Source organism: Cupressus sempervirens, chromosome 1, assembly GCF_028749045.1.
Source record: "Cupressus sempervirens isolate cs-2001-9-10 chromosome 1, ASM2874904v1, whole genome shotgun sequence".
Taxonomy (NCBI): Eukaryota; Viridiplantae; Streptophyta; class Pinopsida; order Cupressales; family Cupressaceae; genus Cupressus; species Cupressus sempervirens.
The window spans coordinates 765,206,285-765,350,463 of NC_143118.1; the positions used below are offsets into that span (position 1 = coordinate 765,206,285).

The following is a 144,179-nucleotide window of genomic DNA, read 5'->3' on the forward strand; positions in this document are numbered from 1 at the left end:
AAAATCAGCCACTCACACAAACATATACCTCAGTGCTTAAAATTCAGCTCTTTCTATAAAAGTTGTCTGTTATAGATTGACAGTAAAAATATATCTCAATGCTTAAAATTCAAGTATTTGAATAAAAGCCTTGTTCATTCCATATCCATAGAAACATATATCTTAGTGCTTAAAATTCAAGCCTTGCCCATTACAAATTGCCCCATACAAATTAATAGAAACATACTTCAAATTCAAGGCTTTGAAAGCTATACCCATTCTAAATGATACAAACATATATCTTAGTACTAAAAACTCAAATCTAAGAATAAAAGATATACATGGTATAAATTGTTATAAGCATATATCGTAGTATAAAGTCTCTGAATAAAAGATCATTTACCCATTATAGATCTACTATATCTCAGTGCTTAGAATCCAAATCTTTCAATAAAAACTATACTCCTTATAATTTCACACAAACATTAATCTCAATACTTCAAAACTCAAGTCTTTGAATAAAAACTACACCCATTGTAGATTGACACAAAACATATATCTATGTCGCTGAATAAAAGATATACCTATTATTGACTGCCATGGATGAGCTCCAACAAGAACGATGGTGTCCCCTGGCCGCACGAGATGTTCCAATGCCCACTTCAAAGCAATGAAGTCCATTTTACTCATAGCATCCATTGCCACCACCACAGTCTTTTTAATCCTCTCCCCAGAATCAGGAGAATACTCATTAAATGATCTTGGGCTTCTGCCGGCCATTATTTACAGCGGTTATCCAAAAATCTTATGCACTGATCAGGTTTCAGATTGATCAGCACAAGAAGAGCAAATAAGGATCTATTTTTTTGAAGAGAAAGGGGAAAAGATTTTAAGCAGGGCTATGGATTTTATATGAGGTTTGAATTTGTCCACTATTGAATGGGTGAAAGACAGAGAAAATGGCTTTAAGTACTGATATATCTAGGCTCTTTATTACCTTGTCGATGTAGAATATTGTATTATAATCTCACGCAATGATGATGCTGGCTTTCATCGTCTGTGAAATGCATTGGAAATAATGGACATGGTGGGAATTACAAGAATGGTTTTGGGTTGCCCACAGATTTGTAATCACAACAAAAGAAGCATGGAATGAATCGCATTATGGTATTGGAATATAAATATAAACAACAATAAGTTAAGACAAATCGAATTACAATTACATGAAATAGCTGTACAGAATGAATTGTTTGTAGCCTACAATTTGTATTTTTTATATTTCATTGTTTATATCGAGTTAAAGCTTTAAAAAAATTGCATGATTCCAAGTTTCTCAGCATTAAACGACAATTTAAACATAGCTGTATGAGGTGAAACAAAAATCTGAAAATTTGTATCAAGCAAGAAAAATAATTTAAAGAGAAAAGATACTAGTTTGCTATTTTACATATTTAATTTTTTTTTTTTTTTTTAAATTAATAAATTTTACATAATGTTGGTAAACAGATTTGTCATAGTAGAATTTGTCCAACGGAGTGTGTGGCAAATCGTTCACAACAGTTGGATAGGCCCTTGATATGTGGCCTTCCTCTACATTTAGAGGGGCAGCTCCCTTGTATGATATAATTTTTAAAGGGTTTTCAAATAAAGAATCTAAAACTTCAAATATTAAGAGAAAGCCGTTCAAGACAAATGCACCACACGCCCTCACAACCTTCTTAGGTAAACAAGAACATAACAAAGGTGATCAAGAACTATGCTTGAAAGCAACCAGTATTACCAAGCACATTTATTATTCATAAACACTCGCACAATACCGTGAGAATGCTTACTACAACTGCAACAATTTTGATTTTAGAATAAGAAACCAAAAGCACATCTCATTTCATTTCCTTGCACCAAGAAGACAATATAGATTTTTTCGATTTCAGAGATAAAAAGTGTACATACTTTCCAAAATTTATCTCTTGATCAAAATTTCAGCATAGTATTCCCTTATTTTTAAACCCAAAAAGTCCCTTTACAAAGCCCAAAAGAGCCCTTATATAGACACAGAGGTTAATAACTACCCCTCTGTGGTTAGTAACTACCTCCCAAATACGTGATTTGGGTGAGGTTAATTAACCTCAACAAAATTAACCTCAAATGACAATGACCACTATTTGAAACATATGGCTTGGAAGATGTCTTCAAAAGCTCGAATCATTGACTTGATATTTGCGAACCATGGTATAGTTGCAGTCCTTAATATTTAGAGAGAGTGCATTCCATTGTGAGAGTAACATCAAGAGTAGTAGTGTTGATTATCTTGCTATCAATGCAATAATCATAGATAAGATAATTACTCCTTACCCATTCAAGCTTTCCCTTCAATAAATCATCTAGAGTACTATGTGTTCTTTTGTTCCACCAATTTTGGGCACTTCTAGACCTGCAAAACCTTCGATTTCCTTTCCATGGGCACACTTCCACACTAAAATTTCTAAACGAAGCAACAAAGGACTTCCATTCCAATCTATTTTAACTTTTCCACCTTAAGTAGCCCAATTATCCCATTTCCATATAGTTGCGTATACTCCCATGGGTTGCCTTCTAGGAAATGCAATACCCTTATTTGTATAATTCTTGTGTACTCTGAGGAGTACATCATCTACATAAAATATGATGTAGTAGATGTTCCATAAAATAGAGTATTTGTGATAATCTTGGGCAGGATCAAACCAAAGGTTTATACACTCCCTTCTACTGTCAATTACATCTGCAAATATATTTGTCTGCATAATGATTGGCTCTCCTGAAACATTCCCTAGAAACTCAAAGTCCAGTTCATCACGGTTGGGCTGGTCTGAGGCCAAATAGAATGCAACCACTGTGCCATCTGAGTTACCAGGAATGAGCTTGATTTCCATTTCAATCTTTCCAAACAGAAACATGTCATTGTAACCAAATCTTGACCCAAAATCTTGGGTCAAAATCAGCTCATTCTCTGATCCATCATTCAAAGTCTTAACACTAGCTGGTAACCATGTAATGTAGAAATCTTTGCTAAAATTCAATGTTTTGGCAGCTTTTGCTATCATCTCTTCCGTAGAACAAAATGTCAAGTACATTAGATCAATCCTTCTCTGAAGATCCTCCTCACACTCTTCACTTTTGTCACTATTGACTGTCATCTTTAGTTATAACTGTGAATTGTCTGGTACAAACTTGGATGTATTGGATTCTTTTATCCCAATACTTACAATATCCTATGCTTTGTAAGAAATGACTAAGAACACTTGTTTTCTCATTTGAAAACTCTTATGTCGAGCTGAGGAGGGTAGGCGATGGGAAAGCCTCTGTTACACTCTGCTTATGAAATCATGAAGAAGTTTCGTCCACAATAACATGATGAAAGATGGTTCCAATGCAGATCGCGCCTCCCTCAAACTCTGTGACCTTGGTGCCTCCTCCCAATGCCCATTCTGAGCATAACCTCTGATCATCACATTTCAAGAAACCAAATCTCTAATAGGCATTTTGTTAGACACATTCCTTGCCTCTGACTGCACTCTGCCGTGAGAACTCTTAAGAGACCTTCTCTGTCAGCACCCTCAAGGTTGAAACATGGAGTTTGATTAAACCTTTGAAACACATGTCCTCTCAATAGGGAGTGTCCTCCTTATGTTGAATGTGTGATCATGTAACCATTATGTTATGGTGGTCATTCAATGATTGAAGCAGAGCTTTGACTCATTCGTTGCAAAAATTCTATCTTTTCCAATGTTCTGCCCCTAGCGTCTTGGGAGCCCTTGTCTTCTAGCGTGTTAGATACACTGGGTAAACGGATATGTACATCACGGCCACCATCAAGACGAGCATAGGGGAAGAGAATTCTACAAGACAGACAACATTGGTTCCACCGTTGCATGTGGTTGCAGACTGGAACAACGTGATCACAATCTTCTCTGCAAAATTTAGATCATTGACAGAGCTCGAATTCCAATCAAGAACACAGAAGAACAAGGTTTGAATAGTATTAAATACCATGACAATGATAATGAGCCACAGAGTCTAGTTATTGGGAAACAAATGGGCATAGCAAGTGCGAGGATTTCTAAGAAGATGAGCATAAACCTCCTCCAGACAATTATCATTCATTGTGAAGATTTCTCCATTACATATCTTAGTCGATGCTTTAATAGCCAGCCCAATTCATTCTTACCAACACCTCCAGCACCACCAAATCCCTAAACTTTAATCTCAATATTAGTGTGTTGGGTGTTAGCCTTTTTGGTTCATGATTGATTTGAAATTATTTTTCCATTCTCAGCATCCTTTTCAACCTCTAATTCATCTAACACTAGATTTTCTTACACCACAAACAGAATTACCATAGCCTAATTTGCAAGTATCCTCCTATATGCTAATCTTCTCGCATACAGGAGAAACAAAGACATAAGAACTTGACTACCAAGTACCGACAGCAACAAAAGAACCATCTGCTGAAACATGTGCATCCTTTGTATTCTTATGTTGAGCAGACCAGTCACAGTAACAATAGAGGTAGAGCAACGTAGAGCATCTATGAAGTTCATGTGCTCAAAATCTTTTAGAGGACTTACGCACAGAACAAAAGCGCCCACAAATCCCAAAACCATGAAATAAGTGATATGAAGAATTATGAAACGGGAGGGCTTCTACACCCATGACAGTATATCTGTTAGACTCAAGGTTCTACGAATAGTCCAGTTGTTTCTTGGTGTAAGACTCTGCATTAAGGCAACTTTTTCTTCCTACACACAGGTTCCTTCTTCTTTCCAATAGAAATACTGTGAAGTTCTATGAAAGTGTTGTTGCCAGTGGACATCCTACTATTCCTCAATAATCTCCATTTTATGTTCAGCAAGATGATTTTCCTTACTTCCAGTTCTTGACTTTAATCAGCTAAACAGTGAGGTTAATAATTGTCTCAAAGAGGTTAATGAATACGTGTTTTTGGAGAGGTTAATTAACCTACTCCAAAATGCGTGTTTTGAAAGTTATCATTAACCTATTTGAGAGGTTAAGAAATACGCATTTTTGGAGAGGTTAATTAACCTACTCCAAAATGCGCAATTTGAAAGTTATCATTAACCTTTTTGAGAGGTTAATGGTTAATGATAAACTTGAAAACGCGTATTTTGGGTCTCTCCATTAACCTGCAATAACTTGGGGCTCAGAAGTCGGATATTGAAAATTTCAAGTGTTAGGCAGAGCTGGGAACGAGCCGGAGACATATAGATTTAGAAACTCACAAAAACTCAGGGATGAAATGACCATTCCAATGATTAAAATGGGATGTATTTCACACATAACCAAGGGATTAATTGGGTCAAAAATTGAAACACTTTATTACCAAGTAATAGCTAGCTCTATCTGGGGACAAGGACTGACAAGGACGAAGCTTGAATCCAGAATGAATAAAATAGTGCCTTATCCATTGGGCTATAAAATAGAGTCATCTGAGGGACCAATTTACAAAAGAGGGAACTAACACCAAAAACGGAATAACAAAAAGAAAAACTAAAGCAAGACAAGCTGACAGGAACACACCAAAAATGGGACAACTTATATACAAAAAGGTGTACAACACCTTTTACTGATGATAATGTTGCAGGTGTTGCCCATTATAAGGTAAGGGCAACTGGGTACCACTTAGGTATGACAAAATAAAGAAGTTCTTTCCACATACCTCTTCAATCTGGAAAGGGCCTCTCCATAAGGAGTCAAATTTTCCATGTAAACCCTTTGGTTCTCTATGCTTATCCCAAAGCAAGACAAGATCACCTTCTTGAAACACCCTCTGCTTGGCCTTCTTATCAAATAAATTCTTTACACGGGACTGATGTTCCTGAATTCTATCTACAACCACATCTCTCTCTTCTTCCAACTTTGTTAAATACAACATTCATTTTTCAAGGGCATCTTTGAATTCATGATTCTCAATAGCATTCTGTAACTTCAAGGTGGATAGCTCCAAAGGAAGAGGAAGAGTTGGCTCTGTTCCATACAGGATCTCAAAGGGAGATAAACCTGTTGCCCTCTTTTTAGTAGTACGATCTGCCCATAGTGCATCATACAAGTGCTTGTGTCAGGACCTCTGATTAACATATACCAATTTCTTCACAATGGTCATAATATTTTTATTGCTCGATTTTGCCTGACCATTTCCTTGTGCAAAATAATTTGAAGAGTGAGAGAGAATGATTCCATATTGATAGCAAAAGGTTGATATTTCCTGGGAAGAGAAGTTGGTAGCATTATCGGTAACAATCTTCGTAGGGACTCCGAACCTAACCAAAATGTTTTGTTTGATGAAACTACAAACCACCTCTGAAGTCGTTTGTTTGACAAGGATGGCCTCTACCCATTTAGTAAAATAGTCAATTTCCATTAAAATGTGAGTATGTCCGGTGGTGGATGAAGGATGGATAGGACCTATGAAGTCCAAACCCCATTGTTGAAAGGGTTCTTCAATCACCACTGGTTTCAAGGGTAGTGCCGCCAATTGTACTCTTCCTTTGACATATTGGCATGACTCACACTTCTTGACCCATTCTTCTACATCCTTGAACATCCCGGGCTAGTAAAAACAATTTCTCAAAATTTTGTAAGATGTTACTGATGTTGAGTAATGACCTCCACACGCTTCATTATGAAACAACTGAAGCAACTCTTTTCTTTGTTCAGAATCTACGCATCTCATAAAAGTACCATCTATCCCTTTCTTGTATAAAGTGTCACCCCAGAGAACGTACTTCACAAATTTCAATTTTAAAGTCCTCTTCTCTTTAGGTGATAAATGAGTAGGACATTCTCCATACGTTAGAAAATAGGCAATATTTGAAAACCATCCATCAACATTGGTAATGAATAGAACCAAAGGCATTTCTTCCTCCGTCTCTCTTCACCTTTAGAAGATCCTTCTGCAATTGCCTTACACAAACCTTTTTCTCTGACAAGCTTTGTAGTTTTGATATCAAGATTGTATTCTTGTACTTTAGCTATCCAGGAGGCCCTTTGTTCACACCGATCTCTTGTTCTGTCAGAAGCGTCTTCACTGCCGAATCAGGAACAAATGCCTTGGAGTGAGAGTTTAGGATGTAGAACCTAAATTGTTTCACTGCTCTGACCAAAGCATATGCATTCTTCTCAATCAAAGAATATTTCAATTCATGTTTCTTAAGAGGGATACTCATGAATGCTATTGGGGCCTCGATATTGTCTTTTATAGGTTGCGTAAGTATAGCAGATAAAGTGTTCTCAGATGCATAGCAATACAAATGAAAATCTTTAGAAAAATTTGGTTAAGGGTAGGAGCATTAGCAATCGCAGATTTGATTTGTTTGAAAGAAGCTTTACCTTCCTTTGTCCACTTAAAATTTGTATTCCCTTTCATCATATCCATAATTGACTTTGTAATCTCAGAGAAGTCTAGTACAAACCTCCTTATGAAGTTTATCTGCCCAAAGAAAGATCTGACTCCTGGTTTACTCATGGGAAGTGACAACTGTTGGATAGCTTTCACCCATTCAGGGTCTATTCGAATACCCTCTTTAGAGACAATATACCCCAATAGTTTACCTTCTGTCACCCCAAATATAGACTTCTTAGTATTGAGTGAGATGCCATGAGTTTGACATCGATGCAAGATAGCTTCGAGATGATGCACATGATCTCTTCTCTATTTTGAAAACACTGTAAGATCATCAAGGTACATCACAATAATCTTATTCTTGAAATCCGTAAATGAATGATCCATCGCCCGTTGAAAGGTAGCTCTGGCATTTATCAAACCAAATGGCATTCAATTATAGGCAAACGTGCCCCATGGAGTGGTAAAAGTTGTTTTATGTTGGTCTTCTGGTGTGACAGTGATCTAATTATAACCGGAGAAGCCATCTAGCATTGACATGAGTTCTGAGCCAGATACCAACTGCAAAATATGATCCATGACAGGGAGTCCATAATTATCCTTAAGTGATGCCTAATTCAAATTGCGAAAGTCAACACACATTCTTATCTCACCATTCTTCTTCCTGATGAGAATGATATTAGCTACCCATGTTGAATGGTGAATGGGATAGATAATCTTTGCTTTAAGCATCTTATCAACTTCATTGAAAATAGTGTCAGCTACCTTGGGATTGAATTGCCTTTGCTTTTGCCGAAAGGGAGTTGAACCAGGTTTCAAAGGAATTTGATGTTTAAACTTTTCATTCATGAATTCTTTTAGACCTTCATAACCCCAAGCAAAAATGTTTTAGTAGGCTTTCAAAAACTTTGTGAATTCTTCTTTCTCTTCTGATGTCAAATATTTCCCTATTAGGACAATCTTTGGATTTTCCTTAGAACCAATATTTGCTTTCTCACAACCCGAACAATTAGAAGGTTTAGTGTCCTCAACTTTCTCTTTCCTTTTATCCTCCTTATTAAAAAGACTCTCTAGGGTTACTAATCCTCTTGGGATAACATTACCCTCCAATTGAATAACCTCAGGATCATCTCCTAGTGTTTCATTATGATAACGCAATCCTTCAAATTTTAGGTCTGAAAACGGAGGCCTTCCCTCAAGAAATGCAATGATTTGCCCATCATCATCAAAAACTTGCCAATGTCGATCATTATCAGGCACACTGGGTCTATGAATCATCTCTACTGTGTAAACATCTCTATTGAACTCAAGGTGAGGAATAAGTAGAGAGGTAGAGACTGCAAGACAATCTGCTTTAGAATTTTGTTCACGAGGGATAGCATATAAAGAAAAAGCATTGAAATGTTCAATCTCATCCCACACTCTATTTCTATATGCCTTCAGTTTGGCAATTTTTTGTTTGGTATTGCCTCCGCACCTGGTTGACAACTAATTCTGCATCTCCTAATACATTGAGCTATTTTATTCTTTTTTCTTTTGCATACTCGAGACCAAGTAGAAGGGCTTCATATTTTGCAGTATTATTGGTGGTTTCAAAAGCTAACTTATAAGCTTTTGGAAATTTCTCTCCTTTCGGTGATATCAACACTATCCCAGCACCTAAACCAGAAGAACTTCCATCAAACTCCATTGAGCATAATTCATTAGTTATATCAGGCATGAGAGGCTCAGTCACATCTTCTTCAATGGATGTCATCATATACGTTCCATGCCCAGTATCAACATACAATATTTCAGCTCTTGGATCATCTGATTTCAAGACCGTATATTTAGCTTTAGGTTCAGGATTAAGCTTAACCTTTTTATCTCCAATCAGGATAAGAGCATGAGACATGTCCATCTTGATCTCACCACCAAGATATTTCCAAAAACTTCTACTCAAAAGCATCCCATAACTAGCAAGAATATCAGCAACCAAGATATTCAATTTTAACTTTTTCTTAGGATGTGTTGCAAGTGCTACTTGAGCATCCTTTAACTGGCCAACTAGTGGAACTTGTTTCACGTCCATAGAATATACCTTTCCTGATGGTTTGTTTAATGAAAGACCTAGGGCATGGGCCACCTTCGAAGGCATGACATTATTAGATTCACCCAAATCAATGATATAATTGCTTAACTTGCATCCAACTATAAAGAGGGAAACATAGAAGGGATCGAGTTTATCTAACAAAGAAGCTGCAACAAAAGAGTCTTTCTCAGTCATGAGCCCTTGCAAATTATCTTCCGCTTCCAGAGAAACTTCTGACTCATGGTTGATAGTGATCTTAGGTGAACCTTTTCCTTTACCAACACATTGGATCAACCTTTCTAATTGATGAGGGTTGGCTTTTAGGTAGTCCAACTGAGAAATTTGTACTTTGGTCTTCTTACAATGATCGATGAAATCAAAAGAGTCTTCCACGATGGGAGAAGTTTTACCTTTATCTATCTCCTTGGCTTGTGAAGGCTCTTCTAGAGTATGCTTCTAAGATAGAATGTGCTTAGCAGTCTCATCAGAAGCTTTATCTTTTGCTTCTTTTGCCCATTTCTCTTCTAATCTCTATCTCCAATTTGGCGTAGCCGCATTGCAAGAATGATTGTTGATATCTTCAGTTTTCTCATCATCATATTCATATTCTAGAAAGTTAATGGAAGAGGTCCCAGCAATAGGTTCTGTTACATCTTTAGGAGCCACATATTCTTCTATTTTCTCCGTTGTCAAATGCATTTGCATGAATCTGGCCATCTCAAGATAGCTTGCACCATCATGATCTATTGTTAGGTGAAAATCACACATAGCAGCCTATTTATTAGATGATTCGGGATGTTCAATGGCTAATCTTGGCATTGATTGGGGTAGCCATTTAGTTTGTCTGTTTTGCTGATATGGCATATAATTCCTCCTTGGGATATCTTGATAAAGAAGCGGAGGATTATGGGGCAACTACTTCTTAATCTGTAATTCATTATTAGCTAATTTCTGATATAAAGGATTAGTGGTAGTGACAGAAGCTTTTTGACCTTTTCCCTTTTGTAGATCACGACTCCATTTTCCTGAACTAAGTAAGTCGTCTTCCACCTCAATAGCCAAAGTTTGCACAGCCGCTAGATTAGGAGGTCTTGTCCTTCGTATTTGGAAGCTTACATCAGAAGGTTGAGCACTGATGAAGAAAGTCATTTGATTTTCTTCAATGGGCCTTTTGTTGATAGGAATTCGGTTCACTGTCTGATTAAAAAGAGCAATGAATTCTCGCATTGGCTCATGAATTTCCTTCTTCATTTGAGTCAACTGGGAAAGGAGCAAATGTTCATCTTCAGCAGTTTTAAATCTCCTCTCAAAAGCTTGAATCAAGGTTACCCATGAAGTAATTGATCCAGCTAGTAGCTAACCAAACCACTTAGCTGCAGCTTATGTGAGTGTTTAACCAAAAAGACGAATAGAAACATCTTCATGGTGAATTGCAAGAACCCCGCTTGCCGTAAAAAATGCACTGATGTGTTGATCAGTGGTAACTTTCCCATCCCCAAAAAACTTAGGAAGAATCTTTCGAGAGCCAACGAGCATGTCATGTAATTGGTTCCCTAAAGCTAAAGGACCAATAGCAGCTCCCCATGGGACTGGTGACTGCGGTGCTTGATGTGCCATAGCGGGAAGAATAATGTTCAAGGGTTGCAAATTTATAGCTAGAGGTACACGAGTACCTAGCAAAAGCAAAGCTTGAAAGGCTACAGGGGAAACAGTAGCCTTGGTCAATGAAGATGACCTACTAACAAACTTAACCTTCTTCTTCTTCTTAGGAGTAACTGGCTTGAAATCTAACTTCCAAAGGGCTTCAAAATCTTCGTCTACCAGACCCTTTTGTCTGTCTACTCGGGTGTATGGTTTGTCAACCAGCTTAATGGTTATGATTTATTTGCCCTTGAATGTGACCAAGATTTTGACTGTTTCTTCTTGGCATAACTACTATTCTTTCATGACTACTACGTCCTGACCAATAGGAGCTCTTCGCAAGATTTCCCTGAACTCTTCTTCTTCTTCAAGAACTTTATTTACTTGATGATATTGCTGTGCACTTCGTCGACACCTCTAGGCTAGAGTGTTCAAGTCAAAAATGATATCCTTCTGGGTATCTTGAAAGCCAAGGTTTGGTTGGAGAACTAGAAAAATGTTCTCATGCAGTAGCACCATTGTGCTTCATTACAGGCGACCGTCAATCTTTCTTGTTCAGTCTCCCTAGAGGAGTCGCCAAAAATCTGTTGGTAAATAAATTTGTCACAGTAGAATTTGCCCAACAAAGTGTGTGAAAAATCGTTCACAATAGTTGGATAGGCCTTTGATATGTGGCCTTCCTCTGCATTTAGAGGGGCAGCTCCCTCGTATGATATAATTTTTAAAGGGTTCTCAAATAAAGAATCTAAAACTTCAAAGATCAAGAGAAATCCATTCAAGACGAATGCACCACACGCCCTCACAACCTTCTTGAGTAAACAAGAACAATAACAAAGGTGATCAAGCACTATGCTTGAAAGCAACCAGTATTACCAAGCACATTCATTATTCATAAACACTCGCACAATACCATGAGAATGCTTACTACAACTACAACAATTTTGATTTTAGAATAAGAAACCAAAAGCACATCTCATTTCATTTCCTTGCACCAAGAAGACATATGTTTAAATTATACTCTCTTCATGTAATGCATATGTTTAAATTATACTATATATATATATATATCACGAGAACATAACAACAAAATATGAGACATCCTATCAAATCGCAAGTGCATTTCTAGGACAAGAATTTAACAACAAAATATGAGTCAAATCACAAGTGCATTTATAGACAAAAATTAATGCATTCACAATTTTAATTTAAAACTATTTAACCTTATTCTCACTCACCTACACCTTTACAACCATTATGCGTTAGGCAGAAACTATAACACATTGCGCCTCTTATTAACTTCTTATTCATTTATGAATTGTCAAAACAATACACTAATTCTCAACTCCTTACAAATTTACCACTAGTTATACCTTCTATATGTCCCAACAAGCTCCCATTTATACTTCTTCCCCAAAAAATGGTCCAACTGGATTATTCATTGAATACATCAACATTTAACGGATTTTGAATGATTCATACTTTGGCTGGCATTTTGTTAAAGGCTTAAAATTTTTAATGTGATTTAAACACAACATAAATTGTTAAGAATTGCAATCAACAAATTTCTTATAAGACTTGGGGATTGGATTTTTTAATTGTTTTAGAGTTTTTCTTTTCTAGTTGAAACAATGGAAGTTATATACTGTGAAAATAAATTTGTAAGTACAGAAGTCACATTCACCATACCTCCTATTATTGTGATAATATTGAAGCACAAATATAACCATCAATTGCAACTCGAGTCTACCGTCAAAGAGCAGATTTAAATAAGAGATTACAGCTAGCTTAAGGGGTCCTATAGGCTACTTTGGCGTAGTCAACATTATTAAAATCTTTCTCCATTCATTCAAATAGACTCTTGTACAATATGTCATTACTTAAAGGTCAAAGACTTGCCATATTCAAAATACTTATTACAAGAAAAGATAAATTATACATTGAACATAGCATGTACAGTGGCTACATCTCAAAGATAATCATGAAATTGCCATCTATCACGACAGCCAATTTCACAGCCTTTTTGGCATATGATTAAAATTGTATGTCCTGTAATTTCACCCAGCTTTTTTGAACCATGCACTGGAAAAAAAGAAGCAGGTCCCAGACCCAGCCAGCGTAAGTGTGGGAAATAAGGCTTGCTCAACCAGTGTAATGAAACAGCAGATAAGCCTATGCAATTGTAAAGATCAAGTCGCTTAAGAGCTTTTCTATCCACTCCATCATGTATTGTGTTAGCTAAAGCTGCTATAGAGAAGTCTGTTACAGAGTAACAATTACGAATGCAAAGGTCAACTATCTCAAGTCCAAATTCTGTCAATGTCGTTATTGCCTTGTCTGATATGCCAGGAATGTAGCCCAAATCAAGAGCTTTAAGTGTTTTCTTGATGGAACCTCCCAGCAAATATGCTATTCCTTTATCAGTTACTCTTTTGCATCCCCGTAAGGATAAGGATACCAAAGGCAGCTTTCCTTCCCCCAAATAATTTAATCCTGTATCAGTAATATCTGCTCCACTAAGATACAATGTGTTAAGTTTTTTAAGGCCTGAAATAGCCCTCATGCCATGGTCTGCTACACTCTTGCAACCGTTGAGATCAAGTAGATCTAAGTTTTCACAGAGAGCGAGATGATTCACTGATTCACTTGTTATTAGTTTGCATAGTATCAGCCTGACAGAAACAAGCGACAGTGATGTATCCAGAAGTCCAAGGAAAGCCAGGTCCGACAAATGAAAAGTGTTGTAAAGTTCAAATGTCTTCAAAGTCTTACAGGTATGTATGAGTGCACTAAAACCAGCATCTGTCACTCGTATGAATCCTCCAAGCTTGATTGACTCCATATTTCTGCAAGCCTCGGCCATAAGAAAAATGCCCATGTCATTTACTCGCCTAAAAAATGTAGAGTTTACCCTGCTGCGGACGAGGGACAGGTGAGATAAATGATTGCAAGAACCCAATGACTGCAGTCCGCGATTAGTGAGATCATGTCGTAGAAGTTGCTCCTCCAAAGGTTCATCACGGAGATCTAACTTGATTAGGAGGGACAGATTTTGTGTGACAGAGGTCAATAATTCATCTGTGATGTGATCTACTACAAGTGATAAGGACTGTATAGTTTGGCAGGAGACTCCAACTGAGCAGGTAATACCACTTGGTGCAGAAGTTTCAGCTATCCTCTGAACACTGCACTTGTGTGCTAGTTGTTTTGCACATTTTTCTGTTACGTGACAGAGATGCAAAACCTTTACTGTTGTGGGGATGAAAACCATGGTAGCTTCAAAAATGTGAGGATCAAATTCCGGTCCTTCAAACATAATACTCAAGGACTACAAAACAGAACGGAAAGTTGCAGATTACATAAAGATATGGAAAAAAGAAAAAGAAAAACACCACTTTTATTTGGTTTGTGAAACCTAGAACCATACGTGCTAAGAAGGAATCACATTTTATAGAATTTACCTCCAGATATGAGCAACCTTCAAACATTTTCCTGAGACTGAATTCATACCCTTCATATGTTTCGAATTCCCCCTGGTATATCAACTCTAGTGATAAGGATCTGTATTGAAAAAATTTAAATAGTTAAATTGTATTAACTAATATATGTAAATTTGAAAATATACATTCCTACCCTTAATGTCATGCATGACACGAAAAATGGCACTGTCTATGCAGCAGCGAATTTGCACTTGATTTGACAAATGTATGCGTTTTCTAGTTAACTTTAAAATTACAATACAGTTGTTTTGTATTTTTTAATTTATTTCATAAATAAAGAAAGGTGCATTTGCATTGCTGTGTAGCCATTTCGCCCAAGTAACACTCAGCGAAGGCACAAGGGTCAAGTCTTCCAAAAGTGCCAGATAAAAATGCAATAAATGGCATTAGAAATGTCTACATACACGTGTATGTATGGAGTTCAGAAAATTATAGAACATAACTCGAGTATCGTTAAACTAAATTAACATATCCTCATAGATAATAGAAAGTTCAAAAATAATTAACAATGTTAGTCTCAAAAATTAATTAATGCCACAGATAGATGAATATAACCTGGGAACTGAAACTAAAGGTAAAAATATTTATTTCATTTTTCCAATCATTCGACAATAGAATCCAGAATTTCTGTTTTATAATGCTTAAAATACTCATTCAGCAGATAATCATTAGACTGACATACAAGTAGAAATTTGCAACCAAGCAGAATTTGCTTAAATAGTTCTAGCAGAATTCACGATATCTGAAAAGGAGAGACGCACCAACAATCAATTCACATTGTGTTAAAAAAAAGGCCTCTGATATATTAATCTACGAAAATTCCCATGGCAGTTTGTAATCTTCACCTCGAGAAAGTTAAATACAAGTCTTCCTACCAATATGTTCATTTTTATGGCTACAACAAAGAATAGATATAATGACGAGACAAAAGTTTGGGATGGCACAAAATGGAAACAACATTACAATAACATATTTTTACTTGCACGCATCTTTCCAACATAGTAAATATCAAAAAATATATCTTTCGCATTCTTTAGGAATGGGCGGGAATGGAGACCCTGGCAACCATGGCAATGGGAGCAGGAATGGTTACAGAGAGCTTCGAGGTGAATGGCAACACCCAAGAAAGTTTAGAAATGGGTTTGGAAGACGACAGGTGATATGGGGAGACCCGTTTTATCAAAGACGGCGAACCTGCAGCTTTCAGCAAATAATAGGGAGGCGCCCCGAAAAAGCCCTAATGCAAAACATGAGGTTCTCTTCAGAAGTCACCGACTGGGGACCTTTAATACAGGTTCTAGATTACCTGGCAGAGCGAGCAAAAATGCTCCAACTGGTAGCCACAAAAGATTCTCAGGCTTCAGTTGGAATGGTGGGGATGAAAGCACAGAAGGTCTCGAGGAATACAGGGCCGCTATATGTATCCAGTGCCAAACAACTTCTAGTTTAGGAACATTGAAAGAAAGGAGGTGCGAAACACGAACAGAGACATGACTAATGCTCCTAGGCCAAATGAAAGTAATGTATCTATTCCCACAGATATTCAACGAGGCGCAACTCTTGTTACTGATAATCATGCATGGGAAGACTCCATCAATAGATTAAATAATTAAGCTTTCTTCATGAAATGGTTGGGACCGTGCCCTTCCATAAAAAAATTATAGGCTTGGATTGAGAGAAACTAGGGACAAAATATGACCTTGAAATTACTCTCTAATGAGTTTTTGCCGGTTATATGCAGCACTAAATTGGAAAAAGATATTATGAATGGAGGACTAAGTTACCGATTCGGATCCGGACTCCGAAGCGGATTCCGAAAGCGGATACGGGATGCAGGGATTTTTTTTTTTTTGGATGCGGATGCGGGAGGAAACGTGTATATATATATATATATATATTAATATTAACATATGCAACGAAATGCAAGAAATATACCAAAACAAATCATTTGATAAAGCATAATATGACTATGAATCTATGATACTTAATAGTTAATTGAACCCTTAAACAAAATTCAAGATATTTCAAAATTCATATGATATTCATATATCAATATCAATATGTGCTTGTCCAACATTAGCATTTAGTCTTGACTCTTAAACAATAAGTTCAAATAGGTCATGTTCAAGATTCCAACAAAATAAAATTTAAAAACATGGTAAATGATTGAAGTCTGAAGATTCAATCAATCAGAGTCTGGCTCTGAATCATAGGGATTTGCAAGAAAATCCACATTCTCATTGTCATCTCCAATTGCTGAAAGATCATTTGAACCAAGCATGGTTCCACTTATGCTAGATGCACCACGTGCCACACTAACATCAACACCGTCTCCAATTGTAACAAAATCATGAAGTGTTGCATCCAAATCTGCACACTCAGGGGCTACATCCCAAAGCTTTGTTGCCCCTTCCTTGTAATGATCATTCTTACGTGACAAAAGACGCAAGTTGGTGTGGACAAAGACCAAGTCCTCAACTTTCTTGGAGCCTAACCGGTTGCGCTTCACCAAATGGATAAAGGAGTATGTACTCCAATTCCTTTCAGCAGCAGAAGAACTAGCAACCTATATAGTTGTCACAAAACATACAAATGAAAAGCAAATTAATTTTATAGAGTGTGAAACACTAAATTCTACAATGCAAGTGTAAACATAAAATTTTAAAACAAATTTACAAAACAAAATAAAAAACTTACTTGTGATAGGACTTTGATTGCAAGAGGTTGAAGATGCTTGAAAGGTTGACCATACATGTACCACCATCTGATAGTTCCCATTCTATTTTGGTCCTTTAGTGCAAATGGAGAATGCTTTAACCCCAAAGCAAACAACCCAAATTCTTCCCTCACTTTTTCATGCATTTCTTCCAGTGGGAAGAGTCTTGAAAGGGGTTTGTGGCACCCCTCAGCAACCTCCTCATCCGCAAATGGTGCAACTCTACCCGGCATACCAGCTATCTCCTCACTATAGTACCTAGGAGATAAGGCATATGCAAGGAGGTGCAATGGGGTAGTCATCTTATTCCAGCGATGGTTGATAATTGCTTGCACTTGTTTGCATAAGGCTTCACATTGTGTGGGGTCACTCTCATGTGCTTGTATAGAATGTTTTACCTTCTCCACCATGGTGTCCATGCCATCATACACATCCCCTAAGCAAGGTGTATCTGTATCAGCAAAACGGAGCATAGTCATGATGGGCTCGGTGAAATCCAATACATATGCCACACGAGCCCACCAACTCTCATTCAAGATCAAATTCCTGATCCTTTGTGCTCTTTTTGAATTTGAGATCTTCCATACACCCCATTGATGACCAATGACCATTTGACTTAATGCATCTTTTACCTTGAGGAGTCGTCTCATAACGATTGTATGAGATGCAAAACGGGTCTCAGCAACCTAAGCAAGTTAACAATATGTCAATTGACAATATAATTATAAATTTTAATTTTTAACTAAATTACAAAACCATGAAACTTAGTAATTTAAAAAAATTAATTTACCTTCAGCAACTCCAATTTGGAGTATGTTCTAAAAATGGATTGTGACATGTGGTGGTTGGTCACAAACATCTGTATGTCCTCCCCCTCTTCATATATTTTCTTCACCCAATCTACTTCAGTGCCAATCCTTTGCATGATCAAGTTAAGGGAGTGAACAGTGCATGGAGTCCAAAAAATATGGTCATACCGACTCTCAACTAAAGCACCCGCACCCCTGCAATTTTTGGCATTGTCAGTGACCACCTGTACCACATTCTCACTACCCACCATCTCAATGGCCTCAATGAGAATTCTAGAAATGAATTCCGAATTCTTCACTTGCCCTTCACAATCAATGGCCTTCAAAAACATTGCCCCTTTGGCGGAAATTGCAATCACATTAATCAGTGGCCGATTTCTTGTATCCTTCCAACCATCTGACACAATAGTTAGACCCGAAGTTTTCCAAGATTTTTTGATTGGTTGAAGGTCTCTCTCTATATGTGCCCTCTCTTGTTGCAATAAAGTTGTACGCACCTTTTCATAGCCCGGGCTTGTGTAGTAAGTTGGTGATTCTTTGATTGCTGCCACCATTTCCTTCCAATATGGTGATCTCACCAAGTTGAAAGAAAGCCCATTCGCATAGAGGCAACGTGCAATAGCTTCATCAGCGCGGTCTCTTGCCCCCATTTTAAATGCGGTGTCCAATGGGCCTCTTTTACGGGCCACTTCTTCCTCATCCTCTTCTAGCACAGGTACCTACAAGAATGGGTGTTGGGAGGATGCCATTGGTTCAGTGGGTGTCTTTGGCTTGCTCTTTGAGGAAGGACCTTGATAGTAGCTTTTTTTTGATCTATTGATCAATGCATCAGCAGCTTCTTGTTCTCTTACAAATGAAAGTATTTCTGCGCTAGTCATCCCAGTACCATTTTTGCCTTTGCACATTCCAAATCCTTTGCCAGCAAGGCCCATAAAATGAAGCTTCACTCGAGAATATGAGCTATTGAAAGGTTTTCCTTTGTTAATTTGACAATAATTGCACTTCCAATAGTATGAGCCACCTCCTGAAACCTGTGATATCCGTGTTGTATGTCTCCACAAAGGAGAACCTACATCAATTTTGAAATTATCAGTCCCTTCCCCTCCTTGGCCCCCCACTGAACTTTGACTAGCACTACCACCGGTATCCATTCTTGCCTAGTTTTTTGCAACCTATTTTATAAGAAAATAAATAAATTTTAATTAGTTCCTAACAACGATGAACATCAATGATCATGCATACAAGTGGAAAGAAGTGAGAAAAACTACTAAAATAGATACCCAAAGTTGCTTCTACATATCTTTCAAAAAAAAAAATTGAAAAAAAACTTTAAAAAAATCTTCAAGAACTTAAAAAAATCATCAAAAACTAAAAAAAATTCATCTAAATACTCAAGAAAAGGATTGATCACTTACCTTGAATGGTTTAAACTTCTTTGAGAAAGCTATCTCTCCCTCTTCGATCGATCCTCTTCAAAAATGCTGAACTTAGCTTCACAATGAAGGAGTGGTTGTAGGTGCAAACAAAACTCTAAAATGACTCTTGTGAATGCTTCTATGTTGTCTTCTAGGGTCGTTTTAGGGTTTTATTGTGAAAAAATGCTTTTAGTCACATGTTGTTTCATAGTTTTAAGTTAAAATATACTTTATTTTATTAGTTTTCCGCCTAACTCCCGCGGATGCGTCCGGATGCTCCCGGATTCCCTGTAGATGCTGCCCGGAAGCCACCCACAGGCATCCGGATGCGGGTGGCTTCCGGGCAGCACCCGCAGCGCATCCGGAGGCTTCCCGCATCCGTCCGTATCGGATGCGGAAGCCAGGGAGCAGGGCCACGAATCGGTATCAGAGATGGAGGACCATATATTATCGATTGGAAAGGTGTATATATATGTGACTGGCACCCTAACTTTAACCCTGATTTAGAAGAAGTAAAGGATGTGATGGTCTGGATAAACCTGAAAAATTTGCCTTGGGAGTTCAAAGAGGAGGAAAACGTAAAAAAGATGGGAGAATGCTTCAGAACTTACTACTTATATGAGGCTTACTACTTATATGAGGAGGCTATAGACTCAAACCATTTTTATCAATATAACAGAATATTGGTCAGAATGCAAGATTGTTACATAGTCCCAGACTTTGTTATGCTGAGCACTTCACAAGGGGAATCGAGGTTAAGGCTGGAAGTAGACTGTGCTGAAGCTGAGATTATTAGGGGGAATATGAACCACAAAGGGAAAGGATTAGATGGAAACTTTTGTGTTGATATTGTAAAAAGTATTTAAGAACAAAGACAATTGATTCCCCTCTGGTCAGTCTCCTATGAAGATGAAATGCTTTTAAACATAACACATTTGACGGGCATAGATGATGAAGTGCCTCCTAAAACGACAAATTGTAGGGATCAAGAACCAGAAAGGCCTATGGTTGCTGAAGAATTTCAAAACCCCCAAGGATCCACTCAAATAGTAAAGGAAACGCCATATACCCTTCTGAGAATAGAAGGGGATAAGTCAAGCCCTTCAGCAGGGAATCTAGAGGTCAACCATTTATAATGCTATGTTCCAAATATGGTGGAGGAGATAGACCAGAGCCTCTTAAGCTTGGAAGGTATTATGGAGGACAGAGGACAAAAACCAAATCCTAAGACAGACTTAGACCTCCCAGTAAGTATTGCTTCTACTCCAAAAAGTGAAACAAATTGATTTGCAGAAGGTTTCAAAGATATACAAATTTCCCCTATTCGAAATTTGGAAATGGCTTTGCAGGGGCTCAAGATGGTGGAGGTGATAGCTTCATCTAAGACTCAGAATACTACTCTCATGAGGAGGATAATAGGCAAAATGAATGTGGAATGGAGGATCAAATAGATATAGAGCAAAATAGAACAATCTCACAAGCGACCTCGAACAGAGCCTCCTGAGCTTGGAAGGTAATATGGAGGACAGAGGACAAAAACCAGATCCTAAGACAGACTTAGACCTCCCAATAAGTAATGCTTCTACTCCAAAAAGTGAAACGAATTGATTTGCAAAAGGTTTCAAAGATATTACAAATTTCCCCTATTCAAAATTTGTAAATGGCTTTGCAGAGGGCTCAGGATAGTGGAGGTGATAGCTTCGTCTGGGAATCAGAATACTACTCTCATGAGGAGGATAATGGACAAAATGAATGTGGAATGGGGGATCAAATAGATATAGAGCAAAACAGAACAATCTCACAAGTGACCTCTCAAATCCAAAAACCTAATTGTAGGGAGAAGAGAGGACCTAAATCAGCCAAAGTCAAACTTGCTAAAGCTGGTAGGGCAATAAACCAGTCAAAATTGCTGAGATCGGGAAGAGGATATACCTCTTCCCAACATAAATGAATATCCTTTTGTGGAATGTCAGAGGCTATAATGCCTCTAACCAAAGGCGTTTGATCAAACGAGGTATTCATCGAACCCAGCCTGATTTGGTAAATATTCAGGAAACAAAGTTAAGTGGGGATAGTTTACAAACATTTTCAAAAACGTTTATGATGGGGGGAAGCTTATTTGTACAGGCAGATGGAGCTTCTAGTGGTCTGTGTATTCTTTGGAAGGAATCGTCTTTGAGTGTGCAGATGATAGACTCTGATACAAATTGGCAGATGATAAAAGTTCACTCTTATCAGTTAAGAGTTGGTTTCTTTGCCTTCAACATATATGGACCATGTCAAAGGGCTCTTAAGTCTCAACTTTGGGAAGCTTTATCAGATAAATGCAACAATATTAAAGATAACTTGTTTGTGATAGGGGGAGACTTCAATGCCATATTGTCTCCAGCTAAAAAGCTCAAAGGTAAAGGTTGTCTCAGCCAAAGCCATCTGGATTTTGCATTTTTTTTTACAGCCAATAGACTGCAGGATGTAAATTTAATCAATGGTAAGTTTACCTGGACAAACCGCCGAAAAGGTTTTACAAATACAGCTGAAAGGATAGATCATTTTTTACTTGGAGGTTCGCAGGAGGAGACCAAGTGGTTGTGTCAAGTAGAAGTGATGCCTTTGAGTGGATCAAATCACTTTCCTATTTGTTTAGGGATTTGGGATGATGCAACCCCAGAACTAGCCCCCTTCAGGTTCGAAAAAATGTGGTTAAGGGAGGCAGGGTTTTTAGACATGGTTCAAAGCTGGTGAGACTCGACGCCAAGAAGAACAAGGAATCTAGCTTTTAAATTCTTCAAAAAACTTCAATGTAATGTCCCCGTTATAAAATAAATCATTAATCAAACTATTGTTAATGGGCTGATTGATTTAATATATCTCGGACCCATTTTTGTTTTGTTTTCGTAGTTTGTATTTCTGTCGGCTATCTTTGTACACCCTCGGAAAGTTTTCCCCGACGAGTATTTAAGCACGGCTTGTAGGTAGTCATTAAGTATGCAATTTGGATTATTTTCTCTGTACTGCAAATTCCTGTTGGGATTCTTTGTTGTTCGCCATTTCAGAAGTGAAAGATCTTCCCTATTTGGTCTTTTCGGTTTCAGTGGGATTCAACCCTCATCCTATTCCGTTGCTTGTAATACTTCACTCGGATCTGAAAAATTGGAGCACCATCTTCTAGCAAATATCAATTGAAGGCTATTCGTATTCAAAAATCTCCATTCTTGTTTGGCATTATCTAATGTATATGGGATTAATAGTTAAGTATAGATCTGAAACCATTCTTTCTCCATATTCCATCTACATCTCGCAACACTCAGGACAAATACCGTATGGCCCCCTTCCTCTCTGCATTCCGTACGACCTCTCCTACCAAACCATACGGCCAACCTCTAAATGTCGTAAGGCCAACATTAAGCATACCATACAGCCAGCACCAACACCGTACGGCCATAGCCTCATTCACCATACGACTCACATTGCCTTCCCATACGGCCATCAACTGCTCATTCAACCGTACAGCCCCTGATACACTACCGTATGACCTCCAAGGAACACACCTCCAAGCACCCACCGTACAACCCAACACAGTCTGTACATCTTGGCCCAGTCATACATCACTTTGTTTGTCTATCGTGTTACAGTGCTCATCTATTTGGAGTGAACGAATTTGAGAACATTTCAGTGGTATCAGAGCTTCCACTCTACCAGCCTGTGGACAGTGAATGAAAGTTTATAACCGAAAGAGAAGAAGAACCCATTCCGTTGATAGAATGGTTGTTGAACCGAAACCCACAGCTACCAAACTCGTGGCACTACAGAGAGAGCTTGCGAGGAATCAGGGACAAATCAATGATACTCAGCGACTCATGGAAAAGACTCTCAAGAAGTTGGCAAACAATAAAATATCCGAAGAACAAAATGGCCATAGCGCAAACTCGGTGTCAGGTAAAGCAAACCCTCATCCAATACGCTCTCAACCTTCCATGTCGTTTTTTCCCCCACGAACAGAGGCACCACCCAAAGGGAAACAATTGACCTTTGATGAAATGCAAAAAGAGCTGAGAGATCGGAAAAATGCAAATTTGGGGGAAGATATATCCTACAAAGATTATGCAGATCTGAGAATGAGATATTCGAGAGGCAGAAACAAAGCATACTTTAATGATGATCTTAGGAGGAAGTTGAGTAAAGTAAATCTGTCACCATTTGACAGATCTAGAACCATATCTACACAAGCGTGGGTAATGAAGGCAGATACTTCCAGCATAATCCCATGCCAAAAGAAGCAAATTAAATTTGCGGCCTTACACTTGGAGGGAGTTGAGCATGAATGGTGGCATCACGACACCGTCACACTAGGGCATGATCAAATAAATATCTACATGGAATTCACTGAGAGATTGATAGATCGATTTGACGGTACAAATTCGGAACTCAATTTCAAAGATTTAGCACAACTGAGGCAAACTGGATCAGTTGACCAGTACATTACGGAATTTCAGAAACTCTGTTTTGGTCATTGACATTTCTAAAAGAAGACGGATAGTGCTCTTCATGGATGGACTGATAGAACCATTGAAGGGTTGGGTAAAAGAGTTCAATCCTGCCACCCTATTGGAGGCCATTAAGAAAGCATAGAGTATGGCATCATTGTCAGCATCATCCTCTCAAGGGTTACTACAGTCCAAACCACCAATGTTTCCGAGGGACAAAAGATAATAAACCTCTACCAAGGAAGTCGTCGTTGGATGAAGTTACCAGACAAGAGCTCCGAAGGAAGAAACTATGTTTCAACTGCAAAGGACCATGGGAACCTAGACACAGATGCCTCGAGAAAAGAAAGATCCACTACATTTAGGTCGTGTCCGATGATGAGGACAAACAAGAAGATATATCCACCAAAGACAGCCAACCCCACGAGGACACCAAAATGGTTAGTTTGAACCGTACGGAAAGAATTGCAGCATTGGTACCATGTGGAGGAACTATTGCCCTAGTCGGTAGCCCGAGGTGCACAGTGTTTCGTGTATGGGGAAACCTTCAAGGACAAAAGTTATGGTGATGCTTGATAGCGGAGCTACTCTAAACTTCATAAACTCCTCACTAGTGAAATGAAGAGGTCTACCTACAAAGACGCACGAAGGATTTCAGGTCAAGGTTGCTGGAGGGACTCTCCTACCTTGCACACCTTGTTCCTCAACTAAGTATCACAATGGAAAATCGCACGATGACCGAGGATTTCTTCATAGTAGACCTTGATGATATAGAGGTTATTTTAGGCATACAGTGGATGGAAACACTTGATGAATACACTCAGGGCTTCAAACGGATGGACTTCATTTGTTGTCAATGGAAAGAAGGTTGTTCTCCACGGAATGGCAAATGAAGGTCCGAAGGAAGTTTCTACACATCAAATGGAGGCAATTTTTCGGTGTGATGACGTTGCTTGGTTGCACATTGTTTTGTCTCGACGGAACCTATAAAAAGACAACGGACACCTCCCCAAGATGATGATCTCCAAAATATTTTAACTAAACATGATAAAGTTTTTGACATTCCTCCTGGCATACCGCCTCATCGAGAGTTTGAACGTACTATTGAGTTGGAAGCTGGGGCCAAGCCGGTCATAACCACACCCTACCGCCATCCCAAGAAATTCAAAGATGAGATCGAAAAGACTATTCAGGAACTGGAGAGAAAGGATGGATCTGTCCCAGTTCTAGTCCCTTCACGTCATCAATGGTATTGGCCAAAAAGGACGAGACAATGCACATGTGTGTGGACTACCGTGCATTGAACAAATAAACAAGAAATAATAGATATCCCATTCCAAGGATAGATGAGTTGTTGGATGAATTACATGGCGCAATCTATTTTTTGAAAATAGATCTTCATTTCGAATACCACCAGATCCACATGAGGAAGATGTGGAAAAAATGGCCTTTCATTGTCACTACAAGCATTATGAGTTCCTGGTCATGTTGTTTGGATTAACAAATGCACCTGCTACATTCCAATCATGCATGAATCGCATCTTCAACAAACAATTGCGTAAGTACTTATTGGCATTCTTTGATGATATTCTTATTTATAGCAGGACATGGAAAGAGCACCTGAAACGTCTAGATGAAGTCCTAAGGATCATGAAGGATCAATCTTTGTTCGCCAAGCAATCGAAGTGTGAATTCAGTATGACAAAATATTGTACCGGGACATGTTGTCAGTAAATATGGCATTCAAGTTCATCAGGAGAAGATTCAGGCTATCCTTTATTGGCCTCCTCCAAAAATAGTCACGGAGTTGCGAGGATTTTTTGGATTGTGCAGTTATTATCGGAGGTTTGTAAAGGGGTTCTCTCAGCTCAGCGCACCACTAATAGATCTAACAAGAAAGGGATCCTTCTAGTGGAATGAAAAAGCACAACTCACTTTTGATAAGCTGAAAGAAGCAATGAGCACTAGTCCCGTACTTGCATTGCCTGATTTCGCTCAACCTTTCATTCTGGAGTGCGACGCATCCAGAAAAGGCATTCGCGCGGTACTGATGTAAGATAGACACCCCATAGCCTATGAAAGCAGGAAGCTTAGGCAAACAGAACGCTTATATTCCATCTAAGACAAAGAGATGCTGGCCATTGTACATGCACTAACCAAGTTTCAGCAGTATCTAGTGGGTGTCAAGTTTGTTGTTTGTACGGATCGCAATAGTTTGAGATATTTTATGGAGCAACAGGATTTGAACGAGAGGCAACAAAAATGGGTAAGCAACATTCAGGCTTTTGATTTTGACATTGAATATGTGAAAGGAAAGAACAATGTGGTTGCAGATGCTTTGTCCAGGGAACCCGCCATCTGCTTAATAACCTAGATTTCAGCTGACTGGAAAGCACATTCGTTGGTAGAGTACTCCAAAAATAAATTTGCTTGTGAGCTAATGGATGGCAACACCAAGAATGATCGGTACGAAGTGGTGGATGACATCATTTACTATAAGAATCAAATATTTTTAGTGTTGGAATCCAAATTGAAGCAGAAAATCTTTAAGGAGGTACACGACTCACCCTTGGTAGGACACCCCAGCTTCCTCAAAACGTACAGACATCTCAGGGAGAGGTTTTCATGGAAAGGACTTAAAGGAGATGTATTGCAATATGTAAAAGAGTGTGCAGTCTGCTAGCAGAACAAATCCGAACATACTCTAGCTGTCGAGTTACTGCAACCTCTGCCGATTCCAAAACATAAGTGGGAAAGTATCTCGATGGATTTCATAATTGGACTTCCCAAGGTGAACAGAAAAGATTGTATCTTCGTAGTGGTTTGATAGATTGACAAAATACGCACATTTCTTCGCCATCCCTCAAATTTTCAAGTCGCACAAGTTGTCGATCTGTTTTATAGAAAAGTCTTTCGTCTGCACGAGTTACCTCGAAACATAGTCAGTGATCGAGATGGGCGATTCATCAGTATCTTCTGGACGGAATTGTTTCGGTTGGCAAGGACAGAATTGTCACCAAGTACTAGTTATCAGTCTCAGACAAACAGACAAATGGAAATTGTGAACAAGTGGCTCAAAGGTTACCTCTGGAACTACGTTTCCGCACAACAATGGGTGCGGGTCAACTAGATACACCTAGGGGAATATTGTTACATTACCATGTACCACATGTCCATCGGAATGGCACCATTCAAAGCTCTATAAGGGTATGAACCCCCTTCCTTCATTGACACAGTTCTAGGTGACAATAGCGCACTAAGGGTGAGGGACTGGCTTCAGGAGGGATAGGACATCCTCGGATGCCTAAAAGGAAACTTACAATGGGCACAAAATCAACAGAAAATGTATGCTGACAGACACCAAATGGAGAGGAGTTCCGAAGTAAGGGACTTGGTCTATCTCAGGCTCTAGCCATATCGACAATCCTCATTGAAGGAAAAGGGAAAAGAAAAACTGAAGCCACGATTTTATGGTCCCTAATGTGTAGTTCATCGCATTGGTGGTCACCTACAAGCTGGAACTTTCAAAGGTGAGTCGTATCCATAACGTCTTTCATGTTTCATGTCTGAAGAAGGTCGTGGGGCAAAACGTCACGGTGGCCACACACCTCCTACTGCTCAATGAAGGAATGCTCATATTGGAACCAGCCGAGATCATCGAAGTACGTGAGAAGACCCTACAGAACCACACGGTGAAGGAATATTTGTTGCATTGGAAACACTTGTCGTTGGACGACGCAACATGGGAGGGCGAGCACATTCTTTAGCACCCAGCGTTGTATTTGCTTGAGGACAAGAAAAATTTGGGACGGAAGGACTGTAATGGTCTCGTTATAAAATAAATCATTAATCAAACTATTGTTAATGGGTCGATTGATTTCATATATTTTTTGTTTTGTTTTCATGGTTTGTGTTGTCGTTGGCTATCTTTGTACACCCTCAGAAAGTTTTCCCTGATGAATATTTAAGCATGACTTGTAGGTAGTCATTAGGTATGCAATTTGGATTATTTTCTCTGCACTACGAATTCTTGTTGGGATTCTCTGTTGTTTGCCATTTTGGAAGTGAAAGATCTTCCCTATTTGGTCTTTTCGGTTTTGGTAGGATTCAACCCTCACCCTATTCCGTCGTCTGTAATACCTCGCTTGGATCTGGCAAATTGGAGCACCATCTTCTAGCAAATATCAATTGAAGGTTATTCGTATTCAAAAATCTCCATTCTTGTTTGGCATTAGCTGATGTATTCGGGATTAATAGTTTAGATCTGAAACCATTCTTTCTCCATATTCCATCCACATCTCGCAACACTCAGAACAAATACCGTAAGGCCCCCTTCCTCTCTGCATTCTGTACAGCCTCCCATTCGTATGGCTTCTCCTACCAAACCGTACGACCAACCTCTTAATGTCATACGGCCAGCACCAACACCATACGTCCATATCCTCATTCACCATACGGCTCATATTGCCTTCCTGTACAGCCATCAACTACTCATTCAACCGTATGGCCCCCCGTGCACTACCTTACAGCCTCCAACGAACACACCTCTAGGCACCCACCGTACGGCCCAACACAATCCGTACATCATCTTGGCCCATTTGTACATCACTCGATTTGTCTATCATGTTACACTGCTAGTCTATTTGGAGTTAAACGAATTTGGGAACATTTCATTCAATTTGTGAAGGAACAAATTAAAAATTTGGAATAGAGTTGTTTCTAAAAACATCTTTGATGAGAAGTTTATATTAGAAAAAGAATTGGTAGATGTGAATGAATCAATTATGAAAGGAGGTATGAATGAAGTTATGTTCTTACAAGAATCAAATTTGAAAAAGCAATATAATGAGGTATAGAGAGGAAACCTATTGGAAACAAAAATCACGTGACTTATGGCTTAGAGAAGGTGATCGAAATACAAAATTCTTTCATAGCTCAGTCAAGGGAAGAAGAGCAGTAAATAAGATATTTGCAATCAAAGATAGACAAGGTAGGCTATTAGAGGAGATCGATTCTATCAACAAGGAAGCTATAAGCTTCTACTCTAAAATCTTTGCTCAGAACATTCATGATAGGCTTAGCAATGATGAATTGTTAGAGGATATCCCCAAACTCGTAAAAGAGGAATAGAATGTGATGCTACTAAAATGTATTTCGGTGGAGGAGGTTAAAGCTACACTATTCAATCTAGGGAGTGACAAAGCCCTAGGGCCGGATGACTTTCTTGCACTGTTTTTCCAAAAGGCGTGGAATATTATTGTGAAGTAGTGGAAGAATCACAGAAAGGAGGTTTTGTGTTTAAAGATTTCAACAATACCTTTCTAACATTGATACCTAAAAAAGGTGCCAAGGAATCATTTGAGGACTTTTGACCGATAGCCCTATGTAATACTACTTACAAAGTTATTGCCAAGGTTATTGTGAATAGATTAAAATTGGTTCTGCCTACTTTAATTTCAAGAAAGCAAAGCGGATTTGCTTTGAGATTTATTTATTAAGGGATTATCATTGTGCATGAAGCTATACATTCTCTAAAATTGGCTAGAGAGGCGAGGTTGATGACAAAATTGGATATCAAGAAAGCGTGTGATAATGTCAACAGAGCCTTCCTCCTCAAAGTGTTAAATTGTTTTGGATTTACCCCTGGATGGTGCAATTGGATCGGTCGCTGTATTTCAACTCCTAGGTTTTCCATCTTGATCAATGGCAGCCAACAAGGTTTCTTTGACACTTCCACAGGTATCAGACAAGGTGACCCTTTATCCCCCTTTCTATTTATCATCATGGCTGAGGTTCTAGGGCGATCAATTAAAAGGGCCAAGATGAACAGGGATTGGAAAGGTTTAACAATTGCCAGGGGGATAGATCCAATCACACATCTACAGTTTGTGGATGATAACTTTCTTATGGGGGAAGCTTCAATTCTTGAAGCAAAAAACATCAAATCAGTTCTTGAGAAGTATAGCAAAGCCTCAGGTCAATTTATCAATTGAAACAAATCTGAAAAAAAACTCTTTAATACCCCCCTACCAACTCAAGAGCACGTCTGTAGACTTTTAGGCATGAATATGGGCACCTTGCCAACAAATATCTTGAGATCCCTCTATTCAATGGGGCAAATTGAGCCAACCTGTGGAAAGATCTTATGAATGCTTGTGTTAAAAGGCTTGATGGTTGGAAAGGAAAATGGTTGACCTATGCTAGCAAAATTATGTTGCTATAGTCTCCTATTTTTGCTATCCCGATGTTTGCAATGAGTTGTCTCGAGATCCCTTTAAAAGTTCTTAGATATATAGAACAATGGATGAGGAAATTGGTTTGGAATGGTGCGCACGAGGAGGAGATTCCCCTCATTGCATGGGATTCAATATGTAAACCAAAGAAGCAAAGTGATGCAAGCTTGAGATGATGGCATTTCGTAAACAAAGCTCTTGGAGCCAAGTTAGTTTGGGATATGTATGCTAATCCTTCTCAGTTATGGGTGCAGGTTGTCCAAGCTAAATACCTAGATTCTAGTGAGGCCTCCAAGATTTTTACGATTAGAAACCCTCCAAAAGGATCAGCTATTTGGAATTTTATTCTGGAGTGTAGAAGGGTTATAATGCAACACTTATCTTGGCAAATTGGAATGGAAGAATGGCCTCCTTCTGGGAAGATTCATCGAATGGGGAACCTATCCTAGCTGATTTAAAAGAGACTCAACAAATCAAACAAGTCCTAGCTAGAGAATGGGGGGATAAAGTGGTTGACATGGAAACGAAAGAATCTCCCTTAGGCCCTCAATGGGGATGGAAAGATTGGGCTCCTTTGAGATTATTAGAAGATTAGAAAAGAGTAATTCAAAAGATTTTCCTTGAAAGAATGTTTTTTTTGGGGAGAAGGAAGATAGGGTAATGTGGTGTGCTGCGAGAAGTAGAGGATATTCAGCAAAAGTGGGATACTAGTTGTTATGTAGGGCAGAAAGAATGGATGACTAGCCCTCAAAATTGTGTTGGGATAAAAATTGTTTGCATAAATCATGGGCCTTTGCTTGGCTAGCCATTCAAGAGAAAAATTTAACTTGTAAAAGAAGGAAGAAATTTGGTTTTATTGGCCCAATCCGATGTATCATGTGCATGAAAGAGGTGGAAGATGTAGACCATTTACTGGTTCAATGTGAATTTGCACATGTATGTTGCAATTAACTAAGATATCTTCTAAATTGCTCCAGCCCCTACCAAACAAGATATGGCCTTTGTTTCAATGCTGTCCAAAAGACTTCAAGAAGACAACCTTTTCAAAATTATGGATCATTAGCCCTTTAATACTTATTTGGGAGGTGTGGAAGGAGAGAAATAGAAGAATTTTTCAAGAAACTACAGAATCAATGGACAAAATTTGGGAAAGCATTTCCAGAGCAATAGGTGAAACTTTGCAAGTGATTACTTCTCGAGGGCAAGCAAGCAGGGTATTTTCTTCATGGGATTGTATGATATAGAAAAATCGGCCAGATATAAGAGTTAATTGGCATGATGATGGAAAAAGGAAAGTGGATATTATAAATGGAAGGGAGAAGGTGGTTTGGAAACAGCCAGCAGAAGGATGGGTAAAAATAAATTTGGATGGACCTCCAAAGGGAATCCAGGAGTTTCAGGAGCAGGGACCATTGTAAGGAATGCTAACTGTGAGGTTTTAGCTTTGTCAGCCGATCGGAAAATAGTTTGTAGCAGACATAATGTTTTTGGCCGAAAGACTCCTTCGGGAAGGTTCGGCAGATAGTATTTATATAGAGAGGCGAATTTGGAAGCAATAAATTAGCTAAGATAGCTAAATCTCTACCCAATATTGGCAAAATGATGGTGGAAGATTTTAGTGATTGTCTTGGAAATGAGTTAATACTATGAGTTGGTGTCGCTTCTATATCTAAGTGGAGTTAGATATGTAGTAGATTTGGATTTAAGAAAAAACATTAATGGCACTGCTTTCAAAGGACATGATGATGTGTATCGGCGGCATTACTACACTCTGCAAAATAGAAATAATTATGATGGGAAGGACGAAGTGAAGAGTGGAGAACTAGTTAAACTTCCTTTAACTACCAGCTGCTACAACAGAGTTGTTTACAAAGAAAGTTGGTTTTCTCTGCAAAGCCAAGAACCTAGTTGAAATGGAGATCGCCTTCTCCATGGATTCTAATCGATAGTTGAAGGCATTTAAAGGACCAGCAGGATGGGAATGAGTGAAGGGACTACTTAAAATACAGACAGAGGAGATGATCTCAGCGGTCATGAGGGTTATTGGGGATCAATTTCAGGAAAGGGCTATTTAAAAGCGAACTAACTTGGAAGTGATCTCAATCTTCATTGCGTGGGGTCTAGAATTGAATTAGAGCACCTATGAAGTGGGAAATGTAGTGCAAGCCTTGTTTGCAGAGGATATGTTAGGTAGGTTGGAATCAATTCTGGAATGGTCGATTCCAAGCATCAGGCAAGATTTAAACGAGTGTTCTACAGATGAAGATGATGCACGGCGGTCGTAATGGCCCTTATCTAAATCTCGTTAGGTTTGTGACTTATTCGGAAATATCTGATTTGGTTATAATTTATTGAGATCGATATGAATACCAAAATGTATCTCTAATATGTATCAATACTTGAAATCCACTAAGGATGTCCCAATAGGAGTATATATTGTTGTCTTACAACCATAGACTGTGATTCAATACCCTTTTCGTTTTATGACTTGTGGTCATATTACTTTGTATAACTGTGATGTCATTAGGGTTTCTATTTCCACGATGAACTTGATATTTTCCTCTATATGAGCGTGAACCGTTTCTAATAATGCTTGTAGTATCTGCTAATAGCTGAGCCCTTTATACGTGCAGTTATAACCCTTGATGATCTCTTTGCCCCACCAATATTACTAATCGGTGTAGTGTCTCTTAACAGATGCTTTTATAATGATTATTAAATCAAATGATTATCTTCTATTTTCTGCTTCTGGAGGTTTAAATCTGAGCTGTTCGTAAATGATTAGAATGTCTCTACATAGTGATAGTATATTATGCCTGGGCAAGTGTTTGTAATATGTGTATAACTGTCAACTGGCTATGTATTTTAGACTCCACTAGGTGTACATTGAAAGCTGGAATTTACTGTATTGTATGCCTCAATATTCCTCTTGCACGTCTGATATTGCCCAGGATATCTACCTAAGAAATATGCAGTGGAATTGTTAGATCAATCTTCAAGATGATTTCTATGTTGGTCTCCCTACCAATTGCGCTTGATACTCTTTACCAATGGCTTTTATTGACAGTACACGATGAGTCTCTTCCATTATTTATACACTCAAACAAAGCTATGAGTGCTGGAAGAAAGCGTTTACAGTTTTACATAGATATGTGTTATATTAGCATTGTCTGTTTGGGCACTTTTGCTGATGTGGATCACTAAAATCTGAACGCATCCTTTCAAACCAGTCCACCGTTCGCAAGTTGTAATTAGATTATTTATTGTATGTGTTTGGCTATTTTCTTATGTCCCGTCTGCTGATTGATGAAGGTCTGTCTTTTACGATGTTCCTCTTCTTCCTTCCCTAACGTTCACAGCTGACATGGAGGAATCTATCACTGATTTTTGATGGGATAATCTCTTCTATATGTTTGCCAGGCTTTATTGCTGATGCGTTCCGAACTCTCTTCCGCATCTGTATTTGCTATAGCCTTCACTTCATTTTGGCTATCTTTTTGTCTCCTCTTTTTTTTTTTCCTCTCCCTGTTCGATTCCCCCCCCCGCCCTTATGCCATAATTTTGAGCTCCCCTATAAATTGTATACAATGGGAAAGGTTACATTCCGAGAAATATGATTCTTCTTAATAATGCCTCTCCATAAAATTCCAGTTGGTTTGTCTAATTGTTGTTATTCATAATCATTCTCTTACTCATAGTAATGACTAATGACTTCTTATTTGAATTAATATTTTGTATTATGCTTTATTTATTGTTATTATGATCATTATATTTTAAATTGTATTTACTAATGTCTATCTTTGAATTATTTGCTATTTTAATGTAATGATCTATTTAATAATATTATTATTTGTTTGAATATTTACATTTAAATTTATAATCATTGATAATCTTTATGTTGATAAATATATTTATTATTTATCAACTAATTATTTAGTATAGATGATATTATAATATACAATTATATTATTATTTATATAATTATATTATTTACATATTGCTACTATATCAATTGAGATAATATTATATTATATCAATTTGATATCTTGTTGCTAATGGTTTGTATTATAATAGTTTATTTTTTATTATTTAATATTACTTGTTAAACTTAGCCTTTGAAATGGGGACATTACATATGTGCCCTTTCTGCATGTTAAGGCCCAAGTATAGATAAAACCCTAATGTATCAGAAAGCAGACGAAGCCTAGCAGAGAATCGTGAGAGAGTTGGGGAGTGTGGAACGGGCAGAGCGAGCAACAATTGTGGAGCTGTGGAGGAATGTCCCTCGTCACAGAAGGAGCAGTGGAGGCTCACGGTCTGGATGCGGTGGAGACTGTATCCTGACTGAGGAGGGTGGAGAACACACAGTTTTAAAAAAGAAGACTGCGCTGAACACTAAGGAAAGTGGTGGACGAAGGGGTAGAGTGTTTGGTGTTGGAGCCTGCGAAAAGGGTAGATTAGTAAGGGTAAAAGTTTAAACCCAGTCTGATATGTGAAATAGCGGAAGGAAACAAGTTTTGAATTTTGTCAATGGGCTGAGCTAGCAGCCAAGGGATGAAGCAGCACACGAGTGGGCAGAGATCGAATTTTGATAGTTTTGAAGACACGTAAATCAGGTTCATTAATGATGTTTTTGGTAGAATCAAAATGTGAAAAACTTTATATTTTGTAATTATTTTCTGAAATAGAGGGAGGGACTGGTAGATGAATGTCAGTTATTTAGGAGGAAAGGTCTGTAGGATGGAAGGGCAGAAGGTGTAGTTGATAGCTGGATCTGAAACAAGAATGATGTTATGTATGATGGAGCCCAATTTTTGAGCCTCCATTTGTGCACATTTTCACTATGGACCAGTACATTATATTTCATCTAGTCTGCAATCTATTACAAGGTAAGAGCTGGCCACCAATGACAACATGAAGATATGCAGACCTGTTGATCACAGTTGTTGAGTTTGTCTCATTCAGGATAAAAGACCATTTTTAAAACGTCATAACTAGCCCTGAGCATTCATTAAACAGTGCTTTCATTATTGGATAATTACTGTGACATTACAAAAAGGATCTGTTTCAGTATACAGAAGGAAATCCTAAGAACCTTTACTACAAGGTCCCCTATTCGATGTCAATCATCTTTGCTTCCCAGTGAAAACTATTCCCAGCATATATTCTGTAACAGCCTGATCATTCTTCAATGTCACATATCTATTTCCCAGTAGCAGCTGAAATAACCATAGTTCCTATATGGCACAATAATGGCTATAAATATAAACAGTTTTTCATAGTTAACAAATGGAGTATATGTGTATCGACAGAAAGGACAGTGGTATACAAGACAATTACACAGCAAAGAGCAGTAGGGAGTAATTGAAGCATTCAAATGAGTGAAGTATACACACCAACAATTAATGATCAATGTCAACCTAAATAAGGTTTATTTCTTCACAAACATCAACTGCAGCATATTAGAAAAATGGTGGTTTGATTAAATTAGTTGTGACAGATTCAGAAAAAATGAAATAAGAGATGTGTTTGTGGTAGCGACAAAATAGGACAATGCAAAAATGCCATGGCACTTTCAGTGAGTGATCAACTATATTCAAAGCACATATCGATACTGAGAAGCCCTCATCGTGTCATCTCCAATGGCAATTGGAAAGAAGAATATTATAAGGGAATCCTTACGAATTATCACAACACCAAAATATAAGGGATCTCTGACAATATCTAATGAGATATATTTTCCTAATTGAAAAACAATAATTATGAAAATTCCATGACATTCAAACTGATGCCCAGCCTGGTCTCTCTGTGCGTTAGAAAGAACCTACAGTATTTGCTAAACAAGACAGGACGAGGATAAAACAACGAAGAGGATTAAAATTTACATCTTCTTAAACTCATGTCAACAAAAAGTTTCAAATATGTGCAGACAATAAGTGTTATCCTAACATATATGTAGTTGACGTCAGATAAGCAGGCCGTAAATATTAGAAGAAGATGTGGTTGGAGAATCGTATGAGTGGATTCCATGTCACCCTGAAGAGGAGTAGTCAGCGAAGCAATGAAAATCTTCAAGTTTGATATATGTCATGTGAAATAAAAGGCTCAATTCATCAGAAGATTGACCAAGCAATAAAGGTTGTGTATACCATTGAGGAGTGAAGGAATCCACATCAACACCCAACACCTATTACATAAGGACTGACAGTTGCAATATAAATTATAATAAACAAACAAAATCTATCCATGTGCGTGAGAGGATAAGGAGTTCAAGAATGGATAACCAAGCCTTTCACAAAATACAGGGGGAATAACACATAATTCTTCTTGATTACCTATCTCAATGTCTGAAACCAGTTGATATAATATTGATAATGTAATTGGAAGACAAGGTTAACTAAGTGCAATCAGGTATATTTGTTCCAAACAGTGTGATTAAGCCACCAATTACATTTATTAATAAACAAAGAAGTGTGACTTCTCATATGATGGAGGGGCTTCTTCATGAAATTTGAAGATATAAATAGAGAAGAAACATATTGGACAAGACAGATTTGTTAGTTTTGTTAGCTTTGGACAGCTGTTTGTCCATTTGCTATTATTTAGCAAGTAATTGTTTTGCTAACTAATTGGTTAGATTAGAAACAAATATTTGTTAATTAATTAACCACTTTTGGAAACAACTAGAAACTGACTTGGTTAGGGTTGTTAAGTTGTTTTAATCTCAACCGTCGATTGTAAATCAATCTCGGCCGTTGGTTTACCAACAGGAGTAGTATAAAAGGAGGTCAGGGGGGCATTTGGAGAACATGAAGTTTGGAAAAACGTTTGCAGTGTTAGCAAACAGTCTTGCAGTGTTAGCAAGGGCGCAGCGTTAGTGTGGGGATAGTAGTGGGGAATATCAGCGGGAGAAATTAGGAGGTTGTCAGAATTCTGCCAGTGAGAGGCAAGGAATTTTTGTATCTTTTGATTTGCTGAAGTTTAATATAATTCCTCATCTGTAGAACTGGTTTTCCCTTAGGGGTTTTCCCAGAGATGATTTGTCTGAAAATATTGTGTTCATTGTGTTGCACATTTCTTTCCATATTTTATAAGTGAAGTTGCAGTTGTGTTATTTTTCGATATTAGTTGGGAATTTATTTTCAGTAGTTTAATAATCGTTTATGATAGGAGATTAATAATCAGTGACTGCAATAGTTAAATTTTTCACATGGTATCAGAGCATTGTTAAGGGTAGAAGAGTTTTGCCCTAAGAAAGAAATTTTGATCTCTTTAGATTTATTATTGCTTTAAACCCTTGAGATGGCTTCAGCTAGTTTGAGAGATCAGGATAGATTGGATGGTGCCTCAAATTTTGGTGTCTAGAAGGCCAGAATTTCTTTATTGTTGGAAGAGAATGGTATCAAGGATTATGCTACCAGTGTTGTACCTATACCAACGGATGCAACACAGTTTGCAGCATATGGGAAGGACGATGCCAAAGCGAGGAGGATTATCCTTGATGGTGTCAAGGATCATATTGTTCCACATATTGCAGAGCTAGATACGGCGAAAAAGATGTGGGACGCCATTCTGAATCTATACCAGAATGCTACCACCAACGGGAAGTTGATTCTCAGAGAGAAGCTAAAGAATACCCGAATGAATCAGGGAGAAGACGTCACAAGTTACCTCACCAGGCTCAAACTTGTCAAGGATGAGTTAGCAGCTGTTGGAGATAGTCCTAGTGATGACGAGCTAGTGAGAATAGCCCTAAATGGGTTTACTAAACAATGGAGTGTCTTTGTTCAAGTTGTCAATGGACGAGATACTTTACCGAGTTGGGATCGACTATGGACTAATTTCACTCAGGAGGAGTTTAGACGAAGTCTTGTCAATGGGGCCAACAAGAGTCAGAAAAATGAGGTGGAACAAGAGAATGTTGCCCTAGTGGGTAAAGGGAAAGCAAAGAAGGGATCTAGCAAAGGATCAAATTCACAAAGTGAGAAGAAGAAGAAGGACCTTTCTAAGGTCAAGTGCTTTGGATGTCACGAGTTTGGCCACTATGTCAATGTTTTCCCAGAGAGGAAGAAGGGTAAGAAGCAGGTGGCAGCTTCAGCAAGTGCGGAAGAACTCTCCAGTAGAATGGAAGATGAGTTTGCACTCATAGCTTGTATGGTTAGCTCAACCTCACAGTGTGTTTGGTATATAGATAGTGGGGCGTCATTTCATATGACAGGAGTTAGAGAGTACTTCTCCAGTTACAAGGAGGAGGACACCAACATCCAGATTTCTATGGGAAACTTGTCCAAACTCAAACCTGTTGGGAAAGGGACTGTTCAGTTTCAGAGGGAGAATGGAAAGATAATTCCACTTCATGATGTGTTATATGTGCCAAGCTTAGGTATGAATTTGATTTCTGTATCTGTTCTTCAGGACAGGGGGTATAATGTACTCTTTAGAGGGACAAATGTGTTGATTAAGCACAAGGATTGGAAATCACCCATAACTATTAGAGTTAGGAGTGGTCACCTTTATAGATTGCAGTTTGATACTCCTAAGGCACTTATGAGCAATAGTAATCCTAGAGATCTTGGAGAGCTATGGGATAGGAGGATGGGCCATATTCATCATAGAGCACTTAGATTGCTTCGTGAGACGGTGACAGGTGTTCCAGAGATGAGCACAGAGCATGACGATGTATGTAAGGGATGTGTGTTGGGGAAGTTTGCGAAAGCATCTTTTCCAAAGAGTGACACCAGATCTAAGGGTGTTCTTGATCTAGTACATTCAGATGTTTGCGAACCAATGTCGACGAAATCTCTCAGAGGATATGAGTACTATGTTACTTTTATTGATGATTTCTCTAGAAAGACCTGGATATACTTCTTGAAGACTAAGGATGAGGTTTTCAGTCGATTCCAAGAGTTCAAGGCTCTTGTGGAGAACTCGAAAGGAAAGAAGATAAAGGTTCTTCCGTCAAACAATGGACGCGAGTACAAAGGAAATGTCTTCCAGGAGTTCTATACCAGAGAAGGAATCAAGAGAGAATGGATTGTTCCTTACAATCCACAGCAGAATGGAGTTGCTGAGAGGAAGAACCGTTCTATATCGGAGGCAGCAAGAGCTATACTACATGACCAGGACATGCCCCGTTACTTATGGGCAGAGGCGTGTAATACAGTAGTCTACATTCAGAATAGAGTTCCACACAAGGTGCTAGGAAATATGACACCAGAGGAGGCTTTCATAGGGAAGAAGCCAGATGTTAGTCACTTCAGGATATTCGGGAGTTTGGCATATTGCCATATTCCTGGAGATACACGTAGAAAGTTAGATCAGACTGCAGAGAGGGGGTATTTTGTTGGGTACAGTGAGACCTCAAAGGCATACAGGATTTTCATTTCGGGGACTACAAGAATTATTGTCGGACGGGATGTCAAGTTCATGGAGGACAAGGCATTCAGGAGATCTAGAGATTTGCCAGCAAATAATCAGAGTGAGTAGCCAACAGAAGCTTCAAGACCAAGTCAAGAGCAAAAAAGCTCAAGTACAGTTACCAGTACGAGTGTAGACTCAGTTAGTGAAAATTCACAGAGTATGGAGCAACAGGTGCAACAGGAAATGCATCTAGAAGACTTAGAGGTTGACATTTCATCCTCTACAGTTGGCAATGGGAATCAAGTAGTTCCAGATACACAAAGGGATCCTCAGGAGTTTGTGGGAGCTCCTAGGAAGAGTACTAGACAGCGAAGAAAACCAGCCAAGTTCAATGACTGTGTGGCATTAGTTAGTCAGTTGGTAGATAGTGAGCCTTCTAGCTATCAGGAAGTTGCAGAACATCAAGTATGGCGAGATGCTATGGTTGAGGAATATTCTTCAATAATGCAGAATGATGTGTGGGAGGTAGTACCTAGAGCAACAGATAGGGTTGTAGTTGGATCACGCTGAATCTATAAGATAAAGCACAGTGTAGATGGTAGCATCGAGAAATACAAGGCGAGGTTCGTGGCAAAGGGTTTCTCTTAGAAGGAGGGAATACACTATGAGGAGACATTTGCTCCAGTTGTCAGGTATACTTCTATACGAGCTGTAATCTCACTTGCAGCACAGATGGGATGGCAAATCCATCAAATGGATGTCAAGACAGCATTCCTTAATGGTGAGTTGAAGGAGGAGGTATACATAGAACAACCAGAAGGCTTTGTAGCACACAGCAAAGAGACCCACGTGTGCAAATTGAAGAAAGCATTGTATGGACTCAAGCAGGCTCCTAGAGCATGGTATGAGCGCATTGATACATACTTGCAGAAAATGAGCTTTCTGAAGAGTGAAGCAAATGCTAACCTCTACTACTTGGTGGTTGGGGGTGAGATTCTCATTCTTGTTCTTTATGTGGACGACCTATTTCTTACAGGTTCACTAGGGCTCATAGTGGATTGCAAGAGGAACCTTGCAGAAGAGTTCGAGATGAAGGATTTACGACTTATGCACTACTTTCTAGGCATGGAAGTGTGGCAGACAGATGGGGAGATTTTCCTTGGTCAAGGGAAATATTGCATTGAAATCTTGAAGAAATTTGGGATGGAGGATTGCAAAGCCATGTCTACACCCATGATCACGAATTAGAGGAAGGTAGATACAACTAAGGAGAAAGATGTAGATACCACTTTATATAGACAGTTGATTGGTTCACTGATGTATTTGGTCAACACTAGGCCAGATATAGCATTTGCAGTTAACTCTCTTAGTCGGTTCATGGTTGAACCAAAGAGAATGCATTGGATAGCGGCTAAGCATGTGCTACGTTACTTGTGTGGTACAGTCAAGTATGGGATTAGATATGTTCGAAGTGAAGGTATCAGGTTGATAGGCTATACTGATGCAGATTGGGCAAGAAGTACAACAGACAAAAGGAGCACTTCAGGGCGTTATTTCAGCTTGGGATCAAGAGTTGTATCTTGGTTCAGCAGGAAGCAAAAGTCTGTGGCTCTAAGTTCAACATAAGCAGAATACATAGCAGCTAGCATGGCGACATGTGAAGCTATATGGCTTCGGAAGTTGTTAGTAGCTTTGTTTGGTCAGAAGGTTGAGACTACTGTGATACATTGTGACAATCAGAGTTGCATCAAGTTGTCTGAGAATCCAGTGTTTCATGATAGGTCTAAACATATAGATATCAGATATCACTTCATCAGAGATTGTGTACAAAGGGGAGTTGTTCAACTACAATACATACCTACAGAGGAGCAGGTAGCAAACATTCTGACTAAGGCATTGGGGAAGGCAAAATTTATCTTCTTCAGAGATAAGTTAGGTGTCTTGCAGAACAGCTTCCTCGCTAAGAGGGAGTGTTAGTTTTGTTAGCTTTGGACAGCTATTTGTCCATTTGCTATTATTTAGCAAGTAATTGTTTTGCTAACTAATTGGTTAGATTAGAAACAAATATTTGTTAATTAATTAACCACTTTTGGAAACAACTAGAAACTAACTTGGTTAGGGTTGTTAAGTTGTTTTAATCTCAACCGTCGATTGTAAATCAATCTGGGCCATTGGTTTACCAACAGGAGTAGTATAAAAGGAGGTCAGGGGGGCATTTGGAGAACATGAAGTTTGGAAAAACGTTTGCAGTGTTAGCAAACAGTCTTGCAGTGTTAGCAAGGGCACAGTGTTAGTGTGGGGATAGCAATGGGGAATATCAGCGTGAGAAATTAGGAGGTTGTCAGAATTCTGCCAGTGAGAGGGCAAAGAATTTTTGTATCTCTTAATTTGCTGAAGTTTAATATAATTCCTCATCTATAGAACTGGTTTTCCCTTAGGGGTTTTTCCAGGGACGATTTGTCCGAAAATATTGTGTTCATTGTGTTGCACATTTCTTTCCATATTTTATAAGTGAAGTTGCAGTTGTGTTATTTTTCGATATTAGCTGGGAATTTATTTTCAGCAGTTTAATAATCATTTATGATAGGAGATTAATAATCAGACTGCAATAGTTAAATTTTTCACAAGATTCACATTCAAAGAACATTCACATTCAACAAGAAGCATTTATAAAAGATATATTCTTGTAAGGAGGAATAAGGGCTATAATATGACTTTGTAATATAAATTCATTTATTTTATTTTAATAATAAAATAAAGTCTTTTGCTTATTTTTAAATGGCATGGAGATTTAAATTGCCGATGAATCGTCTTTTGTAATTAATTTTGAGAATTCTATATACAATTTAAATGTCAAATAAGTGGACATGGTCATTTACCATTTTAAATTTGATCATCATAGATATTGTGAACTATCAAATTGTTTCCGTATTTGTGTCCAATTTGTCTCCCTACTAGAGGAGTTAAAGTTCAATCTGGACTAGTTTAAGATTGCATAAATATTTGATCTGTTGCATCTTGATTATTTAATTGTTGGTAGTACAAGTGCATAAGAACTTTATAAAGTTGTACGTGAAAATTCACTGAAGTTGACTCTATTGCCCGAATGAGCAGAGGCACTGGTCTTTCTCTTATTGAAGTCAAAAAATCTATATATTCCTTCTACAAGCATCAGATCCATTATTAAAACCTTATACAATTCATTCAATTCAAGCACTTAGCATTCAGTTTCATTTTAATCAAGTTCAAGGACCTTGCCAGCCGAAGAACTCCAAAGCTTAAATTTGCTTTAGAAAAGCTCTGAACCAAGTAATCAAGTTCGAGGAGAAGGTCTACCTGCCTAGGTGTAGCGGAGCCTGAAGTGCAGGGGAATCAAGGTGATTCTTGTTCGTAGGCCAGAACTGATTGCAGAATTCTATCAGAAAAGTGGCAGGCTCTTGGATTTCCAATCTGTGGTTTTGGGAACCAACAATGTATTTTGGTTTAAAATTAACAAAAATACCTATTACCGATCATAAATAAAGTATCTTTTGCAGAATTTTTTTCTTCAATGAAAAGTTAGTAACATACAAGATGGCAATCAATAGACATTCTCATAGATAATAGAAGGCAAAGCTTTCTAGAAGTGAAAACAGAGCTTCCAATTTATTGCTGGCATTCTTGCCTCCAGTAATTGTCTAACTGAGCTGTAGCTGTTCTTGGAAAATGGAAGAGCATGATACTTGCACAAATAAAACATCAAGAAAAATACAAATGATAAGCAATGATCTTATTTTAAATTCAGGATTTCCAGATTGATGTAATGACTTTACATTACAAAATGCTGCCTTTATATAGCGATCATCCTCTGATATAAAACTGACTAATTCACGTACAGGAATAACTCCAAACAAACTAACTATTTATTCTAGTTTACCTTTATTTAAAGATGTAATAAATCCAACATTCACCCCTTATCACATCAATCCGAAGACCAGGAAAGAATACTGTAAGGATTGAGCTCAGAAACCCTTCTGACAACATTGATAAAGTGCTTTCACCAATTGCTTGCTCACATAGGAAACACCAAATTGAATCCATAAGCAGATTTCCTGACTACCAAACCTATATTTAACTTGTGAATTGAGACATCCTGAATTATTCAGAAGTACACCACTCTTGTGAATCCAGACAAATTCTATTATCCCCAACATAAACACCAACCGCAGATTGAGACTTACTCAACGATCCATCATAACACTCTTTTTGTATATCAAGACTAAGTAAATTATGCAAACATGGCCTGCAAAACTATGAATCAAGACATGCACAATTATCCATAGGCAACAACTCATCAAGTTTGCAGATGAAGCAATAATCCATTATCCACAAACCAAAAACCACCACCATAACCCTCTTGCTCCATGAAGGGACTCAAGATGAACTGGTGCTTCTTGTATCATCTCTAAAGCTAGCTGGAGATAATAAAAATCCTTAATCCTCTAATTCCTCTAACCTTAAATTGGACCTATCAAAAAATATTTCTTCTCATTGTCATTGCGAAAAGAGTCTTAATAATGTATTGCTAAATCAGATCTTTCTCCCTTGTTTCTAAAGCAATCAAAGCATTAGTTGTTTTAAATTTTCCATCAATAAGATCCTTGACACATTGAATGCAGTTCAGGAGATTGTGACTCTTTGATTGCAATAGAAGCATCTGAATTACTTTCCTAATAGAATTCAAGAGTTTTTAACAAATAAAGCAATTCTTCAGGAATTGAGAGAGTTTTGGTGCCTATATGCTCTTCATCAAATCAAGGAAGAAATCAAAGCTTCTAAATTTGGATTGATTTTGTTCAAAGTACATACAATCTTAATAATGTATTGCTAAATCAATTCTTTCTCCCTTGTTTCTAAAGCAATCAAATCATTATTTGTTTTAAATTTGCCATCAATAAGATCCTTGACACGTTGAATGCAGTTCAGGAGATTGTGCCTCTTTGATTGCAATAGAAGCATCTGAATTACTTTGCTATTAGAATTCAAGAGTTTTTAACAAATAAAGCAATTCTTCAGGAATTGAGAGAGTTTTAGTGCCTATATGCTCTTCACAAATCAAGGAAGAAATCAAAGCTTCTAAGTTTGGATTGATTTTGTTCAAAATAAAAATAAAATTATCAAAGCTTGGAGACATACTATTTGATACTACTGCTTTTAAATCGTCGTCATCAACTGCAGAATTCATTCGAGCAAATTGATTTAGAAGAGAACAAAATGTACAAATATGTTGAAGTTGAACAATACTTTCATTCTCTGGCATCCATAAGCCCAAAAACTTTTGGTTGATTGACATTTTGGCACTTGATGCTTGTGAGCCAAATAAATAATTTCGACTGTCCCATATTTGTCTTGAAGTTTTCGAAAGTCAACATGGTGCAAATATGCATCAAACAAAACACAAAGACCAATCAATGTTTGTGGTTTGACAATATTTTGCTATCCACTGCACCATAGTCCACCCAAAAGAGGTGGAACAGTGGCACAAGAGTCATGCAAGGGTTCAAGCCACATGACTGGATCTCCATGCAGGCCTATGATAACAATTTGATAATTAAGTGTCAGAAATTGACTTCCACTTCATCTGCATCTTGTGCTTTTTAATAGTTCCACTGACAATATACCACAAATCCTTTTCTATTAAAACCAATTTTACCTTAGCTTGCCCATGCATGGAAGTCATGTCCTTCAAGTTAAGCAAGAGCATGTGATTTCTCCATTAAAATAGTCTCGTCACTCCAATAGAAAAAAGTACAGTTTTGAAACTATGACTAACATATAGCAATGCCACCTGACAATGTCAGCATAACAAACATCAAAGAATTTGAATGGTATTTTTCCAGGCTAGAAACATCTATCGTACGTCCTAATATATCAACCAAAATTAATTGTTTTGCCATCCAATTGGACTTGTAAACTCTCACACTATTTATCAATTCCTTCATTAATGAAAATTGAAAGCATATTTAAATTTGTTGCATGTCCCCGACTAAAACTAAAAATGGAATTTGCACTTTACACACTAGGCAAAAATGATGCGATCTGCACTTTGCATTCAAACTGGTCACACAGTTCAGCATTATTTTCTTCTCATAAAAAGGCAGCGTGATATATCAGCAAACAATATTTTGATCCAAACTATTACACAAGCTACATTGTCACTAGTGCATAGGAACAAAGATCAACATGGATAGAGCACTGAAATGCAGTACTAGATATTTCACCCTTCAGAGCCTGATGAATACAGCGTCTCACATTATTTTCAACCTCTCAGCACATCATGCGCTTGCTCTTCATTTCATAGGCATCAAACTATGACACGCTCTAATACCATTTCAGAAAGTTGAAGAGCGCAAAACTAAGGCCCCATTTGGTTGTAGGAATTGGGCAGGAATAAGAAAATCTAAATCCTCACATTCACCAATTTGATGTTTGTTTGCAAAATACAAAATTGGAATTAGAATTCGCCTATCCCAATTTGACCCCAAAATGAGCATAGCGGAATTCCTAAAAAAAAGTGGAATAAGAATACCTTATTCTTATTCCAGTTTATAATAAACCTAATTTCATGGGTTGTCGGGTCCGTGACTTTGCCGTTTGATTGTATTTTGCAACTCAAATGCATTTTTGGACTATTTTCTCGTTCACCATAAGATATAAACTAGGTCAACATTATTTAACATTTAATATGTGTTTTTTTTTAAATGAAAAAAAAAGACTAATATCAAATTTTATATCTTTTCTAAACTTTCATAAAATTATCTTTACAAATAAATCTCGTGTTTAGTCGTATAATTAAAACTATGTTGAAAGATCATTTAAATATCATATTAATGATTTCGACTTATTTGTATTTTTATTTTCTTTAATATATTTAAAAATAAAATGATTTTAGTTTTAATCTTATTCTCATTAAAATAATTTAATTAATATACAATATAATGTCCTTTGAATTTTGATGAATTTTGAAGTTTGCGGTATGTCTTTCACTTATAAAGTCAATTTAAAAAATAAAATAAAGGCTAATTAAAATTCAGCTTTTAAAAAATTAATTAAAAAGCCAATTTTTATAAATTATAAATCTTTTTTTTTTAAATATTACCAAACTAAAAATAATAATTTAATTATTAAAATTTTTTAAATATATATATATATATATATATATATATATATATATTCCAATTCCTATTTCAATTGTTGCAACCAAACATAGAATATGCATCTTTCGACTCCTCTTCTAGGTCAACCAAACAGGGCTGCACGATATTCCAGAACTTATTTTAAGAATGCATGAATACTAGAAGAGAGCTTATTCCAGCATAGATAAATACCGCATTCGACAATTCTATGAATTAAAATTCTATGAAACATATAGATGATATGCAAATGATAATATATTGAACTCAAGATTTCCAAATTGATGCAATGATTTTACATTCCAATACATAGGCTTTATAAATCCATTATTCTCCTGTAGAAAACTCACTCCCTCACCTACAAGAATAACTCCTTGCAGGCAAGCTATTATTTTACAGTTTACTTAATAACTAACAAATATTTATCGCTAACATAACAGTTATTTATTATTCAAATTAATCTAAGATGTAATAAATCCAAAATTTGTTTTGTTGCTGGTTTTCTCATGGTTTCACAAATACACATCAAGTATAAAAAGATCTATTTTTTCTTGCACATCACTTTTTCTTTATTTGCATTTCTATGGCCCATTCCCCTCCTAAGGGTAACATTGACATACACACTAGGATGTGCAATGCTAGAATCCTTTTGTGTTCTCTTTCCACCTCATATTATCCCCAAATATAGCCATCCTATTCACTTAAAAGAGCATCTTTTTGTCTGCTATCATTTAACATTCTGATACTGAAGTTATTTTGTTATGCCCATTCCTTTCCCTGCCTTGTTCTCTTTGATAAATTATTCATGGCTAAGCATGCCAATAGATAACCCCAAGTCCGCAAAGGGTTCGTTAAGTTAAGAATTAATTGATATGATGTCTTGTAAAATGCTGATATCAAGCGTGTAGCATTTCCAAAGAAATTGCCAAATTGATTGAGCACAAAATTACAACTAATCTGATTGCAGCTATTTGCATATATCATCATTTTCATCAAGGATTAAGGATATCACGGTATGCATGCAAGCCTTCACATTATTCAAATGGTGCTTCCTGATTTCATCCAAGAAGCATTGAAACATGTGGAGAATTACATCATTACATTTGAGGTCAATCAGAATGGAAAATGATCTTACCTTCGTCATATTTTCCAAGTTCTTAAGCTTCTTAACAAAGGCAGGGCCCTTGTCATCATGTAACCCCTGAAAGCTTGCCACAATTAATTTCAAAACCTTCCTTAACACATTATCATTATATGTTGTTATAGGAACTGTTATTGTTAAATCTGTAACTTTGATCACCATACTGGTCTGATTGTGCAGATCGCACAAGTATTATCTTGCATGGAACGCCTTATGAAGGCCTATTGCTCCTTGTCTAGACATGATCAGCGGCTCCTTGAGATAACTGTGTTTAACTTGACTAATCTTAGTTAAGTTTGTCTACAAACCATTACCTTCTTAGATCGTCGATTATGAGAATGCAAAGTGGGCCGACCTAGGAAGGGTCATGTCCCTTAGAGGGACTTGCCCTTTGGTTGATGTCTTTATATAGGGTGTGGTTGAAGTTTAAGGACACACAAAAATAATAAGTCTGCTCCTTGATCAATACTGCCCTAAGACGACTTGCAAAAAATAAAAACATTTCCAGAATTATATTTATGAATTCACTCAAGTCTGTATATTGAAGATCATCTACAACAAGCATGAAACTAGAAGGTATAATCTAAGTCTGATTTATAACAAAATTTGTAGAACATTTACATGGTATCAGAGCTCTGGTAGTCGAACCTAGGCTCTACAAATTAAACGATAGACTTAATATATCTAGCATCATTCTTCTATCTTCAATGGCATACACAATTAGACCCAAGGGCAAGTTTATTGGGAAAGAACACTTCGATGCTTGGAAATTCAGAATCATGATTCTAGAAGAAAATGATGTGAAACAGTTTGTTGATTCAACATCCAAACAACTTGTTGTTGAACCTAATAAAACTATATGGAGCAAAGGAAACAAGAAAGCCATGCAGATCATATTAGATGGAGTAAAAAATGAAATAGTACCCATGCTAATGAAACATCAAACAACATTTAAGAGGATGAATGCATTATTGAATGCATAGGAGGTTAACAATGCAACTAAAGTCCTTGCAATAAAAAAGGCAACTAAATCATATACAAATAAAGAGGGGAGAATCGATGAATTCTTGCTTCCTAAGGGTTGTCAGTCTAAGAGATGAACTTGCAAGTATAGGAACCATAATTGATGACAAAGAACTAACACTGATGGCAATAGATGGATTACCAGATTCATGAGAAACATTCGCACAAGGAGTAAGTGCTAGAGACAATCTTCCTTACTTCAATAGACTTAAGGGAGATTGTCTTCAGGAAGAATCCAGAAAACTTAAGAAAGGGCGAGAGTTGAAAACTAAAGATTAAGAACTTCATGTTCTCCAAACAAATTCCTATAAAGGTAAGAAGCATTTCAAGAAGGGTAATCAAAAGAATGACAAACCTAAGAAAGATCTATCCAAAATAAAATGCTTCAAATGTGAAATGTTTGGACGCTACAGATCTAATTGCCTTGAGAATTCTAAACAAGTAAACTATACAAACATTACTAGGAAAGAAGATAACTATGATCCTAAGAATCGTGTATTGTATTCAGCACTATCAAATGAAGTATCAAGCAAGGCATGGGTGATTGATAGTGGATCATCCCGACATATTATAGAATACAAAGAAGCACTAGACTCTATATCAAAAGAAGTTGATGGCAAAGTTACCATCGGTGATAATTAAGCTCATTCCGTCAAAGGAATAGGAGATTGCAGCCCAAAACTAAAGTTGGATAGTTTTCTACATCTCAAAAGAGTACTCTATGTACCAGGAATAAAAAGGAATCTAATCTTTGTTTCAGCACTTGAAGATGATGGACATATTGTTGCTTTCATGGACGGTAAAGTATTGACCTGGTTGAAGAAATATTCATTTAAAAAATTAAAGTTGATTGGTCAAAAAAAGGGATACTTGTATGAATTAAATACAAAACCTAGTCCACCTGTTCAAGCATTAATTCATGAAGCTGCTGATATAAACGAAATATGGCATAGAAGGTTAGGACATTAAAATTTCAAAACCTTATCAAATATGGAAAAGATGGTTATTGGTTTACCTAAATTAAATAAAGATCATTCAAGCATATGCAAAAGATGCGCTCTGGGTAAGAACACCAAAAGTCCATTTCATGATAGTACTAGGAAAACTAACAATATTTTGGAATTAATCCACTCATATTTGTGTAGACCTATGTATGTTCCTTCTCTTGGAGGATTATGATACAATATACTCTTTATAGATGATTTCTCTAGGAAAACTTGGATTTACATCTTAAAGTGTAAAGAATCAAAAGAAATTTTTAAGAGATTTAAAGAGTTCAAAACCTTAACTGAAAACTTATCAGTACATAAAAATAAAATTCTTAGAACTAATAATGGAGGGGAATATACTTCAGATTTGTTTAAAGAGTTTTGTAAAGAAGCGAGAATTAAGAGGGAGTATATTGTTTCTTATAACCCACAACAAAACGAGGTAGCAAAAAGGAAAAATAGAACAATTATAGAAGCAGCAAGAACTATGATATTTGATCAAAATTTAAAATATTATCTTTGGGTAGAAGCCTCTTGTACTGCTGTCTATATTCAAAACAGAAGTCCTCACTCCTACCTTAACTCCTGAATAAGTTTTTACTAAGGTTAAACTTAATATAAGTCATCTTAGGATTTTTGGGTGCCTTGTGTATATACATGTTCCTAAATAAAAGAGAGCCAAGTTAGAACCCTCCGAGAGGAAAGGTATTTTTGCCGGGTATAGTGAAACATCTAAAGCATACAGGATTTTCATAACTGGTCAGAAAAACATTTAACTTAGTAGGGATGTAATATTTGAAGAAGATTTAGCATTTAAAAGAGCCCTAAGTTTAGAAGATCCCTCCCCCTCAGTTCTGAAGAGAATTTTGAATCTGAGTTTTAGAGTGAGAACATTGAAGAAATTGAAAATGATATTCAAGATCATAATCTTGAGGAAACTCAAAATCCAAAGAAAATACCACTTTGGCCCATTAAGACAGTAGAGGAAGCACAAGACTTTGCTACACCATCAAGAACCTTTAGAGAAAGCAAAAGCCCCAAAAAGATTTTCTAGTTATGCAACAAACATGAGTGATTTATCTAAATCAGAACCAACCAATGTTTTAAATGCTATTAAACATATAGCTTGGAAGGATGCTATGACAAAAGAATACCAATCCATTATTAAGAGTGATGTTTGAGAAATTGTTTCTAGACCTGAAGGAAAATCTGTTGTTTCTTCTGAGTGGATATTTAAAATCAAACATGCTGCTGATGGTAGCATTGAAAAATATGAAGTCGGATTTGTAGCCAAAGGATTCCCTCAAAAAGAGGGAATTGATTATGAAGAAACCTTTGCTCCTGTTGCCCAATACACCTCTGTAAGAGCAATCCTAGCTATTGTAACATCAAAGGGATGGAAAGTACATCAGATGGATGTAAAAACAACATTTATTTAATGGAAAGATTACAGAAGAATATATTTAGAGCAACCCAAAGGCTTTGAAACTCATAACCCTAAAGTTTTTGTTTGCAGACTTAAGAAAGCTCTATACGGGCTTAAACAAGCTCCAAGAGCTTGGTATGAAAGAATTGATAAGTATCTCACTAGCTTAGGATTCTCCAAAAATGAAGTCAATCCAAATCTATATTATAAATGGGATAAAAATGATATGGTAATTTTGATACTGTATGTTGATGATTTACTAATATCAAGTGATGATCATGTTATAGATCAATGCAAGAAAGATCTAATCAGAGAATTCGAAATAAAGGATTTAGGACTCCTTCATTACTTCCAAGGACTAGAAGTATGGCAGAATTCTGACAGCATCATACTTAATCAAGGAAAGTATACATTAGATATTTTGAAGTGATTTGGAATGCGGAACTGCAGATCTATGTCTTCTCCAATGGACACTAATCTACATAAACTTAAGGAAGCAGCAGCAGAATCACCTTCCATAGATTCTAATCTCTACCGACAGATGATTGGGTCCCTTATGTACTTAGTATATACAAGACCTGATATTTGCTATGCTGCTAACGCCTTAAGTCAATTTATGTGTGAGCCAAAGGAGATTCACCTAGTTGCAATCAAACACATTATGAGATACAAGGCACTCTTAACCTTGGGCTCAAATATGAGAAAGTTGACTTGGATTTACATGGATTCACAGATTCCGATTGGGATGGAAGTGTTAAGGATGGGAAAAGTACTTAAGGATGTTGTTTCAGTTTAGGATCGGCGATGATATCATGGATATGCAGAGAGCAGTCATCAGTAGCACAAAATTCCACAAAAGTCGAATACATTGCAACAACAATGGCCTCTCGGGAAGCAGTTTGGCTTAGAAAGTTACTTGTGAGATTATTTGGTCAAGTCATGAGTCCTACGATTATTCATTGTGATAATCAAAGTTTCATCAAACTTTCTGTGAATCCAGTTTTCCATGACGAGTCCAAGCATATTGAAATTTCTTACCATTATGTTAGAGATATGGTAGACAAGAATACTGTAAAATTAGAATACATTTGTGTTGCAGATCAGACACCAGAAATTCTTACCAAACCTCTCTCTCAAGTGAAGATAGATCACTTCAGGAAAAGACTTGGTATGGTTAAATTATGAAACATTTTGTTTTCTTTAAATTATTAATAAAATAATTTTATTGTCAAGCTATTGACTGTTATGGGCTCCACCATTTGTATTCATTATTTAAGAGGTGACGATCTCTGAGATAATGAACACTTGTATAAAAGACATTATGAGAGATGATGATCTCTTAGATAATGTAATGTACAATAGAGATCTACTGTCAAATCTAGATGTGTTCAAGATCACATTGTGATGTAGACATTTCTATATCTATGAGTCACAATTTGGATAAATGAAGAATTTAATTACTCTTCAAATTTTATTCTGTGTTCTGGTAGATCTTAAACTTGGGATCATGTTGTGATATAGGACCGCCAGTACCTATGAGTCACAACTTGGATAAATGAAGAATTTAATCATTCTTCGAATTTTATCCTGTATATTGTATGCTTTGAAATATTATTATCAATAGTATCAATGATAAGTCATATCACAGGTATAGTAATATGACATAGTATCGTGTGTTCAAAGATACCACATGCTTAGACGATTCAGATAGAAATAGAGTATCAATCTATGCTTATTCATCATAATTGATGATGCTAGATATGTTATCTCTCAATATGATTATCAAGTTAAGAAGGAGTGTTAAATCTGTAACTTTGATCACCATACTAGTCTGATTGTGCAGATTACACAATTATTATCTTGCATGAAATGCCTTATGAAGGCCTATTGCTCCTTGTCTAGACGTGATTGGCGGCTCCTTGAGATAATTGTGTTTAAGTATTAACTTAACTAATCTTAGTTAAGTTTGTCTACAAACCATTACCTTCTTAGATTGCCGATTATGAGAATGCAAAGTGGGGACCTAGGAAGGGTCATGTCCCTTATAGGGACTTGCCCTTTGGTTGATGTATTTATATAGGGTGTGGTTGAAGTTTAATGACACACAAAAATAATAAGTTTGCCCCTTGATCAATACTGCCCTAAGACGACTTGCAGAAAATAAAAACATTCTTAGAATTATATTTATCAATTCACTCAAGTCTGTATATTGAAGATTATCTGCAGCAAACATAAAACTAGAAGGTATAATCTAAGTCTGATTTATAACAGAATTTGTAAAAAATTTACAGTTATCCATGTAATCTCATTGAGACATGAAGCCACTATAAGCCATAAATCTCTATGAGGATTTTCCATAAACCTGTGCTCGATCAAAGCAATCATTGAAGGCTGCAAGGCCCAATTACGAAACCTGCAATCTGCCTAGTCTACTTTGATCAAAAATGTTTCTAATTCTTCCAATTTAGGAAGAAGATCTTCCAAAGTCTTTATGGATTCCAACAACAAACCAATTATGTAGAGTCAATTGCCTACCTCCTGTCCTTTCTACAAATCCCTTAGTTGTTCACCATTTAAGGTTTTATTAAATTCTTTTGAAAAGAATTTACTTTTCAATTCTGCCATTGTCTTCATATTATTTCTGTATGAATTTTTCAGCCTCTGCCTTTAATGGAAAAATTGGTACCTCTCAAATATCCCGTAGGTAGCATTTGTCATTGCACCAAAAGCTCGAACTGTTAATGCCCGATACAAATGCTAAGACTTACACGGATCCATGGCACAAATCTCCAAGGAGGTGTTGACCATCAAGTCAACACTCTCAACAATCTCCCCCTCAAGACTGACTGAGCCTTCAACTCCAGCTAAAGGGAGGCTCAAACCCGTGATCGAAGGGCTCTGATACCAATTAAAGGGCAAATAATTATAATTATACTGAGAGGGTGGGGGAGTGAATCAATATAATAATAATAACTTTGCCAATTTATAACATTTATCCGAACAATAACTGAAATAAACAATTATGCACATGAACACAACAATAAAATGATTTACATGGAAACCCAATGCAAGAGAAACCCGCAGCAAATAAATGCTTTCTTATATAAATTATTCTTTTACAATGTTTTGTAGGATATGACCTACTAGAGGCTCCAACCCCTATGTTTATGAGCACCGACTCACTGGAAGCTCCAACACTCACACTTTGCAAGCATCGACCTACCAGAAGCACCAACCCCCATTGATGTCTTTGTGAGCACCAACCCACTATACAAAAACTTCTACTCCACCTTGACGATGTTGCTTACTTCAACCGATGATGGATGCTTCTATTTCACAACTTCATTGAATGAATACATACATTCTTCTTCCTTGAAGTCAATTTTCAATCAAGTTATATATAACTTTTTATTCTTCTAATACTTTCTAATACACTCTATGATAGATATATTAAATTAGATAAAAATCTAATTATATATATATTTTATTTTATTCCAATTCCAATTCCTTTGCACTTACTTCACTTATATATATATATATATATATGATTAAAAATCTAATTATATATTTTCTTTGTTTTCAATTTCACTTCTTTTATGTCACCATTGATTTCTCTTTTTCTTTTTATTATACTTTAAATTTAATCTAATCACTTTTGGTTCTTTGACTTCTTATCCACTTCTCACATTTCTATCTTCTTTTGAAATGAAGTAACTCTTTATTTATATTCCATTCAATGGAAGATGTGACTTTTCATTTTGAAAAGTCATATCTCTTTAAAAAATAAATCAGACTTTTTTTATCTATAATCAAATATTATTTTAATTTAATTTATTCAATCACTTGTCTTATAGGATTGCACTTGTTAACCTTTACTTGCATTGTTCAATATAATTGTGGAATCCTGGCGTGACTTTCAATGTTCTACTCACCCTTTTCAACAGTCGACTCCATCGTGGGCCTTCTTTGACTGTATCTCTTTCCTTCTTGTCATTGCTTATCGGGTCTTTAACAATCTTCATATTATTTATTTGAACCCCATCATCACCACTACCTCTAGTCACGCATACCATAAACTCAAACTAATGACTTAGAAGGATCGGTGATCTTATTCAATTCTCTTTACTCTATAGCTTGTATTGGTAATGTGTCTCATTTGATTATGTGTATTCATCACAACTCATACTGTTATATCCCAAATTTTGACCTAATTTAAATTTATTATAGTTGTTGAATTGAATGGATTTTCTTTCATAATCATGTGAAAAGGGTAGTTAAATACATCTGTTGTATTCATTATCGTTTTAACTATTTAATGATGATGGTCATTATCCATTATTTGTCATATGATGATAGTAGTTAGCAGTTGCTTGGTTTTGGAATTATGATTAATAATTAAATCCCTTGCTAATATGTAAATTAAATATTATTATGGATTTATCATGGAACTTGTTATTATCATGGAAAATGTTGCACAGGTAATTGCAGGAGAAGATGAAGGGGAGAAGCATTGCTAAATGGGATCAACGGAATGGGGTACTATCTTAGTCCACTTATTTAGTCAACAGGTATGACCTCTAACTATCTTGGTAAGAACCTAGCGACTTCTATAGCAGGATAAAATCATTTGGACACGCATGAGCTATTAGATAAATATTTAAAACATTAATGATTTTAACTTAATTAAAAGACATATCTTTATTAGATTATGGTTGACATTCCATCATTTCATTGTAACACATGTTTATGTACATGCACATAGATATAGAAATAAAAGTGACACCATAATATCATTTTTATGAAAGATTATATCTAATACGTACTTTTAAATACATGTCCACAAAGATAAAATAATCTTCCAAATAAAGCATGTATTTATATATACATAAGATACAACTTTGGATAAAACATATAATATGATGCCATCTTATAAATACATCTGCATGCAAATAGATAAATATATTAAAAATTATCCTTGATTTATAACCTTCAAATTCTTTTCCTTATTTATTCAATTATTTACTAGAAACCAAATTGCACACTTGGCATATTATATCGGTGTCCAAGAAGGCAAGACATTCTTTAAGAGTTACGGCTTCTTGAAAGCCTTGAGATATTGAATGCCTCTATATATTTGAGAACCGCAAGAAACCGAGAACAAGAATTGATTTTCTCTCCCTATTCTATTTCCGATTTATCTCTATAGTATTTGTCACGTCCTTACCTTCTCTTTTCTACCTCTATTGAAAGTCGTGATTGTTAATCACTCAGAGTTGTGCGTTCGGAATTACTCCAGGGGAAGAATTGGATTGTTAGAGCCCAACCAAGGCTCTTCCTTCTTCCAACAACCAGGTTATGTGATTGACTTTCCATAATCGATTGATAAACATATTTTCTCTATCAAATTACTACTACATTTGTAATTATAGCAGTAAGGTATATTTCCATGAAATATTGAACTTCATCTTTGTTTGGTGTCACCAAATAGTTTCTCAGTGAACTAGTTATTCCCGTGTTGAGTCGAGAACAATTGTTCATGAGAAGTCTATAAATCTTTAATTTTTATTGATGTATGATAGAATCAAATTGTATTGCTACAAATCTTAAGATTATTTTCCTCAAGTTATAAAAGTTGATTATATACTAGAACATGTAATTTTCATATACTAGTTAAGGATCAGCAGAATGAGTTGGTTTACTCTGAGAATAAACACCATGGACTCACCCAACTGTATGGCCAAGGAAGAGGTGAAGAGGTGATAAAGAAATCTGTAATAACATGGAAACAGAATCAGATGTAACAATTATCTATTATTTTAAAAAGGAAAATCATTTAATAGGTCATACATGTTCATATTTATTGTTCCTCTGTTGTCAACTCGAGTGGTGGTGATCGGGTAATTGAACCCATCCAAAAAGCCTTGGCAAAGGTCGTTAAAGGCATGTTTGTCATCTATGATCACTTGATGTCAGTAGTGCTAGTTGTTCAAACATGTCCGCCCATAACTGTGCCGACATTCTAAACATCGAAAATGCTCAGGTGGCTAGACTAGCAGTATCCTAAGCCTGATCCCAAAGTAGGGAGGGTCTTTCTATTCAATAGATTGTGTGGGGATGAATATGGTCCAAGGTTGGGAGGTTAAGCCTAAGTCAATGCTTTTTTTCTTATTGAAAGCCAAGGCTTGCACAACTAGTTAAAGACTCGCCATTTACTTCTTGTATGTTTCTTCTTTCCATTCCTGATATGCACTTATATTCCTCTTGTAACTGACCATGTATTTACTTTACTATATGCAAGGGAAGATAGTTAATCGTTATTTTGGTTGTTACATCCCAAATTTTGACCTAATTTTAAAATTGCTCATAGTCGTTGGATTTAACGGATTATTCTTTTATAATCATGTGAAGTAGGTAGGTATTTATATTTGTTGTATTAACTGTTAATGAAGATGGTCATTAACCATTATTTGTTATATGATGTTTGGCAGTTGCTTGATTTTGGAATTATGATTAATAATTAAAGTCTTTTAAATGTTCATATGAAAATTATTATGGAACATGTTATTATGATGGAAGTGTTTCACAGGCCATTACAAGAGAAGATGAAGGGGGGAAGCATTGTTGAACGGGATCAACGGAATGGGATAATAGCTTAGTCCAATCAATAGGATTGAAGGGTATGACCTTAAACTTCTTGGCAAGAACCTAGCGACTCGAATTTCAGGATACATCTGTAGGACTCGCATGAGCTATTAAATAAATAATTTAAGAAACATAAAATAATTTAATTAAAATATAAAATGTACCTCAAATGATTTTAAATGATCTTTCACTATATTATTATAATATATACCTACGTACGTACTACATACACAGATACAAAAATGATGTAGGAGCATCTTGCATGGGAAAATTATTGAAAAAAAAAAAAAATTGGTAAAAATTAAAAATTAAAAAATTAAAAATTAAAATTAAAAAAAATCTGGAGGAGAGAGAAAGTGACCAAAATTAGAGGAGAAATTAAAATAAAAATAAAAAGGGGATTTCTATTTTCGAGGTGCATAGGTGGCATAATAGAAAAAATAAAATAAAAATGGTTGTCATTCCATTTATCGAGGTGTGTCGGTAGAATTCTAGAAAGTTATGAATATTGTAGAAAGTTGTGGATATTGTAAAAGGTTATGGAAGTTGTAGAAGGTTGTGGAGGAATTCTAGAAGGTTGTGGATAAGTCATGTATTGGGTGGTAAGTGCCTATTAAAGCAAGGCATATGAGCATTTCTAATCAAGCTTGAGAAGTGGAAGCTTGAGAAGGAGAAGCTCGAGAAGGAAAAACTTAAGAAGTGGAAGCTTGGGAAGGTGAAAGCTTCAACGTGTGAAAGAGGAGGAAGTGAAGGGTGAATTTTCCTGAGTCTGTGGACAGAATGCCGAATGTGAGGCAATTTACAGCAGGATTGTAATGGAGTTGTGAGTGTGTATACAGAGCGCCGAATGTGAGGCAGTTTACAGCAGGATTGTAATGGAGTTGTGAGTGTGTAGACAGAGCGCCGAATGTGAGGCAGTTTACACTTGGATCTTGGATAAAGTTGGAGATGAGCTAGTGACTGCGGTTTAGAAACAAGGAGGTTGCTTGGTGGCTTGCGAGCACAAGTTGAGATCTTGGAAGTTTCTACCAGAGTGTGGATCTTGGCTAGCTTGGGTTTGGATTGGATCTTGAGAGATCTTGTAGAAATGTTATTGTAATTGCTAAGGATTTTCAAATTTAATAAAATTTCTTGGGAAGCATTTATTCTCTCTTTATCTTCATATTGTTGCATTCTTGGTTATGAGTTGGTAAGGGTGGTGTGGCCCTTCGTCAATGGTATCAGAGCGTACCTCCATCAAGTGGTATCAGAGCATACCTTCATCAAGTGGTATCAGAGCAGGAGTTCCTAAGTGTACAAGCAGATCGCCGAAGTGTGAGGCAATTTGTACCAGGACCTTGGTTGGGTGAAGTTTATCAGAGCAGGAGTTCTTGAGTGTACAAGTAGATCGCTAAAGTGTCAAGCAGTTTGTACCAGGACCTTGGTTGGGTGAAGTTTATTAGAGTGTGAGTTCCTGAGCGTGTAAACAGATCGCCGAAGCTGAGGCAGTTTGCACTAGGACCTTGGAAGGACATGCAGATTGATTGATGGATGCAAAGATGAAAGTTTGAACTTGTTGAGGCATGATCGTAGAGAGCTTGTGGATTGCAAATCCGTTGTCCTAGACTTGTGATGTGGTTCCTGATTGTTCGTGCGAGGTGGCAGGTTGCGATTTGACTTGCAAACAATTCGAAGTTGTCACAAGGAGCGTGGGAAGGATTTGTTGTAGAGGGTTTATGAAGATCTTGGGAGATGGCTCCAAGAGGATTGGACCCTAAGATGATCGCAAAAATCCATGATATTGTGGAGAGGAGTTTTTCTAAGATGATTTCTCGGTTGGATGATAGATTGGCTAATCAAGCTAAGAAGGTCAAGGTGGAAGAGGTTGGTTTTGCTGATCAGTTTGTGGAGTTTGATGCAGAAACTGCAGAGCAACTAGAGGTTGTTGCTGAGGATACTCCTAACCTTGTTGATGTTGGGATGGAGGTTGGTTTTCATGATCAATTGGTTGAGTCTGACATGGAGATTGTGGAGCACTCGGTCGTGGATGATCCAGTTGTTGGTGGTGACTTGTATCTTGCAAAGCATCTTGTTGTGAGCAATGAGGTTGCTGGTGTAGAGAGTTTGGCATGTGTTGATGGAGATCTACATGTGGCTGTTGATGTGGGGTTTGTTGCTATGAGTATGAATTCACTAGTTGCTGATGTCGATGAGAGTTTTCTGTTGAAGCATTATGTTCAGTTTGTTCCTGGGAGTGAGCATGCTGATTGGATGGTTGAGATTCAAGTGTTTGATAGAGTGATGCAAATGTGGAGGATTTGCATGGTGGTTTTCTTGTCCCCGTTGAGGTGGAAACCTTTGGTGAAGATGAAGATGGTGGTAGATCTTTCTTTTTGGTGTTAAAGTATGGGACACACTTTTCTATCTAATGGGGGAGTCTGATGCAGGAGCATCTTGCATGAGAAAATTATTGAAAAAAAAAAAAAAAAAAATTGGTAAAAAAAATTAAAAATAAAAAATAAAATAAAAATCTGGAGGAGAGAGAAAGTGACGAAAATTAGAGGAGAAATAAAAATAATAATAAAAAGGGGAAAAAAGGAGAAAAGAAAGGAAAAGGGGATTTCTATTTTTGAGGTGCATAAGTGGCATAATAGAAAAAATAAAATAAAAATGGTTGTCATTCCATTTATCGAGGTGTGTCGGTAGAATTCTAGAAAGTTATGAATATTGTAGAAAGTTGTGGATATTGTAGAAGGTTATGGAAGTTGTAGAAGGTTGTGGAGGAATTCTAAAAGGTTGTGGATAAGTCATGGATTGGGTGGTAAGTGCCTATTTAAGCAAGGCATATGAGCATTTCTAATCAAGCTTGAGAAGTGGAAGCTTGAGAAGGAGAAGCTCGAGAAGGAGAAGCTCGAGAAGGAGAAGTTTGGGAAGGTGAAAGCTTCAAGGTGTGAAAGAGGAGGAAGTGAAGAGTGAATTTTCCTGAGTCTGTGGACAGAGCACCGAATGTGAGGCAATTTACAGCAGGATTGTGATGGAGTTGTGAGTGTGCAGACAGAGCGCCGAACGTGAGGCAGTTTAAATTTGGATCTTGGATAAAGTTGGAGAAGAGCTAGTGACTGCGGTTTAGAAACAAGGAGGTTGCTTGGTGGCTTGCGAGCACAAGTTGAGATCTTGGAAGTTTCTACCAGAGTGTGGATCTTGGCTAGCTTGGGTTTGGATTGGATCTTGAGAGATCTTGTAGAAATATTGTAATTGCTAAAGATTTTCAAATTTAATAAAATTTCTTGGGAAGCATTTATTCTCTCTTTATCTTCATATTGTTGCATTCTTGGTTATGAGTTGGTAAGGGTGGTGTGGCCCTTCGTCAGTGGTATCAGAGCGTACCTCCATCAAGTGGTATGAGAGCATACCTTCATCAAAAAATGAAGTGACATTATAATATTATTTTCTTATAATAAAATAATGCCACCTCACCAATATATCTATGTGTACGTACATAAATATAAATCATAATATTTTTCGAATTATAACCTTCCAACTCTTTTTCCATTTTTTTATTCTTTCTAGAAACCAATTGAACACCTAGCACTTAGTTGGTGCTCAAAGAGCCAAGATAATTCTTTAAGTTACGGAAGCCAAAGAGTTCCTCTTAATCCTTTTTATATCATGAGTAGGGAGAGATGAAATACTGAAGAGAACACATTCCCGATTTCTTTTCTTATTATCGCATTTTCCTTGCTTATTTCGGTCTCCTCCACAACCGATACTCTGCTATAAACCAATTGAATTTCTACAAGTCCATTCGAAGACCTTCTCATTTCATAGCAGTGCCATCCTATTACAATCTGTTGTACATGTTCTTTCCTTGCTAAGGATTTAAGTAGTATTTATACAATAGGGATTTCGCTTGCAAGCAAACCGAAGAAGAGCTGATACAAATCATTTAGCAAGACTCCAAACAATTCTGGATTTATATCAGGTTGTGGTAATAATTCCCAATTATTATTATATTTCATTGTTATTACAATTTGATTTCCATAGCAAGCTGTAGATTATCCTCATTCACAACTAAATAATTCTAGGGAGTTGCTTACCAATAAGCATAGTAAAGTATCTATAATATGGAATCATAAGTTATTTTTGCCAATAGACATCGGAATCAAATGATATTTATTTCTGCAATTATTCTTTTAAAGAATATAATATTTTATATCACAGATTGTGAGATGCTAGAAGTATATAATCTTCATGAGTCAATAAGAGTTGTTTGCTCTGAAATTCCGAGCACCTAGGATTCACCAGTTGTTTAGTCATGGAAAAGGTGAAGAGGTGAGATGGAATCTACAAGGATAAAGAAAGTGAAATCAGTCATGATACATTAAATCTAGCTAAATAATCTTACTTAATAGCTCATGCTCACCCCTATAAATGTTTCCTGTTGTCAAGTCAAGCGGTGGTGATTGGGTCATTGAACCCATCAGAAATGTTAGAATCTGATAAAATTAATAACCCAGAAAACTAGTGCAAAGAATAAATATCTAAACTATGAATGCAAATGATACAAAATCAAAATAGCATCATAGAGTTAGTCTCCAAGAGAGTAATGCAAATGCTGGAAGCAAAATAGCATTAAGAGGATGCAAAAACAAGAGATGCAAATACAAGCTAGGTAGCATGCTTATATAGGCTAGGAAGAGGGAGGAGGTGGCAACACCAACCAATGAGGAGCAACCATCTATCGGACTAAAGATAGCAAAGTATCTTCTCAAGATAGCTAATGGATGCTCACATGTAAGAAGGTGACACCTCACAACCATTCACCTAATAAGACATGCTTTATTAACCTAAGCGAGATTATTAAAAGTGTAGGAAAAACCTACCAAAATAGGAAAAATAAAAAACTACACTAACACGCCCCCATAAGCGAAGCTTAGGTGGATGTAGAAATGGGTCCCGGCAAGTCAAGCCTAATGAGGTACCCATGTACATAAAATTCCCCCAAAAGAGAGAGAAAAGAGACTCCCCAAAAAAAATTAGGACTCCAAGTGAGAGGAAGAGGCCCCCCCAAAAGATGAAGCATCCCACACCCCCAGCAAAGCTTGCAAATTTTGTCTGGTAGATCCACTTACATCGAACAAGTTTTCTTCCCTTAGGAAAAGGGACAAGATCCCAAGTGTGGTTCCTCATCAAGGAACTATACTCCTCCTGCATCGATGTATCCCACTCAAAAATACCAGAAGCCTCATGAAAGGACTGTGGATTTGAGGCAGTAACAATGAAGATATGTAGAGCATCCTGGAATTGTGAACGAGTATGCTTCGTGTCTGATGGATCCCCAACCCAATCACCTGCAAACTGCAAGGTCTGTCTAGCCCAAAGTGGACCAGAAGATGGAGAATCTAGAGGAGAATCATCAACCTGTGAATGATGACTAGGAGAGGAAGGAGGTGAGTCCTCTGAATCACTCTGTGCATCAAAAGTGGAGGTAGAAGACTGCTCAAGTGAATCTGACCCATTAGAAGATCTATCATGTATTCCAAGTGACTCCAATGTCAAAGTAGAAGGCAACCCTGTGACCATGCTTTGCTGGTTAAGCTGATGCAAGTAGTGGAAGTTAAGATGGCCAAACCACTCATGCCATAATCTGCTCACATCATTAGAGTGAGAAAAACAGTCAAAGGAGGATCAGGAACAAAGTGAAAAAACATATAGAGTCGTGACTGATGATCTGCTCTCCCAACTACAACTGTAGAATCATTGTGCAACTCACATATCTCCACTGAACTAGGAGTGAACTCAACCTGCTTGCCTAAACTTGTGTGAGTGATCTGGTATACCGATAGGAGATTAGTTGACAATGAGGGTACACAAGGAACATCATGGAATGTGCCATCCCCCACATCAACAGACCCTCTCTCACACACCTCAATAGGAGTGTTATCACCCATCAAAATAGAAGGCATAGTACACGGCTCCAAGGATGCAAGTTGTTCCTTAGATGAAGCCATGTGGTGTGAAGCACCCGAATCAAGAACCCAAGTGGATGGTGAGGAAGCAACTGCAAAAAGGGCCTTGCCCTTTCCTTTCCCCTTGCTGTTTTCTTTTTCCTTGTTAGACCCTTCATTAGAACTTTTTTTGATAGACTCAGGAACACTGATATTATTCTTCTCAAGAATGTATGTCAAGTGATCCAAGTTGTTTCTGCAAACATTTATGTTCATCATGACCAGGTTTTTCACAATAGGCACATTTGACCTTTTCTTTCTTAGGCTTATCGCCCTTGGAAGATGGTGTATCAATAGTTGCTTTTGAAAAAATCGATATCTGATCCTTCTTCTCCTCGCTATTCTTTTGTTTCTTGTCCTTACTATTGTTGTTACTACTTTGTCCTTGTTGTTCTTTTGTGCCTTGGTTGGCAGCCAAGGCATGTGACTTAGAGGACTTAAGAGTGCCCATCTGGATTAGCTTGTCCTGTTCTCGAGTGAAATTGACAGCAAAATCATCTAAAGATGGCATGGTGAATTGAGTACCAAGTGCACTCTTAGTAGCATAGAAGGTAAAGACAAACACAAAATATTCTGAACTTAGATAGAGAGAATACTAAGAATCAGTTGTTCATCTTTCTTTTCAATTCCACATTGTTTTAACTGCAGCCTTAGTGATTTCAATTTGGTGAAGAAATCTTGGATTGTGTTGAAATTGCCTGGACTCAAACTAATTAATTCATTTTCCAACATATGACCCCTCATTGAATCTTGTGTGCCAAATAGTGTTTCTAGCTTAGTCCATACTTCATTTGGTGTATCCAAAGACTCAATGTGAAATAGCAAGTCAGGAGAAAAAGACAAACACAATGTTCCATATGCCTCATCACATTTGTTAAACCACTTAGGCTTATCTTCATCTTTAGCAGGTTCAATTTCAAGTCCCATAGTTATCCTATTTAATCCAACTTTCCTTAAGTGAATTGTCATGCGTGATTTCCACTCAAAGTAATTGTATGGAGTTAGGATGGGCATATTTGTTTGATCTATGATGAAGAAATGCAGAGAAGAAATGCTAAAAAGAAGAGAACCCAGCCACGACAATGCCCCCCCCTTTTTACTCAATCAAAGAACCCCCCCCCCCAAAAATAAATATGATTTGGCACTTTATTTTAGTGCATTTACAACTACCACTAGAAAGAAATACTTAGTGGTCTTGATTTCAATGCATTACAAACCCTCATGAAGAGCATATGTTGAAAGTAAAATTTAGGCACAATAATCAAGGAAACAAATAGCACCACTATGATCTACTCGAAAAATCATGCACTTTCAAAAAAAGAATCGCTTCGATATGAGGTCGTATGAGAAAGTTATGATCCTCCGAAGTTTCCAAAACGAGAACCGTGCACAGTCAGGGCCGAGAATCTGCAATTTCTAAAGAATTCATGCATGAAAATCAAAAAACAACTCCACTAGTGGATAGAGCACAAAAAAATAACCAAGTTCATAACAAAAATCATCAAAATCGGAGTCCGTATGAGCAAGAACGAGACATTTGAAAACTGCATTCAAATCTGCGACTACTAACGGAGAGGGGTATGGCTGTAACCTTTCATGCTCGATTCTGCAAAATATACAGCTTGCATGCAAAATCTAAAAGATACCCAAATGGTTTTTCGGGGCTGCAAACAAAACCCATAAAACGTTTTTCTTGTTGATGTACAGAAGATGCTGCTATAGTGTAAATTAGATGCCTTTAACAGTAAAAAACGGCTCGAAAAATCAAAAAACGACTCCAGCAACCAAAATATGACATGCAAATGTTGGATCAGCTTCCTAAGTCCATCAATGGCATGCTGGAACTTGCAATACTAATTGAAAACTCCAAATATGCAAGTTGGTTGTCAGATTTGAGATTGAAACCTCAAAGAAAAATCGTTTTTGTCAAAACTTTTCTGATTCTCAAGATCATCCAAAGATGCAAGAGAGGAGCATACTTCGTTTTTCAAAAAACTACAATAAAATTTATTAGCCCCCCCCGAATCTCTCAAATAAGGAAACTAAAATCTACTCCTGCACATATAAAAGCTCTGATACCATGTTAGAATCTGATAAGATTAATAACCCAGAAAACTAGTGCAAAGAATAAATATCTAAACTATGAATGCAAATGATACAAAATCAAAATAGCATCATAGAGTTAGTCTCCAAGAGAGTAATGCAAATGCTGGAAGCAAAATAGCATTAAGAGGATGAAAAAACAAGAGATGCAAATACAAGCTAGGTAGCATGCTTATATAGGCTAGGAAGAGGAAGGAGGTGGCAACACCAACCAAGGAGGAGCAACCATCTATCGGACTAAAGATAGCAAAGTATTTTCCCAAGATAGCTAATGGATGCTCACATGTAGGAAGGTGAGACCTCACAACCATTCACCTAATAAGACATGCTTTACTAACCTAAGCGAGACTATTAAAAGTGTAGGAAAAACTACCAAAATAGGAAAAATAAAGAACTACACTAACAAGAAAAACCTTGGCCAAGGTAGATTAAAGGCATGTTTGTCATCTATTGATCACTTGATGTCAGGTGTGTCAGTTATGTAGACATGTCCGTCTATAACTATGCGGACATTCTAAACACCAGAATGCTCAAATGGTTGGACTAAGAGTATCCCAAGATAGGGAGGGCCTTTCTAAGTCAATAGATTGTGTGGAGATAAGTATGGTCCGAGGTTGGGAGGTTAAACCTAAGTCAATGCTTCTCCTCTTACTGAAAGCCGAGGCTTGCACAACCAGCTAAAGACCCACCGGATGATTCTTGTGTGTTTATTTTCTTCTTTCCATGATAAGCATTTACTTACTTGTATATAGAAAAGATAGTTATTCGTTAATCTAGTTATTTCAATTGATCATTGATACAGTTATTTTCAGTTAATCATTAATCTAGTTATTTCAATTGATCATGGATACAATTATTTTTAGTTAATCGTTAATCTAGTTATTTTAGTTGATCATGGATACAATTATTTTCAGTTAATCGTTAATCTAGTTATTTCAGTTGATCATGGATACAATTATTTTCAGTTAATCGTTAAACTAGTTATTTCAATTAATCATTGATATGGTTATCTCAGTTGAACATGGTTATTTTAGTTAATCATTGATAGTTAAAACAGTTAATGTCATATGAAAAGGAATACAGTTATCTATTCAATGAAAATCTCTTTAAAAACTATCTTTGTTTTTGTTATGAAAAACCGTTTGTTACATAAGTTACTTCAATTAATTGTTATTTCAGTTACTTCAGTTAATCGTTATTTCAATTACTTCAGTTAATCGTTATTTCAGTTACTTCAGTTAATCGTTATTTCAGTTACTTCAGTTAATCATTATTTCAGTTACTTCAGTTAATCGTTATTTCAGTTACTTCAGTTTATCGGTATTCCAGTTATTTCAGTTGAATGGTTATCTCATTTAATCGTTAGTAGTTAAATCAGTTAATGTCTCATGAATAGGATTTAAGATGTTTGTTTTGAAGATGGTTGAAGAAAACTGTGTCATTTCTATGTGAAACCAGATATTTGTTCTTCTTTATTTTGTTATGAAAATCCGTTTGTTACACATACCATGTGCATTTGTAAGTTTCATGACGGGACTTCAAATTTTCATTGCTGAGACACATATTTTACTGCCATCGTTCCTTGCCATCAACTATCACACTCTGTCCATTGTCTTTACTGTATAAGCTTTGTAAATCACAATCGCTGATTATTCCATCCTTATCTCTGCACATTTCATACAATGTGGAGCACCTCTACGCTGACTGGAAAAACGTATCTCCTTGTATTGCTTAATATTGTTGCATGTATGTTCACAAGATTGTCACTCTGGAACTTTTCCCTCCCATAAAACTCTAACACACACAAGTCACTTTTGTTTAATATCACTGATAATAAATACTCTGTTAATCACTGACTTGGAAACATACAGTGACTTCCTTGGCAAAGAACCTCTGTCATTCATCCACCATAACTGGATTTGTATACTCATGCTATTCCACAAGTGCCTTGCTGCATGCTAAATGGTTATGAGATTTATTTTAAACTTCCAATAACATCATTCTGTTTATAGCATTGGATGTTCTATCCTCTGTCTTTGTCACTGATATTTGTCTTTGTCACTGCCATATTGTTGCTTGTCTTGTATGCTCATGTCCCCTGTTTTTTTAAATGTCACAAATAGATATACATGATCAAGTTTAAGCATCCATCACTGATAACACATTTGAGCCTTTATAAATATTAACCTGTTGCTGTCAAATACCTTCCTTTTCAAAGTGCTGAAGCATACCAATGTTTGTCATGTACCATCATGGCCTTAAGTCTTTTATATTCGATGACAGATGTAATTTCTTTATGCTGCTCAAAATTTAGTGCAACTTCTCATTATAATTCTACACATGTTCTTTAGCATGAATCAAGGATACTTAGGAAGCTTTTCTTTATATGTTGATCTATACAATATTCAGTTATTGCTGACAGAGTCTTCAACAATAAGCTCATCGACACCCCAATTTTTGTCAAATAATTGCTTTTATTTGCACTCAAGTAATTCTTTCATTGCAGTCTCCGTAGAATCAATCTCTCCCTCAAGATCAATCATAATAGATGCATTTTTATTGAACAGGGTCTGGATGAGTCATCGGAATTACTCAAAGAAATGGAATGCCTTAAAGGAATCCTGGATAATGATATCAAGTGCATTGATATCAGATTAATAGGGAATGAGGAGAAACCTGATCGAGGAGCTAAAGAGATAATTGCTTCGTTCAAAGACAAGATGAAAATCATGAAGGAAATCAAGGAGATCTCCATCAAAGACTTCACTACTATCTCCAAGGTAGACTCCATGTTAAGATTTTGCACGGGTCATCTTGAGGTCCATGAGAAGAAACTGGAGCATATCAGAAAAGTAAAAGAAATCTAGAAGTTATGGCTTGAGCACGTGGGGGTCCCGCATCAGAAGGAACTGATCAGGTTCGCAGCAGCATACAAGGAATGGAAGGAAGCAGGTGGCAGCCTTACTATGGGCCAGGATAATTGAAAAGAGATGGGGAGCCTAGTAGCTCATAGAGTAGTTTCAATTTAGCATAGTTTTATTTTTCAAGATCATGCATAAGTTACTAGGTAGTTTAGTGACTCCTTCGAGAGTCGGTTTTTAAAACTGTATCTTGGCCCTGCACGACTATTTATGTTTATTTCAAAGACTTCGAGAGGGTCAGCTCTCTGTTTTGACAGAAAAACTTGTGTTTTTTTTTGTTCTGCTTTGGATTTGATAAAAACTTCATATGATGCAATAGATATATGAAATATTATGGTTTTATATCCAAATCACCTGAGACTGAATCCTGTGATTTATGAATGCATGCTGTACATTTTATTATGGGAATGAATGACATGTGAAGTGGTTCTCATTTTCATCATATGATATTTTCTTATCCAAACTGGCAGGGAGAAATTGTCTAAGTTAGCTGATTTCATAATCTCATTGTGATAATCTATCATGTGGCTTATTATTATGGTGAAGTTTGAATGGTTCTTTAATCTGCACATTCTTTCATATTTATGAGCTGAATGTTATCGTCATAGTTGAAAAACTCGGATTCAGCAATAACTCAGCCAGCCCAAATTTTTTGAAAAACTCGGATTTGCCAAAACTAGCAAATAAATCAGCACTTTTATCGAACATATGAAAATATTTAATTTTTTTTAAACATTTTTAAAAACACACATATACTAGATTATTGAACATATACTAATTTGAGGTTTGAACTTTGCATCATATATAAATCAAAATTGAGTTAAATATATGACAATTAAACTTTCACATATAGTAAAAAAAAAAAAAAAAAGTACAAAATCATTAAATATATTCATAAAATTATATATATATATATATATATATATATGAAACGTTATATAATGAAATCATAATGAATGATAAAAATATATAATATTCAAACATAAAATATTAAATATTATGTTAAAATATATAAATATATTAATAATATATTTCTACATTATGAATACTGTAATCTTATTTTATATTTATATATATTAATAAAATGTAAAATGATAACTAAATGTCCTTTAAGACTGCTTTTAAATCTGCAATACACCTGCATTCAGATTTGTAATAAGATATCTTCAATGGTTGCTCTTAAAACTAAAGTATATCTTCATGCAATCCTTCATAATATCTACTTCAATTCGAACTATATCTTAATACAATTCTGCACAACATCGAATTCAAATATTAAATTTCACGTATACATTTAAAAATCCCGCATGATTTAGGTTTTGGAACGAATGCCAAAAATGGCAGAAAATACGAAGCAGTGAATCATACGAATAGCAAAAAGTTTATTAAAAACAATCATAGCAACCCTAAGCGACAAGGGGCACCTCAAACAAGGGGAAATACATTCAGACCAGCAAAAATTAATACGCAGAAATGCCCTAAATCGGAGCAGATCTCACTCAAAAACCAATTTGATGTCCTGGTAGAGATGCACGAAGAACGAACTAAGGAGTTAATAGCACAGTGCCAAAAAAATGACATAGGTGACATAGGAGCACTGCAGACCCCAAACCCTCAACAGCACAAACTGATAAATCAAGGAAAAACATCGGCAGCACAGGAAGGATGGATGCAAGTCCAACCTCGAAAAAAGAGAATTTCAAAGCAAAAAATCATCAAAGGGGATCAAGGGAGAAAAATTCAGAATCATGGTGAAAACAAGGAAGAAAGACAGGAAAAACAAGTTGTTTTCTTCAAAAAAACTAGGTATGCAAAGAAGGCTCCAGAATTGAATATAAATTTTGGCAATCTATTAAAAGAGAGACAAACACTAAAACGCCCTGTTGCTCACTTTTGCCCGAAACCTCCTATTATCTCAGAAGCTAACAGTGTTCCTTTAAAATCTAATCTTGGAACAATTTCAAAACATCCATCAAAATGTGTCCCTACGGATAAGCCTATAAAGCCGCATCAACCTATAATTCAATTTGGAAAATTCCATTATGACAAAACAGACATTCAATAGCAAGCAAACCAAAAAACTAAAACAAAGATGGATAACACGATAATCATCAGTAACAAAACTACAAAAGACAAATGGTTTGAATGCAAAAGGAATGAACTATATGCTGTATGGATAGGCCCGAAAGCACAGAGATCAAAAATGGTAAAGATTTAAAAATGGTAAGTATATCCTTCCTTTCAGATTCTTTAGTTTATATGAATTGTAAAGATTTAAATTTTAAAGCAAATCTGCTTTTAAATGAATTATAAATTTTAAATGGTTACAATTTAAACTTCTTGAAATGGAAGCCAAATTTTAATGATATAGCGGTAAAAACTCTTAATCTACCGATATGGGTATCATTAAATCACATTCCAGCTGAACTTTGCGACATCAATATCTTCATTTAGATTGGAGAAAAACTAGGAGAAATAAAGGGATATGAACTGCATCATGCTAAATCTTTGAATATTAAATTACTAGTTAACCTTAAATCAGATCTTTATGAACAAGAGCAAATTAAAATTATAACAAACAGATCATTATATAAAATCAACTATACCATTTATTTAGGTAAAATCAGATATGTGAAATATCTTAAAGAAGGAAGAAGAGTGGCATCAAACAGCTCAGATTTTTGAGGAAATAAGACTGGATGACAGCATAGAGGAGCAGAATACAGAAGAGGTCATGAGGGAACAGGACAACGAAAATAACAAGTGAAGAATACAGAATAAAATAGACAGCATAGTAATTACAGATAATAAGGAAACTAAGGAAGGTGAGATAACAGATCTAGAAATCATTCAGAGTGTCCTCAGTTGTATTTAAAATAAATCAAAAAAAGAAAAGGAAGAGGACAGAGAAGATATAGGGAAGGAATCCAACTCATTAATGAACTAGGAAAGAAAGCAGATTTTTTTAAAAGGAGATCCAAAGCAATCAGAACTAGAAGTTCTGGAAATAGAGGAGAAAATCGGAGAAACCAAAACACTCAATGAAGAAATAACACTGAAAATTAATTATGCTATAGATCAAATAGAGATCCTAAGGGCGTCAGAGGATCTGGAAAAGCATAAAAAAGATAAATCTCCTTCCAAACGAAGAAAGAATCAAAAGAAAATAAATAAGCAGAGAAAGGGAAAGGAAAACAGCAGTCAGAAAAGGAGCAGATTCAGACTGAAAAGAATGGGATAGGGCCTCAAAACAATGGAAAGGAGTTGGAACAAGAGCAGAACAAGACACAAGCTATGGAGGATATAGAAAACTTTTGGCTCTTCAGTTCGGAGACGCATCAAAGTAAGGATATGAGCACACCAAGACAGGATAAAGGAAGAGCAATAACGGTACCATTAAAAGAAGGAAATTGGAAAGCAAGCATAGAAGTAGATGAAGAACAGAACACGCAAGGAACAATTCCTCCGGCATCTTCTGCTCAATGGAGCAACATTACTATAAGAAAAAGAGCTAAAAAACGAAGTTATAAATTTTGGGAAACTCCAGAAAACGGAGTAGATCCCTTTCAAGCACAAGAGAACTCAAAAACAAAGGAGGAAGTAGAACCAACAGAAAAAGTAAAAGATTGGAATCCAGCAAAAATCAGAACACCATCAAAGCATCCAGAACAAAGTAATGATCAACATGTAGGAGAAGAGAATGAGGAAGATCTATGGCAGAAGTGGGAAGGATTCGAATACTGATGGATATAGAACAAAGAACACTAGAGGAATCAGAAAATGAAGAAAATATTCAAAATGAGGAGAATATAGTTCACAACAAAGAACAGATGGATTTAGCAGAGCAGATAATAAAAGTATTAGAAAGAGAAAAAGAGGAAGAGGAAGAAGAAAATCAAAAAGAAAGTATCAACAATGCCCAGGAAAATCTGGAACAACTGGGCATAGCAATCAATCAAGAAGGTATTAAAACACCAAAGTGTGGTAAGCAAAGATCAAAACAAGGAAGGAAATCACTAAGAGAATTGAGAGAAGCAGATGGTCAAGCAAAAGAACAACAAAAGATCAGTCAAATTCTAAAAGTAGGGAAGGGGCAGAGCCTTCCCAGGTCAGGATGAGAATAACAACTTGGAATGGTAGGGGTCTCAATGCTCCTCGCAAAAAATTATAAATAAAGAGAAACTTAACACAATTTGAATCTGAAATTATATTAATACAGGAAACTAAACTGAACAAAGAAGGAGGATTCAAATTAGAAAAAAAACTAGGCAACTTGAACATAATTTTACAAGAATCAAGGGGAGCTTCAACAGGGTTAGGTATAATATGGATCCCAAGAAAGATAAATCTAGATTTAATAAACTCTAATCACAACTGGATGAGTTGCAAAATTAAGAGTGTTAGAAACAATCTACAAATAATCCTAATTAATGTATATGGTCCAACTCAGAATACAAATAAGAAATGATTATGGGAAGAAATTAGTTTATTCATCAGAGATCACAACAGCAAAAACATACTATTAGGTGGAGACTTTAATGTCATTTTAAATCTAGATGAGAAGCAAGGAGGTATGCATCATATGTCACAAGCTTCTATAGACTTTAAAAACTAGATAGATCACAATAAATTATTAGATATCATATCCCCATTAATAATGGAACTTATACTTGGAACAATAGGAGGAAAAAATTTACTTATATAGCAGAAAAATTGGATAGATTCTTCTTCAAAGGGGAATCAAGCAATATAGATATGGACCTACAATCAACAATTTTGGCAATAGCAAGATCAGATCATTACCCAGTAAGAATTGAATTAATTGAACCCAAAAACCACAAAGGAACCCATTTAAGTGTGAAAAAATGTGGTTCCTCGATATTAGTTTTATGGATCAGATTAAATTATGGTGGACACAAGGCAACTTCAAAGGGTCAAAAATGTTTTGCTTTGTGGCTAAGATGAAAATGTTAAAGGAAAACATACTTAAATGGAACAAAACACACTTCGATAATATATTTAGAGAAAAATTAGAGAACGAAGAAAATTTTAAAACACTAAATGAAGATGTAACAAAAAAGGGAATGGATAATGTAAAATATATAGAAGAAAAGAGTTGCTTGTTAAACAGGAGGAGATATTGACAAAAGAAGAAATCTACTAGAGACAAAAATTGAGAGAAACTTGGCTAACAGAAGGAGACAGTAACACAATAAAATTTCATAATAGTACTATGTTTAACAAATCCAGGAATAAAATATCTAAAATCAAAGACACATCAAGTAATGAAGTCAAAAATCCCACAGAAATAGCAAAAATATTTGTAGATTATTTCAGAAACATTCTAAACAACTATGATAATTCTAACAGGTCTGCTCAAATTAAAATGTTAGAATCTATTCCTAAACTAGTATCTACAATAGAACAAATTCCTAAACAAACCTATATCTATAGAAGTTAAATCAGCACTTTTTAGTATGAATCCAGACAAATCACCAGGGGCAGACGGATTTCATGCTTATTTCTATCAAAAGTGTTGGGATATTATGAGGATAGATTTGTGGAGAGCTATAGAAGCATCTAGAAATGGCGGTTCTCTATTATCGGAAATCAATCATACTTTCTTAACACATATACCCAAAAATCAGAATCAGAAACCCCTAGGGACTTTAGACCCATAGCTCTATGTAACACTATTTATTAAATCCTATCTAGAACTCTATCCAGACGCCTTAAATTGATTCTTCCCAAAATCATCTTGAAGGAACAAACAGGATTTGTTCCTGGAAGATCTATTCTAGATGGTATAATTATTATACAAGAAACGATGCATTCAGCAACCAAAAACAAAGAGGCAAGTATGTTTATGAAATTAGATGTATGGAAAGCATATGATATGGTGGATTTGAGATTCCTATGCAAAACTCTAGAGCTTTTGGATTTTCCCACCAATGGATAAGTTTCATTTTCAAATGCATATCAACCCCAAAAATATCACTCCTCATTAATGGGTCCCCAGAAGGATATTTCGACATTTCGACGACATTTCGAGGGGGGGGCATTAGGCAAGGAGATCCTCTATCTCCCTTTCTGTTCATAATTATGGCAGAAGTTTTTTGGAGGACAATAAAAAGAGCCCAGACAGAAGATAGTATTATAGGAAGCACAGTAACTGATAACATCCCAACACAATGCATCAACAATTTGCAGATGACACAAGACTGTCAAGAGAAAGTTCATTGGAGGAAGCCCAAAACTTCAAAAATATAATCCGACTATATATGGAAGCATCAGGTCAAAAAGTGAATGCTGAAAAATCAGAAATCTTCTTTATTAACACCCAGCCTATATTAGAAGATCAGATTTGCAATATAATGGGTATAAAAAAGGAACCTTTCCATATAAATATCTAGGAATAGAATTAGATAAAGGTTCGGGAAACAATAAAGGTTGGAACAATATTTTAGAAAGAATGGATAAGAAAAATGGGAAGTTGGAAAGGAAAGTGGCTAACAAAAGCGGGTAAAGTGACAAAAATTAAAGCAGTTCTTTCAGCTCTCCCTACCTATCAACTATCATGCCTTCCACTAAATAAAAATATGAACAAGAGGCTTGAAGCAAAGCTAAGAAGCTTCTTCTGGAATGACACGGAAGATCATAAGAAATTGGCATTAATAAAATGGGATAACATATGCAAGCCTAAGGAACTAGGGGGATTAGGGATTAAAAACCTGAATTGGCAAAACGAAGCCCTAGGAGCTAAATTGGTGTGGAGAATGTATCATGAAAGGAATCAAAAATGGGCAAAGATTATTTATATCAAATACTTAAATGCAGCTAATCCTTCTTCACTTTTTAGGATGCGCTATTTGCCCAAAGGTTCAGTAAGTTGGAATTTCATAGTAAAATGTAGATCGCCAATCAGTAAATATATCACTTGGGATACACGAAGGGGAGAAGAAGCACTATTCTGGGAGGATTCGTGGGATGGTCATACACCCCTGGATAGCTTAGACATTCCAGTAAATGTCAAGAATGTATTAGTAAACTTATGGGGGACAAAAGTTAGCAATTACAAATTCATGAAAGAGGAAAACGGGAAAGATATATGGGGATGGAAAACTCTAGAAAATATAGATGTGGAAACTAGAGAAAAGGAGATATTGGAAAGTATCCTCTGAAAGAGAAAAGTAAATCAAATAGATAGAGAAGATAAACTCATTTGGGGAGCCTCCAAAGATGGAAGATACAATGTTAAAAAAGGTTATAACATTATTCTTCAATCGAAAAGATGAGAAGTAGATATGCCTCTTAAACTATGTTGGAATTCTGCTTGCCTTCCAAAAGCAGGAATATTCCTCTGGGCAGCCCTCCAAAAAAGGATATTGACAGCCGATAGGCTCAGGAAAATAGGTTATGAGGGACCATCAAGATGCATTTTATGCAAAAAGGAAAGCGAATCAATAGATCATCTATTATAACAATGCACGTACACTCAAAAATGTTGGGAATGGCTAAGGTAGAAGCTTGCCTAGACTTCGCATTTGCCAAGTAACCTAGAGAGTAATTTGAAAGGTTGGCCTAATGGAAAACCACATTATATTTACCATAAACTTTGGAACATCTATACTTCTATCCTTATGTGGGAAATCTGGAAAGAAAGAAACAGAAGGATATTCTGTGAGAAGGAAATAATTAGCACCATATTAATTAACAAGATAGAAGCATCCATAATAGAAGTCATGAACTCGCCTCTAAGAAAAGCAATAAAAGAAGGAGCATTCTGAGAATGGGACAGTATGATGAAAAGAAATTAGAATAACCTGGTCAATCCCCCACTAATTTATAAGAAAGTTAGTCAAGAGGCAAGGGATAAGTGTAAATAGGAACCACCTCCAAATGGATGGACAAAACTGAACTTTGATGCGGCATCAAGAGGCAATCCTGGTAGATCGGGTATAAGATGTATCATAAACAACGATTCAGGAAAATGGATCATTAAAACAGCGAGATTTATAGGAAATATGACGAATAATTTAGCAGAACTTGAAGCCCTTCAAGAAGGACTCCAATTATGCATTAACATAGGTATTAAAAGACTTATAATAAAAGGGGATTCACAAATTGTGCTAAATGCCTTAAGGAAGAGGAAAACCCCAAATTGGGTATTAAATTCAAAACTAGAAGAAGTTTTAAAGTTATTCGATCTCATTGAGGAAACTAAAATCCAACATATATTTCAAGAAGGAAACCGAAAAGCTGATTATTTAACAAACAAGGGGACAGATGGAGAGAAAATTTTAATCTTTCATAATCAATAAAATAGAATTCAATATTAAACTTTATAACTCATATAATTTCCTACTATTAGCGTAAGTTAACTAGTAAACTTATAGACATTACATAGTAATGATTGTTTAAATCAGTAATTGAGGTAGGGATGAGAGTTGTCATCATTATAAGTGAAGCCTTCTAGTGCTTTCGGCCCTTTTCATCTATAAATAGAGGCGTCTCTTTCCCAGCTCTTCAAGTGTCGCCTGTCATTAAAGTTTCTAAGTATAGGTGTTGTCATGGATTCGGTAGTTGCTATTTTTCACTCATTAGAAGTTAGGACAATGGCATTTAGATGGAACATGTTACATCCCAAATTTTGCCCTAATTTTAAATTTGATCATAATTGTTGGTTTAACAAATTATTTCTTTTCATGATCATGTGAAATGAGTTAGTTATTTATATACGTTGTACTAACTGTTGTAGATATGGTCGGTAACGAATTATATCTTTTCATGATCATGTGAAACGAGTTAGTTATTTATATATGTTGTACTAATTTTTGATGAAATGGTCAGTAATCTATAACTGTTATTAGATGATTAGCAGTTGTTTGATTTAAAATAGCAATTAATATGTTTTATTTTGAATTACTATGGAATTATTATTATGGCGAAAGTGTTTTCATGGGTGATTGCAGGAGAAGATTGAAGAGAGGGGAAGCATTGCTAAACGGGATCATTGAAATGGGATGTTCGTTTGGTTCAGTCATCAAGATAGGCAGGTATGACCTTAGACTTCCTTGGAAGGGATACGATGACTTGTCCATAGGTTATATTATGGGACCTGCATGAGCTATTAAGGAAACAATATAGGAAAAACATAAAATAAACTAATTTAAAATATAATGCATACCTCAAGAGATTTGTTTAATAATTTTTATCATATTATTATAATAATTACTTACATACGAACACAAATATAAAAATGAAATGGCACCAATAAATTAAAGTAACATAATCTAATGATGTCACCCCATCGATATACTTATGTGAACGTATATAAAAATGTATTATAATAATAATAAAATGAAATTATAACTCTTCAACTCCTCTTTTTTCTTTATTTCTTTTCCCTCTTCATTTTTCAAATCGAATTAATGTTTGGGAATTCGAATGAACTTCTTGAAAACCGATAGAAGCCGAGGAGCCACGGCTAGCTATTTAAGAGAAGTCGTGAATCAACCAAGACGGCATCTCTCTTCCATAGTTTGCTACGTTTTCCATTCAAGCCGAGTGTATTCATTCCCAACCGAAAACGTTCTTTCCGTCTACACAAACCAGTATTGTTTTGTTCTTCCCTTATTCCGCTAACGTTTGCAATTTGCAAACCGAGTCACAATCAAGCAGGCGAAACAAATAGCCAAACAGGAGTTTCAGCCGAGAACAGGAGGAGCCACATCTAGACAAAACCTCAAGCACAATCTCAAGTCATGGATACATGCATTTGTATCTCATAATTCTTTCTTTTCTAAGTATAAGACCGACTGCAGTCGGCTATACAATGTTAGGACTAAGATTATTACACAATACCTTGCTGTTGGTCTTTTGCATTTCACAGAATTCCATTGAAGATCTTCTTAGTATTATCATTGTAATTGAAACATCAATTAAGAAATCAAATGGTAACTGTAGGAACTTTAAATGATTGTATGAACCATTATCAATAACCATGCTATCATCCCCGAAGTAAAGATCATAATGTTCTTAAATTCTCTAACACCTAGGATTCACCGGCGATGAAGCCATGAAATGGTGAAGAGGTGCAAATAAAACTAGAATGTTCATAATCTTACAAACACCTAGGATTCACTGGCAATGAAGCCATGAAATGGTGAAGAGGTGTATATTAAATAGAATGATCATAATCTCTCAAGCACCTAGGATTCACTGGCAAGGAAGCTATGAAATGGTGAAGAGGTGGAGTTAACCTACAAGAACCAAGAATGAGATCAGTGTGAATATCTAGGAAATGAAATACTTAATAGCTAATGCTTGTCTCTATAATGGAATCTATTGTCAAGTCGAGTGGTGGTGATCGGGTCCATGCACCCATCGGAAATCCTTGGCCAAGGTAGTTTATAGGCATGTGTGTCATTCTATGATCACTTGATGTCCATAGACGTCAATTATATAGGTATAACTGATTGGGCACTCAAACCACCCGAGAACTCGGATAGCTGGACTAAACATCCCAAGCCCGATCTCAAGGTAGGGAGGGTCATTCTAATATGTTAGGATGTGTGGCGATAAGTATGGTCTGAGGTTGGGAGGTTAAGCCTATGTCAATGCTTCTCCTCTCACCAATGCCAAAGCTTGCACAACCAGATAAAGGATCCTCCATTAATACTATATGTTTTTCACTCTTTTACTTGTTAATCTTTTAGCATAAATAATTAGATAATCTTTTACTTCAATTAGAGTAGTTAATTGCCACCTTAATTTTAGTAAGAATATGTATACCTTCAATTAAGCATGATTTCAATTAAAAAAGATAGTCGTTGCTTTATTTTTCAGTTGAACATGATTTCAGTTAGGAAAGGTTAAATTGTTTACAATGTATATATTTCTCGTTATATCAGTTGAACATGAAAATACAGTTGGATTAGTAATAGTCGTTTTTACCGAACATTAATATAGTTATTTTATGTTAATGTTAAAAAAAGTCATTGTTATGTGAAATCGAATCGATTACTTATAAAGTTAGAAGATATTAGATCTTTAGGTGTTTTAAAATTGGTTATGAAAATTCATTTGTTACATATGGTATCAAAGTGTTGGGTTCAACACTGAACCTAGGGCACACTACCTTCTATGAAAACCTGAAATTCTAGACTGATTGCATAGGATGCAAGTACGTAAAACACCCCACAAGAAAACTCGACATCCCATTTTTTCTTATTTAACTAAAAACATACCTAAATACAACTACACCTGCTGCTCCATGCCCCAAGACAACGAAACACTGAACCAAGCATTACAACAAATGAAGAAAGAAAGAATCAAATGGACTCCTGCTATTAAAGCAACATTTAGGAACAAGTTGATTCAAAACTGGAACGCTCGACAAGGCAACTCTCTTTTCCAATTCCACAAATCCTAGATGGTGTGGGATATGTACCAATCTGAGCCAAAACTAAGTGTTGTAAAGCAAGATTAAATATTTTGATGTAAACATCCTCAATAGAGGATTTTTTTGTAAATAAGGTTGCTCTAAGTGTAGCAACAAAGTATTAAGTTAATTTAAAATTTTGTTTCATGCATTCGCAAGCTCTTTATTTTGTGGAACTTCTTGAACATGTATGAATTCAATAAATTAACACAAATTTGTAAAATTAACAGGTGAAACCAATAAACAAATAAAATGAACAGCAATGAGAAAGTTGCAGATCAAGGCATAATTCGTGAAAACACTCAATCTTCTAATGACTTGTTAATTCAGATCTTGCAAGAAACGCAACTGAAGTTGAAAAACATGGAAAGAAGAATGAACGAAATGGCAACCCAAATGGGGTAGAATCACGAGGAAACTCAATCATCACCTCCTCCTAGAGCAAAGATAGAAGTCTCCAAGCATAACAAGAAAACCTCCTCATCCAAACAATCAGAAAAACAAAAAAAAACAAGAAATAGTGGCTGACCTGTCAACAGATATTAAGAAAATCAAACCACCCAAGTTTTTCGGTTCTGAGTCCCAAGAGGAAGCAAAAGCTTGGTTAACTAAAATGGAACAATATTTTGAAATTAGAAACTTCTCTGAAACCTCAAAAGCGATTTGGGGAATATATCATTTTACCTGTGAAGCTGCAACCTGGTGGGGAAACACCAAAGTTGAGCAAAACATTAAAACCACTAAGATCACTTGGAAAAAGTTTGTAACCATTTTTAGGAACCGCTGGCTTCCCTAAACCTTTTATGATCAAAAACTTCTAGACTTCCAAAACTTGAAGCAAGGAGATATGTCAGTACATAAGTACTGGGAGAAACTCACCCGACTATTAAAATATGTACCACTGTATTAGTTGGATACCAATCTGAAAGTGAGGAAATTCATTATAGGTTTGAACAACAGAATAGGTGGAGCAGTTGATGTTCTCACTCCTTGAACCATGGAGGAAGCTCTAGAGAAGGTTGTTTGGCAAGAGCACAAAATCAAGAAGGATGACTCCATCCGAGACAATAAGAGGAAAACAACCTGGAATTCAAAGGGTGCTGATTTTGGACCTTAGAAAAGACAGTTTAAGGACTTCAAGTACAGCAAACCATAGTCAAAGGGAAATGGGGTTAAGGATGTTAAAAGTAATTTCAATGCAAATAAGAATAATAAGGATAATGAGAGGAAGGGACCGCTTCTAGGATGCTTCACTTGTGGAGGAGATCATTATGCCATTAAGTGCCCCAGTAAACCCAACACCAATCAACCACAACGACCACCTCTTCCGCAACAACAGCAAGTTTTTCAACAGAGGATTCATGCAGCCCTGGATAATAGGCAAGCAGAACAGCAAATAGGTCGTATTGAAACCCCAGGTAAGATCTACGGAAACCCTCTCTCCATTTTAATTGATACTGGAACTTTTGAATGTTTTATATCACCTAGACTATTAAGTAGGTTTCCAAAAAGATCTAACTTTATGGGAAAACCATGGACAGTCAAATATGCAAACCAGTCAAGGGCTAAGGTAGAGCAGTGCCTGTTTGAAGCTCAGGTTGACTTTCCAAATTTTTCAATGGAATTGAACGTATATGTAGCACCTCTTGGGTCTTACAACATTATCATAGGCATCAATTGGCTCAATGAGCAAAAGGCCAAGGTAGATTGTCTTGCCAAAACTATAAACTGTGTGGATGATCGAGGTAGACCAACAAGCATTACAGGGGTTAAACATGAAATTAAATCAAAACAGATATCTGCAATGTAACTTAAGAAATATGGAAGGAAGGGTTGTGAGATCTTTGCAGTTAGGGTTGAGGACATGAGAGAATCTAAAAACACCGCCTATGGATATGACTATATCTATGAGGATGGGGAAATCAGAGAGAAGTTAAAGGAATCTTTCAAGGAAAAATACCCCTATCTAAAGAATTATCAAGATGTGTTTCTTGAAGAATTCCCTGGGTTACCCTCTTCCCAAGCCTTTTATTTCACCATAGATTTGATACCGGGAGCAGAACCCATATCTCGAGCACCATATAGAATGACTACCATGGAATTAATGGAGCTATAGATCCAACTGCAAAACATTTTAAATAAGAAACTGATCTGTCCCAGTGTCTCACCATGGGGAGCCTCAGTGTTGTTTATTGGAAAGGATGGAACCATGAGATTCTGCATAGATTACAAAATGCTCAATAAAGTTACCATCAAAAACCGGTGCCCACTTCCTAGAATAGATGATCTCTTTGATCAAATGAAGGACATGACAGTGTTTTCAAAATTTGATTTGAGGTTAGGTTACCACCAGCTTCGTATAAAGGACAAAGATATACACAAAACTGCATTCAGAACTAGGTATAGACATTATGAATTTACAGTACTGCCATTGAGGTTAACCAATGCCCCAACAGCTTTTATGAACTTAATGAATAGCATATTTCAAGACTACCTGGATAAGTTTGTCTTGGTCTTTATAGATGATATTCTAATCTATTCTAAGAACGAGGAAGAACATCAAAGGCATTTACAAATAGTTTTGCAAAGATTAGTATGGAAAATTATCTAAGTGCGCTTTTTATCAAAAGGAAATTCAGTATTTAGGGCACATTATATCAGCTCAAGGCATAGCCGTAGATCCATCAAAAATAAAAGCAATTAAGGAATGGCCTATACCTAGAAACGTGACAGAAGTTAGAAGCTTTATGGGATTAGCAGGATTTTATAGAAAAAATTGTCAGAAATTTCTCAAGGATAGCTTATCTGATCACATCGCTTCAAAGGAAAGGAAAGAAATTCATCTGGATAGAGAAATGTCAATTAGCCTTTGAGTATTTGAAAGAAAAACTAACTACAACACCCATATTAAAGGTACCTGATTCACAAAAGCAATTTGTAGTTATAACAGATGCATCCAAAGAAGGATTAGGAGGTGTGTTAATGCAGGATGAACAAGTTATTGCTTATGAATCGAGGAAACTGAAAAATTATGAACAAAATTATGCACCCCGTGATCTTGAATTAGCAGTTATTGTGCATGCCTTGCAAATGTAGAGACAATACTTAATCGGAAAACCTTTTGAACTTAGATCCGATCATCATGGTTGAAATATATTTTCACCCAACCAAATCTAAATGCTAGACAAAGAAGGTGGCTGAAATTTTTAGCAGACTACGAGTTCGACATAAGTTATATTAAAGGCAAGGAAAACAAAGTGGCAGATGCCCTAAGTAGGAGAAGGCACATCTCTGCAATGGCTACTATAAACTTCAAATTGAAGGACCAGATTTTACAATACTTAGAATATAATGAGTTTTATGCAGAGATTAGCCTAGCTCTTATTAGGGACCCATAGAATTCTAAGTATTCAGAGTTTAGTTTAGAAGAGGATGGATTACTAAGATATCACGACAGGATCTATGTACCTAACAACCATGAATTCCGAAGACTAATTTTGGGAGAATTCCATTCAGCCCCATATTCAAGACACCCAGGAGTAACAAAAATGCTATCTGATATAAAACCCCTATCTTTCTGGAAAGGGATGAAAAGGGAGATAACAAAGTTTTTCGCAGGTTGTTTAGAATGCCAGAGAGTAAAGGTAGAACATCAATACCCAGCAAGTCTTTTGCACCCTAATGAGATACTCAAATGGAAATGGCAAGTAATTTCCATGGACTTTGTACAAGGATTACCTATGACACAGAATCAACACAATACCATTTGGGTCGTAGTTGATAGATTGACAAAGGTTGCCCATTTTATACCAGAGAATTTAACAGATGGCGCACCAAAGATTGCTCATTAATTCATAAAAGAAATCTTCAGATTCCATGGAATTCCAGAGAAGATTATTTCAAATAGGGATGCTATGATAACTTCTAAATTCTGGCAGACATTATTTTCAGCACTGTGCACTAAATTAAACATCAGTTCAGCCTATCATCCTCAGACAGATGGTCAAACAAAAAGTGTGAATCAAGTATTAGAAGATCTTCTGAGAGTATACTGTATGGACCGACAATACCAGTGGGAAACATACTTACCCTTGGTAGAATTTGCATATAACAATTCCTATCAGTCCACCATTAAAATGGCTCCTTTAAGGCCTTGTATGGTCGTAAATGTAGAACTCCTGTGAGTTGGAATCGGTTGGTAAATAGAATCATTGTTGGACCTGAAATGCTTAACGAAATGGAAGAACAGATAATCCAGATTTGTCAAAGATTGAAGGAAGCTAATGACAAATAGAAAAGTTATGCAGATGCAAGAAGAACACCAAGAGAATTCTCAGTAGGAGAAAAGGTATTACTAAGAGTTAAACCTCAGAAGAGTACCATCAAGTTTGGTAAGAATGTCAAGTTAGCCTCGAGGTATGCGGGACCCTTTGAAATACCAGAAGTTGTGAACCCAGTAGCTTTCAGAATTGCTTTACCACCAGCCCTTGCCAAGATGCATAACGTCTTCCATGTGTCGTACCTTAAAAAATACATTACCCACCATGAACATATGATCGATTGGAAATTATTATAGGTGCGAGAACCAAGGGTGGCAAAGGTAGGACCACTCAGAATACTCGAGGTGCGTAAGCTACACTTACAAAATCGGGAGATGACTCAATGCAAGGTCCAGTGGGACCAGTATGCAGAGGATAATGCCACTTGGGAAGATTACCATGAAATTTCCCAAAAATATCCTCATCTTTTCTTTGGAATTGGAAACTGAACATTTCTTTTCTTCCTGTATAAACTAATTAAGTATTGTAAAGTTTTGTTGTTATGTTCATCGAGGACGATGAAAAATCCAAGGGGGAGGGTATGTTACATCCCAAATTTTGTCCTAATTTTTAATTTGATCATAACTATTGGTTTAATAAATTATTTCTTTTCATGATCATGTGATATGAGTTAGTTATTTATATACGTTGTACTAGCTGTTGATGATATGGTCGGTAACAAATTATTTCTTTTCATGATCATGTGAAATGACATAGTTATTTATATATATTGTACTAACTATTGATGAAATGGTCGGTAATCTATAACTGTTATTAAATTATTAGCAATTGTTTGATTTAAAATAGAAATTAATATGTTCTAATTTGAATTACTATGGAATTACTATTATGGCAAAAGTGTTTTCATGGGCGATTGCAGGAGAAGATTGAAGAGAGGGGAAGCATTGCTAAACGGGATCATCAAAATGAGATGTTCGTTTGGTTCAATCACCTGGATAGGCAGGTATGACCTTAGACTTCCTTGGAAGGGATACAATGACTTGTCCATAGGTTACATTATGGAACTTGCATGAGCTATTAAGGAAACAATATAGGAAAAACATAAAATAAACTAATTTAAAATATAATACATACCATTTAATAATTTTTATCGTATCATTATAATAAATACTTACATACGAACACATAAATATAAAAATGAAATGGCACCAATAAATTAAAGTAACATAATCCAATGATGTCACCTCATCGATATACTTATGTTAACGTATATAAGAATGTATTATAATAATAATAATAAAATGAAATTATAACTCTTCAACTCCTCCTTTTTCTTTATTTCTTTTCTCTCTTCATTTTCTTCATTTTTCAAATCGACTTAATGATTGAGAATTCGAATGAACTTGAAAACCAATAGAAGCCGAGGAGCCACGGCTAGCCTTTAAGAGAAGCCGTTAATCAACCAAGACAGCATATCTCTTCCATAGTCTGCTACGTTTTCCATTCAGGCCGAGTGTATTCATTCCTAGCCAAAAACATTCTTTCTGTCTACACAAACCAGTATTGTTTTGTTCTTCCCTTATTCCGCTAACGTTTGCAATCTACAAATCGAGCCACAATCAAGCAGGCGAAACAAATAGCCAAACAGGAGTTCTAGCCAAGGACGGGAGTAGCCACGTCTAGAAAAAACCTCAAGCACAATCTCAGGTCATGAATACATGCATTCGTATCTCATAATTCTTTCTTTTCTGAGTATGAGACCGACTGCAGCCGACTATACAATGTTAGGACTGAGATTATTACACAATACCTTGCTGTTGGTCTTTTGTATTTCATAGAATTCCATTGAAGATCTTCTTAGTATTGTCATTGTGTTTGAAACATCAATTATGAAATCGAATGGTAGCTGTAGGAACTTTAAATAATTGTATGAACCATTATCAATAACCATGCTATCATCCCCAAAGTAAAGATCAAAATGTTCTTAAATTCTCTAACACCTAGGATTCACCGGTGATGGAGCCATGAAATGGTGAAGAGGTGTAAATAAAACTAGAATGTTCATAATCTTACAGACACCTAGGATTCACCAACAATGAAGCCATGAAATGGTGAAGAGGTGTACATAAAATAGAATGATCATAATCTCTCAGGCACCTAGGATTCACTAGCAAGGAAGCCATGAAATGGTGAAGAGGTGGAGCTAACTTGCAAGAACCAAGAATGGAATCAGATATGAATATCTAAGAAATGAAATACTTAATAGCTCATGCTTGTCCCTATAATGGAATCTGTTGTCAAGTCGAGCGGTGGTAATCGGGTCCATGCACCCATCGGAAATCCTTGGCCAAGGTAGTTTATAAGCATATGTGTCATTCTATGATCACTTGATATTCGTAGACATCAGTTATATAGGTATAACTAATTAGGCACTCAAACCACCCGAGAACTCAGATGGCTGGACTAAAGAACATCCCAAGCCCGATCTCAAAGTAGGGAGGGTCATTCTAATATGTTAAGATGTGTAGGGATAAGTATGGTCCAAGGTTGGGAGGTTAAGCCTATGTCAATGCTTCTCCTCTCACCAATGCCAAAGCTTGCACAACCAGATAAAGAATCCTCCGTTAATACTGTATATTTTTCACTCTTTTACTTGTTAATCTTTTAGCATAAATAATTAGATAATCTTTTACTTCAATTAAAGTAGTTAATTGGCACCTAAATATGAATAAGAATATGTATACCTGTTATCTCAAAAATCTGCACCCTAAAAATTTGCCTTAAGTCCTAAAACTCGCAGCAATTTTGGAGAAACATGGGATCAGCCAAAAGTTGTAGGTAACTTATAACTTGGCTAAACCTCTGAATTCTAGGTCGGTTCCTGTATGATATATCTTATACCATACTTGTACTAATGGAGAAGTGAAAATTTTAGATGGAAAAAGGTAAAAGACAACCTTTAACACGAAAAACTTAAAGAAATAAGGTGATACACCAGATTGATAACACAAAGCACTGTTATACCCGAGACACAATGATAGCTTGACAAGATAATCACAAGAAACCCCTACTTCAAAATCTGTTAATTCATGTCAATAATTTAAGAGAAGGTTTATGAACTTGAAAATATACGAAAGGAAATTAATCACAATCGAATATATCAATAATGGAAAACACAACTCAAAACCTATGAAACAGCTCTCAGATTAGAAGATGCAAGATAAGACATAATTCAGAAAGGTTTATTATTAAAGCATAATTTGAATAACATCAATCACCTTAACGCATACAACTAATTTGTCAACTCCAAAAAACTGGTTCCAATGAAAACTTTATTTCAATCAAAGGCACCAAAAACAGTACATCTGCATAATGGATCAGAATAATGGAGAAAAAGGTACTAAGGACACAATCACATAAGCATCCTCTCCCAAAATCCGAACCCCTTCCTCCAAAATAAGAGGAGTATATATCAACAAAACAAGTCCCTCAAAACAGGAAAGCTGGGTCGAAATAATGAGTTAACTCATTATTAAAAACCACTAAAAACTCCAAAAACATGCTCAAAATATCCCGAACTAAGGTTCCACCATCCATGCATGAGAAAAATCTAAAAAAGCCCCCCAAACTGCCAAAGATCACTCCATAATGCACTCTGAAATCTTCGGTCTGAACTGTGTCTCTAAATATATCAACTGCAGTTGCCCCTTGAGATTTGGCATTTTAAATCCAACTCCTTCCTTAACTCCATTTAATTGCATGATTTTTAATTATTTTTCTAATTGCATGAATGTTTATTATTTTAATAATTGATTTATAAGATATCAATTATAAAATAATAATTACAATCGTTTTAATACTTATGCAATAAAAAAATCATGTAATTAAATGGCACCTTTCCCTTATTACTTGCAGTACTTTTTATATTTAAAAAATTACATTTTAAAATCATTTATTAGCTTTAAGTTGATTAAATCAACGAAAGCATAATAAAGCTTTAAACAAATGCGCATGCAATTTTTAAATTTAGACACATTATGCATTGTAACAAGAATATGCAAAAATAAAAATAACCCACTTTCTTCAACATGCAACCGGACCCGAAATTCTCTTAAATGGCATTAAAGAATTTGATAAAAGGAAGAAATGAGAGTTTTATGTTGCCATTTGGTTTTGTGAGCATTTGCTAGAGTTAAGACGCTGCAAATAGGGTTATTGCAAACCCTAGCCGCCTGTTATTTTCAACTACAATTTGCTCTCTTGTTTGGATACCCTTTTTGGTGAACAATGTCGCTGTTGGACGCCATTTTATTGGATTCCTTGCTATTTGGTCTCTGTTATGGCTTAGCTGTGATTGAGGGCATAAAAATGCATGGGTTTTTGAAACCGACTGGTGTTTGTTTGAAGTCGAGGGTGCTCAACCTTGGCCGCTGCTCAACCTTTGTATAAGGGACACTTCTGAGGCTAACGACTAGTGATTTAATCTGTCTTTCCCCTCTGTTATGGGTTCATTTTCTTGTAGATTAGCTTCATCTTGAACATTCTTCTGTCTCTATGCTGCTTTTATTTTTTTCCTTTGTTTGTTGTATACGAAATCTATAAAGCTTGAAGCAAGCTTCCCAAATCTGTGGTTTCTAAAGAAAGTTCTCTACTCGTTTTTTACCATTTAAACATTTTCAAGCTATGAAAATAGCCTATACCTCCATTCTTTAAAATGACGACTGGAACAGAATAAAGGTTTTATAAATGTGTTGTTTGTTTCTTTGTCTCTATCTCTGAATGGGCTGACTGTTGTTTCTCTTTGGCTGCGAGTTTTATTACCCGGCGTTTGCTTTAAAAACTTTAAAAGACAATACCTTATTTCTGAAATACTTTGTATTTAACCCAGTATACTGATGCTGAAATATGGCATTCTTATATTTCGCATATTGCAATATTTACTGATCCAAAACCATTGACAAATTTTGTGGAAAAAAGAAATAAACTTATTTGCTGGAGTTGATATGTGTGCATTTGATTCTTTCTCTCTTCTAGCAATCTATCCCTGTTAAGTTTTTCTCCAACAAATCTGTTCCACATACATCATACTGTTTGTAAAAACGTGAAGACTTGTGGCTACTGAAAATTGTTTTCTTTATGCACTGATTGACTTGAGGTATTTCAATTTCCTGTTACTTTGCACCTGCTTTCTTTTGATCTTTTGCTGTATATGAAATCTCTATTAAGCTGTGGGCAACAAACATGTAGATAAGAGATTTTTCCTTATCAGCTCCTATTGCTGAAAGCTGTATATGACTGTCAGATTTTCTAATGTATCAAATATGATTTTCTTTCTGTCTCTTTGCTGTATACCTGATGTTTGCCAAGATCCTCCTACAACTAGTATTACTGATAACACGATCTCTGCTATTATTTGTGACATCTTTCTGTTGTTAGCTACAAGATACCTGCACCTTGAATTTTTAGCATAGATTTCTAATTTCTATTCATTACATTGTCGTGTCTGAATGAAACAAAAGGTTTCACATAATGGAATACATGTCCCTTTAATGTTTTCTTTAACTTCTTGCTGTAATGAAATAGCAGTATTCTTTACTCACTTGAACTGCAGCTGCACTTTGAATTTTTAGATTCTACGCATTCTTTTTTATTGTAGAATGTGACTTTGTTGCTTTACGCCTGTCAAAGCAAAAGGTTTCAAAACTAAGATAGTTTGTCCCTTTAATACTTTATTTTTCCGCTATGCTTCTCTCTATCCGCTGACATATGACTGTATCTTACTGAGATGAATAGCGTATAGGATGCTGAAAGTGAGATGAAGTGAGCTATCAGCATTGCTTAGATCCATTGGATCTAACCATTTCTTTTTGTAAATGCAGGGATTCAAAGCACAGCAAGGGCAGGATCTGGAACAGCAAGAAGATGGATGCAGTTGGATGCCACATCACCAATCATTAAAGGCAATGACTGGTGCTCATGAACTTTTCTCCCTTTACTCTTCTATCCAGTTATTGATTTCAGTAGGGTATATGTGTATGCCAGCATGTAAGGACTCCTCTCACAGTCAGATGTGTGGGAGAAATCTACTTTCAGCATTTCTTTTAATTTTTTATATGATTTGTTCCATCATGCAAACATTGAATATTATCAAAATGAATAAAATACCTTTCTTTGATGCAATTCTGAAAATTACTTGAAAGTAATAAGCATGTATTTTCCTTCATTTGAACATGTGAGAAAAATGAACAATACCTTCAGTTAAGCATGATTTCAGTTAAGAAAGATAGTCGTTGCTTTATTTTTCAGCTGAACATGATTTCAGTTGGGAAAAGTTAAATTGTTTAAAATGTATATATTTCTCATTATATCAGCTGAACATGAAAATACAGTTGGATTAGGAATAGTCATTTTTATTGAATATTAATACAGTTAATTTCTGTTAATGTTAAAAGAAGTGATTGTCATGCGAAATGGAATCGGTTACTTATAAAGTTAGAAGATATTAGATCTTTAGGTGTCTTTAAATTGGTTATGAAAATTCGTTTATTACAGAACGTCAAACCAAAAAGGTGGAATAGGATTTTGAATCCTATAGATGATCTTTCCAAGGTAGTTGTTAGTAGAGTCTTAGGAGAGAGTTTTCAACTATGACTACACATGGCGAATGAACTGTTCAGTAATTCGGTCTTTTATAGCATGTTTAGCCAGGGCAAACATAGAGCAAGATTTGATCTTAAACCTGTGTCAAGATATGTTTGACCCAATCTGATCAGAAGGGTTGGAACATGTGGTTTTTCGTATGTTTAGGCTACGGGTCAGTTTTTGTCTGTTTTCTGCCCCGGTTGACCCCTTAACATTAGGGTTTTTATAATTTGATATAAGAAGTGTAGCATAGCTCAGCATTATAGTTTGTGAGCAGCAAACGTAGTTCAGGGTACTTCTTATATGGAGGAAGTAGTTTGTCAAAATTATCTGAAACTAAAACAAAGATATACGGTTAACTTTATAAGTGTGGTTGATTCTCCCTTTTTGCCTCTCTATTTCGTGATAGTCTTGCTTGATTGTATCCATCTAGATTGATTCATGGAAGATATCTTTCAATGGTTTTGATTATAGATCATTCTGGTGTAATGAAACAGAGAATGGTAAGTGAGGGTTAATAAATTTGAATTTCAGAAGTTGCAGAGATAAAGCAATAAAGAAGGAATAAATTTAAATTGGGCATGCATTAGTATTATGCATTAAGTGTTTCATGTTCTCACCCTTCATTAATCTATTAATGTAGAATTCTGACTTCAAAAACAACAAGTAAGGGTAGACTGATTAACCTCAAATAGGGGACTTTTGAAAAGACTGAAAAAGAAAGAAATAATAAACAAAAAAATTGGTAAGAAGCGTTTAAAATATGAGTAAAAGATTTCGGTCACTGAAAAAGATTAACATTAATAAAAATAAATTTATTCTGAGTCAACATGGCTCTCAGTAATGAATAATAGGATAAGAAGATGTATTTCCAACATTCAGCATCACTAGAGCAGTACATGTAGATCTTTAATTGATTTTAGCAGAATGCCAAGTTAGTCTTTTGGCTTAATACTTCTCTCTTTTATCAGTCTTATGTAAAGTTTCTACTAACACCCAACGGGAAAAGTTGAGTTCATTCACGCAAATACATTTCTATCCCAAGGCTTGTTACCCGACGCTAGGAGCTGGGATCCATGATATTTCCTCTCAAGTACTCAGTCCAAGAAATCCATACTTGACATTCAGAGAGTAAAATGTTGTAATATTCCATGTATAACTCTGTAAGAAGTTTATAAAAACTTGTACTAGGGCATGCCCCTTTTAATTTGTATAATATAGGACCTTGGTCTCGAGCAAGACTGGAGGTTTTCTTACTCCGTTATTTCCTACCAGTGCTCACTTGAATGGAGAACTCTGTATTTCTTTATTTTCGTTTAATATAAAACAAAGGCTACAATTGCTTACCAATCAAAATAATAAAATAAAAATTAAAAAAATCCCACATGATTTCACCATAGAAACTTCACAAACTATATATTGAAATTAAATTAAAGACATATATGATAAGTTCATTGTTGGCATATTTTTCTAAATTATACCTTATCCCAATTCCATATAAGTTGATGAAAGAAAGCATTCAACAAGTCAACGAAATCAATTTACAATAAATTGAAAACCCTAAACACCCACGACTAATTATCAAAAACCTGTTGTTCTCAGAAACCTCGAGTCTAGTCTTAGAAAACATCGTTTTTATAATGCTTTTTGTCACTTTTCGATGCCGAAAACCCTAAAATATTTAGCAATTGACTTAGTCGCCAATTTATATACCCATATCTCGCAAGTTCCTATTTTCTTGGTGACGAGTTTTACTATGTTAATATCACCCAAGGATATTGTTGATGCAAGTTTTGTTTCACTTACATGACATATTAGGATTTGAATATTCAATATGGGATATCAAACATGCAACTCCTCTCTTGAAAAGTTATTACTCATGAAGACATAAGCAATAGCTACAATGTTCCTTACACCGTTGGATACTCGCTCAGTTTAATCGATGTGATTTGCTAGTAATCACGTAGGCGGCCATACAACTATCCATCTACTTCACTCCTACTTAGCAACTTGAAATGAAACCAACTTAAAACAACTTGAAAGAAATCTAAGTGGAAGTAGAAAACATGCAATAACACCCAATGTTCTTAATCAACATGCAAATCGCAACAATGAAAAAGAGAGCAATTTTGGTATTATCTTCGCAACAATTTCTCCGACCCCTTTACAAATGAGAGCAAATGGCCTTTTATAGGGGTCAAAAATACAACGGACGGTGGAGATCAAAACAAGATCAACGATCCAGATTGGATCCTCAAAACCCTAATTAGGGTTGCCACCCCATCGGCCAATGAGAAGCTGCCACCTCATCAATGAACCAATGAAAAAAGTGGCAACCAATGAGAAGGCACCAAAATGGTGGCCAATCAGAAATAGACACTTGTCCTATTCTAGAAGAAAGGGAAATTGCCACTTGGGCTCACATCAAACGATCTTCTAATATAAATCTTCCCTTTTCTTTCATCTTCTTAGCTAAGGCAATGAACTTAGCTAGCCTTTCGTTAACTTCTTCCATAGGAGGACAAAGTGTGTGCTTCGCCCTGAGTTCTGCTGACTTCGCCACGCCACTTGTTGCTTGTAGTATCCTTTCGTGATCCTTCTCATATTCTTTCTCAAATCCAATAAAAGCATTGAGAGAAAAAGGTGCCCAAATGCTTCTTCTTGATAGCAACCTTCCCCAACTCATCCAACCTCAATCCAAAATCTGTTTCATTGACATCCTCTTCTCTGATGTCTTCAAAATAAAGGGCTGCTCCATTGTAGCTCATCATGGTCATAATGGAAGTGTCGATGCCTAGGCCGTGATGTGCAATTGCCTTTTGTATATCCTTTTATGGTACTGCCATTGGTATTGGTTATTTGCCTCATTTTCAAGAAGAAGGGAGTTTTGGGCATCATATCCTCTTTGTCTTTCTTAGTGTTTGCCCGCTTGGGATTCTTACTTGCACTACCATCCTCCATGCTCGTCGCCCTATTACGGGATGGTAGAGTGTTGGAACAGAAGGCAAGAAAAACCAAGAGGAGCAATCCTTAGACTAGAACGAAAAATGGATGTTAGCTTAAGGACCCTTTGCAACTCTAGAGGATGAAAATTACCTCTACCTATAAGGGATTGTCCTTCCTTTAGTCTCTCCTTCATTCGTATCATGTCCACTGTAACGATATTGGTGTCGGTTATTCTCTTCATTTTCAAGAAGGAAGTTTTGGGCATCATATCCTCTTTGTCTTTCTTAGTGTTCGCTTGCTTGGAATTCTTATTTGCACTACCATCCTCCATGCTCATCGCCCTATTACGGGATGGTAGAGTGGTGGACCAAAAGGCAAGAAGAACCAAGCGGAGCAATCCTTAGACTAGAACAAAAGATGGATGTCAGCTTAAGCACCCCTTGCAACTCTAGATGATGAAAATTCACCTTAACCAATAATCTTACAGCGACTTTTCGGAACCTAGGATATGACTTTCAAGAATTTCAAATCCCTTTGCAAATCAGAAATTTATCATGCAATTCACCTCCAAATAAAATTACCCAACCTAGGGCCAAAATCGCAGCCTCTTGCAAAAATTAGAATTTTATCTTCCACAAATTTCGCCCTCCACAAATTTTGGTTCCCACAAATTTCGCCTTCCACAAATTTCGCCAAGCAAGAAGAGTGCAGATCTGCTCTTGCAAAATCACCAACACCTTGAGAAGGAGAAGTGAGAAGTGAGGAAGAAATGGGAGAGAGGCCTCCTCTTATACCCAACTTTCTTCTTGGACCCTGGGAGAAAGAAAAACAAATAATTAATGCAAAATTATGGCACAATTAAATACTTAACCAAAATTAATTTTGCCATGATGAAAATTAACTTTCTAAATTGCCAATTAGTTCTAAATTGCAAAAAGAGATTAAATAATGCCTTGGAGATGTTAAATATTTCCATTTAATGAGGATTTAGCAATTAATACGTCATTAAAATTGTATTTTATTAAATTACCAATTTCATTAAAGGCAAAAAGTTTTCAAGGCTACTTTAATCTATTAAAGCCATTTTTTTGCAATTTCTCTCCAAATCGATTTAGCTAAGCAATTTTAGCTTTTTAACACAAATAAAATTATCTCTAGAGCCTAAAATCGATTTTGCAATTTTATTTCACCATCACCAAAATTAATCCTTTTCACCAAAAATAATCAAGATTTTCCAAAAGACCAGATTTAACAAAATTTTCATTTTTTTTGAAAATTATCCAATTTTATACAATTATATCCAAATTTTCAAAAGAAAATGTCTAAGTACAAAATTTACAATTTTATCCTGCCAAGTTGGAATTAACTTTGAAATTTGTTCGGCCTAAGGATGAAATTGGTGGCTCTGAAAAATCAAGTTGAAACCGGGTGAAAATAAATCTAACCCTCTCCCCATTGGCCCTGAAGGTGTCCAAGGCTCAAAATTCTCAAAATTGTTGGACAGTCCAAAAATTTGCCGAGGTGATAAAAAAAAAGGGGGGTCCCCAAAATTTTGGGGCGATGGTGTGAAAACCTCATAACAGATATGATGCGTGATATATCACAATTTAAGCGATATATCCCAATTTTTTTCATCTATGGTTATTGCCTTATACTTTTTGGTTAAAAGTGTCATTTTAAAACATTCTTTGATATTAAGAACTAATTGAACATCTTTGAAGTAAGGGAGTTGCACCTTCTAAATTTAGAGAGCTTGCTAATAAAGCTCATTTGTTAGTGTATTGGTTTTCCTTGATATTAGGAATGGAGTCATGAATTGATAGTTTGTGAAAAAGGGAAAATTTGTTCACTAACAAAAATAATGAATTATGTTTTGGGAAATCAAAGAGACCTTCAGTTAATATGTGAAGAGTCTCTCTTTATGTTACATATATTACTTCAAGTGAAAAAGGCATTGTAGACTTGAACTTTAATGATCAATAAAAAAAAAAAATTGTGCGGCTGGGTCTTTCCCTTCATTCTAGAAGGGTTTTCCAAGGGTATTGCTAGTGTTTATTGTATCCGATTTTGCTCTTTTCTTTAATGTTGTTTATCATTATTTTCTAGGCTCAAAATCTAACATGGTATCAAAGTCAAGTTGATTACAACATTGAAGGAAGTCTCTTTTCTTTTCATATATTTGTGAAAATTGGTTGTGTTAAATTTTTGTCGCTCAAGTTGAGATCTTTTTCTTGCATCTGTTTTTTATTTTTATGTTCCATTCTAGTAGAATCCTTGTCTGCAATCATCATTTGTTTGTTTTATTTTATTGCCTCTTGAAGCGTCTGTGCATGTCATTTCATTTATGATTGGCATTTCTAGCTCGGTTCTCCCGCTTTAATATAATTCATTTTCCTTTCCTCTTATTTAACCTTTGTGATTGGGCTTCTCATTATGTCTGTCAAAATTTTTGATATGTCATAGGATTATGATATTTTGATAGTGTTCAATAATAGTATGCTTCTATTGGTGTATTGTTAATTATCTAAGTTGCCAGTTTGTGGTTCGGTTCCAAGTTCGGGTTCAAGAACCAATTCGCTGGTTTGACAAAATTTTGGAAAGGGGTTTGGGTTCCTTTGGGTTCGTTAGTAAAAAAACATGTAAAAATTATAAATATATATATATATATATATATATATATATATATACATATATATATATATACATTTTTATGAAGCATGAGTTAAAATTAGAATGTAGCATAGTACCATAAACACATTTAAAACTCTAAAACAGCATAAACAATAACATATCAATGTATCATGGTGAGCATACCATCATATAGTAACATAGTTCAATCAACTTCAACATCAAAGATGAAAGATTCAAAACATTTAAAATATCAAGTTCAAGTGTCATTGTTTTACGTTCAATGTTTAACAGTAACTAACAGAATGAAAATCTATTAAAATTCTGAATTTCTAGTTTTAAGTTCTTCATTCTTCATCTTCATCTTCTTCTTCTTCATCTCCTCTTTCTCTGCCTACGCTATTACTTGCACCAAGGCGAATGGGATCAGCAGCAGAATCAACAATGGTATTGGCATCAAAGTCATCAAAATCATCAATTGTAAGCGCAGCAGTGGAAGCATCCAAGTCCGCAATCTCTGCATCTACATCCCACTTCTTTGTCTCCCCTTCTTTGTATTCTTGACTCTTGTGCGAAAGAAGGCACAAGTTGTTATGCACAAATACCAGGTTCTCGGCTTTTTTTTATTGCAACCTATTGCGCTTCACCGAGTGGATGAAAGAATAGGTGCTCCAATTTCTTTCTGATGTAGAAGAACTAGCAACCTATAAAGACAACATAGGGTAGGCAATTAAAAAGGAATTAATTCAATCTTATTAAAAAATTCTTTTGAAGATAAAGTGAGCTAATTTAAAATAATAATAAAACTTACTTGTGATATAACTTTGATTGCAAGGGGCTGCAATGTTCGAAATTTTTGGCCATGGAGATACCACCAACCATAAGCATGCTTCTTGAACCGATGACAAAGAGCATCATTACTTAGACCTGTAGCATTGACAAATGCTATGAACTCATCCATGATTACATCTCTTATATCATCATCAGGAAATATTCTTCTAAATGTTGCCTGGTACCCGTCAAACACTTCCATATCTCTATATGGTAGCAACCTTCCTGGTAGATCACAATATTGTGAGCTATAGTATTTGGGGGTCAAGGCATAGGCAAGCGAATGTAATGGAGTGGTCATTTTGTTCCGTCTTTCATTAATAATTTTTTGCACTTGTTTGAAAAAGGTCTCTTGCGGATCTTGCTCCTGCTCATTTATAACTTGCCTGATCTTCTCAATTATTGAGTCTATGCCATCATAGATCTCTCCAAGGCAAGGCCTATCCATGTCAGTGTACCTAAGCATGCTCATAATGGGCTCGGTGATCTTAAGGAGATATTCCACACGTTCCCACCATGAGTCAACCAATAGCCTATCCTTTATTTTGTTTGCCCTTTCAGTGTTCTTTTGCTTCCATACACCCCAATTGTTGTTGATTACCATACCTTGAAGTGCATCTTTCACTTGCACAAGTCGTCTTAAGACGATTATATGTTATGCAAAACGGGTCTCAGCAACCTGTGACATAAATTAGAGCAAAAAACAACTATTAGATACATATTTTAAAAAACTAAGAAAAGTATACACATTGGCAATTACACAAGTAAAATATGAAAAATCAGAAATTGTCAAATATTAAAAATTAAATTACTAATTTGAGTTCAAGTTCATTTACCTTCAATAGCTCCAATTTTGAGTAGTTCCTGAAAAGAGATTGAGTCATGTGGTGGTTTGTGACAAACATTTGCATGTCCTCAGCCTCTTCATACACTGTTTTGATCCACTCAATTTGGTTCCCAATCTTTTGTAGCATAAGATTGAGTGAATGGACTGCACAAGGTGTCCAAAAGATATGTGGATATCGTGATTCAACCAACAAACCTGCTGCTCTACAATTCGTTGTGTTGTCCGTTATGATTTGGACAACGTTTCTTGCACCCACTTGTTCAATGGCCTCAATTAAGATATCAGCAATAAATGGCCCATCTTTTACTTTGCCCTCACAATCCACCGCTTTCAGAAACATTGCCCCTTTAGGGGACACCGCAAGGACATTGATCAAGGGACGGTTCCTAGAATCCTTCCAGCCATCTGAAACAATTGTCACCCCTGTCTCAACCCATGAGTCCCTATGGGCTTCAATTGATTTTCAACCCGTTGGACCTCATCATCCAACAAGGTAGTGCGCACTTTCTCATACCCGGGGCCACAATACCCTTTTGGAGCTTCATTGGCACCCCTCAACGTGTCCTTCCAAAACGAAGAGCAGACAACATTAAAAGACAACCCATTTGCATAAAGGCATCTTCCCACCTTAATGTCAGCAATATCCCGAGCCTTGTTTTGAAAAGAAGTTTCTATTGGCCCCTTTCTTTTGTGTACAATGGGGACAGATTCAGTGTCAGTGTCCATTGTAGTATTGAAGAAGGGGTGGTCTTGTACAATAACATCTAAGGGGGGCTGCATTCCCTTAGCTTTTTTACTTTTATTGCTACTAATACTGAGTTCTATTGCCCTGCGTCCTTCTCTCTCTTCTGCTGCCTCATGCTCTTCAATATATTTTAACACGATGTGATTTGGTATAGGGACACCATTTTTGCCAGGGCATTTCTCGACTCTGTTCCAGTATAACCACATAGATGGCCTACCACACGATAATAAGAACTATTTCTTTCTACATCACATCCTCAACATCTCCAACGGAATGCACCACCTCCTGGAATGGGTTTTATAATGTCTACATACTTCCATAGAGGAGAATCGGAGTTGGTTTCCATTCTTTGTTCGGTGTTGCCTATTGATGAAGAGGTAGATGAAATTACTTTCGAACCTTTCCCTATGGCAAGAAATTACTAATTAGATATATGTTCATAATCTATATGCAAGAAAATGACGAATTGTGAAATAATGGAAAAGATTCAAGAACTTAGAACATATGAAGATTGAAAGAGAAATGAAAAAAAAATGGAAAAACTAGAACAAAACAATAGTAAATGGAATAAGATCTTACCTCTTGGTCCTTTTCCAACCATTGCAAGTTTGCAAATGTGTATAAATGATGCACAAACACTTCAAGAACACCAACAAGTCAATCTTCAAACTCCTCCTTGCACAACCGGATGCTTGCTCAAAAACTTATGTGCTCTCCTTCAAGGCAAAACAACCTATTTAAAAACATCAAATGATTATGAGAGAGCAAAAAACCAATTCATAACACCTTTTTAGGATACGTGGACCCCAAAAATTATTTAAAAATGCAAATAAATCACTTTATTCCCGCGTCTATGGGCGGGTTCTTGGCTGGGTTCGAACCTGGTTCGATTTTTCCAACCTAGTCCACCCGAGTTCGAACCAGGATTCGAAAATCGAACCCTGGTCGAACAGGACCAAAATCTCGAACCGGTTCAAACCAGTTCGAGGTCCGGAGGGGGGGAGGGGTACCCCTGTAACTTAGTTAATTATGAGTATCGGTATTTTTATTATTCTACCCTTCATGTCATTGTGTGGTCTCCTTATCATGATCAAGGCAATTTTAATATATATTTTGTCTTCTATCGTTACTGTAATGATCTTTTATTGTTTTCACCGCCTTGAATTAATGATTCGTTCTTACTTTCCCTCCAGCTGGACCAATGATTGGACTTCCAGCTCGTCTGATGTTTTGCCTCCCTTGCCCTTCATGGGTCGTCTTAGTTATGAGTCATTGTTTTTATTGCATTCAATCTTGTTGTTTCTTTACTCTTTTCCTTTCCTCCGTTTTGACATTGCCGGCAAATCGAATGTTTCTTCATCTTGTGATTAGTTTTGTATCTATTAAGTGCTTCAATATCACATGAATTTTATACACGTTAGAGTTTTTATGTCTACCAGGATTCACCTCGCATCCTCCATTTTGTCTTTTCAGTTTTCTTCTCCACATTGGGTGTTGTTGCATTCTTCATGCCATATGGCTTATTGTCTTTTCTGCCTTATGGTCTCTTGCATTTTCTATCGCCCAATGGCAGGCTGTCATCAGTTGATTTCATTCGAAATTCTTTTCTCACCTGGCTGAGTCACTTTGTCTGCTCTGACGTCTTTGCTTATGATGTCCGTTTCTTCTTTACTGTGTTTGCCTATGGTGTTTGTTTCTTCTTACGGAAAATCAGAGGAGCAAGAATATATTCTACAGAAGTTTTGAGTCGGCATATGAAATATGTTGTGTTAATTGCTACTTCTGAGTTTTAATGTTTATATGTATTTGATTTCAAATAGTTTTATTGAAAGTTGTTGGTTGTCCTTTATGTGTCTCTATTATTCTATTTTAAGCTTTTATTGCCGGAAGGGAGCAAGTCTCATATCAAGAACTGGCATGCAATCCAACTGTGGATGTTTGGAAAAAATTTAGACTCTTATCGTTACAAAGTAAATGCTCTGTAGTCGAACATGGAAATGTTTTAGACTACTGGAAGCTCAAGTTACAGAACTCAAACCTCATCAATTTACCGATGCTCTCCAACCCTGTCAGGAATGACAGTCGATTTTGACAGTACTGATCTATGAAAGGATCGAACAAGAGCAGATGCATTGTCTGGAGAAGTTGAGCGACAATCTTCTTCGCTGTGACTGGGCGGAAAGTTATTTCAAATCAGGGTCATTGTTTAGTTGTGCTGTTACAGTGATTAAAATTTTTGGCATTCTCTCTGCTCTGAAAGGTATATAATCATTGAGTCCTTTCTGTGCTGCTACAGATCTGCACAATCATCATTTAGGTGAGAGGAAAATGGCTTCTTAGTACAGAAAAGCATGTATCAGCCAGTGGTAAAGGATTTTATGTCCTACATGCATCGTGTATCAGAGTGCAGAAATTACCCTCAACTTCTTATGAAGAGTCTCAAGTTGTTCTTAAAATGAGTGTATATCTCACTACACAGAGATAAGTATTCCTTATGAGTTTTTGTTATTGGGAATAGTGTATGCTTGTAGCATTGATCTCTATATAGACTGTTACTTTGAGTTATTAATCCATTCTAGTTGTTGAAGCAATACATGTTGTATGGAGTTTTGGACTGAATTGACGATGCATAATTGCACTCAAATATGAGATTTAGAGGGAGAGGTTCAGCCTTGGAGGAAGGATACGTTCTTATTGCGTTGATCAAAGTAGTCCTTGATTATATGATTAATTGTTATTAATTTGATCTCTATTGGTTGCACAATGCAACAACAATGATCGTTAGTGGGACATTTTAGCTTCAGCTTCAGAGGGAGGCTTCATTATTAAAAGGGAGTGCTTGTGGAATCCCCATCATTCTCATATATGCTTGTAATGCTTGTGGTATTTGTAAATTTTGAGACTTAAATGGAACTAAGTCTTGTTCTCATTATGCCTATTTCTATTCTTGTGTGAAAAAATAAGATTGTAAGAATCAGCTATGATAACTCTTCAACTCTGGGAAGTGGACATCATGTTGAGAAAGTCCATGATGACATCACATTGAGAGATTTCATGATGGGAGTTTAATGTCGTGTTGAGAGATTCCATGATAGTTCACATTGAGAGAGACCATGATTAAAGGCTTAGCTGCGATTCTTACAAGTCTATAATGTTGAGTGATTCCATGATTATGAGTAATTGTTACAGGACTATCATGTCAAGTGGTTCCAAAATTATTAACAATGAGTGCATTGTTCTCTTAGTGTTATGTTGAGAGATTCCATGACAAGATAATAGAAGTTGGTTGTGTTTCTTCCAAGGCTTTCATAGGATCTATATGATTAGATTTTATCATTGAAATTTTGGTTGCAGCCTTGAGTAACTGTTCAGCTGAAAATCTCTCTCTCACTAAGAGAAAATGTTGGAGATTGTAGCTGTGATAGAGATCTTTCTCTTGAAATATGGACGTTATTATCGTTATGGTCACCTTAAGCTAAAGAGGATATTTATGATTAAATTGTAATATTAATATAAAGACATGTCTCATTCAACATGCGTTAAGGCATGGAAATACAAAGAGTTGTATTTGAAAATAAATAATTATGTTTTGGGAAATTAAAAACCTTCGGTTAGAATGTGACTTCAAGCAAAAGGCATTGTACAGTTGAACTTTTCTGATCAATCAAATGATATTTTGTTGTGTGGCTGGGTTTTTCCCTTCATTCTGGAAGGGTTTTCCCAGGGTATTTCTGGTGTTTATTGTATCTGGTTTTGCTCTTTTCTTTATGTGTTTATCATTATTTTCTGGGCTCAAAATCTAACACAATTGAAGGACCAAAACAAAGACGTGACTCCCCAACCCCTACATCTCCATCTCTAACCCCATGCTACTTTCCTATTCACATGTCAATTCTAGAATTTCAGGGGTATGTCTAGGCTAACCCTTTTGTGTTTGCAATAAAATATACACATGACAAGGCATTCAAAAAGAATTACCTTCTTTTCAGGATGAAGCTTTTTCCTATTTGAATTGGTTTATAAGACAATATATCAGAATGAATCGACTCTGTCTTGGATTTTTGCAACTTGAGCCACGTTGGGTTTTGTAAGTACTTTGACAGAATTTTCTTACAGTTTGAGATATTGGAAATCATTCAAAATTTTGGATCCCAAGTCCACGCAATATTGAGATTCTAAAACAATTAATAGAATTCAAAATCAGAATATGTCTGCGGTCTGGAAAATAATTCTGAGTACAAAAATATGGAGGCCAAGGGTAATAAATAACCCACAATAGACATCCTTTTCCCAAGAAATCTGTCTACAATTATCCTTCAGTCGCCTGAAATAAAAATAGAAAATAGAACATAAAATAGATCTGAAAAATGCATCCAAATACCCTAACTCTAGAGCCTAAAAAGAAACTGATTGTGTACTTAGAAATAGGACAAACACAAAAACTATGAATATGTATTTCAGCACCTAGAGCCTGCGAAAAATAGAGTTTATATTCCAATTTTTCTAACTGCTGCACCTTTGCCAAGAACAACTGCTAAGAAACCATCAGAAATTCTAACATCAGCAAAGCATCAAATAGGAAATTTGAAATTTTGCTACGTGCACCCATAATAGCATGATTCTATATCTTGTGTTTATCTGTACCCATATTACAGTACATTACATTGTTGATTACACAAGTGAAGCACATTTGATACACATAACGAGTTACATGAAAAACACTGAGTGTGAGGAATGCGAATGCAAATATTATCATATCACTTCTTTACCCTAACCTTTATTTTAAGCTATGAGTGTTTGGACAGGTTTCATGACCATCATAGATTATATCACACTCTTCATTGAAAGATACATCAAATCTATCCTTCCTTCAAAAAATTGTATGGTAAAACTCCACCAAGACTGCCACTAATTAAGCTTATTGAGTAGATGATTATATTTGCACCAGTCCATGATGTGTGCCTCTTTCATTTTAGGCAATTAAATTATTTTGGTCCTTAACAGTAGTGTAATTGGATTTGAGCCTCCAACACATTGTACAAAACAAAGGTACAATATATAGCTTTATAAAATTGCAGTTTTAGGTGCATAATAAATCACAGTATAATATCATACGTATGCATCTTGACTCTTTAGTAATGACTGGTTGCATAACTTTATGCACATTCTGTCCCTGACACCACAAATAGGAGAAACTATTCTAGTCGATTCTTAGGCTTAGCATGACTGAAGGAGTCTCATCTGTTAGTGACCCCTTAGAGAAGATGGGGTATGTGGAAGTTCTTTACTCAAATGTTTTGTATGTTTACATTTCATGAAATTTTTTATCTTTTTAAGCTAAGCCTCAAATTCTAGATGATTAAATGTAATAAGACTTCCCCTCATTACACTCTGCGATCTTGTTATGGTGCACTATCTCTCAATAGCAGGGAAAACAGTCACCTTGTTTTACCACCATGTGAACAAATTTAATTGAAATGAAACTCCTCTACCACATCCAAACATGGAAAGCTCACACACACAATTTCAAGCGCTGGTCATTGTTGGGAAAAGTTTTCTATCTTACACCTTGACCACAGCTCCTTTACTGGGTTGATGACTTATTCAGCGTTAATGAACTCAAGTTTGTATCAATTTCTTAATATAAACTCATGAATATAGAAAACAAAGTGCAGTAAAGCATCCGTCAAATGATGTTTCCCTGGGCATATACCTTAGATTGGAGCAATGTTGACCGAGTGCAACAAAAATCTTGGGAGAGAAATTGGTGCACTTCTGCAGAACCAGTTCTTTGAGGCTTAAAAGACTAGAACTAAAAATGTCAATGGATGAGTCATCAAGACGACTGCAATTAACAGTGAGGCTCTGAACTGATCTGTTGCCGCAAAGAAGGTAAGATAGGACCTCCTTGCCCACTCCAATATCCTGTATTTCCCATTAAAAACAAAATATAGGGAGTCAAGATGTGTCGGTGTACAATTCACACATACAAGCCTAGAAGTTACTAAGAGATAAATCTAATATCAAACACTCATATGATGAAAAAAAGAGCTGATATATATGCACAGAAAACAGAACGTATGGGCCAAGATGTACCAATAAACTTTATGTCCACAAGAGTGCCTTTGTGTTGCTTACAGTTCCCAAAAGATAATATTCTATGGGTTAAAAAGTCCAAATTCTACAAGCCAAGATGTAGATATACATAATACAAATTATATGTTAGTGGCTCAACAAAAGTCCAAAATCTAGTAGTCTACATACTCATACATGGGTTCGACCACATCATAGTAATAAAACAAAACCAAGCCGAGATTCAGTATACAAACATAAGTTCCTTACAGAAAATCTAAAAGAAAATACTCAAATGTCAGTTTCCTCACACATTCACATACACAAAAAACAAGATATACAAGCCAAGCTGAGCAGACGCATTTGATGGGTGTAAGTTTATTGTAGAAAAGCCATAAAGCAAGTAATTGAGTCGATTATAACACACTCAAAAGAAAACAATATAGACATGCTAATACTCCTGTGGATTCATTTACATTGACAGAAAACAAAAACAATGTAGTATATACTTTATATGTATACAAGTTCGTAGGAGTTACAGAAAAATTAAACGCGAATGCTCATGCTCCTTCAGAATTTAGGTCAAAAGAATATAGTTCAATTTGACCCAAATAAATACTTAACTTTTTTCGTATTTAGTAAAAACTGAATGTTTGTGTGGGTCAAAAATAATCATTCAAATACATTCCTACTACCGCATACATATATACAGCATAGAACCAGCCTCTGAAACCCTGTTTAAACAACCTTTACGTGTTCAAACTATCGATAAGCTATCTATGTATACTAAAGCAAATAATTGGAAGATAAAGCTTTTGTGACTTACAGAGAGATTGATGGAATTAAATTTTGGTAATATTTGGGAAACGGATGAGCGCAATAATCTGCATGCTGGTGCTACAGAGCAGAGGGATTCCAAGTCCAGCTTTCGAAGAATTTCTTCCATCACTTCGGATGGAAGACTAGCGAATCCATGTTTTCCCATCTTGTGCCACTGATAGAGCGAAGCCTAGTCAAGTGAAATGAAATTATGACCTAAAAAAACAGCTGTAGAAATCCGATATGAGAGAATGAATAAAGGTCCACGAGGCGAGCCATGTTATTTTCAAGTTTATCCCGCTTGCTATGCATTAGTCTCAAAAAACTAGTCATATTTTGTAGATTGGTCCCTGCAAAGAGTTGGTGTAGATTGCACTCCTCCAAGCTGTCTTCAAATTGATCTATGCATTCATAGATGAAGTGTCATTCCGTTTCAATCTTGTTCGATCTTTTTGTGCTGCCAGTTGTTCTTTACGGGTGTGAATTATGGGTCAGCAACACTACTATAGCACAATGAAAACAAATCAAAAGAATTCAAAAGCGCTTGATCACAAGCAAGTTTAAAATCAAAAGCATTGTTCCATATGATATCATACTAAGTGAAATGCAGGCTGCTCCTATTGAAGCACTTGCTATGGTTCGCCTTCTAAGCTATCTAAAAAGAATCAAAAAAATGGAAGAGGATAGATGACCTAAAGTGGTCTTTAGTGACACACTATGTAAGCGAAAAAGGACATGGATGCAACAAAACATCAAATGGATGAGTAAATGAAATATTCAATTTAATATGTGCCCCACCAATAATAAAGAAATAAAGGTCTTTGTCATGGAGAAATGAAATTGGGGAAGCAAGATTGGAAGGAAGAAATTATATTACATAAATGAGTTCAACCCTGCTTGTGATCAACTCCAAAAAGCATACATAGGAGCCAACATTTCTTGGAGGGCTAAAAATTTTATTGCTCAGCTGAGAACCAACTCTCACCAACTTCGTTGTGAGACCGGACGTTGGAAGAGGCCAAAGGAGGCTTGGGAAGAGAGAATTTGCAGATTCTGCAATTTTGGGAAAGTGGAAACTGAACAGCACTTTATTTTAGAATGTGAAGCCTACAAGAGTAGTAGAGATAAATTTGCGAACACTGTATGTGACAGTTCTTGGCATAACCTATTCAACGAAGAGTACATTGAGCAATTAGGTGGACTCATCATCATCTTGCACAAGCAACAAACATTGCTACTTAAGTCTGCTTGAGTTGTCTTGCTGTCCCATAGGCTATTTTTAGCCTCGTGGACGTTAAAATTTTATCTATCTATCTCTACCCATCCTTTATTGTAGATGATAGGATCCAGTTCTTAACTGTGTTATTAGCAGCTTATTTTTACCTTTCATGTCTACCAGTAAGTAGTCTTTAATGCCATGACACCCCCTGGGGTTGAACTCTTTGACATAATGTGTCTTTTCCTTCCCCATTTGTTTTGCCCACATGGTAGTTTAAAATTTTTTTTAGCACAAAACTTTTTATCCTTTCATTTATGTTGGGGCATTCTAGGATGTCAATATCCCACTTATTAGTTCCTACCAAGGCACGAATACTTATGCATTCATGTCAATCCAAATATGACATTAACACCTACCAATCAAATGCAAAAATTTAAAAGATTATATGAGATTTCAAATGTTTATATCTTTTGCTGATTTTTCATTATTTTATAAATCACATTTTTCATCCATTCTATTGGTCCATACTATTTTTGGTGGGGGAGAAAATTATTTTTTCCCAACAAAAAATATAACTATTTTCTAAGAACCTCATCTTGCATTAATGAATGTATTAATTATAACTTTATCTTTTCCACATTTGTAACAAGTTGATAAGATTTTATTTTTTCAATCATTTTATCTTCCATCTCACACCACATGTCTAATCAATATTAAGTATCACAATCTATTAAATATTTTTAATTCCTTATTTTAAATATATTTATTATTAGTTTTACATTGATGTTTATTTTTTGCTATTTGATATAACGTGTTCCTAAAACTTCATGTAATGCATAAGTGTGTTCCTAAAACTTCATGTAATGCATAAGTTCAAATTATATATATATATATATATATATATATATATATATATATATATATATATATATATATATATATATATATATATATATATATATATATATATATATATATATCTTTGTATTTGAATTTCTAATTTTTTTAAAACTTTGTTTTTTTAATAAAAGTAGTTAAATTATTACTATTATTGTCCTTTAATAAAAATAAATTAAACAATATTATTTTTTATTTATATTTTATAATAGTGTTTGTAATATGTATAATTGATAAGTGTTACAATTTTTAAATTATATTATTTATTATTATTAATATTTTGTATTTAAACAATTTATCATTTAGTTTAAATACATTTAAAACTTAAATATATATTTTAATATTAAATTAATAATTATATTTTATATCAAAAAACATACTAAAGAAATAATCACAAAATAGAAATAATTCAATTCTAAAAGATATATAAATTATTATTAGATTTTTATAAACTATGTATTAAAATTAAATAGTTATATTTTATTTCTTATTTATTACATCATATTTATTAATCAACATCAAATTTATATGTATTACATCTATTTATTATTTACAAATGTACATATTAAATTATATAGATATTATTTCATAATTAAAAATTACTTAATTTTATGAAAATTTTGGAAATACAAAACATTAAATAGTAAACCTTCTCTAATTGTGTAAAATTAAACAATTAGTTTTACTTATAAAATATTTTTATATTTCAATACATTTCATTTTTTCTTTTAAAAATGTGAGTTTTAATATAAAAATTAAATTCATAGTTTCATTAATTAAAATATAATATATTTGAATTTTTTATTATAACCATGATTTTATTTTGACTATTTGTTTTATTAAGAAAAATAATTCTCTCTCTCTCTCTCTCTCTCTCTCTCTCTCTCTCTCTCTCAATCTCTCAACTTATGTTGGTATCACTCTGTCTTACTATTTTATCTCTCTTCCTCTTCCTCCTCTATAAATTATCTATCCTTTTTTTTTCTGCATATATGTTTAGGTTATTATTGTTGTATACTACTATTTATCTCTATCTTAGTTTTTGTCCAATGCTAATGATTACAAATAGTGAGTTCCATTTGATAATCAAGATGAGAATAATACATAGTTGGGGGAGTTATTCCAACTACTCATGGTTTTCTAGTAGCATGCATGGTATGCTTAAACATATAATGTGATACTCCAAATGCTTCATCACTTCTTCAAGTTCTATATTTCAAATATTGGTATGGATATCTTTCCTCATTGCACATAATTTAAGTTGTCAATGTAGAAGGTGCAATTTTGTCTAAAGCATATGTATTGATCGTAGTATGATATTAAGTACTTAGTGCCATATTGGGGACTTTGGCCTCTTATTATTGGACTTAAATGCCCAAAGATATAATAATATAGCACAAGAACTTAACAAAAAAATATGAGCCATCCTATCAGATCACAAGCGCATTTCTAGAACGAGAATTTTATAACAAAATATGAGCAATCCTATCAGATCACAAGTGCATTTCTAGGCAAAAATTAACGCATTCATAATGTTGATTTAGATTCTCACTCATCTAAACATCTACAACCATTATGCGTTAGGCAGGAACTATGACGCATTGTGTCTCTTGTTTAACCACTTTTCAATTTGCTTCATCCATGTTTTGTTTCTTCGATCTACTCTCTCTTTAACCACAATCTTGGGCCAACGTTGAGCATTCATATTTTCAACCTTGTTTAAATAATTTAACAAATCGCAAAGGCTTCCACCAAGAACATTGTACTTCAACAAAGAGGATCTCATAAAGTATGGTTGATTTGACTTTAAGAGTAGTAATGATAAGGTGCTTTTGTAATCTTTCTATATGCTTCCACTTGTGATATGGACAAGTACCTGAAACTAAAATGTTCTACAATTTTTAGTTTACATTTATTTTTTATTTACTAATTGTAATAGCAACTTTTGCATTGTTGTGTACGATTCATGGTGTTATGGTTCATGAAAATTTAACTTTAATGTTTATTTTTAGCTAGATGATTTTTATTTTTTGGATGGAATTGGGGAATCCCAAATATTCTTGAGTGTCTTTATTTGTTATTTTATATATATATATATATATATATATATATATATATACATGTTAATTTAATATTTAATTATTTTATTAATATTGTATGTAAAGTTGTATTTTAAAATATTATTATAACTATTATCTATTATTGAATGAAATGTATCCTTAGTTGTAAAAAATAATCAATAATATGATGTCACTTCAACTACACAAGAATGGTATCAGATTTATACGACCATTGGTCCCTCCTTGGTTTGGGTTGTTTTGGACACATTGCCAAAAAGTGTGCTAATGTGGCATTGAAACCTTAGAGGGGACTTGCCAAGTAAGTTGATGTAAAAATTTGGAAGTGGTTTGAAATTTTCGCATAAGTTTTCGAAATATGTAAAGTTAAGGTGTTCAACTATTGAATCATTTCCCCTAATAGCCAGTCATGTTTAATGGTCTTGCATTACACTCACTTTTTGTGCAAAAGTTGCATAGTTTTTCGGCATTTGTATAAAAGTATTAGATTAACTATGTAAACTTTTGGTTTGTCTAAACAAATAGTTACTGGTGAGAAAGGGATCATGTTTTGGGCAACACATTGAAATGGCCACTTTTTAACCTTTGAAGATTAATGGTCTCTCTATTGAACTCTTTTAATATCCAAAGTCAAAAAAATTAAGTTGTCAACTTGCATATGAAGACAACCAAAAATAATTGTCAAAATCTAATGTATAATTTAGGCTCTACAAATGTGTGAAGTTGTCTATAGCAACTATTGGAAAACTTCCCTTAAATTTTATAAAATGGTTTTTTTATCTAAGGAAGTTGCACCCTCACTAAGTTGAGTTCCTAGTAACCTCAAGAGATATGGGATCTTTATGGGTTTGTGGGTTACCCAAGAGGAAATAGCCTCTAGAGAAGGTCGACTTCCTACAACACCACCTATAGACTAATCTACTCTATTGCTTTCAGGATAAAAGGTTGAGAAGTAAGATTAACTTAAAAAACTCATAAAAATAAAATAACTTAAAAGCTTAAAGGAAGTGATACACCTGTTGGTCATGTTTTTGCCTTATGTTTTCCTGATCATGTTTTTCTATGAATGTCTCTGGTTCTTATATGCAAATTAGGGTTTGGTATTTTCATTCTAACAAAATTCCTAATTAAACCAAGTTAATGCCCTAAGTGAACCCTTTAGGTCATACGTTTTACCTTTTTTTTTAAATGAGCGGGAAAAGTCATTTTTGAAAAAATATATTTTTTGGGAACCTTTTAAAGAATTTTCATTTTGGCTTCATGTAGTGCCTCTCCCATTTGACTTTTGTAAGTCATCCTAATGGATGCAACTTTGTTGATCTCTCATTGAGATGGGATCATGATTGTGACCATGAGTGGTCTACACCATTAAGGTGTTTGGATTTATGTTTCTATATTAGTTGCTTTGATTATGCTTATGGCTGATTTATGAGATTATGATGTGATTTATGGTTCACTTAGGTTTGTGTCAGTGCTTACCAGGATCGATGTGGTATCATGAGGTTATTTCGTGATTACCCTGAGATATCTGCAGAGATTGCATTGCATACTATTACCATGCTACACTCGACTAGGTTCCTGTGGCAATGGTTAGTCATGTTTATGATTGTGCTCACTTATGTGTTTTAAGTGTCTTTTCATGTTGTTTAAACAACCATTATTAAATGCTTATATAATTAGAAATGGATTGTCCATGTTGGATTTATTGGTTATGTGTTGCGGATATTTACTTTGTTGTAGTTTGATCCAAGAGATATTTGTTACTCATGTTGTGTTGTAAATTTGAGATGACCCAAGGGTCAAATGTTATACTTTATTTTAGTATCATAGATGTTAGACTACTATGCTGCTTAGTTGATCATATTGCATGATGATGTCATTTTGAGAGGACAGTGTGTTTTATGATGATATATGGTTATCTGGTATTTAGAAATATCTCTAATTTTGTTATGAAATGGATTTAATGCTATGGTTATTTACTTCATTTCTATGGTGTTATGCTTTATGCGAATGTGAGTGATGTAAATAGATTATTTTAATATAATTAAATAAATGGTTAAATTAGGTGATTTGATGCATTTATTGCTTCAACTATGTTATTATATGCAATTGCACTTGATCATGTTGTTTAGTGTGTAGGATTTATATCCTTGGCAGTGGCACATGGAGTTAATGATTCAGCTATTCATATTTTACCAATGTCATCCCTGTATGGTTGACGCATTCTTATTTTAAATATTTAAATTAAACCTTTTGGTAATTATTAAATCAAAACTCATTTGCATTGTGTGATTAGACCAGTGAGCATGTCTATGCATTTAAAGTTTCGCATTGTCACAAAAGTTGTATAGGAAATTCCTGTGTTTTTGGGTTTTTGAGCTTTTTAATTAATTTATTTTAATTTATGGCAGCTTTGCCATAGATAATTCCTATTACTAGGAATAGCCTATTTTTGTTTGGGTCGATTCGGGGTTTAACTAGGTTGGCTAGTTATTTACCCTAATCAATTATTCACTCAAAAAGTGAATAAATATCCAAAAAAGGAATTTAATTCCTCACTTCTCACTTTTGAATTAGAAAGTTGGAAAGTAAAAACCCAAAATCCTCTTCATAAGGATTTACTATTTTTTTCGTTGTGGGAGCTATGTGTGTGGGATCGTCGCGAGGATAAGCTCATTGGATCCAACTCGAGGAGGCCTTAGATTGCCACAATTTTCAGCCACTTCTATGGGCATTTTATTTTTTGGTTCAAATTTTTGTTTTGCCCTTTTGGCTATGAGGTAGGGCTCTCCTATTTTATTGTTGTTGCTTTTGTTTCTGCTTCTATTTTTTGTAGTCGTTTGTTAGGAAGCTGAGAACTAGTGTTCCCCTCCATTTATGTTTGTTGGTTCCACCCGGTTGGTCAGGTATGAGCATTTCCCTATTTTTCGGGATGAGGGTTTGGGGTTTTGCACCATTATGTTGGTCATTTTTGCATACGATGTTTGAACTTATTTTTTTTGGATTTTTGGAGTTTTTGTGCCCAAAGGCTAAATGGGTTTTAATTTTAGAACTTTTCCAAAATTTAGGTTTTTTACCTCATTTTGCATGCCGCCCTATTTTCTTAGGTTTTCTTGGCACAATGTGGGTCGTGGATCTGGATGATCTGTTTGGATATCAGTTAGACCACTATTGCACTTTTATATTGCATTGGGATGCATGTAGCCCCATACTCCCAACTTTGTGATTGGTTGAGTAATTTTATACCTAGTGTTGTGGTTTCTTTTGGACCTTTGCTTTTGTTTCATGGACACTAGGATTCGTGTAGAATCTATGCTCCTAGATTGAGGCTGGTTGAATGAGTTCATGATGTTTGGTGGGATTCATGTAGAATCCATACTCCCAGATTGAGGTTGATTGAGTGATTTCATGATGTATGGTTTTATTGGTTCTTGGGATTCATGTAGAATCCATCCTCCTAAGTTGTTTTCAGTTGAGTGTTATTTTTTATTGTGTTCTCATCTAGTCCTTGTGTTATGATCTTTGTGATGGTGGTGTACCACACACGAGTATGTGCATGTGCATTTGTCAGAGGACTTGTGAGTCTCGACCTTCCATGGTACTTTCGAAAGTTATGATCATTAAGGTTGGGTTGGGAATATGCATGCCCACAGGCACTTGTCGTAGGATGAGCATGGGTAGGGTAGGACAACATCTAGAGGGGGCTTCTATCTCGCAACTCGGCGATCATGGTGCCGAAGGTTGGCAGAGGATACAAAGTTTTAAGTAAGTGATAGCTAAATTAAAATGTGTGAGTGTTAATAAAACTTAAGATAATAAAATGTATGTGTGAGAGCCTTTCTGTTGAGGGATGTTGTATCCGCACGATCCAACCTTGGGCTTTTGGATGCCAAGCAACTCTCTAGGATGTCAGCCCCTACTTAGTAGCCTATTGAATGTTTGACTAGGACCTGTACCACTTGCATTGCCTTAGGTTCTTAGTTATAGCCATCATACTGTCTGGTGTGAGTGTTAGCCATGGATGTTGTACTTTATGTGTGTTTGTGGTTGGATCATTATCTTCATTAGTACAGCAGGTGTGGACCTACAGGTGTCATGTGGTTGGGAGGCGTAGCTACCTATATCACTATTAGGGACCGGTGTACAGAGATGGTCTTTTATCCTAGTGCGACCATTTCTGGATGTTTTCACTTGATGCTTCGGGTCCTGGCGTATCATTTCTTATGATTTATGCTTTCATTGGAATGCTTGGATATCATGTTTAGATGATGTTAGTTTATTTGATGCATTCCCATATTATGATGTTTAGTAGATGACTAGATGATGTGAATTATTGTATTGGATTATCTATTGCTTAGTGGTTTAGCATATTAGATTTCCTTATTATGGTGATTAGCATGTGATAAGTGATGTTATGTACTAGTAGGATTATATTATGCTTTACTACTAGCATGTTAGATTTCATTATGCTTATATTGTAGTATGTTCTAGTAGTGACATCCCTATCACGATAGTACTGACAATCTGATTGGTGGCTTGGGATGTTACGCGCTGCTAGGATCCATGATGGTCTTATGATGTTATTAATGGTTGGGAGGAACTACGTACATAGTTTGGTTGTTCAGTTATTGTGATGTTATTTCTATACATTGCAATGTTACTTCTATTCACTGCGATGTTGCATTCAGTATGTTCTTTACTGCTATGGTTTAGATGGATAGATGTTCTTCTTTCTTGATGTTATGCACTCGAGTGTTCATTCCTCGATTTACATGGATCTGGTACTCCTCAGTGTGGAGGTTTTCATGTTTTATGCTTTTTATTCTTGCTATGTTGTTGCACTGATGTGTTTTCTCATGTGGAAAGGCAGTTCCTCATGTGAGAATGTACTTCCTCACATGAGAATGCATGTCCTCATGCGAGAATGCACTTCCTCATGCAAGGAAGCAAAGGCTCGCGTGGTTTGGTGTGAATCCTTGCGCAAAGTGATGCATATCCTTGCGTGGAGAAATGCACTTTCTCACACGCAATGATGCAAAGTCTTGCGTGAGACTCGAGACCAGTGCACTTCCTCACACGAGAAACAGGGAACAATTAGGCTTGGAGGAAGAAGTTTTGGAAGTTGGTTTTGGACACCTTATTGGATTTCACACCTTTCTAGTTGAAAACAATCTTTCTAAGGGGTTTAAAATATATCATTTAAGTATAAGGAAAATTACAAATACTTAAGATATATTTTAATATATGTGACAAATCTTTTGAGATAGGTTTCGAACCTCTCAGAGATAAGATAAAGATTCTAGGAAATTTCAGGGCTTTAGAAATTCAGACTTAGCCAAATTTCAGGGCTTCAGGATTTCAAACTTAGCCAAATTTTAGGATTTTGCATTTTACCCAACTTGGTTTTTTGTTGATGAGTGGTCATTTCTTCGATCCCTCATCATGTGCATGGTCATTGTTGGCTTGTGTTTGCGTGTGTCAGTTTGGTAGTGGCATTCAAAGATTCATTGGTTGTCAGGATTGTGGTGAAGTCTTTCATTGTGATCTTTGTGATCCTTGTATGATCTTGTCATGTGCATTCATAATTGTAATTTTTTTTTTATCTTGGCTTGAATTGAATCCTTGTTCCAAGGATTTTTGGGCAAGGCATTACATCTAGTATCAGAGCCCATGTTCAAACATTGGGATCTCTGTGTATATGTTGCCCAAATGGTTATTGTTGCGTTGGTTGAGTTTGAGTGTCTTGGAGAAGAGCTTGTGATCTTTTGTTGCTTTAGTGTCTACTTGGGATGGACTTTCTTATCCAATAGATGCAACTAGATCCATGTGAGGAGAAGGAAGTGTGTCTTCCATTGTTTTGTGGATGGAATCGATGTGCCTTTGTTTGGTTGGTTGCTTGTGTGACCCTTTTTAGATGGAACCATTGATTGGTGTCCATGTGTTGGCTTTGAGTGCCTCATTTATTTCTCCTTGTGGAGAAAGGTGCATTGTTTCCCTATTTGCTCCTTATTGTAAGTAAATAAATGAATCTTATTTGTGATTCTTTGTTTTGTCATTATAGACATGAAATGGTTCCTTTCATTGAGAAATGAGTGTTATTGTGAATCATTGCAAAAAAGTAGGTTTGCATTATATCCTTGGGTTAATGACTTAAGTCCCCAATCTGATTACTTCTTGAGCTTATGGAGATTTGCATTAAATTGATGAGTATTTAAATATTGTATTGCATGGAAAAATAATTAAGGAAATTATTGTTGTTTGCATATGCATGAGATTACTGATGGTATATTGCTTGATGTGTGTGAGTTTGTTCTCTAACACTACTGGGATAATGTATTCCTTAGCATGGTGTGGTGATTTGTCCCTCTTGTGTGGCTGTCCTCAGTCATCACATGTAATGTGATTTGATTGATGCCTTATTTTATTTGGCTAGAGGTACTTTCCTCATGTTGTTGGGCTAGTATTGGTTTTTAGTATTTTCCTCTCTTGGAATGGTCATCAAATTTTATCCACCACTCTCTTTGTGACAGTTGTCACATTTGACTTATTGTTGAAATAAGCTCTTTTGTGATTTACTATTGGAATTGACATTCCCCATTTGGGCCTTTTCTTTTTGTTCATGATGACTATTTTGAATGTGTTTTACTACTGCCCAATTGTGTGTTGTGACTCTATCATGTTCATCTTGAACCTCTGGTAGTACGTAAAAGGGATAATATCATAGAGAACATGCTAGTGTGCTTGTAGTAAATGTAAAGTTGTTAAAGTAATTGGATGGTTTAAATGTGAATTTAAACGTAATGATTCTCTGGAAAGAAATTTGAAAAGATATGTACTTGTTTTATGGTGACTCTTGAACCCTTGCTTTGAAAACCTTTTAGTTTCATTGTGCATTAGTGCTCATGTTATGTTTAATTAATGAAATTATGAAAGATAAGTAATGATGGATTTTAGTGTGTGAACTACCTTTCATTCCATGTCTTATGATTGTTTTGGGCATGTGTGTTCTTGAGTGGTATTGGACGTTTTGTCTATCACTTGTCTTGGTAACCAAAACTATTGATTTTTCCTGTGGAACAAGAAGCAACTCTTTCACACTTTTGGAGTTGTTAGTCGATGTCTCGAGCACCCTTTATTGAGTAGAGGTCAATTCAATCATGACATATCATATTTATGGCCATTGGAGAAGTTTAACTCTTCGTGTTATTCTTAATGGAAGAGTTATCTAGTCTTCATAATCTACTAGGTACTTGTTGGAGTTCGTGCTTGGGTTTGTGTGTTTCCTATTGCACCAATCCACCTTCTTGAGGTGAAGTGTAGCCTGTAAGTGTACCTTGCTCAAGGTTGATGTTGCCTTGTTATTTGGGAGTGACTCAGTTCTTTGATGAGTCTAAATTCTCCTTTTTGGAGGTTGACTTTGTCGCATCTTTGTATCCTTTTCTCTCTTGAGAAAGTAGGCTAGCATGGTTATGCCACTAGCTCAATTAGTTTTTTCAGATGAAGTTTTTGATGGTTGGTGGAATTGTGAGTTCCCTAACATGTCTTGGGCTGATTTAGTGCAGAGGTTGAGAGAGAGACTCCCTCCCAGTCCTATACTCTATAGTTTCTTTCTCCCTAAGCTTGTTTCTTCAAGAGGATTGTCTCAGTCAAGTTTTCTCATTGACTATTGACTTGAGGTTGGAGATTGAGTTTAGCGATAGGTTGGGTGTGGTATTCCCAGCATGGTGCTAGAAGGACATGGTATTGTTGGACACATGTTACCATCTTATGAGTTGGTATATAGATGTTACATGATTGTGTCCATTAACAAAAGTCTTTGCGACCTTATGGAAAGGTAATATCTTGTCTAGTTGGATTATGTGACCCTAGTTCTCAGTGGTAGTTGAGATTTTGTACCTTGGAGAGGTGTTGTGCTCCTATACTTGGTGGTGAGTAGTCTTTTGGGAATGTGTAATTTTGTTGGTAAACTGTCATCTGCTTTGTTCTCAGGGTGAGTTTACATGGATTCAAGGATGCTCATGTGTGACATGATAGTATTCTTGGGAATTTTGGGATGGTTCTTCCCCATGATTCTAACTCTTGTTGGGAATGTGTTGTGTTTTGACCTTGATTTGTGGTCACATGGTAGGTGCATGTTTAGTTGGGGTACCTATTGACGAGGTAGAGTGGCTTGTTCCTTACCTTGTATTATTGACTTTATGGCTAGATGGGTTTTTCCTAACACCTAGAAGGTTCCTTGTTGGAGGACCTTGTATTAGTTTGACACTTTTCTCTTGTGGTTGACTTATTTGGTGATTGACATGATGGTTTGAGAATGTTGGAGTGATCTGGTTTGACTTGTGGAGAGTTTGTTGAGTCATTCCTATTGCTTGGTTTTGATTTTTGGTTCTTGATGTGTTTTGGTTTCTATTCTTGGATTGCAGGCTTCCAGGAGTAAGCCTAGTCTTTGGTGGGGATGATGTAGTGCCTCTCCCATTTGACTTTTGTAAGTCATCCTGATGGATGCAACTTTGTTGATCTCTTGTTGAGATGGGATCATGATTGTGACCATGAGTGGTCTACACTATTGAGGTGTTTGAATTTATGTTTCTGTATCAGTTGCTTTGATTATGCTTATGGTTGATTTATGAGATTATGATATGATTTATGGTTCACTAAGGTTTGTGCCAGTGCTTACTAGGATTGATGTGGTATCATGAGGTTGTTTCGTGATTACCCTTAGATGTGTGCAAAGATTGCATTGTGTACTATTACCATGCTACACTAGACTAGGTTCTTGTGGCAGTGGTTAGTCATGTTTATGACTGTGCTCGCTTATGTGTTTTTATGTGCCTTTTCATGTTGTTTAAACAACCATTATTAAATGCTTATATAATTAGAAATGGATTGTCCATGTTGGATTTATTGGTTATGTGTTGCAGATATTTACCTTGTTATATTTTGATCCAAGAGATATTTGTTACTCATGTTGTGTTGTCAATTTTAGATGACCTGAGGGTTAGATGTTATACTTGATTTCAATTTCATAGATGTTAGACTACTATGCTACTTAGTTGATCATATTGCATGATGATGCCATTTTGAGATGATAGTGTGTTTTATGATGATATCTGGTTATCTGGTATTTAGACATAGCTCTAATTTTGTTATGAGATGGATTTAATGCTATGGTTATTTACTTCATTTTTGCATTGTTATGCTTTATGCAAATGTGAGTGATGTAAATAGATTATTTTAATATAATTAAATAAATGGTTAAATTAGGTGATTTGATACATTTATTTCTTTGGCTATGTTATTATATGCAATTGCACTTGATCATTTTGTTTAGTGTGCAGGATTTATATCCCTAGCAGTGGCACATGGAGTTAATGATTCAACTATTCATATTTTACCAATGTCATTCTTGTATGGTCGACGTATCCTTATTTTAAATATTTAAATTAAACCTTTTGGTGATTATTAAATCCAAACTCATTTGCATTGTGTGATTAGACCAGTGAGCGTGTCTGTGCATTTAGAATTTCGCATTGTCGTGAAAGTTGTTAAGGAAATTCCTGTGTTTTTTGGTTTTTGGGCTTTTTAATTGATTTATTTTAGTTTCTAGCAGCTTTGCCATAGATAAATTTGTATTACTAGGAATAGCCTATTTTTGTTTGGGTTGATTCGGGGTTTAACTAGGTTGGCTAGTTATTTACCCTAATCGATTATTCACTCAAAAAGTGAATAAATATCCAGAAAAAGAATTTAATTCCTCAGTTCTCACTTTTGAATTAGAAATTTGGAGAGTAAAAATCCAAGATCCTCTTCATGAGGATTTACTGTTTTGTTCGTTGTGGGAGCTACAGGCGTGGGATTGTCGCGAGGATGAACTCGTTGGATCCAACTTGGGGAGGCCTTGGATTGCTACGATTTTCAGCCACTTCTGTGAGCATTTTATTTTTTGGTTCAAATTTTAATTTTGCCCTTTTGGTTGCGAGGTAGGGCTCTCCCATTTTATTGTTTCTGCTTCATTTCTACTTCTATTTTTTGTAGCCGTTTGTTACGAGGTTGAGAACTAGTGTTCCCCTTTATTTATGTTTGTTGGTTCTATCCGGTTGGTCGGGTATGAGCATTTCCCTATTTTTTGGGATGAGGGTTTGGGGTTTTGCATCGTTATGTTGGCCATTTTTGCATATGGTGTTTGAACTTAACTATTTTTGAATTTTTGGGGTTCTTGTACCCAAAGGCCAAATGGGTTTTAATTTTGAAATTTTTCCAAAATTTAAGATTTTTACCTCATTTTGCGTGCCACCATATTTTCTCAGGTTTTCTTGGCACAATGTGGGTCATGGACCTAGATGATCTATTTGGATATCAATTAGACACTATTGCACTTTTATGTTGCATTGGGATGCATGTCACCCCTATACTCCTGACTTTGTATTTGGTTGAGTAATTTCATACCCAGTGTTGTGGTTTCTTTTGGATCTTTGCTTTTGTTTCGTGGACACTAGGATTCATGTAGAATCCATGCTCCCAAACTAAGGCTGGTTGAGTGAGTTCATGATGTTTGGTCATGTTGCATCATTGGGATTTGTGTAGAATCCATGCTCCTAGGTTGAGGCCGATTGAGTGATTTCATGATGTCTGGTTTTATTGGTTCTTGGGATTCATGCAGAATCCATCCTCTTGAGTTATTTTCAGTTGAGTGTTGTTTTGCATTGTGTTCTCATCCAATCCTTGTGTTATGATCTTCATGATGGTGGTGTGCCACACATGAGTACGTGTGCGTACATTTGTCAGAGGACTTGCGGTCTCGACCTTCCATGGTACTTTCAAAAGTTATGATCATTGGGGTTGGGTTGGGAATAGGCATGCCCATAAACACTTGTCGTAGGATGAGCATGGGTAGGGTAGGGTAGGGTAGAGTAGCATTTGGAGGGGGCTTCTATCTCGTAGCTTGACGATCATGGCACTAGAGGTTGGCAAAGGATAGGAAGTTTTAAGTAAGTGATAACTAAATTAAAATGTATGAGTGTTAATAAAACTTAAGATAATAAAATGTATGTGTGAGAGCCTTTCTGTTGAGGGATGTTATATCCGCACGATCCAAGCTTGGGATTTTGGATGCCAAGCAACTCTCTAGGATGTTAGCCCTTACTTAGTAGCCTATTGAGTGTTTGACCAGGACCTGTACCACTTGCATTGTGTTAGGTTCTTGGTTAGAGCTATCATACTATTTGGTGTGAGTGCTAGCCATGGATGTTGTGCTTTATGCATGCTTGTGGTTGGATCATTATCTTCATCAGTACGGTGGGTGTGGATCTACAGGTGCCACGTGGTTGGGAGGTGTAGCTACCTATACCACTGCTAGGGACTGGTGTATAGAGATGGTCTTTTATCCTAGTACGACCGTTGTTGGATAGTTTCACTTGATGCTTTGGGTCCCAGAGTATGCTTTCATTGGAATGCTTGGATATCATGTTTAGATGATGTTAGTTTATTTGATGCATTCCTATATTATGATGTTTAGCATATGACTAGATGATGTGAATTTTTGTATTGGATTATCTATTGCTTGTTGGTTTAGCATATTAGATTTCCTTATTATGATGATTAGCATGTGATAGGTGATGTTATCTACTAGTAGGATTATCTTATGCTTTACTACTAGCATGTTAGATTTCCTTATGCTTATATTGTAGCATGTTCTAGTAGTGACATCCCTATTATGATAGTACTAATTATCTAATCAGTGGCTTGGGATGTTATGCGCAGGGGATGGCTAGGATCCATGATGGTCTTATGATGCTATTGATGGTTTGTTGTTCAATTATTGTGATGTTATTTCTGTACATTGCGATGTTACTTTTATTCACTACAATGTTGCATTCAATATTTTTTTACTGCTATGGTTTAGATGGATAAATGTTCTTCTTTCTTGATGTTATGCACTCGAGTGTTCATTCCTCGATTTACATGGATCTGGTACTCCCATGTGTGGAGGTTTTCATGTTTTTATGCTTTTTATTCTTGCTCTGTTGTCGCGTTGATATGTTTTCTTGTTTGGAAAGGCAATTCCTCGTGTGAGAATGTACTTCCTCGCATGAGAATGCACTTCCTTTCATAGGGAAGAAAAGGCTCGCGCGATTTGGTGTGAATCCTCGCGCGAAGTGATGCATATCCTTGCATGGATAAATGCACTTTCTCGTGCACAATGATGCAAAGTCTCGCATGAGACTCGAGACCAGTGCACTTTCTTGCGTGAGAAACAAGGAGCAGTTAGGCTTGGTGGAGGAAGTTTTTGAAGTTGGTTTTGGACACCTTATTGGATTTCACACATTTCCACTAGAAAACAGTCTTTCTAAGGGGTTTAAAATATATCGTTTAAGTATTAAGATATATTTTAATATATGTGACGAATATTTTGAGATAGGTTTTGGACCTCTTCGAGATAAGATAAAGATTCTAAGAAATTTCAAGGCTTCAAAAATTCAGACTTAGCCAAATTTTAGGGCTTCAGGATTTCAAACATAGCTAAATTTTAGGATTCTGCATTTTACCCAGCTTGGTATTTTGTTGATGAGTGGTCATTTCTTTGAGTCCTTATCATGTGCGTGTTTGTTGTTGTCTTTCGTTTGTGTGTGTTAGTTTGGTAGTGGTGTTCAGTGATTTGTTGGTTGCCAGGATTGTGGTGAAGTCTTCCATTGCGATCTTTGTGATCCCTATATGATGTTGTCATGTGCATTCATACTTTTATTTATTTTTTAATATCTTGGCTTGAATTGAATCCTTGTTCCAAGGATCTCCGGGCGAGGAATTACACTTTATAATTCCCTGAAATGTTTCTTATCATCAAATCTTTCTAAGATCATGGTGATCATCTTGTCGCTATAAAAACTTGTGCCCTTTTTACTCCATGCGACATAGCGACCAAGTAAGTATTACATCTGGGACCCAGTTGATATTTGATATGGTTTCAATGAGCTTCACCTGCACTATTGGATCTTCCTAGATCAACGATGGTTGCTATGTTGTAACTGAAAATTGTAAGGTTTTTACCCTTCATGACATGGTGACCATTGCAAAAGAGAAAGATAGCTAGTCCCAATTCCAAAAGATAGGTGTTGGGATTTTAATTTCTATTTGTGATTTTTGGTGGCATGATGGAATGTCAGAAATGTCAGGTGTAGTACAGGAGATACTGGTTAGAATGTGTTGTGTTTTACAATGCCAATTTTTTGTGGAATCACGGTGGTCACTATGTCGCCACTGAAAATTGTGAGAAATTCATCGGTAGCGACATGGCAACCTCCTGCAAAAGTGAAACATGATAGGGCCAACACTAAAGATGGGTGTCAGAAAATTTATCTATCATTAATGAGCCTTGTCAATATTATGTAATGTTAGATGTGTTAGATGTAGTAAAAAGTGGATCGTGGAAAGAACATGTGCTACTTCACGATGTCAGATTTCTTCAGAAAATACGATGGTCAGTATGTCGCCACTGAAAATTATGAGAATTTTACTGGTAGTGACATGGTGACCTCCCATGAAAAGAAAAAAATAGTGGGACCTATTTTCAAAAAGCAACGCCAAAAGGGTAAACAATTATAAATGACTATGTCAATGTGTCAAAGTGGTTTGATGTCACATACCACGTGGATTTGCAATAAAAAAAGGATACATGTTGATTGGAGCCATCAGATAAAAGATGCATCAACGGTGGGTGCCATGTCGCTATGAAGACTTGTTCGATCTTCAGTGCATGCGACATGGCGACCAAAGGAAAATAAGGAGGACCCACCATAGTTGCATTAAAACACTTGTAAAATCTACATCGTCAGATCAAGATGCATCAATGATGATTGCTATGTTGCATATAGAAGCTACTCGATATTTATGCATAGTGACATAGCAAGAGTGTGACATGTGTCCACGAGCTTTAGTGGGTCCAGAATAAGTTGCCAACAGTGGAAGGAAAATCTTATGTGAAGAAACTTGATTGGGTTGACTTCCAACCTGGCAAATTGAAAATGAGTCACTCATGATTTTATTCCTAGATTGTCAGATTTTTTAGAATCAATGGTGTGTTTTCAAAATTAGAAGGTGGTGCTAGCCTTTTTCTCCTTACAATTCATTTATGAAAATTAAAAGCTCCCTGTGCGAACTAGAACCAGAGATATATTGCAAAATTTTGCCATTTCTTCTCTACGCAAATGAATTTTAGAATTATAGAGAGCTAAGAGCCAACTGAAGAATTGTTCCTCACACATTTGAAATTGCAAAAGATTTTCAGTATCCACCATTTGTTGCAAAATTTTGAGAAGGATAACGAAGAGCCAAGTAAGTATCTGAATCCATTAAATAGTGAAGAGTTAGTTTTGGTATTTCTATGTCACTAGTAAACATGTCTCCAAAGAAATTTTTCTTAGGAAAGGTAGATTATGCAAGTAGAAATATACACAATGACCTTGAATTATTGCCTGAGTCTACAAACAAGTCTTCCCAAATGAAAAAGCTAATTTTTGTGAACCCTATGCTCAAGATTGTGGATGGGTTGTATGATAAAGGGAATTGGGTTAGGGATGCTACCACTACTAAAACAAGACTCCATCTTTTTAAGAAGTGGTTCTTAGAAAGAAAATTATTTGCTCCCCATAGAAACATTTGGAACTTTGATTTGGGAAAACTAGTGGTTGCTGGTGTTTTTATGGATTCTGACCTTCTCACGGCCATTGCCCAAAATTATGACCCAACAACCAGGATAGTGAGAAGAATGGATGGGCAATGCATAGTAAGAATAAATCCTGAAGAAATTCGAGAAGTTTTTGGTTTAGAACCATTTTCAGATTATCATGTAACCATTGACGTACCAAGATTGGAGAAAGAATACTTGTCTAAAAGGGATAAGATTAGGCAGGGTGCACTGAGGGCACACTTGGGCTCAATTGGAAATTTTCCAGTGGTTATAGCATCTACTAAAGAGCCTTTTAAGAAGAATTTTTTCACTTCTAGGACCATTGAAATATATATGACTCTATGTAGGGCATTTGGAGAGGATAAACAACATTTTGTGCCAATAAAATTTATGCATATGATGACTTAGATCTCTTCTTTTGGTGTGGTTATTATTTTTGACATTGCATCTTATATAGCAGAAGAGATCCACATAGGATTAGTTGGAATTGCAAAGAGCAAGGTGGAGAAGACTTTTGGCCATTATTCACTATTAATGCACATGTTCCTATTTAAAGGGGTTACATATTTTGAAAAGGAGATGGTCTTGAACTGAAAGTATGAAGAAGAAGCTTTGCCAATCCAATTATGGAGTGCAAACGTGACTTGGGATGTAGAGGAGGCCAGTTCTGTTAGGTTTGATATGTATTTTGCCTCTAGATTAAGGTGCTTCTTATTAAGGGACAATCCCAGAATCCCCAAGGCACTGTTGGATTTCATCAGACCCATGGACAATCCTTCTAATTTGAAAGTATCACATAATTGGGTTGATATAATACCATACCTTGTTTCAACAGTTTTTAGAGTTTATGGTTTCCAAGGGACTCCCCATGTACTGCCCTACTAGGTGCCCTTGAAGGTAGGGATAGCTGAGATGTTGTGGCAGATAGGGAGATTGGAGGAAGCACAATTGGCTAGAAGAAACAAAGGCTCAATTTTCCCCACTTGTATTGTACCCTACCATTTCATAATTACAAAGGGTGGTTGGTTATTCTTTTATAAATTCTTGGACTAGTACAAGATGGTTGTGTCTCATCCCCATTTTTGTAACACTGAGGGATTTTTTGATGTGTTTAGAAGAAGGGCTAAGGTGGGTGCAAAAAACCACCAATTCAATTTCCCTAAAGACGTAATAAGGAATGAGTTCTCTTTGCAAGAGCAGGAGATCAAAAATGAAAAGTGGAGAGTTTACTCCAAAGTTTTGGAATTTGTTCATTGTTTTGATAACAATTATAAGCCTCTAGCTGATGCAAAAATAGAGGCAGACAAATTGAATAAACTCATGACTACTTTTTTTGAAATCATGGAAGTCATGAATGAGAAGAAACTATTCTTTATCAATTCTTTTCTAGAAAAGGCCAAAGAGGTCATGAGGAGGTTATCTTTTATTCCTACAGTAGGATCAGGGCAGTTAGTTGTTCAAAGGATACCTAGCTACAACATAATTCAAAATAAAAGGGCCATTGTAGATAAAGGAAAACAGATAATGGGATCAACTAGTGTTGTTCTTGAGGAAATACCTGATGAGCCCTTACCCAAGAGGCAAAAAATAACAAAGGAACAAATTACTCAAATTGAGGAATACTCACCTACTCAATCTCCATTACAAATAGGAGATAAACATCTCAGCAAGGAGTAGGTGGAGCAATTGGGATCCCAAGGGGGAGAATTCATTACTCAAGTAGAATTAGAAGAGGGAAATCCTAAGAAACCTCCAATGCCAAGCCTTGAGTTAATAGTGGCAGACTACAAAGGAAAGGAATTGGACCCTATGATGGAACAAGCCAGCCATGAATTCATCTCTGATGATAATTTTGTCAAATCCAAAGCCTTCTACCAATCTTCTTGGAGAACACACATGGGAATGTTTGAAGAAAGATGCAATAAGTTGAAAATAGAGCATCTAGAAATGGAGGAGGTAGATGTGTAAAATCAAATAAAGGAAGAGATGATGCAAGAATTCAAGAGCTTGACCCCTGAAGAAGGAAGACAAATGATAAAAGCATCTGGTGTTTTGCTGCTACCCAATTGGGATATTGCAAATGCTTTGGTTTTTAATTCTGTTACAGATAAAATGAGTATAGAGGATCAGGGGGAAGAAAGAAATGAAAGGTGCCAAATTTAGTGAGGACTAGGCTACATTGGTCATTTGGTCAGCGAGGAAAGGATGTAGGAATGGCTCTTCCCAACTTGATGATACCAGGTTGATAGGAAACCTAATTGTGAAAAGAGTTGAAGAAACTACTAATGGAGAAGCTGCACATCTAGGTGTTGGAACAACCAACCTTACCTTAGCCAAAACTCAAAGAGATGAAAAGGAAAGGTTTGAATTACAGACAAACATGAGAAGGTTTTGGATGCCTACAATAAAGAAGTTCAAAGGAGGATTGAACTGGAAAATAAAGTGGTGGGGCGATCCACTAGGCCAAGAATCACCTACCCTCACTGATGTAGGAGCATCTAGAGGTATAAGGGCAATCCTATGTCACCCAAAAAAAAATGTACTTAGACTTAGTTTCTATTTCATGTGTTTTCATTTTTGGATACCCATTTGGGTCAAATAAAGGTTCCAACTCTCACAGTTCCACTATCAGTGTTCTAGGATAGAGTATTTGAACACCTTGGGATACGTGTAAATGCTTAAAAAATAGGAGTATGCAATTGAGCCATCATTTTGGTGAACTAGAAGGTGTAAATTGGCTAGATGAATGTAATTGTGATTTAGAGCATTCCAGAAAAAGAATAAGGTCAAAAGGCCCCACAGTTTGAAAGTTATTGCAGTTTTTCAATTTCTGGAGACCTCCTAAGAATGATTCAAAGTCAGGTAAGGGGCATTAAATGACTTCAAAAAGGGTCAAAAAATGGGGGACGAGCGAAGCTTGTCCATAGGGCTATAGAGCGCTTCGAGAGCTTTTTGAAAATGTAAACAGTTCGTTAATCGGAGCTACAGTTCAAAAGTTATGCCTCTCGAAAGTTCGATTACCGTTTTTGGATTCTTCCAGATTGGCACCAACTTCTAACACAGCTTCTGGAGCCTTATACTTGGTCGGTGGATGCCTACTAGCACTTTCTAGAATGTACTCCTAGTCCTTAACCCTCCGGGGTCTATTTAAGGACATTACTGGCATTGTAAAAGGCAGTTCGGAGTGGAATTTGAGAGGAGGTACCAAAAGGAGAAATTATCTCCAATTTTGTGCTATTGTAAGCCCTTAGGGCATGTTTTGAAGTCTATTATCTCTGTATTGAATGTACTAGCTTATTTTCATAGTTAATACAATTTCTCTTTTCCTGTTGTGTCCATTATGTGCTTGGGTTGTGTCCCCATCAAGTGGTATCAGAGCTGGTTTTCCTAAGTGTGTAGACAGAGCGCCGACTGTGAGGCAGTTTGCACCGGGACTGTGTGGTTGTGGGCTTGAGTTAAGAAGATGCCTCCACGAAGAGAGTGTGGTGGAAGGGCTAGAGCTGTTAATCCTGAGGAGGTTAGAGCCCTCCAAAGGCAGGTACAAGCATTGCAGGGGGAGCTCCGTAGAGGAACAAATGTTGCCGCAGGTGATGACAGTGAGGATGACAATGAAGAAGAAGAAATTGGACCAAAAGGGGAATTTGACGGGGAAGTTCTGAATCAGGCAGAGGAAAGGCTTTTTAGGGCCATTACTAAGTTTGGGAAAAGACCTACAATTGGTGTGGGTGTATTTTCAGAAAGTCTGAAACTGGATGAGTTGATCGACTAGATCAATGAACTGGAAGAATACTTTGAGTATGAGGATATTAGGGACCCAGATAGGGTTAAGTTTGCAAAGGCCAAACTGAAAGGCCATGCCAAAATCTGGTGGCAAGAGGTTCAATTGGAAAGAAACAGAAGAGGAAAGGAGAAGATCACAAGGTGGGATCACATGGTGGACAAATTGAAGAAGTAGTTCATTCCTGTGGACTACGAGCTTGATTTGTTTAAGAAGATGCAAGGGCTAAAGCAAGCAAGAAGATTAGTCCAAGAATATACAGAGGAGTTTTATCGACTTTTGATTAGAGTAGGGCATGCAGAAGAAAATAAGGAGAAGGTTGCTCGTTATATCATTGGGTTGCGACCTAGAATCCAGGAGGAATTAAGTCTGGTAAGAATGACCAACATTGAAGAGGCATACCAGTTTGCCCTACGAGTTGAAGAGAAGCTGAATAAGAGGTTTGAAGGGAGACAAAGAGGGCGTGGCCAAGGAGGAAGGGGAAGCGGTAGCTCATCTGGAGGTTGAAATGAAACCCAAAAGAAAAATGAAGATGTGGGTACTAGCAGGAACCAGAGGAATGAGGGTTTCAACTGCTCCCATGATCAAGACTTTGGAAATCAGAGAGGAAGAGGTAGAGGATGTGGACAAGGAAGATGAGGCTTCCGTGGTACCTATTTCCATTGCAATGAAGAAGGTCATCGTGCCTTTGAATGCCCTCAATGACAAGGAAGGATAGATAGGAGAGTTGAGGGTCAAGCTAGGGTTGCTCATGTCGATGAGGATGAACAATCATCACATTCAAAGGATGCAAAAAGAGGAGAGATCTTGGTAAATGATAGGGTCCTAATAAGTGGTGAGATTGAACTAGGAAAAAGGAGGAGTTTGTTCCATACCAGATGCAAGTGTGAGGATAAATGTTGTGATGTGATCATTGATGGTGGTAGCACTGACAACTTGGTGTCAGAGGAGATGGTCTCTAAGTGAAAGCTCAAGAGGGAGAAACATCCCCAGCCCTATCGAATTGCTTGGGTGAAAGATGATCATAAGGTCTTGGTAAGTGAACAATGTCTCGTGAAATTCAAAATTGGGAGTTACCATGATGAAGTTCTCTATGATGTTATTCCAACTGATGTTTGCCATCTACTATTGGGTAGACCATGGCAGTTTGATAGACATGCAGTACATGATGGTCATGCAAACACATACTCTCTAACAAAGGATGAAGTTCGCCACAAACTGAAGACCATGAAAAAGGAAGGTGAAAAGGTATGTAGCAGTGCTAGGATTTGTCTTGTTGATGGAAGAAAGTTTTTAGATGGAATGGAACATTAGCGTATGTGCGATGCTTTGATTCCTAGGAAAGATAAAGAAGGTAGTAGTGAAATACCACTTGAAGTTTCAGATTTACTAGGAGAGTTTGGAGATATTATCTCTAATAATTTTCCAGAAGGATTGCCACCAGTAAGGCAAATCAGTCATCAGATAGATTTAATCCTAAGAGCTAGTTTGCCTAACAAGGCTGCTCACAGGATGACTCCTACTGAAACTGAGGAGCTAAATAGACAGGTTCAGGAACTATTGAGGAAGGGCTTGATTCGGGAGAGCCTGAGTCCATGTGCAGTACCTGCAGTTCTAGCACTAAAGAAGGATGGAGAGTGGAGGATGTGTATAGACTCTCGAGCTATAAATAGGATAACTATCAAATATCAATTTCCTTTGCCAAGAATGGATGATCTTATGGACTGCTTGAGTGGAGCTCAGTACTTCACAAAGATAAATCTCAAGAGTGGTTATCACCAGATACGGATTGGAGAAGGAGATGAGTGGAAAACGGCCTTCAAGACCAAGGAGGGTCTTTATGAGTGGTTAGTCATGCCCTTTGGATTGACGAACACCCCAAGCACCTTCATGCGACTTATGAATGAGGTACTTAAGAAGTTCTTGGGAAAATTTTTTATTGTCTATTTGGATGATATTTTAATTTTTAGCAAGACTTTGGAAGAACATTTATTGCATATTCGTAGTGTCCTTGAAAGGTTAAGGGAAGAGAAACTGTTAATTAATTTGAACAAGTGTATCTTTGCAAAAGGGAGTTAGTCTATTTGGGGTTTGTTATATCACCTGAAAGTCTCAAAATGGATCCATAGAAGGTAAAAGCCATCTTGGAATGGCCTACTCCAAGGTCTGCTACTGAGGTAAGATCATTTCATTGTCTAGTTAGTTTTTACAGGAAGTTTATTAAGAATTTCAGTGGCATATGTGCACCCCTAACTGACACAATAAGAGGGGATAGAAAAGAGTTCAAATGGACTGCAGCAGCTGCGAGAAGTTTTGAAAAGCTAAAGAAGAAGGTGACAGAATAGCCTGTGTTGGCACTTCCAAATTTTAGAAAGGTGTTCCAGGTGGATTGTGATGCTAGTGGCAGTGCTATTGGGGCTGTATTAAGCCAAGAAGGTAAGCCTATAGCATATCTTAGTGAAAAATTGAATGATGCAAAGAAAAAGTATTTTGTTTATGATCAAGAGTTCTATACAATAGTTCAAGCCTTAAAGAAATGGAGGAATTATTTATTGCCAAAGAAATTTGTTTTGTATACTGATCACCAGGCATTACAATACCAAAATAGCCAAGGTAAATTGAATCAGAGGCATATGAAGTGGGTAGAGTTCTTGCAGAGCTATACATTTGTGTTGAAACATAGAAGTAGAAAATCTAATAGGGTTGCAAATGCACTAAGTAGGATACAGTTGTTGCTTACAGTAATGCAGGTTGAAGTAGTTGGGTTTGATGAACTCAAGAATCTGTACCCTGAAGATCGTGATTTTGCTGAAGCATGGAAAGCTTGTAAAGAGCCTATTACTGTAGACAGAACTAAGTGGTTAGACTATCCGATTTAGGATGGTATGTTATTCAAGGGCAGCCAATTGTGCATTCCAAGGAGTTCCATGAGGGAAAATCTAATTAAAGAGAAACATAGTTGAGGGATGGCAGGACATTTTGGTCGAGATAAGACCATTTCCATTTTTAGAGAACATTATTTTTGGCCTCAGATTTCACAAGATGTGAAGAAGTTTGTACAGAGTTGCCATGTTTGTCAAGTTGCCAAGGGATTTAGCGACAATACTGGACTATATCAGCCATTGCCTGTTCCATCAAAGCCATGGGAGGACATAAGTATGGATTTTGTTCTTGGATTGTCGAGGACACAAAGGGGTAGTGACTCAGTATTTGTGGTGGTTGATAGGTTCTCCAAAATGGCACATTTCATTCCACGCCACAAAACTCATGATGTTGTCCATATTGCAGATTTGTTTATCAGAGAGGTGGTAAGACTACATGGTCTTCCAAGGAGTATAGTTTCTGACAGAGACACTAAATTTGTGGGGTATTTTTGGAGAACATTGTGGAAAAAGTTGAGAATAGACTTGAAATTCAGTTCCACACATCACTCACAAACTGACGGCCAAACAGAAGTGGTAAATAGAAGTCTGGGCAATTTGCTGAGATGTTTAGTTTGGGAATAAGCCCAAGGGGTGGGATTTGATTCTACCACAAGCCGAGTTTGCTTACAATAACTCTGTAAATAGGAGTACTGGTAGATCACCATTCCAAATTGTATATGGAAGTAGCCCAAGGACTGCACTAGAATTGAGGAAGATAGAGCAAGGGGAGAGGACAAGTGCTGAAGCTGAAGAATTTGCTGAACATATCAAGCATCTACATGAGGAGGTTCAAGCACACATTACCAAGATGAATCAAGAGTATAAAGCTAGGGCTAATCAAAGGAGAAGACATAAGGAATTTCAAGTAGGGGATTTAGTCATGGTACACTTATGAAAAGAAAGATTTCCAGCCAGTACTAACAACAAGTTGAAAATGAAGAAATTTGGCCTCCTGCAAAATTTTGAAGAAGCATGACTCAGGAAATGCATATGAGGTGGAGTTGCCAAATGGTATTCACATTTCTCTTATTTTCAACATTGCAGACTTAACAGAGTATCATGATGATGGTGCAGATGAGGAACTGATGTTAGAGCCATGTCCAAAACCTGCTTCTAAGAAGGAGGAGATAGAAGACATTCTAGATCATCGTGTGGGTAGGAGTACCAGAAATAGGCAGTATGAAGAGTATTTGGTCAAGTGGAAAGGACGGCCGATAGAGGACTCAACTTGGATTTTAGCAGCTGAGGTTTCCCATTTGGCATTTCCTCTACCATTCATAAAGTGACAGGGTCACTTTTTAATCTACCCTGGGTGTCTGATGCAGGAGCATCCAGAGGTATAAGGGCAATCCTGTGTCACCCAAAAAAAAATGTACTTAGACTTAGTTTCTATTTCATGTGTTTTCATTTTTGGATACCCATTTGGGTCAAATAAATGTTCCAACTCTCATAGTTCCACTATTAGTGTTCTAGGATAGAGTATTTGAACACCTTGGGATATGTGTAAATGCCAAAAAATAGGAGTATGCAATTGAGCCATCATTTTGGTGAACTAGAAGGTGTAAATTGGCTGGATGAATGTAATTGTAATTTAGAGCATTCTAGAAAAAGAATCAGGTCAAAAGGCCCCGCGGTTTGAAAGTTATTGCAATTTTTGGTTTCTGAAGACCTCCTAAGAATGCTTCAAAGTCAGGTTAGGGGCATTAAATGACCTCAAAAAGGGTCAAAAAATGGGGGATGAGCGAGGCTGGTTCATAGGGCTATAGAGCGCTTTGAGAGCTTTCCAAAAATGTAAATGGTTTGTCAATCGGAGCTACGGTTCAAAAGTTATGCCTCCCGAAAGTTCGATTACCGTTTTTGGATTCTTCTAGATTTACACCAACTTCTAACGCAGCTTCTGGAGCCTTCTACTTGGTCAGTGGATGCCTACTAGCACTTTCTAGAATGTACTCCTAGTCCTTAACCCTCCGGGGTCTATTTAAGGACATTATTGGCATTGTAAAAGGCAGTTCGGAGTGGAATTTGAGAGGAGGTACCAAAAGGAGAAATTATCTCTAGTTTTGTGCTATTGTAAGCCCTTAGGGCATGTTTTGAAGTCTATTATCTCTGTACTAGCTTATTTTCATAGTTAATACAATTTCCCTTTTCCTGTTGTGTCCATTCTGTGCTTGGGTTGTGTCCCCATCACTCGCCCACAAGTGGAGCCTTTTAAATCCACTCCCCTCATTGAGATACCAAACACACCACAAAGGCCTCAGTATTATACTATAGAAGGTTTTGAAGAAGAAAAGAGCAAATTGTGGGCATTACATGTGGAATTGAATGTACAATATGAGGATAAGCTAAGAAAATCCCTCATGTATTTAGTTGATAAAATTGATTGGCCCTTATTTTGTGAGCAACTAGAAAAGACGGTAAATATATGGGATGAAATAAAGGCAAATGATGAAGCTTTGGAGCCAATTGTCAACAAATGGAGCAAGAGGAGTAGAGAGGTTACTCTTTTATGTTTTTATGTCATCAATTTATCACATGAACATATAGAAAAGACTTATGATATTGCTAATGATCTCTCCAAATTTGATAATAAAAGAGTTGAGCTACAAAGGAGAATTGTTAGTTATTTGGACAAGTACAAGGGTGCTAAATTTGATTTGTTCCTACATGCTTTAGATAAAAAGAATAAATTGAAAAATAAGGAGGAACGGGCCCAAGAACTAGATGACCTATTTTGTCTAAGGATGAATGGAGTCATAGATGAGAATGGAAATGCATGGTGGTGTGTTACAACTAAAGAACTTGTAAAGGTTTAATTATTCTTTGATTCTTTAAGACAAAATTTTGTTGAAATTGATAAAGCTACAGAATATGTTGTGAAAAAGAAACAAGATATTCTACAATTTAATTGGCCAGATGACACACTTTTTGACAAGTGGATGGAAGAATTTGTTGATGCAAAGCGATTAGAAAATGTTGAAACTGATGATGAAGATATGGAACAAGATGAAGTACAAATTATTGACACATCAGTAAGAAAAGAAGAGGACAAAGATGAGCAACCAACTATAGTTGGTAGCACAAAAACCTAGACTAGTGACTTGGAAAAAAAAAAAAAAAATATCATTGTTGTCTTATCAGTTCATGATGATATACATGGAGAGCCTCGAGTGGAAGTCAGTCTGCAACAAGCAAAGCCAAATATGTCACATTCAATCCTATTGGTTACAACCTCCAAGGAGCAACAACAATAATAAGGTCAATCATCAAATTTTTCACTCACAAAGAAATGCAACGAAAGGTGTAACAAAAAATGGTCCCACCAAAAATTGTTATGATATAAAGTTTTTCTCGTTGCACATTTCTTTGACTTTTATGATAGTAACATTGTAGATATTTATTTGTCTTAAGGAAAGATGTTAGTTCATCTATGCCTAAAGCTTGTTGCATCTCATGCTATATAAGTGAGATTCCAAGGCTAGAGGAAAGGTCCGAGTCATTTCATAATTTTAGTTTTTACTAAGTGTTGTTTAGTCCAGTCTTGATGCTAACTTTATGATGTACTTTCTCTGCAATTGTCTAAGAATACATTGATGTTACAGGATCTTAATGCCTTGTCTTGAGTCATTTTGAGTTCTATTATAGTTGTTATATAATTTTAAAAGGAAATTAATATAAAAGATGAGTTGTCCCCATATCTGTTCTTCCTAAATCTTGCTCCAATTTTCTTATCTAGTTATCTTGAAATTGCATAGGCAAAGCTTGTTCAATTGAATGCAACTATGTTAAGTTGTATATCATTGTTACTATTTCTTTTAATTCAATGAATTAAATAAACTCTTCATTGAAGTTGATAGAATTTCCATGTTAGTAGGAAGGATGTGTATAAGAATGAGTTTTAGTGAGAATTGCTAATAATATTGATTATAGTGTAGTCAATTAGGTCTGGAAATTGGATAGACTGTGAATCCCAATGGATGAGGCACTAATTAATTAGTTCAATCTACATATGAAGAAATCATGAATAAGCATCGAGCTTAAATTCAAAATCAATTTTATCTTAATGTTTGAAGAATATCAAAGCTGATCAACACTTGTTTACATTTAATTTCTGAGTTTTAGTTGGTTGCTATTGCCTAGAGTTACTTGTAAATCTTAGAAGAATTGTGACCAATCTACTATAAGAGATGTGCATTATTATATAATGTCATGGAATGAGTGAACTATGTGTTTAGTATCATGTTGTAAATCTTTCATCCCTCAGGTGCACCTACCTTGGTTTTGCAGAGCCTAAAGAGTAGAAAATTATTTTGAATTTGTTGAAGTTGGGTCCAGATCTGAAGCACACATAATTGTCTATGGGAATTAGCTAATCTTTAGGTTGTTGTGATATTTTTATCTTGGTATTAAGTATTTTATTGCTTAATGGTGTAAAAACACCAACAACACCAAATTGCTTAACTTATGATAACCAGATAGTTGTAAACCCCTTTGAATAATACATTGACAATAACAATGTACATAATATAACTTGGATGTGCACATGCATAAATGTTTCACAAGAAGGTATGAATGATTCAACTCAATAATGAATGAAAAATACTTCAAAAATAATGAGATCAATTCACTTATTTTACCACAACATGTAACCTACACATGACACTTTTACTTAGAAGGCATAAAATAACATGACAAAATCATAAGGAAATTGATCAATTTCACTAATAACTTCATCAATCACTTGAAATCCACCAGTCTACAAATAAGAATGAAAGTGATAGATATGCCAAAAATGAGCAAAGGACTATCAAAAGCCACTATAGTACCAAGACTACATAATCAAGAATTGAATAAGCAAATAATCACCAAACTCACTAAGTACAAGCTTTTGATCAACTTAGGTCAGATGGAGGAAAATAGACTCAAAAACCAATTTCAAAACTAATGAAAAGAAGCCACAATCTTGGAAAAAGTCACCTTATCCAACCACTCACCCAAACAATCATCAAAATCATCCTCAAACACTCCAATAGTCCATAAATGTTCCTCAAAAAGGCTTTCAAGATTCAAAAAGGAGCTTCCCCTAAATCTGCTCCAAACCCCCAAAATTCCTTCCCCATGTCTACAAACTAACATAACATCCAAGAAATGTTTCTCCTCTATAATACAACCTTATCTCTTCATGAAACCTATTCAAATGCACGTATAAAATAACCCCTCTACATTTATTCTTCCTTGCATTAAAGGTTATGTTGTTTATAATAGCTATCATATAAGAATAATAAAATTTACATTTTGTTTTGAAATGCAAAATGATTAAAAAAAAAAAAATATATATATATATATATATATATATATATATATATATATACATATAAACATATAAGGGTTATAACCTTATTACAAAATATTAAACCTAGGAACATGTTGACTTAAGAAATTTATGATTTTAAATGCCACAACAAAGTTAAACTCCTCCTTAAAGCTTCTAGAATATACAAACCCTAAGTCAGACCCTCGCAACCTCATTTTATATTTTTTCATTTGATCTTTTTGAGTTTTCTTGAGAAACATGGTTGCCAAGGATTTGAAAGTTGATTGTGTGGAAATTTTCCATGAAAATTTTGTAGATTCTAGTATATTTGTTTAGATATGATACTTTCTAGCATTCCTAGGTAAGAATTCTCTGCAAAATATAAGCATTTTGAATTTTTTTTGTTTATTTCAAGTTGTGATATTCCCCATAACTTGTATCTACACTAGTATTTATTTTTAGGGTTTGTGAAATACAAGAACAAAGGCTCCTAATTTTTCCCTTCATAAATTCATTGTAGACTATAAATTATCTTCTTGTCTAGTTGTTTTTCTATTTGCTTCTCTTGTCTTATGAGTATCTATTTCTATTATGGTGAAATTTTTATATTATAGTAAAGAAAATAATAAGTCTTTGTGTCTTCCTCTTCACCTTGAGGATTTTATGAATTCTTATGTAAACATGTATGTTCTTCTTTTTATTTGATTTGATCATTGCATGTAGCTTTTTTTGTTGTCTTCTTTATCTTTAACTCTAGAACTGCATACCTTAAGAGATTTATATATTTTGAGATCTACATTTCTAGTAAAAATTGCAACTTTGTGCTCTGCTTTGCTCACACTTGGGTTTTGGCCCTATTCTTGAGGCTTTTTGTTTTACGACTCCAATAAATTTTCCTATGTATTTTGAGAAGAAAAATAGATAGTTAATGTGAATTTGTTACCACTTTCAATTTCATTTCTATTTAGAGGAAGAAACAAAAAGAAGAATGAGGGTTTTGTGTCTTTGTACTTCTTTACAAGATATAGTTACGACTCCATTTTCTAGCATTTTACTTTTTCATGTATGTATATTCATGATCACTTCTTGTTGGTTATCATTTCCATGAAGTCAAGGTTTTTATGCCTTTAAAACTCAAAGAGTAGCAAATAATCTTTATTTGTAATGCTATTTCATCTTGTAATATTGCTTCTAATTATTGTGTCGATCATGGAAGGTACTCTTGTATGATAATTTGGGTCTTCATTTCTATCCTTGACTTTGTATTTGGTGATTTTTTAATTGGTTCCAAGCTTCAATTGCTTCTTTAGTTATATCATTGGATATATTGTTGTATTCAAACTAACAAATGTAAAACATGTGCCTATTTGAAATTGACATTTAAAACTATCACGTCATGTGCATTTTTTTTTTGATTTGTTTGGAGTAGTTGATTACTCTAGCGTCCTTATAATTTTTTAAATATTCGGTCAGGATTGTATGATGAATCAACAATGAACTATTTTTGAGATTTGTATCTTTATATGAATTATTTCTTATTATATTTATTTTCCTAGCACTTCATGTGAACATGTAATTGATGGGGACACAACCCAAGCACAGAATGGACACAACAGGAAAGGGAAAATTTTATTAACTATAAAAATACGTTAGTACACTTAGTGCAGAGAAAACATGCCCTATGGGCTTACAATAGCATAAATCTGGAGATAAATTCTTCTCCTAGTACCTTCTCTCAAACTCCACTCCGAACTGCCTTTTACAATGCCAGAAATGTTCTTAAATAGACCCTGGAGGGTTAAGGATTAGGAATACATTCTAGAAAGTTCTAGTTGGCATCCATCGACCAAATAGAAGGCTCTAGAAGTCTCATTAGAAGTTGGCACAAAATTAGCAGAATCTAGAAATGGTAACCGAACTTTCGAGAGGCATAACTTTTGAACCGTAGCCCCGATTGACGAACCGTTTACATTTTTGGAAAGCTCTTGAAGCTCTCTATAGCCCTATGGACTAGCTTCACTCATCCCCCATTTTTTGGCCCTATTAAAGGTCATTTAATGCCCCTAACCTGACTTTGAAGCATTCTTAGGAGGTCTCCAAAAACTGAAAAACTATGATAACTTTCAAACCGTGGGACCTTTTGACCTAATTCTTTTTCTGGAATGCTCTAAATTACAATTACATTCTTTCGACCAATTTACACCCTCTAATTCACCAAAATTATGGCTCAATTACATACTCCTATTTTTTTGACATTTACATGTATCCCAAGGTGTTCAAATACTCTAACCTAGAACACTGATAGTGGAACTGTGAGAGTTGGAACCTTTATTTGACCCAAACAGGTATCCAGAAATGAAAACACATGAAACAGAAACTAAGTCTAAGTACATTTTTTGGTTGACACAGGATTGCCCTTATACCTCTGGATGCTCCTGCATCAGACACCCAGGGTAGATTGAAAAGTGACCCTATCACTTTATGAATGGTAGAGGAAATCCCTAATGGGAAACCTCAGCTGCTGAAATCCAAGTTGAGTCCTCTATCGACCATCCTTTCCACTTGACCAAATACTCTTCATACTGCCTATTTTTGGTACTCCTACCCACACAACTATCCAGAATCTCCTCTATCTCCTCCTTCTTAGAAGTAGGAATTTGACATGGCTCTAACATCAGCTCCTTATCTGCACCATCATCATGATACTCTGTTAAGTCTGCAATGTTGAAAATAGAAGAAATGTGAATTCCATCTGGAAACTCCACCTCATATGCATTTCCAGAGTCATGTTTCTTCAGAATTTTGCAGGGGCCAAATTTCTTCATTTTCAGCTTGTTGTAAGTATCAGATGGAAATCTTTCTTTCTGTAAGTGTACCATGACTAGATCCCCTAATTGGAATTCCTTATGTCTTCTCCTTTGATCAGCCCTAGCTTTATACTCTTGATTCATCTTGATAATGTGTGCCTGAACCTCCTCATGTAGACGCTTGATATGTTCAGCAAATTCTTCAGCTTCAGCACTTGTCCTCTCCCTTTGATCTATCTTCCTCAATTCTGGTGCAGTCCTTGGGCTACTTCCATATACAATTTGGAATCGTGATTTTCTAGTACTCCTATTTACAGAGTTATTGTAATAAAACTCTCTTTGTGGTAGAATCAAATCCCACCCCTTGGACTTATCCCCAACTAAACAATCTCAGTAAATTGCCCAGACTTCTGTTTACCACTTCTATTTGGCCGTCTGTCTACGGGTGATGTGTGGAACTGAATTTCAAGTTTGTTCTCAACTTCTTCCACAATGTTCTCCAGAAATACCCTACAAATTTAGTATCTCTGTCAGAAACTATACTCCTTGGAAGACCATGTAGTCTTACCACCTCTTTGAAAAACAAGTCTGCAATATGGACATCATCATGCGTTTTGTGGCATGGAATGAAGTGTGCCATTTTGGAGAACCTATCAACCACCACAAATACTGAGTCATTACCCCTTTGTGTCCTTGGCAATCCAAGAACAAAATCCATACTTATGTCCTCCCATGGCTTTGATGGAATAGGCAATGGCTGATAAAGTCCAGTATTGTGACTAAATCCCTTGGCAACTTGACAAATCTGACAACTCTGTACAAAATTCTTCACATCTTGTGAAATCTTAGGCCAAAAATAATGTTCTCTAAGAATGGAAATGGTCTTATCTTGACCAAAATATCCTACCATCCCTCCACTGTGTTTCTCCTTAATCAGATTTTCCCTCATGGAACTCCTTGGAATGCATAATTGACTGCCCTTGAATAACATACCGTCCTGAATCAGATAGTCTAACCACTTAGTTCTGTCTACAACAACAAGCTCTTTACAAGCTTTCCACGCTTTTGCAAAATCAGGATCCTTAGGGTACAGATTCTTGAGTTCATCAAACCCAACTACTTCAACCTGCATTACTATAAGCAACAACTAGTGCATCTACAACCCTGTTAGATTTTTCACTTCTATGTTTCAACACAAATGTATAGCTCTGCAAGAACTCTACCCACTTCATATGCCTCTAATTCAATTTACCTTGGCTATTTAGGTACTGTAATGCCTAGTGATCAGTATATGAAACAAATTCCTTTGGCAATAAATAATGCCTCCATTTTTTTAAGGCCTGAACTATTGCATAGAACTCTTGATCATAAACAGAATACTTCTTTTTTGCATCATTCAATTTTTCACTAAAATACGCAATAGGCTTACCTTCTTGGCTTAATACACCTCCAATAGCACTACCACTAGCATCACAATCCACCTGGAACACCTTTCTAAAATCTAGAAGTGCCAACACAGGTTGTTCTGTCACCTTCTTCTTCAACATTTCAAAACTTCTCGTAGCTACTACAGTCCATTTGAACTCTTTTCTATCCCCTCTTATTGTGTCAGTTAGGGGTGCACATATGCCACTGAAATTCTTAATGAACTTCTTATAAAAACTAACCAGACCATGAAACGATCTTACCTCAGTAGCAAACCTTGGAGTAGGCCATTCCAAGATGGTTTTTACCTTCTTTGGACCCATTTTGAGACCTTCAGGTGATATAATAAACCCCAAGTAGACTAACTCCCTTTTTGCAAAGATATGCTTCTTCAGATTAATTAACAGTTTCTCTTCCCTTAACCTTTCAAGGACACTACGAATATGCAATAAATGTTCTTCCAAAGTCTTGTTGAAAATTAAATTATCATCCAAATAGACAATAACAAATTTTCCCAAGAACTTCTTAAGTACCTCATTCATAAGTTGCATGAAGGTGCTTAGGGCGTTCGTCAATCCAAAGGGCATGACTAACCACTCATAAAGACCCTCCTTGGTCTTGAAGGTTGTTTTCCACTCATCTCCTTCTTGTATCCATATTTGATGATAGCCTCTCTTGAGATCTATCTTTGTGAAGTACTGAGCTCCACTCAAGCAGTCCATAAGATCATCCATTCTTGGCAAAGGAAACTGATACTTGATGGTTATCCTATTTATAGCTCGAGAGTCTGTACACATCCTCCACTCTCCATCTTTCTTTGGTGCCAGTACTACAGGTACTGCACATGGACTTAGGCTCTCCTGAATCAAACCCTTTTTCAATAGCTCCTGCACCTGTCTATTTAGCTCCTCAGTTTTAGTAGGAGTCATCCTGTGAGCAGCCTTGTTAGGAAAACTAGCTCCTAGTATTAAATCTATCTGATGATTGATTTTCCTTACTGGTGGCAATCCTTCTAGAACATTATCAGAGATGATATCTCCAAACTCACCTAGTAAATTTGAAACTTCAAGTGGTATTTCACTACTACCTTCTTTATCTTTCCTAGGGATCAAAGCATAGCACATACGCTAATGTTTCATGCCATCTAAAAACTTCCTTCCATCAACAAGACAAATCCTAACACTGCTACATACCTTTTCACCTTCCTTTTTCATGGACTTCAGTTTGTGGCGAACTCCATCCTTTGTTAGGGAGTAGGTGTTTGCATGACCATCATGTACTGCATGCCTATCAAACTACCATGGTCTTCCCAACAATAGATGGCAAACATCCATTGGAATAACATCATAGAGAACTTCATCATGGTAACTCCCAATTTTGAATTTCACTAAACATTGTTCACTTACCAGGACCTTATGATCATCTTTCCCCCAAACAATCTGATAGGGCTAGGGGTGTTTCTTCCTCTTGAGCTTTAGCTTAGAGACCATCTCTTCTGATACCAAGTTATCAGTGCTACCACCATCAATGATCACATCAAACATTTATCCTCACACTTGCACCTGGTATGAAATAAACTCCTCCTTTGTCCTGGTTCAATTTCACCACTTAGTAGGACCCTTTCATTCACTAAAGTCTCTCCTCTTTCTGCATCCTCTGAATGTGATGATTGTGCATCCTCATCCACATGAGCAACCCTAGCTTGACCCTCAACTCTCCTATTTGTCCTTCCTTGTCATTGAGGGCATTCAAAGGCATGATGACCTTCTTCATTGCAATGGAAACAGGTACCACAGAAGCCTCCTCTTCCTTGTCCACGTCCTCTACCTCTTCCTCTCTGATTTGCAAAGTCCTGATCACGGGAGCGATTGAAACCCTCGTTCCTCTGGTTCATGCTAGTACTCGCATCTTCATTTTTCTTTTGGGTCTCATTTTGGCCTCCAGATAACCTACCACTACCCCTTCCTCCTTGAGCGCACCCTCTTTCTCCCTTCAAACTTTTTATTTAGCTTCTCTTCAACTCGTAGGGCAAACTGGTATGCCTCTTCAATGCTGGTCATTCTTACCAGACTTAATTGCTCATGGATGCTAGGTCACAACCCACTGATATAACGAGAAACCTTCTCCTTATTTTCTTCTGCATGCCTCGCTCTAATCAGAAGTTGGTAAAACTCCTCTGTATATTCTTGGACTAATTTTCCAGCTTGCTTTAACCCTGGCATCTTCTTAAACAAATCAAGCTCGTAGTCAACAGGAATGAACTGCTTCTTTAGTTTGTCTACCATGCGATCCCACCTTGTAATCTTATCCTTTCCTCTTCTATTTCTTTCCAATTGAACCTCTTGACACCAAATTTTGGCATGGCCTTTCAGTTTGGCCTTTGCAAACTTAACCGTATTTGGATCCCTAATATCCTCATACTCAAAGTACTCTTCTAGTTCATTGATCCAGTCGATCAACTCATCTGGTTTCAGATTTCCTTAAAATACACCCACATCAATTGTAGGTCTTTTCCAAAACTTAGTAATGGCCCTAAAAAGCCTTTCCTTTTCTTGATTCAGAACTTCCCCATCAAATTCTCCTTTTCATCCAATTTCTTCTTCTTCATTGTCATCCTCACTTTCGTCGCCTGCGACAACATTTGTTCCTCTACGGAGCTCCTCCTGCAACACTTGTACCTGCCTTTGGAGGGCTCTAACCTCCTCAATATTAATAGCTCTAGCCCTTCCACTATGCTCTTTGCATGGAGATATCTTCTTAACTCAAACCTACAACCACATAGTCCTGGTGCAAACTGCC

The 144,179-nt window shown here is 36.2% G+C and overlaps 2 protein-coding genes and 1 pseudogene across 3 annotated transcripts in view; all 3 read right to left on the reverse strand.

Annotated features, from left to right (window-relative positions):
* Nucleotides 1-1,111, reverse strand: part of LOC149580140 (uncharacterized) — a 3,198-nt gene extending 2,087 nt beyond the window's left edge. Inside the window, exon 1 of the mRNA XM_089803522.1 lies at nucleotides 564-1,111. Coding sequence (XP_089659648.1) covers nucleotides 564-759 — 196 coding nt within the window. The 5' untranslated portion in view covers nucleotides 760-1,111. The remainder of the gene's footprint in view (nucleotides 1-563) is intronic.
* A 1,112-nt stretch (nucleotides 1,112-2,223) lies between these two features.
* LOC149580141 (putative xyloglucan endotransglucosylase/hydrolase protein 10 pseudogene) lies at nucleotides 2,224-3,152 on the reverse strand (annotated as a pseudogene).
* Nucleotides 3,153-12,909: 9,757 nt separating this feature from the next.
* LOC149580142 (RNI-like superfamily protein) lies at nucleotides 12,910-106,645 on the reverse strand. 2 transcript variants are annotated; one of them, XM_089789731.1, is made up of 5 exons: nucleotides 106,266-106,645; nucleotides 105,081-105,292; nucleotides 42,938-43,051; nucleotides 14,546-14,645; nucleotides 12,910-14,412 (listed from the first exon to the last, which is right to left on the reverse strand). In XM_089789731.1, exons 1-5 carry the CDS (start codon nucleotides 106,422-106,424, stop codon nucleotides 13,054-13,056), a joined length of 1,944 nt encoding a protein of 647 aa, XP_089645857.1. In that variant the 5' UTR covers nucleotides 106,425-106,645; the 3' UTR covers nucleotides 12,910-13,053. The 2 variants fall into 2 exon arrangements, with proteins under 2 accessions (XP_089645857.1, XP_089645859.1); XM_089789733.1 differs by lacking the exon at nucleotides 42,938-43,051 and having other exon boundaries at nucleotides 106,266-106,640.
* Nucleotides 106,646-144,179: the final 37,534 nt, after the last annotated feature.

Excerpts from the sequence above, each read along its gene's own strand:
- LOC149580142 (XM_089789731.1), bottom strand. The coding sequence starts at position 106,424 with ATGGGAAAACATGGATTCGCTAGTCTTCCATCCGAAGTGATGGAAGAA. Across the intron at positions 105,293-106,265 it reads TTAATTCCATCAATCTCTCT|GATATTGGAGTGGGCAAGGA; the intron begins GTAAGTCACAAA and ends TGGGAAATACAG. Across the intron at positions 14,413-14,545 it reads AAGGTTGCTCATATCTGGAG|TCCTTGAGTATTATGTTTGA; the intron begins GTAAATTCTATA and ends TCTGTTTTGTAG.